Source organism: Choloepus didactylus, chromosome 4, assembly GCF_015220235.1.
Source record: "Choloepus didactylus isolate mChoDid1 chromosome 4, mChoDid1.pri, whole genome shotgun sequence".
NCBI classification, from domain to species: domain Eukaryota; kingdom Metazoa; phylum Chordata; class Mammalia; order Pilosa; family Megalonychidae; genus Choloepus; species Choloepus didactylus.
Genome location: NC_051310.1, coordinates 51,260,832 through 51,405,010, shown reverse-complemented (window position 1 = coordinate 51,405,010; position 144,179 = coordinate 51,260,832). Strand labels below are relative to the sequence as shown.

The 144,179-nt window shown below is 36.7% G+C and overlaps 1 protein-coding gene, 1 non-coding gene and 1 pseudogene across 2 annotated transcripts; 2 read left to right on the top strand and 1 right to left on the bottom strand.

Annotated features, from left to right (window-relative positions):
- Positions 1-35,214: 35,214 nt before the first annotated feature.
- On the bottom strand, positions 35,215-107,971 carry C4H14orf39 (chromosome 4 C14orf39 homolog). Its single transcript, XM_037835331.1, has 17 exons — positions 107,923-107,971; positions 107,772-107,828; positions 106,595-106,721; positions 100,068-100,157; positions 93,056-93,243; positions 92,918-92,960; positions 79,951-80,071; positions 78,194-78,285; positions 76,694-76,824; positions 75,930-76,006; positions 71,962-72,047; positions 71,808-71,866; positions 45,903-45,964; positions 44,618-44,796; positions 42,761-42,905; positions 38,970-39,027; positions 35,215-35,414 (listed from the first exon to the last, which is right to left on the bottom strand). The coding sequence occupies exons 1-17, from the start codon at positions 107,969-107,971 to the stop codon at positions 35,215-35,217; spliced, it is 1,764 nt and encodes a 587-aa protein (XP_037691259.1).
- A 16,533-nt stretch (positions 107,972-124,504) lies between these two features.
- On the top strand, positions 124,505-126,073 carry LOC119533275 (annotated as a pseudogene).
- A 12,539-nt stretch (positions 126,074-138,612) lies between these two features.
- Positions 138,613-138,726, top strand: LOC119533763. The gene has a single exon (XR_005216868.1). It is a non-coding gene; the product is annotated as a U5 spliceosomal RNA (small nuclear RNA).
- The last annotated feature ends 5,453 nt before the right edge of the window (positions 138,727-144,179 follow it).

Sequence of the window (144,179 nt, the reverse complement as noted above, 5' to 3'; positions counted from 1 at the left end):
GGAAATTAACACACCCAATTCAGCCATTCTTTCAGCAGGCTGGGAACCCCCCTACACGGCCCTGTGGCCCAGAACTTCCCTTGAGGGTTGGCATGCACTTGTGACATAGCACAGCCTTCCCTCAGCAGAGGCCCTAGAAGGGCATAGCTTGGAAGAGGGATCCACTCAGAAATCCCAGGGACCATATGCCAATACCAAGGACTTGTGGGTCAGTGGCAGAGACAATCTGTGGCGAGACCAAACTGAAGGTTTAGACTCTTGGAACAGCCTTAAATCTCCAGGAACACCTGGGTGGTTTGATTGTTAAAGCCACCCTTGCTCCCTAATCACTCAAACACACGTCCCACATTCAGGGGAGACAGCACCAACTAAACACACAAAACTGGTGCACCAATTGGACCCCACAAGAATCAGACCCCCACACACCACAAAGACAAATTTGGGGAGAACTGGCTTGAAGGGAATAGGTGGCTCGCAGATGCCACCTGCTGGTTAGTTAGAGAAAGTGTACACCACCAAGCTGTAGATCTGACAAATTAGAGAGAAGTCTTTGAATTAACATACATATCCTAAAAAAAACCTATCAAGTTAAGCAAACGCAAATAGGCCAAAAACAGAAAATTTTAAAGCATATGAAAAAAACAGACAATATGGCTAACCCAAATGCAAACACCCAAATCAAAAGATCAGAGGTGATGCAGTACTTGGAGCAATTAATCAAAGAACTAAATGAGACCATGGCACAGGATATAAGGGACATGAAGAAGAGCATCGCACAGGATATAAAAGACATGAAGAAGAGCCTAGAAGAGCATAAAGAAGAAATTGCAAGAGTAAATAAAAAAATAGATGATCTTATGGAAATAAAAGAAACCGTCGACCAAATTACAAAGATTCTGGATACTCATAGTACAAGACTAGAGAAAGCCGAACAACAAATCAGCAACCTGGAGTATGACAAAATGGAAAATGAAAGAACAAAAGAAAGAATGGGGGAAAAATTTTAAAAAAATCAAAACAGACCTCAGGGATATGATAGATAAAATAAAACATCCAAATATAAGACTCATAGGTGTCCCAGAAGGGAAAGAGAAGGGTAAATGTCTACAAGGAGTATTCAAAAAAATTGTTGGGGAAAATTTCCCAAACCTTCTACACAGTATAAATACACAAAGCATAAATGCCCAGTGAACTCCAAATAGAATAAATCCAAATAAACACACTCCAAGACATATTCTGATCAGACTGTCAAATACGGAAGAGAAGGAGCAAGTTCTGAGAGCAGCAAGAAAAAAGCAATTCACCATATACAAAGGAAATAGCATAAGATTAAGTAGTGACTACTCGGCAGCCACCATAGAGGCAAGAAGGCAGTGGCATGACATATTTAAAATTCTGAGAGAGAAAAATTTCCAACCAAGAATTCTTTATCCAGCAAAGCTCTCCCTCAAATTTGAAGGACAGCTTAAATTTTTCACAAACAAATGCTGAGAGATTTTGCTAATAAAAGACCTGCCCTACTTGAGATAGTAAAAGGAGCCCTACCAACAGAGAAACAAAGAAAGGAGAGAGATGGAGAAAGATTCCATAATATTAGATAAAGATGCATTTTTTAAGCCATATAGTGACCACTGAGTATAAGTTTGGCTTTATTGTCATCATAGTCATCATAAGACACAACCCTATATTAAATTATTTTTAATTCCATATTTCAGAGATGAATAAATATACATTGCAGAACAGTGACATTATGAAGGAGAAAACATACTTGGCATCACATCCTATTCCATGCCACCATTTCTTTCACTCTATTTTAAATGGATAATTCAGGTTTATGGTATGGCATTCTTTCTGAAACACTAAAAGTCAGAAGATGAAGATACTTGCCCCACTTTTCTGACTTGCTGATTGTAAATGTGGTCATCTCACTTAACTCATAAGATGACTCTTAGTTTCCTACTTGATAAACAGGAATTAGACTAAAAATAATTAAAAATATTAAATTTAAGTATGAAAATATAGACTTCTTTTGAAAATCCAAAGGAAATTTGTATTCTCATTATGTTTTATTGGTTGGTGTACATTAGATGCCTTTGTCTAGAGATAGACATGGGATATATAGAGCAAAGGCATATAGGGAGCAGTGTTGGTGAAAATGTCTATTTATATGTGGAGAGACATCTGTTATGGTAGTCATAGAACCACTAAATTTAAGTGGCAATTATTAACTTCTATTTCATACACTGAAACAAAAGAAAATTAATTGTGGACCCAAGATTTGTTATTTATTGCATAGTTAATGGAAAATACTGAACAATTTTAGCTTCTGAAATCAGATAGAGGATTTGGCAAAAGAAAAAATCTATTTACTCTCTGATCCCTAGGCTTGTATAGTTTATACTGAGAATTCCTATAAACAAAACAAAATTATCTCAATGCATTTAGTTCCTTGGTTCAGATAAAAATAATTTGAATAGCAAGGGTTATGTGTAGGCATATTTGTAAATATACAAAGGAGGAAGAAGGGGAAGTACTGATCTGTATTCAGATTTATTCTGCAACCTATGTATGGTGAGAATAGTGCAACAATATCCTCATCTGTAAAATTTATGTATGGCCACTATTTTGTGATTTCAAATAAGATGACTATAAACATCTGAAAATTAAATACTATTCTGAAACTTTAAAAAAAATAATAGAGGGGCATATAGGGAAAAGTATACCTATTGCAAACTAATTACAGTTAGTAGAATTTTAATATTCTTTCATCAACAGTAACAAATGTACTATACCAATACTATGAGTCAAAAATGGAGGGGGAGTAGTTAGGGGTATGGGAGGATTTGAGTTTCCTTTTTTTTTTTTTTTGTTTTTTGTATTTCTTTTCTGGAATAATGAAAATGTTCTAAAAATTGAAAAAAAAATTAATTGTGGTGATGGATGCACAGCTGTATGATGGTACCGGGGGCAATTGATTGTTTGATTGTACACTTTGGATCTTTGGATAATTGTATAGTATGTGAACAATCTCAATAAATAAATATTTTAAAATTAAAAAAATCTAATAGAACATGAAAAAAAGTAAAGTCAGTTAAATGGTGAGTTACCTTAATATCTATACTGAAGCAAACACTCAACCACAATCAAGTCAAGTGATTTTTGCAAGTGACCAATGGTTTCAGACCTGTTAAGAAAGTCAATGTAATGTAAGTAAACTTTCTTTCTTCAAAATCTTAAACTGCTATGTAAATTTCATTGCTGGTGATAAATGATACTTCTGCTTTTGTAGAGCTTCTTGCCTAACCTCACTTCCACATTTAAGTTTTGTTATATTGCTTTTAAAATCTGAATTTAACCAAATAGACTGCGTTTTTATATCTAATAAATCAACACTTACAATTAATGGGATTACTTCTTTCAGAAAGAAGGAAAATGTGCTCTATATAATTCCCAATTATTTAACAACCTAAGCCTAAAAAAGAAAAGGAGTTATCTTACAGAATGGGTAATTTGAGATTGCTTATATAAGAAAATAGTGGTTAGCGAGTGGGGCATCAGAGATATCAAATGGAGCATATTTAATTATCCCAGAGTTCATGGATTTTCCAATAATTTTAAAAGGCCATCTTAAAAAAATAATACAGATAAAGATTTCACAAGAGTATAAAACAAAGATGACAAACCAGCATGGGCTGTCTCTCCCCACCCCCAAATCTCAAACCTAACAATATTAGAGAAAAATTAAAATATATGTCAAACTTATATACTTTGAGAAACCATTACAGCTGAACACCATTTTTGGAAGTTAGCATGGGATGAGTTTTTAGGTATAACCCTTTATCTTATACTAGCAGCAGCAGCAACATGTTGATGTGGAATGACAAGTAAATGTCAGGGTCTGGAGAGCAGTTAATAAGTGCTGGTGAATGCCCCTGCATGTCTCCTCTACATCCCCTTCCTTGTACACCTGGTGTTTAAAAAAACACTCTTAGAAGTGTTTATATGTAGTCAAAATTTCATGTAAATGCATAGGCAAAGATTTTTGAGATAGATTAAGTGAAAAAAACAATGTACAATATAGTATATCTAGTATCCTATCTTAAATGCCAGACATGTGGGAAAATATGGATGTTCTTATTTTCTTTTATATGCATAAAAACCCTGAAGAATACAAAAGAAACTAACAACTGTATATATATGGAGGTAGAAAATAGGTAGAGGAGACAGGACTAAGGAGATTTATCCCTGTTTACTTTCAAGTGTGTGTGTGTGTGTGTGTGTGTACGTGTGTGTCCATATTATCTTGAGAAATAAATTTAATTTTTAAAAAATAAAAAAGGAAAATAAAGATGTCCCCAGATATAATAGGCCTCAGGTTTACCATTTAAAGGGCATCTTGAAAAACACTCTTGGAGGAAGTATTTGAGCATGAAAAGAAATGGATCCAGAAAGATACTATGAAATATAGAAAATAAGGGACATTATATAATAGCAAATCCAAAAGTTTACTTTTACTAAATAAGTAAAGAAACAAAGCAAAAACACATGATATGTGGCTAATTACCTCTCAATGTCTGTTCTCCCTTTCTTCCTTAATAATAAAACTGTCAATAATGTGCTCAGCTAAAAAAGTTAGGTAGAGCCATGTGATAACTTCATTCTGACCAATAAGACATCAGCCAAAATGTGGAGCCTTTAAAAGAAGTATAGGCAGAGACTGTCAGAATGGCTTTAAAAAGCAAGAGTCAACCATGTGCTATCCACAAAAGCTACACTTTAAATCTAAAGACATAAATAGGTTGAAAAGAAATGGCTGGAAAAGATGTATTAAGAAAATAGTAACAAGAAGGCTGGATGGGCTATATTAATAAGAGATGAAATACAAAACAGACATTAGGGGAAAATCAATCATAATGTACATTAACTTAATGGCAAAGCTTCCAAAAAGTTGACAAAATTAAATGGAGGAGGTCACCATTTTCTCAGGCTTCAGGCTGCCTGCACATGGCTAGACAATAAAATTCCTTTGATCAAGTTTTTGTCTCTTCTTGACTGAAAAACCTAAAATATTGTTGCCAAAATCCGGGATCAAGTAAAGAGATGAAATCTCTATCAGATGAGTCAGAACTCACTCACCTGACTCCAACACACACCACCAGCAAATCACCTCAGGGTGAGGAGAATGCACCTTCTCTCTCTCTGGCACTCTCTTTCTGTGTTGTCTGGGACAACATTCATGGGAATCCTAGCACTAGGTGAGAGCTGCTTCTGTTGGGTCCAGGACCCTAGGGATGAGTAGGATGGTGGGATGCCTCCATCACTGCACTGGAACTTGGGACCTCTCAAGAGGGGATGCCCTCTTGATTGTTCCTAAGCTTGAGAGCTGGGCTTTCCCCTTACCCTATAAACCTCAAAGCAGGATAGATCTAAAACCTAATGAGCTCATTTTCTATTGTAATTCCACCTGGCCACAATATCCACCTGGCCAAAAAATGGAACACTTGATCCCCAAATTCTTTTAACCTTGACAATTATTGTCAGTGTCTCGGCAAGTGGAGTGAAGTCCCATATGTCCAGGCCTTTTTCAATCCACACTGGTGCCCCTCCTTTCTCTCTCTCTCTCTCTCTCTGCTCCTCTCTGTGCCAAATTTGTTCCACTCATCAAATCCTTCTCCTCCTCCTCCTCCCAACTCTTTCTTCAATCCTGCCAAAAACCTTCTTCTCAATTTTTCTCCTCCTCCTCCGTACACAGCCCCTCCTGGCCAAGCTGAAACTGCTGGTAAACAATAGCCAGTAAACAACCCTTCCCCATCTCTAAATTCCACCTCAGTCTCAACTCTCCTCTCCTTCCCCATTAAGGACTCACTCCTCTCAAATTCAACCTATCCCCTCTTTGTGAGAAATGTCTGGACTGGAGGGACCCATCCCACATCCATATTCCCTTCCCTCATTTGACCTTTCCCAAATTAAACAGTGCCTAAACTCATACTCTAAAAACTCTGCCCTTTTTCTCTCCCATCTCAGAAAACTTATACTCTAAAAAATTCTGCTCTTTTTCTCTCCCATCTTAGAAACACCCTCCTGTGCTATGGTAATCTCTAGCCTGATAAGCCTGAGGCTACCCTACTCCTAAATAAGCACATGTCAATTACTAACAAAAGCCTTAAAGAAAAAACCCTTGGTTCCTGTCTAATCTTCTCCCAAGCCTCACACTGTGTGCAAACAGTGGAGCCACTGAAAGTCTAAATGCCCTCAGGCCCCTCCCACCCAGAGAACATCAAACTCCCAAAGCCAATCCAATCCATGGCTCCAGCTCCCCAATCTCCTAGGGCTCACCATGGACAACTGAAAATGACCAGGTACCAAAAAGTCTCCAGTCACCACCATCACGCTGAACCATGGGTAATGCACTCAGTTGCAGGTGAAAACATTTCATTCCTTTTAAACATGGAAGCCACTTACTCCATTATGCCTAGAGTCTCAAGGCAATTAACCTGCTTCTCAGTCTCTATTATGGGAACAGATGGTATACTCTCTAGGCCCTTGCAAACCCCTCCACTGCCTTATGCCCTCCATAGTATACCTTTTCTCACTCTTTAATATTCCCAAAATGTCCCACTCCAATTCTGGGAATTCTTGTTAAAAAAATTATGTATTTCTGTTTCAATAATGCATTAACAAAAGTGTTTTAAGTATTTAGCATTATGCTAACAAGTTTAATTTTAATGGTAATTGTACGTTATAAAATGCTTGCTTAAGAACAGTTTCCAAGATTGTTTTAATAACTTACATGCAAAAGGTATGAGAGATGTTTTTATTGAAAGGAAAAGGAAAGTTGTTTTATCCTGAATGACTCATTGTTTATTTAAAAATGTGAAACAAAACCCAAAATGGCTACAAAAAGTTACAAAAAGGGAAATTTCTTCTGTGGTCAAAATGGTAAAAACTAGCAATATCACTGCTTAATAATGCCTGGCCATTCTTAAAAGCTGTACATACCAAAAGAAATTCAGCACCTTTCATTCTCAAGGACGGAGGAGGGTGGGGCTGCTGCCACCACCCTAGCAGTAGCTCCTAATTAAAAGGTGGGAAGAACAGCCACAAAGTGGCACTCTTGGCTTTAACACCATATGCCAATTAGATTTTTTTTTATTTTTTGCAAAATAGAAGGGAAATAGTCTGAAACTCTGTACATCCAACTTTTATAATCCTCTATCAGTACAGGACCATGAGGGGAGCTTGTAAGGTACTGTTCAAGTTTGCTAATGCTGCCGGAATGCAAAACACCAGAAATGGAATGGCTTTTATAAAGGGGGTTTATTTGGTTACACAGTTACAGTCTTAAGGCTATAAAGTGCCCAAGGTAATGCATCAACAAACAGGTACCTTCACTGGAGGATGGCCAATGGTGTCTGGAAAACCTCTGTTGGCTGGAAAGGCATGTGGCTGGCATCTGCTCCAAGTTCTGGTTTCAAAATAGCTTTCTCCCAGGACATTCCTCTCTAGGCCACAGCTCCTCTTCAAAATGTCACTCTCAGTTGCTCTTGAGGCATTTGTCTTCTCTTAGCTTCTCCAGAGCACAAGTCTGCTTTCAATGGCCATCTTCAAACTGTCTCTCATCTGCAGCTACTCTCTCAGCTCCTGTGCATTCTTCAAAGTGTCCCTCTTGGCTGTAGCAAGCTTGCTCCTTCTGTCTGAGCTTATATAGTGCTCCAGTGAACTGATCAAGGCCCACACTGGGTGGGGCCATCCTCCATGGAAATTATCTAATCAGGGTTATCACCTGCAGTTGGGTGGGTTGCATCTCCCTGGAAACACTCAAAGAATTATAATCTAATCAACACTAATACATCTGCCCACATGAAAGATTTCATCAAAGATAATGGCATTTTGGGGGACACAATACATTCAAACTGCACAGGTATGTTATCTTAAAGGTAAAATAAGAAATAAATCCTTTTATCTCAGGAAAAAAAGGAAGAAAATGTTTAAAATGACCTATTATTAGTCAGGTCTCCACAACTTAAAGCATCAAAAAGGCTCAGGAATAAAAACCCCTAAACCTAGCCTCTGAGCCCACCAAACTTATAGCAAGTGGGAATATGAGAACTAAAAGGATCCATCTCCCTTTTTTCTATAACAGACTTAACACAATGTAAGTGACAATTAGGAAAATTTTCTGAAAACTAAGATTACTTAGAGAGACATTCAAGTTATTCTTTCCTCCGGCTACACTCCCGAGAAAAAGTGGAAGATCTGAGTAAAGACCCCAAAACATGCAAATAAACTGCAAGAGAAATAGCCCACAGGGTGTAGGGTTGGGACTGAAGCTGTTCCTAGCACAGACTCTGTCTAGAACTATCAGAGGGGACAATAAAACCTGAAAGCATAGAACCATATAATTACTTGCCTAATAGAAGGTAAAAACAAATCATGTTAAAAACCTACTTTATAGAACAGTCAGCCTTAGGACCTCAAACACCTATGAATGACCTTATAAATACTGCATTTTCTGTCTTTAATAACCAGGACCAGACTGCAGAGGAGAAGAGAGCAAGATGGGAATGGAATAAGGCAAGGCTCATAGCTTTAGCTGTAAATGGTAATCAGCCATCTCAGGATCACGCAGGGGCAGAAGCCACCAGGTACCTGTCATCAATACAGAGAGACAGGGCACTGGAAATGAGAGTGCCCCTAAGGATGAAAGGAGCCCTGAGAATGGAGAGAGCCTCCACCTCCAGGGCCCTGTCTACCGTGTGGGAAGCTAGAACACTGGGCCTGAAAGTGCATTGAGCCCCCAAGGGGGAGCAAGTCCTCTCTAAATGCCCTGTTGGCCACACCTGACCAAGACTGAAGGGGCCCAGGGCAAATGGCTCCGTGGATCTCACCAAAGAACATCAAGATCATTGAGCCCCCAGATGTCTCTTGACATGGTAAGAGACATATTTTTTATTAATATGGAGCCACCTATTTTGTCTTAACCTCTCATTCCAGTCCTCTCTCCTCTAAAACCTGTCCCATAGTGGGAGTAGATAAAAATCTCCCTTGCCAAATTGGGAAAAACCTGTACTTTGCTTAATAATTGAACTTTAAAAGAGAATATAGACATCATAAAATGAGCTAAAGAAAGTGCAGCTAACAACACATTCTAGCTTAGCTCTCTCTTATCCTACTTCTCATCTCTGTGTTCATTCTGGGACCTTGTTTCTTACAACTTCTAACCAGGTTTATTCACAGAACTGTTCCAACTGTGACAAACCAGGCTACTCCTCCAATGAAAACACTCTTACCAACCACTACCCCACAACAGACTGTAGGGACAACTCTACGCCCCCACCAGCCAGAAGCAGATACAGAAGCACCGATCTGCATCCTTCAGCATCCCTATAAAAAATAAAAGAAAAAGCCTGGAATGTTAGGTTTAGGCCCTGGGCCCTCACCCCACCCCCACCCTTAGGAATTTTGCAATAGAGCCACTGCCTCTCACCAACCTAGGAACCCAGCAGATCTACAATAAGTCACCACCCTTAGGAATCCTGAATGTTTACAATTTAAAACTTTCCCACTCCCAAGCCTCCACTCTCAAACCAGCCAACGGAAATCTGCAAATTACCCCATTTCCCAAAAGTAGACACTGAAAGACTGCAAACCTAAACCTGCCAGCCTCCCATCCCTGGAAAAAGGACTTCCCACCAACCATCCTTTATAAGCCCGACTCTTCCCTTGGCTTGGGGCTGTTACCATTTTCTTAGGCTTCACCCTGCCTGTGCACAGCCAGACAATAAAACTCCTTTTGAATGAAAAAAAAAAAAAATGGAGAAATAGAAAAAATACAATCAAAGTTTTCACATCCCTTTCTCAGCTATTGAGAATAAAGATAAAGATGATCTGAACAACACCATTAACCACCTTGACCCTGCTGGCATGTACAGATGACCACACCCAACAACTGCAGCATACACACATTCTTGCCAAGTGCACATAGTTTGTTCACAAATATAGATCATATGCTGGGCCATAGAAGTCTCAATAAATTTAAAAGAATAGAAATCATACTCTTAATGATCCCAAAGGAATTAAATTAGACATGTATAAAAGTATGATATTTAGGAAAACCCCAAATATTTGAAAATTAAATAATGTTCTTCTAAATAATTCATAGGTCAAAGAAAAGATTAAAAGATACATTTAGGAAATATTTTGAGTAACTGATAATGAAAATACACTATATCAGAATTTTGTGAGATGTAGCTAAAAGAAGTGTTTAGAGAGGAATTGAAAGCTTTAAGTGTTTATGTTAGTAAAGAAACAATAAAGTAATTGACCCATGGTTATGCCTTAAAAAGCTAGAAAAAAAAGAGCAAAGTAAACCTAAATTAAGCAGAAGGAATAAAATAAGAAAGATAATAGCAGAAATCAACAAAATTGAAGGCAAGCATTATAGAAAATTAACAAACCCAAAAGTTAGTTCTTTGAAAATATCAACAAAATTGATAAACCTCAAGTTAAAATGATAAAGAAAAAAAGAGAAAGAACACAAATTTCTCATATCAACAATGAAAGATGTATTTTCCCTACACAACCTCAGACATTGAAAAAATAATAAGGGAATATTAAGAACAACTTTATACTAACAAATTCAAGAATTGAGATGGAACTGATAAACTCCTTAAAATTATATGTGCTGCTTCTAGTTTCCATTCAAGGACGTAGAGAGCTGGAAAAAGCATCACTCCCAAATTTACAATGAAAAAATAGCTGGACCAATACTAGGTCTGAAACTTTTATTGAATTCATCAAAGTACTGAGGTCACAGGGCCACCAACTGGCCCCAAATCTAATGAGAGACAGGCATCTACAGGGACACCAGATTTGAATAGCTTAAATGAGCAAGCTGCATCTGGATACCTTTAAGAAAAGTTCAACCAAGGTAATTGTTAAACTGATGAAGGGCAGCCAGGTATGTAAAGGCAAGCAAGAGTGAAGCCTCTGGGGGTTGCAAATATATGGGAAGTCTGCCAACTTGCAGGCTTTTATTTCATGATGCTCACAGAAAATGCTGGAAGAGTCCTGGGAAAGTCTCCTTTATGGTGCAGAACTCCAGGGGGAGATGGGTGAGAACAGCAGCCACAGTAAGAGAGGAACAAAACACTGCTGCTAAACTGCACCTCTATTTCCCCTACAAAATAAAAGTCTTCATTTGTGCCCTTAAATTAGTGGCAAAATCTGCTGCAGCCAGGAGAAGAGAAAGGGAAAAATTTCTACAACTAGGGAAAGAGCAGGAATATGTGCTGGGCTCAGAACTATGCCGAAGAGGGACAGAAACTCTAAGAAGACCACACCCCTGAGACCCAGGGATTTAGGGCCTGACTAGGACTAAGGCTTAATAAGAACAGAATGCTCCATTCCCAACAATCAGGTTAATAAGCATCATGTAACAAGAGATACACTCTTTTGGAAGTTCTGCACAAAGAAAAGACCTTAAGCTAAGAGTGGGGCAGACATTAAGGAAAATTAATACTCTAGAAAATAGTTCACACCCTAAACACAAGGTTTCAAAATAGATGAAGCAAAAACTGATAGCAGAAAGGAAAAAGAGAAAAATCCACAATTATAGTTGAAGATGCTAATACTCCTTTCTCAGTAATTGATAGAATGAGTAGGCAGAAAACCAGTGAGGATACAGATGATGTGAGCAACGGTATCAATCAGTTTGACCTAATTAACATTATAGAATGCTCCATCCAAAAGCAGCACAAGTGCACATGGGAACATTCAGCAAGATATACCGTATTCTAGACCATAACATAAACCTTAACAAATTAAAAAAAAATAAATTATACAGAGCATGTTCTCAGGCCATAATGAAGTTAAATTAGAAACTAATTACAGAAATATATATTTTAGTTTGCTAGGGTTGCTGAAATGCAATTGTGATGGTTAAATTCATGTGCCAACTTGGCCAGTGATGGTGCCCAGTTGTCTGGTCAAGCAAACACTGGCCTAACCATTAATGAAAGGACATTCTGTAGCTGGTTAATAAACCAGAAGGCTGGTTTATTAAATAATCAGTCAATTGATTGAATCTGGGGCTGATTACATCCATGATCAACTAAGGGAGAAAATGCAATCAGTTGGATTTAATCCAATCAGTTGAAGAATTTTAAGGAAGAAGAGAACTTTCACTTAATCTTCATCCAGCCAAGCTCTCTTGGGGAGTTCACTGAAGACCTTCATTAGAGTTGCCAGCTCACAGCCTGCCCAACAGAATTTGGACACATGCATCCTACTTTACAGAATTTGGACTTGTGCATCTCCACAGTTGCTTGAAAGACTTTTATAAATCTCATATTTACAGATATCTCTTGTTGGCTCTGTTTCCCTAGAGAACATTGACTAATACAGAGCAATATACTAGAAATGGTCTGGCTTTTAATAACGGAGATTTATTTGTTAACAAGCTTACAGTTCTGAGGCTGTGGAAATGTCCAAGTCAAGATATTAACAGGAAGTGATCCTAGTTATTTTAAGATATTTGTCTTTCTTATCCCTTTGTTTTATTTGAAATGTTTTTTAAATTTTTTGATAACGTTAAAAAATAAAAAATAGAAAACAAACAAAAAACACAGGTGATCCAGCTATCTTCAACTCCTCTGTCACATGGCAACATTTGCTGGTACTTCTCTCTCAGTTTCATTGCTTTCAAATTCTGGCTGCTCCATCTATGACTTTCTTTCTCAGCTTCTATGTGGTTTCTTTTTTAGATTCTGTGTGTGTCCTTTTTTTTTTTTTTTTAACTCATTTTATTGAGGTATATTCACATACCATGCAGTCATACAAAACAAAGCGTACATTCGCTTGTTCACAGTACCATCACCTAGCTGTGCTTTCATCACCAAAATCAATCCCCGACACCTTCATTATCACACACACAAAAATAACAAGAATAATAATTAAAGTGAAAAAGAGCAATTAAAGTAAAAAAGAATGCTGGGCGCCTTTGTTTGTTTGTTTGTTTGTTTTCTTCCCCCATTTTTCTACTCACCCATCCATAAACTAGATAAAGGGGAGTGTGGTCCATATGGCTTTCCCAATTACATTGTCACCCTCCATGAGCTACATTTTTATACATTCATCTTCAAGATTCATGGGTTCTGGGTTGCAGTTTGATAGTTCCAAGTATTTACTGCTAGCTACTCCAATTCACTAGAAACTAAAAAGGGTTGTGTATATTGTGCATAAGAGTGCCCAACAGGTTGACCTCTTGGCTCCTTTTGGAATCTCTCTGCCACTGTAGCTTATTTTGTTTTCTTTCACATCCCCCTTTTAGTCAAGAACATGTTCTCCATCCCATGATGACGGGTCTACATTCCTCCCAGGCAGTCATATTCCATGTTGCAACGGAGATTCACTCCCCTGGGTGTCTGATCCCACGTAGGGGGGAGGGCAGTGATTTCACCTGCCAAGTTGGCTTAGCTAGAGGGAGAGGCCCACATCTGAGCAACAAAGAAGTATTCAGGAAGAGGCTCTTAGGCATAACCATAGGGAGGCCTAGCCTCTCCTTTGCAGCACCAATCTTCCCAAGGGCAAGTCCTGTGGTAGAGGACTTAACCCATCAAACCACCAGTCCCCCATGTCTGCGAGCACATCAGCAATCATCAAGATGGGAAAGCCCAATACTCCTGCATTCTCTACCAGCTCCTCAAGGGGGCTCTGCATACTTTTTTCATTCATTCTTTTTTTTTTTAATTAACTCTTTTTTTAAATCAACTATATAAAAATTTAAAAAAAAACTTTAAAAAAACATACAATAAAAAAACATTTCAAACCATAACAAGGGAGTAAGAAAAAGATAACTAACCTAAGATAACTACTTTACTTCCAACATGTTCCTACTCTACCCCAAGAAAGTAACCTAATATAGCAGCATTTCTGTGAACTTGTTCCTACCATACCCATCAGAGATTAACAGATCATAGTCATTCCTGGGCATTCCCAGAACATTAAATTTACCCACAGTAGCTTATCTGTTCTTATTGGATTATCGTTCCCCCTTCCTTAACTGCTCTCTATCAGTCGTTCCCCTACATTCTACATTATAAACCATTTGTTTTACATTTTCCAATGTTCACATTAGTGGTAGCATATAATGTTTCTCTTTTTGTGCCTGGCTTATTTCACTCAGCATTATGTCTTCAAGGTTCATCACATGTTTCACGACATTGTTCCTTCTTACTGCCGCGTAGTATTCCATCATGTGTATATACCACATTTTATTTATCCACTCATCTGTTGAAGGACATTTGGGTTGTTTCCATCTCTTGGCAATTGTGAATAATGCTGCTATGAACTTTGGCGTGCAGATATCTGTTCATGTCGCTGCTTTCATATTTTCTGGGTATATACCGAGAAGTGCAATCGCTGGATTGCAGGGTAACTCTATTCTAGTTTTCTAAGGAACTGCCAGACTGACTCCCAGAGTGGCTGAACCATTATACAGTTCCACGAACAATGAATACGAGTCCCAATTTCGCCACATCTTCTCCAGCGCTTGTAGTTTCCTGTTTGTTTAATGGTAGCCATTCTAATTGGTGTGAGATGGTATCTCATTGTGGTCTTAATATGCATCTCTCTAATAGCTAGTGAAGCTGAACATTTTTTCATGTGTTTTTTGACCATTTGTATTTCCTCTTCAGAGACATGTCTTTTCACATCTTTTGCCCATTTTATAATTGGGCTGTCTGTACTATTGTCATTGAGTTGTAGGATTTCTTTATATATGCAAGATATCAGTCTTTGTCACATACATGGTTTCCAGAAATTTTTTCCCATTGAGTTGGCTGCCTCTTCACCTTTTTGACAAATTCCTTTGAGGTACAGGAACTTCTAAGCTTGAGGAGTTCCCATTTATCTATTTTTTCTTTTGTTGCTTGTGCTTTGGGTGTGAAGTCTAGGAAGTGGCTGCCTAATACAAGGTCTTGAAGATGTTTCCCTACATTATCTTCTAGGAGTTTTATGTACTGTCTTTTATATTGGGATTTTTGATCCACTTTGAGTTAATTTTTGTGTACGGTGTGACGTAGGGGTCCTCTTTCATTCTTTTGGATACGGATATCCAACTCTCCCAGTCCCATTTTTTGAAAAGACTGTTATGTCCCAGTTCAGTGACTTTGGGGGTCTTATCAAAGATCAGTCGGCCATAGATCTGATGGTCTATCTCTGAATTCTCAATTTGATTCCATTGATCAACATGCCTATCTTTGTGCCAGTACCATGCTGTTTTGACAACTGTGGCTTTATAATAAGCTTCAAAGTCAGGGAGTATAAATCCTCTAGCTTCATTTTTCTTTTTTCAAGTCTCTTTAGCAATTTTAGGCATCTTCCCTTTCCAGATAAATTTGGTTACTAGCTTTCCAAGGCTGCAAAGTAGGTTGCTGGAATTTTGATTGGGGTTGCATTGATTCTATAGATGAGTTTGAGTAGAATTGACATCTTAATGACATTTAGCCTTCCTATCCATGAACATGGAATATTTTTCCATCTTTCAAGGTCCCCTTCTATTTCTTTTAGCAGAGTGATGCAGTTTTCTTTGTATAGGTCTTTTACATCTTTGGTTAAGTTGATTCCTAGGTACTTGATTTTTTTAGTTGCTATTGAAAATGGTATCTTTTTCTTGAGTGTCTCTTCAGTTTGTTCATTTCTAGCATATAGAAACATTACTGACTTATGTGCATCAATCTTGTATCCCGCTACTTTCCTAATTTTTTTATTAGCTCTAGTAGCTATATGGTCAATTTCTCAGGATTTTCCAGATATAAGATCATATATCTGCAAACAATGACAATTTTACTTCTTCCTTTCCAACTTGGATGCCTTTTATTTCTTTGTCTTGCTGGATTGCCTGGCTAGTACTTCCAGCACAATTTTGAATAACAGTGGTGATAACGGGCATCCTTGTCTTGTTCCTGATCTTAGAAGGAAGGTTTTTAGTCTCTCACCATTGAGTACTATGATGGCTGTGGGTTTTTCATATATGCTCTTTATCATATTGAGGAAGTTTCCTTCAATTCCTACCTTTTGAAGTGTTTGTATCAAAAAGAGATTTTGGATTATTTTGAATGCTTTTTCAGCATCTATTGAGATGATCATTTGATTTTTCTCTTTTGATTTGTTAATGTGTTCTAATACATTTATTGATTTTCTTACATTGAACCATCCTTGCATGGCTGGAATGAACCCCACTTGGTCATGGTGTATGATTTCTTTAATGTGTCTTTGGATTCAATTTGCAAGTATTTTGTTGAGAATTTTTGCATCGATATCCATTAGGGAGATAGGCCTGTAGTTTTCCTTTTTTGTAGCATCTTTGCCTGGTTTTGGTTTTAGATTGATGTTAGCTTCATAAAACGAGTTAAGTAGTGTTCTACTTTCTTTGATGTTTTAAAAGAGTTTAACTAAGATTGGTGTAAATTCTTTTTGGAAGGTTTGGTAGAATTCCCCTGTGAAGCCATCTGGCCCTGGGCATTTATTTGTGGGAAGCTTTTTGATGACTGATTGGATCTCTTTGCATGTGATTGGTTGGTTGAGGTCTTCTGATTCTTCTCTGGTCTGTCTAGGTTGTTCATATGCTTCTAGGAAATTATCCATTTCCTCTACCTTGTCCAGTTTGTTGGCATACAGTTGTTCATAGTATTCTCTTATAATTTTTTAAATTTCTTCAGGATCCGCAGTAATGTCAACTTTCTCATTCATTACTTTGTTTATATGGGTCTTCTCTCTTTTTGGTTTTGTCAGTCTAGCTAGGGGCTTGTCAATCTTGCTGATCTTCTCAAAGAACCAACTTTTGGTGTTATTTATCCTCTCTATTGTTTTTTTGTTCTTTATGTCATTTATTTCTGCTTTAATCCTTGTTATTTTTCTTCTACTTGGTTTAGGATTGGTTTGCTGTTCATCTTCTAGCTTCTTCAGTTGATCCATTAGTTTTTTGATTTTGGCTCTTTCTGCCTTTTTAATGTATGCATTTAGTGCTAAAAATTTCCCCCTCAGTACCGCTTTTGCTGCATCCCATAGGTTTTGGTATGTTGTATTCTCATTTTCATTTGTCTCTATATATTTAGCAATTTCTCTTGCTATTTCTTCTTTACCCTATTGATTTTTTAGGAGTATGTTCTTTAACCTTCAGGTATTTGTGAATTTTGTAAGTCTCTGATGGTTATTGACTTCTAATTGTATTCCATTGTGGTCAGAGAATGTGCTTTGAATAATTTCAATTTTTTTTTAATTTATTGAGACTTGTTTTATGTCCCAGCATATGATCTATTCTGGAGAAAGTTCCATGAGCACTAGAGAAGAATGTGTATCCTGGTGATTTGGGATGTAATGTTCTATATATGTCTGTTAAATCCAATTCTTTTATCAGATTGTTTAGGTTTTCAATTTCCTTATTGGTCTTCTGTCTGTTTGATCTATCTATAGGAGAGAGTGATGTGTTGAAGTCTCCCACAATTATTGTGGAAACATCAATTGCTTCCTTTAGTTTCGCCAGTGTTTTTCTCATGTATTTTGTGGCACCTTGATTGGGTGCATAAACATTTATGGTTGTTATTTCTTCTTATTTAGTGGCCTCTTTTATTAATATGTAGTGGCCTTCTTTGTCTCTCCTAACATCCTTGCATTTAAAGTCTATTTTATCTGAGATTAACATTGCTACTCCTCTTTCTTTTGGCTGTAGCTTGCATGAAATATTTTTTTCCATCCTTTCACTTTCAATTTCTTTGTGTCCCTGTGTCTAAGATGAGTCTCTTGTATGCAACATATTGATGGTTCATTTTTTTTGATCCATTCTGTGAATCTATATCTTTTAATTGGGAGTTTAATCCATTTACATTCAACATTATTACTGTGAAAGCATTTCTTGAATCAGCCATCTTATCCTTTGGTTTATGTTTGTCAGATATTTTTCCCTCTCTCTCCTAATGTCCTTTAATGTACCCATACTCAATCTCTTTGTACTGAACCTTTTTCCATTTCTCTCTTTCCTTTCTTTGTTTCTCTGTCGGCAGGTCTCTTGTTAGCAAATTCTCTCAGCTTTTGCTTGTCTGTGAAAAATTTAAGCTCTCCCTCAAATTTGAAGGAGAGCTTTGCTGGATAAAGAATTCTTGGTTGACAATTTTTCTCTCTCAGAATTTTAAATATGTCATGCCACTGCCTTCTCACCTCCATGGTGGCTGCTGAGCAGTCACTACTTAGTCTTATGTTGTTTCTTTGTTTGTGGTGAATTGCTTTTCTCTTGCTACTTACAGAACTTTCTCCTCTTCTGTATTTAACAGTGTGATCAGAATATGTCTCGGAGTGGGTTTATTTGGATTTATTCTATTTGGAGTTTGCTGGGCATTTATGCTTTTTGTATTTACAGTGTTTAGAAGATTTGGGAAGTTTTCCCCAACAATTTCTTTGAATACTCTTCCTAGACCTTTACCCTTCTCTCCCCTTTCTGGAACACCAATGAGTCTTATATTTGGATGTTTTATATCATCTATCATATCTCTGAGGTCCATTTCGATTTTTATGATTTTCTCCCATTCTTTGTTTTGTTCTTTCATTTTCCATTCTGGCATCTTCCAGGTCACTGATTCATTTTTCAACTTCCCCTAGTCTTGTACTATGAGTATCCAGAATCTTGTTAATTTGGTCAACAGTGTCTTCAAGTTCCATAAGATCATCTATTTTTTTATTTACTCTTGCAATTTCTTCTTTATGGTCTTCTAGGGTCTTCTTGATGTCTTTTATATCCTGTGCCATGCTCTTCTTCATGTCCTTTATATCCTGTGCCATGGTCTCATTGTTCATCTTTAGTTCTTTGATTAATTGCTCCAAGTACTGTGTTTCCTCTGATCTTTTGATTTGGGTGCTTGGGCTTGGGTTACCCATATTGTCTGGTTTTTTCATATGCTTTAAAATTTTCTGTTGTTTTTGGCCTCTTGCTTTTGCTTAACTTTATAGGGTTCTTTTAGGATTTGTAGACTGATTAAAACCTTTAACTCTAATTTGTCAGATCTACAGCTTCGTGGAGTATACTTTCTCTAACTAACCAGCAGATGGCATCCATGAGCCACCTATTCCCCTCAAGTCAGTTCTCCCCTGCTTTGTCTTTGTGGTGAGTGGGGTTGTGAGTCTTGTGGGGTCCAATTGGTATGCCGAGCTTGCATGTGTAGTTGGTTTTGCCCACCCTGTATATGGGGTGTGCATCTGGGCAGTCAGGGGCGGGGGCGGCTCTAACAATCAAATCTCCCTCGTGATCCTGGAGATTTAAAACTGCTGCAATAGTCTAATCCTTCAGTTCAGTCCTGCCACAGTTGGCCTCTGCCACTGACCCACAAGTCCTTGGTATTGGCGTATGGCCCCTGAGACTTGTGAGTGTGTCCCTCTTCCAGGCTGTGCACCCCCAGGTCCTCTGTTGAGGGATGACTGTGCTATGTCACAGGTGAGCACCATCCCCTAGTATGGTTCTGTGCTGCAGGGCTGTGTAGGGACATTCCCAATCTGCTGCAAGGATGGTTGAATGGGGCATGTTAGTTCACACTGCTCTGCCTTCCCAACTCTGTGACAACCAGCTGAGGGTGCAGGGAAGGCTGAGGTCCACACCCAATTTTGTGGTGTGTGCATGTGTTGTTGGAAACACTTCCCATCACATTGGGTTGTCTGGGCCAGGTCTGGGCTGTGTGGCCAGTGACTGGCAGGAGTGTTCCCTGCCCACTAGGAAGATGGCTGTGAGGGGATGCCCCCCTTTTCTTAGGAAGTTGTGGTGGCTAGTGAACTTTCTCAGTCACTCGACTTATTGCCTTGTATCTCAGAGCTCTCTTAGCTCTGCTCTTGTCTTGACTTGCCCAAATTGCAAGTCTTTGAAGCTTTGTGTATTGGGCTTCTTAGAGTAATTGTTTTAGAAAAAGAGAAAAAGATTAAAAAAAAAAAAAAAAAAGGAAGGGCCCTCCTCACAGTTCTAATGGGCTATTGAAATGCTAAAAGACAAGGAGATTAGGGCCATTAAGGAACACTCCAGGGAGCAGAGAAACCAGTTTTTCTGACAAAGAAGCTCACCTTCTGGATTTGCATATGAGCCTGACTCAGCCTGAGCTCTGCCCTTCCCCATTCTATGTTCACCAGAACTCCAAAAAGTCTCCGCTTTTATTTTTGGGTTTTCCTTGCTGTTTTTGCTATCCTTATCTCTTTTCCACTGGGCTGGCTGCTCTCAGATTCTCCGGTGTCTGGTCTCAGTCTATGCTTGGAGTTTGGATCAGTAGAATGTGTTTCTGATAAGAGCCGCAACTGCAGTTCTCCCTCCTCATTCCCAGTGCCAATGGCCCCTCCTCCCATGGGACTGAGTCTGGCAGGGAGGGGCATGGGTCCCATGGCCACAAAAACTTACAGATTTCGCTGATCTCAGCTATTCCATATGTTCATGAGTGTTGTATGAAGTATGCTCAAAGTCAAATTGCTCTGCAGTGTCTGGTCCATGCAGTTCCTGGTTTTCTGCCTACTGCCCTGGAGGAGTAACCAAAACGTACACCTCACCACTCCACCATCTTGCCCCACCCTGTGTGTGTCCTTCTATCTCAGCTTCTGTGTCATTTTCTCTCTCAGCTTATGGTCATTTCTCTCTGTCTTTCATCCTCTTATAAAAGACTCCATTAAAAGGATTAAGACCTGTGGCATACCTCAACTGAGCCTAATCAAAAGGTCCCACCCACAATAAGTCTACACCCACAGAAATGGATTAGCTTTAAGAAAATGACCTTTTAGGACCTTTTATGGAATTCATAAAACCTCCAAACCATCACATACATCTAAAAAGTCACCAAATGTATAGAAACATCAAAGCACATTTTTAAACAACCCATGGGCCAAAGAGCAAGTCTCCAAGGAAATTTTAAAATATTTCTATCCAAATGAAAATGAAAATACATTTCAAAATTTGGGAGATTTAGTAGCCAAAACAGAGCTTGGAAAAAAGTTTATAGTATGTAATTACTACTATGAGAAAAGAAGAATGGGCTCAAATAAAAAATTTAAGCTTCTACCTTAAGAAACTAAAGTATAAAGAGCAAATGAAAGCCAAAGCAAACAGAAGGAATGAAATAATAAAGATAAGAGTACAAATCAGTGAAACTGAAAACAGAAAATACATAAATGGGGGAAAGACCATAAAACTGATAAACCAGAGCCAGACAGGCCAAAAAAAAAAAGAAGAAGATAGAAATTACCAACATCATGAATGAAAGCAACCACTTAAAATGACATGGACAATGAAAGATTATTTACTCTTGCAATTTCTTCTTTATGCTCTTCTAGGGTCTTCTTCATGTCCTTTATATCCTGTGCCATGTTCTTCTTCATGACCTTTATATCCTGTGCCATGCTCTCATTGTTCATCTTTAGTTCTTTGATTAATTGCTCCAAGTACTGTGTCTCCTCTGATCTTTTGATTTGGGTGTTTGGGCTTGTGTTAGCCATATCATCTGTTTTTTTCATATGCTTTAAAATTTTCTGTTGTTTTTGGCCTCTTGACATTTGCTTAACTTAATAGGGTTCTTTTAGGATGTGTATGCTAATTCAAATACTTCTTTCTAATTTGTCAGATCTACAGTTTCGTGGTGTACACTTTCTCTAACTAACCAGCAGGTGGCATCTGCAAGCCACCATTACCCTCAAGCCAGTTCTCCCCAACTTTGTCTTTGTGGTGTGTGGGGGTCTGATTCTTTTGGGGTCCAACTGGTGCACCAGTTTTGCATGTGTAGTTGGTGCTGTCCTCCTTGAATGTGGGGTGTGTATCTGAGTGGTTAGGGAGTGAGGGCAGCTTTAACAATCAAACCACCGAGGTGTTCCTGGAGATTTAAGTCTGTTCCAAATGTCTAAATCTTCAGTTCGGTCTCACCACAGATTGTCTCTGCCACTGACCCACAAGTCCTTGGTATTGGCATATGGTCCCTGGGATTTCTGAGTGGGTCCCTCTTCCAATCTGTGCCCTTCTAGGGCCTCTGCTGAGGGAAGATTGTGCTACATCACAAGTGCACACTCTCCCTCAATGGAAGTTCTGGGCCACCACCAGGCTGTGTAGGTGCATTCCCAGTCTGCTGAAAGGATTGCGGAATGGGGCGTGTCAATCTCTCCCCCTTTTCACACCACTCTGCCTTCCCAGCTCCAGGACAATCAGTTGCAGGTGCATGAAAAGCCACTGTCCATGCCTGATTCTGTGGCATGTTTGTGTGATGCTGGAAACACTTCCCGTCACCCTGGGTTTTTGGCACAGCTCTGGGCTGTGGCCCGGGCACTGGGCAGGAGGGTTCCCAGCCTGCCAAGAAGATGGCTGCAAGGGGCATGGTTTTTTTCCCCCTTTTAGCTAACCTCTGCCTGCCTTGCTCCAAGACAATTAGCAGTGGGTGTGCAAAAGGCTATCATCCATGCCAGATACTGAGGCATACTCACAGGTAGTGGAGATGCTGTTCCTGCTGTACTTTCCTGTGCAGTTCTTGCTGCCATATCCACAGCTGCTTTGGGGTTTTTTAAAAAAGAACTAGTCCAACTCCAAACACATTTACTCACTCATTTCAGAATGCAGACTCCCAGTTTCACCAAGTGCATAGTCCCTGTGGATTAGCAGACCTTGTCCAGCTGGGGCATCGCAGGAACTGATGTTCTGGGTGACTTTCTGGCTTTTATCTAGTATTTTTCACTGAGATGTTTTTTTGCCTTATCTCTCCTAACTGCCATCTTCTGGAGGTCTGGATCCACAGTTTTTACTTACAGATGTTATGCTGTGGGCTTGTACATTCCTCCCAGTTGAGGTTGGTGTATGATGAGTGGATGGTCACATTTGTCTCCCTGCAGTTATTCCAGCTTATTTACTAGTTGTTTCTGGTTTTTTTTTTTTTTTTTTTTTTTTTTTGGTTGTTCCAGGAGGTTACTTGGCTTCCACTCCTCTCTATGCTGCCATCTTAGATCCCTCTGATGAAAGATTAATAAAGGAATACTATAAAAAAAACTATGCCCATAAATTTGACAGCCTTGAGACACAAAATATCAAATTCATTCATGAGTAGATATTCCAAATAGTCCTATAACTAATAAAGAAATTAAATTCATGGTTTAAAACACCCAACAAAGAAAACTCCAGGCCCAGATGGCATCACCAGTAAAATTTCTCAAATATAAAAAGGAAAAAAATACCAATTCTACACAATCTCTTCCAAAAAATAGAAGAGGATGAAAACTTCCTAACTCATCTTATGCAGCTACCATTACCCTCATACCAGAGCCAGACAAAGACAATATAAGAGAACTGCAAACCAAAATTTCTCATGAACATAAACAAAAAATCCTCAATGACATATCATCAAATTGAACCCAGTAACATATAAAAAGGATAATACATCATGGTTTATTCCAGGAATGCAAGGCTAGTTCAACATTTAAAAATCAGTCAATGTAATTCACCATATTATCAGACTTAAAAGGAAAAACAATATGATTATATCAGTGGATGGAGGAAAGGAATTTAATTAAATTTAAGAGCCATTCATATTAAAAATTCTCAGCAAAATAGGAATAAAAGGGAGCTTTCTTAATATGACAAAGGGCTTCTATGGGACAACTCACAGCTAACATTGTACTTAATGGTGAAAGACTAAATGCTTTCCCCTAAAATGATGTATGCATAAAAGATGTCCTTTCTCCCCCCTCTTATTCAACATCCTACTGGAAGTCCTAGTCAATGAAATAAGGCAAAAAAAAAAAGGAATGAAAGACATTTGAATTCAAAATGACTTATATGGAAATCCCAAAGAATCTACAAAAAAAGATACTAGAACTATTGGGTTTAGCCTGGTCACAAGACATGAGGTTAATATAGAAAAACCAATTGTATTTCTATATACTCTCAATGAACAGTTGGTATTGAAAATTTAAAAGAAAAGCACAATATCATTTACAATAGTACCAAAAGAAAATAAAGAGAAATAATTAGGTATAAATCTAACAAAATATGTTCAGGATTTATATTATGAAAATAACATCTTGATAAAAGAAAGCAAAGAACACATAAATAAGTGAATATAACATGTTCATGGATTAGAAGACTCCAAATTTATGATGTTGAATCTATAGATCCAAAATAATCCCATGAAAATCCCATAAACTTTTTTTTAAATAGATCTCAACAAACTGATTCTAAAATATATATGAAAAGGCAGAGGAACTAGAAGAGCTAAAACAAGTGTGTTTTTGTTTTGTTTTGTTTTGTTTTAGGTGAAATTCACCTAATATAAAATTAACAATTTTAAAGTGTACAGAACAATGACATTTAGTACGTTTACATTATTGTGCAACCATCACCACTAATTACACAAAATGCTCATCACTTCAAAAGAGAATCCTGTATCCATTAAGCAGTCACTACCCATTCCTACTTCTTCCCAGCTTCTGCCAACCACTAATCTGCATTCTTGTCTCCATAACTTCATCTTTTCTAGACATTTCATATAAAAGGAATCATACAATATGTGACCTTTTGTGTCTGGCTTCTTTTATTGGTATCCTTTTTTTTAAATTCAATTTTATTGGTATATATTCACAAACCATACAGTCATTCACAGTGTATAATCAATTGTTCATAGTACCCTTATATAGTTGTGCATTCATCACCACAATTCATTTTTGAACATTTTCATTACCATGGAAAAAAAGAATAAGAAAAAAAATTAAAGTAAAAAAAGAACACCCAAAGCATCTCATAGCCTCCATCCCTCCGTATTATTCATTTACTTTTTGTCCTCATTTTCCTACTCATCCGTCCATACACTGGATAAAGTGAGTGGGAGCCATAAGGGTTTCACAACTGCACAGTCACGCAATATAAGCTATATGGTTATACAATCATCTTGAAGAATCAAGGCTACTGGGTTACAGTTCAACAGTTTCAGGTATTTCCTTCTAGCTATTCCCATACATTAGAAACTAAAAAGGGATATCTATATAATGCATAAGAATAACCTCCAGAATGATCTCTCAACTCCATTTGAAATCTCTCAGACACTGAGACTTTATTTTGTTTCATTTCTCTTCCCCCCTTTTGGTCCAAGAAGGCTTTCTCAATCCCCTGATTCCATGACCAAGCTCATAGTGTACTCTTTTTGAAGTTCATCAACATTGTGGCATGCATCAGCACTACATTCCTCTTAATGGCTGAATGATATTCCACTATATGGTTATACAATTGTTTATCCATTAGCTGATGGATATTTGGTTTGTTTCCACCATTTGGCTATTGTAAATAGTACTGCTATGAAAATTCAAATACAAGTATTTGTTTGAATACCTGTTTTTAATTCTTTGGGGTATATACCTAGGAGTGGACCATATGGCTAAATCTATGTTTAACTTTTAGAGGAACTGCCAAATTGTTTTCCACAACAGCTGCACCATTTTACTTCTGCACCAACAATGTACAAGAACCTCAATTTCTTCACATCCTCTCCAACACTTATTTTCTATGTTTTCTTTCCCTTTATTAGAGAAGTTTTGGGTTTACAGAACAATCATACATAAAATAAAGGTTTCCCATACACAACCCCACCAACACCAAACTGCATTGGTGTAGAATATTTGTTACAATTGATGATAGCATGTGTTTATAATTACATTAATTAAAATCCATGGTTTAATTTAATATTTACCATTTGTGTAGTGTAAATCCATGGATTTTTAAAAATATTTTTCTTCTGTTACCATATATACAATCTAACATTTCTTTTATCATATTCAGATAAATATATACTTCAGTGCTGTCAATTGCATTCAGTGTTTTGCTACCTTCACCACCGGCCACTATCAAGACATTTCCATCCTTCCTAATAGGAACCCTGTATATTTTAAGCCTTAATTTCCCATTCCCTATCCCCACCCCATTCCCTGGTAACATTATTCTAGATTCTGACTCTGTGAGTTTGGTTATTCTAATTGTTACCAAAATCAGTGAGATACTACAATGTTAGTACTTTTGTGTATGACTTATTTCACCCCGGATGATGTCTCCAAGATTCATCCATGTGGTCACATGCATCAGGACTTCATTCCTTTTTATGACTGAATAATATTCCTATGTATGTGTATTCCACATTCTGGTCATCCATTCCTTGGTTGATGGACACTTTGGCTGCTTCCATCTTTTGGCAATAGTGAATAATGACACCATTAACATCAGTGTGCAAATATTTGTTCAAGTTCCTGGTTTCCATTCTTTTAGGTATGTACCTAGTAGTGGGATTGCCTGGTCATATAGTAGTTCTATACCTAGATTTCTGAGGAATTGCCAAGCTGTCTTCCACAGTGGCTGCACCATTTTACATTCCCACCAATAAGTGAGTGTTCCTATATTTCTCTAACACTTATTTTCTGTTTTTTTTTCTTTTAATAGCAGCCATTCTAATGCATGTAAAATTGCATCTCATTGTGCTGTTGATTTGCATTTCCATGATGGCTAATGATGTTGAACATCTTTTCATGTGCTTTCAGGCCATTTAAAAAATCTTTTTTGAGATGTCTGTTCAAGCCTTTTGCCTATTTTTTAATTGTCTTTTTGTTAAGTTGAAGGATTTGTTTATATATTCTGGATATTAATCCTTTATCAGATATGTGGTTTCCAAATATTATCTCCCATTTTGTAGGTTATCATTTTACTTTCATGATACAGTCCTTTGAGGAACAAAACATTTTGATTCTGATGAGGCCCCATATAATCATTACTTCTTTTGTTGCTTGTGCTTTGTTTCCTAACACAAGGCCCTAAAGATGCTTCCATGTGCTTTCTTTTGGAGTTTGATAGTTCAGGCTACTATATATAGGTCTTTATATAGGTCTTAGATCCATTTTGAATTGATTTTTTTATATGGTGTGAGGTAGGGGACTTCTCCTCCTTTTTTTTTTTTTTTGTTTTTTTTTTTTTTTTTTTTGGCAAATGGGAATTCCATTTTCCCAGCACCATTTGTTGAAGAGACTATTCTTTCTTAATTGAGTAGTCTTTAACACTTTTCAAAAATCAGTTGACCATAAATGTAAGGGTTGATTTCTGAGCTCTCAAGTCTATTCCATTGGTCTGTATGTTAGTCTTTGAGCTAGTACCATGTTTTTTTGATTAGTGTAGCTTTGTAATGATTTTTAAGATCAGGAAGTGTCAGTCTTCCAATTTCTTTCTTCTTTTCCAAGATGGCTCTAGCTATTCAAAGTCTCTATACTTCCATATAAATTTTATGATTAGCTTTTTCATTTCTGTAAAGAAGGTTGTAGAAAATTTGATGGGGTTGCATTGAATCCTTAAATAGCTTTGGATAAAATTGAAATCTTAATGATATTTAGTCTTCCAATACATGAACACAGAATATATTTCCACTTATTTAGGTCTTCTTTAATTTCTTTTAGCAATGTTTTGTAGTTTTCTGCATACAAGTGCTCTACATCATTGGTTAGATTTGTTCTTAGATATTTGATTCTTTTAGTTGCTATTGTATATGGAATTTTGCCCTTGATTTCTTGTGCCAATTGCTCATTGCTTGTGTATAGAAACACTACTAATTTCTTCATGTTGATGTTGTATCCTACCAGATTGCTGAACTTATTTATTAGCTCTAGTAGCTTTATTGTAGATTTTGGATTTTTATGTATATAGAATCATGTCATCTGCAAATAGTGAAAGCTTTGCTTCTTCCTTTCTAATTTGAATGCCTTTTATTTCTTTTTCTTGCCTAATTGCTCTAGCTAGAACTTCTAGCACAATGTTATAATTACATTATTAATTAAAATCCTCTTTAACCCATTGATTTTTTAAGAGAATGCTTTTAATTTCTACATATATGTTAACTTATGTGTTAAATATATGTTAATTTTCCCTTTCTCCTTCTGTTATTGATTTCTAGCTTCATTCCATTGTGGTCAGAGAAGATACATTGCATGATTTCAATATTTTTTAGTGTATTGAGACTTGTTTTGTTACCCAATGTATGGTCTATCTTGGAGAATGATTCATGCGCTCTCAAAGATAATATGTATTCTGTTGTTTTTTTTTCTTTTGGTTGTGTGTGTGCAGTGTTCTGTCTATGTCTGTTAGGTCAAGTTGGTTTAGTGTATCATTCAAGTCCTGCACTTTCTTATTGATCTTCTGACTAGATGTTCTTTCCATTATTGAGAGTGGTGTGTTAAAGTCCCCTGGTATTAATGTAGAACCATCAATTTCTCCCTTCAAATCTGTCAGTATTTGTTGCATATGTTTTGGGCTCTGCAGTTAGGTGCATAAATATTTACAATTGTTACATCTTCCTGTTGAATTATCCCCTTTATCACTATGTAATGACCATCTTTGTCTCTCATAACTGTTCCTTACTTAGTCTATTTTGTCTGATAATTAGTATAGCCACCCCAGCTCTCTTTTGGTTACTACTTGCATGCTATATATTTTTCCATCCTGTCACCACAAACTTACTTGTTTCTTTAACTTTAAGGTTAAAGGCAGTCTACACTTGGGTCATGCCTTTTTTATCCATTCTGCCAAGGTCTGCCTTCTGACTGGAGAGTTTAATCCATTTACATTTAAATGCACTACTGATAATACAGGTATTTCTTCTGCCATTTTGTTATTTAGCCTTTATAAACCTTATCTTTTTTTGTCTCTCACTTCCATAAAAGCATACTTTTACACCTATTTGCTTTCTTGTGTTGTACCATATTGAGTGCCTTCTCATTTCTATCTGGATATATTTTTCATATTTTCCTTGTGGTTACCAGAGGGTTAATATTCAACATCCTATATATTTAGTTTCATACATTTCAATACCTTGTACTTTTCCTATATTACTCTGCCTGCCCTTCACCATTTTTTGGTACTTTTACCATTTATGTCTCTATATGTTGTATGTCCAAAACCTAGATTTGTTACTTTTCATGCATTTGCATTTTGGCACTTCCCTCAGCTTTTGTTTATCTGAGAATGTCTTAATCCTGCCTTCAGTTTTTGAAAGAGAGTATTGCTAGATATAAATTTCTTGGCTGGAAGTTGTATTCCTTCAGCATGTTAAGTATTTCAACCCACTACCTTCTTGCCTCCATCATTTCTGATGAGAAATTGGCACTTGATCTTATTGGGATTCCCTTGTGTGTAACATGCTGCTTTTCTCTTACAATTTTCAGAACTCTCTTTTTGTGTTTTACATTTGATAGTGTAATCAATATATGATGGGTTGTATTTTTCTTCATGTTTATCCTTTTTTGCGTGTTCTATTTCTTGGATGTGCACATTCACATCTGTGGCTAAATTTGCAGAGTTCCCTCTCATTATGTCTTTGAACATTCCTTCTTCCCCTTTCTTTCTTCTCCTTCTGGAACCCCCATAATTCATAGATGAGTGTGCTTGATGGTGTCCCATAGCTGTCTTAGGCTACTTTCATTTTTAATATTTTTTTCTTTCTGCTCCTCAGCCTTACTCATTTCAAGTGTCACTGATTCTTTCCCCTGCCAGCTCCATTCTACTCTTCAAATCCTCCTTGGCAATTTTCATTTCAGTTATTGTGTAGTTCTATTTGGTTCCTTTTAAATTTCTCTTTACTTAAAATCCCATTGCTTATTCATTGTTTTCTTGATATCCTGTGATTCTTTCTCTATACTTTCCTTCATCTCCTTAAGCATTTTTGAGATTTTCTTTTTTTTTTTTTAGGCTTTGTTCACTATGTCCACACTCTGGTCTTCTTCATTGGTGTTTTCTGTATTTTTATCCTCTTCCCTGGATGGGCCATAATCTCCTGTGTTTTTGTATTGTACTCTTTAGTTACACACTGTACATTTTAATATTTTAAAATGTTAACTCTTGGGTTTACTTCCTGGAGTATCTGTTTCCTGGCTTTGTAACACGTGATTACAAGACAGAGATTTTCTTGAATTTCAGCCCTACTATCATGAAGGTCTGCCCAAGGTGAATGCACTGTGCAGAGTATTCCTGGACCTCTGTCTTGTCCTGAGATTTTACTTGCTAATTGCTTTGGAGTTTCACTCTTAACAGGAGTTTAGTTGTCTCCCTCTTTTTCCCAGGGGACAAACCACCGTCTCCTGGATGTCTGAAGCCAGCAGACCTTTGTCCCAGACTCTCTGCCTCTAGTTTTTTATGTTCCTTTCATTGACTCATGCTGCTTTTGCCTGGATGGAATTTCTGGCAGGAGGGTCACCCCAGGGAGGACTTACCCAATTCAGTCTTTCCCAGCCAAAACAAGGCCAGGGACCTACAAAGTGTTGCAGACTGGCTCCAAAGTGCCCTATGGAGGGAGGGGGTAAGGTAGGGGGCCAAAACCTTCCTTGACGGCTCCCCAAAGCTGAGCTTTCCTGCCCTGCTTAGCAAATGCAGCCTTTCAGCTAATATTCCTCAGCAACCCTGAGGAAGTCCTGTGTCTTTAAATCTCTACTACTTCTGCTCTTTCTGGGGAGCGTCAAAATAGTAGCTGACCTCAGAGCCAGAATGAAGTGAATTTGCTAATTCACCTGGTGATGTGAATTTGCTAATCAAAAGCTGTGATCAGTGATTGGCCATGTACACCCCTGTTCTTGGGGAAGAGAATTCCTATGCCCCTGTCAGCCACAGCTAGCCAGGGACTGGACCCTGGGGCAGCCTGCCATAAGAGTGGGGTATGGGTGCTGGTAGCCACAGCACATAGAGAGCTAGTTACAGTTCTTTACTGTAAGTTATCCTCTTTCTCCTGCTCTTCCCTGGATATCGTACAGTGTTCTTCTGGTCTCTGGAGTTTCAAAATAGTTTCTTTTTTTTTTTTTCCTTTTCACAGAATTCCTGCCCATTTAATAGTTGTTTTGGTGGAAGGACTGGGTCCTGGCACTCCCTACCTGCCATCTATCCCAGCAGTCTCCTATTTTATGTGCTTAATTTTTTTTTTTCATTAAGAAATGGTAGGTTTACAGAAAATCATGCATAAAATACAGAGTCCCCATATGCCACCCTATTATTAATACTTTGCATTAGCATGGTACATTTGTTACAACTGATAAGAGAACATTTTTATATTTGTTCTGTTAATCCATGTTTTAGATTAGGGCTTACTGTATTGTAGTCATATGTGTTCATATTTTAATTTTTTATTATAGAGACATATATACAATCTAAAATTTTCCCTTAACCACAAATATATAATTTAGTGCTGTTAATTATGTTCACAATGTTGTGCTATCAATTACCATTTTTTCAAAAATCCTAATGGAATCTCTGTACAAGTTAAGCATTAACTTCATTCTCTACCCCTACACTGGCCCCTGTTAAACTATATTCTAGTTTCTGACACTATGTGTTTGTTTAGTCTAATAGTTTCATATCAGAGAGATAATACAATATTTGTCCTTTTGTGTCTGGCTTATTTCACTCAACATGATGCCTTCATGGTTCATCCATTTTGTCACATGTATCAGAACTTCATTACTTTTTATGATGAATAATATTCCATTATAATATTCCATTTATTATATAACATATTTTGTTTATCAATACTTTGGTTGATGGACACTTGGGGTGCTTCTATGTTTTGGAGATTGTGTATAATACAATCGCCAAAAGATAAGAACATTAGTGTGCAAATATGTTTGAGTTCCTGCTTTCATTTCTTTGGGGTATATACCTAGAAGTAAGATTACTGGGTCATATGGTACTTTTGTACTTAACTTACTGAAGAACTACCGTCTTCCACAGTGGCTGCACCATTTACATTCCTGCGGGACACAGTTATCGAGTTCCGACTTGGCGGGCCTGGGCCAGGGGAACTGATCAGCCCCTAGGAAAGGTAGTGGGGCACAGGTGGTAGCGCCCTCCACGGCCCCCTGGGCCTGAGAAAGTGGAGCCGAATGCAGGCCCCATTTCCTCACCCCAAAGTACAACCGTTGGGGAGGGCTTGCCGGAGGAACCCCCCCCCCCCCGTGCCTTACCCGCACCCTCCACCCTCTTCGTTACCGGAGCATCTCCCGCCCCTTTTCAAACAACCTCCGCGCCCTCTCAGAACCAATCCAAGCCTTCAACCCCTACAGCTACCCCGCCCTCTAAACCGCCCGATATAAGCTTGTACTCTCCCCTAATAAACTCTCTTGGCTTAAACTCTCTTGGCTTCCTCACCCTAAAAGAAACGTGTCCAGCCTGTTTCTTCTCGCCGCCCTCCACACCTTGCACGCCACCGCCGGGGACCGGGCCCAGTACCCCGCCTCGCCCTCGCCTCCGGGAAAGAGCCCCCGCCGCCGGTATTTAGCAACCGGCCGCCACCCCCCCCCAGAAGAGTCAACAACGACCACACATTCCCACCAAACGAATGAATGCTCGTATTTCTCTACCTCTCCAACACTTGCAATTTTCCATATTTTTAAAAATAGCCATTCTAGTTTGTGTGAAATTGTTTCATTGTGCTTTTGATTTGCATTTCCCTAATGGCTAATGATGTTAAGCATCTTTTCATGTGCTTTTTGTCATTTGTAGATCTTCTTTAGAGCTGTCTATTCAAATATGTTGCCCATTCTTTGATTAGGATGCTTGTCTGTTTTGAGTTGTAGGATTTCTTTACATATTGTGGACATTAAACTCTTACCAGATATGTGATTAATAAATATTTTCTATCATTGTGTAGTTTTACTTTTACTTTCATGATAAATTCCTTTGAGACACAAAAGTTTTTGACTTTGATGCAGTCCCATTCATCTATCTTTTCTTTTATTGTTTGTGCCTTGGATGCAAAGTCTAAGAAATCATCGCCTAACATAACGTCCTGAAGATGCTTCCCTATGTTTTATTCTAAGAGTTTGATAATTCTGGCTGTTATATTTAGGCCTTTAATCCATTTTGAATTGATTTTTGTATGTGTGAGGTAGGGGGTCCACCTTCATTCTTTTGCATATGGAGACCCAGTTTCCCCAGCACCATTTGTTGAAGAGAGTATTCTTTCCCATTTAAGCAGTCTCTGCCCCCTAATCAAAAATCAGTTGGCCATAATTGTGAGTGTTGATTTCTGAACTCTCAATCAGGTTCCATTGGTCTATATGTCTATAGTACCAGTACCTATTTTTATTACTATGGCTTATAAAAATTATAGCCATCCTAAGTGAATGTGAAATAGCATCTCACTGTGGTTTTGATTTGTAGTTCTCTTATGACTAATGATGTTCAGCATGTTTTCATGTGCATGCTGGTCATTTGTGTATCTTCTTAGGAGAAGTATCTACTCAAGTCCTTTACCCATTTTTTGATTGGGATATCTTTTTCTTGTTGAGCTATAAAAGTTTACATTCTGGATACTAGACCTTTATCAGATATATGATTTCAAATTTTCTCTAATTCTGTAAACTGTCTTTCCACTTTCTTGTTCGTGTCCTTTGATGCACATTAAGTTCTATATTTTGATGAAGTCCAATTTGTTTTTCTTTTGTTGCTTATGCTTTTAGTGTCATATATAAGAATCCATTGATGATGAAGATTTTTACCATGTTTGCTTCTAAGAGTTTTATAGTTTCAGCTCTTACATTTAGGTCTTTGATCCACTTTGAGTTAAACTTTGTATATGTTGTGAGGTAGGAATCCAAATTTATTCTTTTGTATGTGGATATCCTGTTTTCCCAATACTATTTGTTAAAGAGACCAAAACAATTTTTAAAGAGAAAAACAATGTTGGAGTGTTCACACTACCGAATTCAGTCATAGGGTCAAATCAGAATAATTACTTGATATGAAAAAAAAATCAGCTTTTTAACTGAAATTGTCATCTTTCAACCAGTAGTGAATTTTTTTACACAGTATAAAGTTTTCTTAAATTTTTGTATCATTAGCTATATCATCTTTCTGACTTCTTTTTAAGTCTTTGAGAAGGTTTGATTTAATAAAGCTTAACTTAATTTGAATTGTGATCTTACAGCTCACTTCAAAGGCAAGATGGACCCTCACCCCAAATTTAGTTCTGATGTTGAGACTATGTGATACCATACAAACATCAGTAAGGTATAAAAATGTTCAGTACCCACATAATGGGATTTTCTATGGATAGTAGTGCAGGCCTCTTGAGCTGGTCCTAAAATGGCTTAAGAGAACAGAGAAAGGACACTGGCTTGGGTTTTTTATTTTGGATAAGGGGGTGGGGCTGGGTTGAGAGTTCCTATGCATAGTATGAAATTTCTGCTGGCATCAAAGGAGGAAGCACCTGGGTTTTCTTAACTTGCACATCTAATAAGAGGAAGGGGGGAGACTTAAAAGCTGGAAGCAAACATCAAAAAATAGAGTCTGACTCTTTATTACATGATAACCTAATACAACTAATTGAAAACACAAAATACAAAGATAATGAGCAATATGTTTATACTATTTCATCAAATTTTAAATATCTTCATTTAAGCTATATGTTGTCATAGCAAACTGCATAAAAAATATAAAAGTGAAATTTCTTGTTGAAAACAGGTAACAAAATTTTAAATGCTCTTCAAAAAAGGTTTAAGCAAGAAAATTATATTAATAGTATCACCATTAAAACAACAATCCATTTTTCAGAAAGTACTTTAGCCCTTCACATTGAATTTCCTTCCATTAAAGGATTTTAGAATAGCCACTCCTTTTGCCATTTGTTGTATTAGAAGAAAATAACACAGACTTTATTCAGGCATAAATTCTTTGAGATTATTACTAGAGTGCCAATCTATATACTGCAACAATGAAACATAAGTGAACCTGAGCAATTTTTAAATTTTTTAATAGCTAAAGTCAACTTCAGCAAAAATTCTGCAGTTATCACTGAATGGTCTCTTGATAACCTGAAGGAATTCTTTTCTTTTCAAAGCACTTAAAGTACTACAAGAATGAAACTTAGATTCTGGGGAGAATCTGACTTAATATTTACAACAAAGATTAATGGAAAAAGCATAAAATTCTATTAAAATTAATAAAACTTCTGCCTGAATATGGTTTACAAATCAAAATGAAAATAAATAATGATTAGTTAATGCCACAAATAAAAACAAAATTTAATTAGAGGTTTAATTTCTTTAAATATTTAAATAAATATAATCAAATAATATTATGGTAACAACAAAACAAAATGTTTTAATAATGGAGATTTATGCTCTAAATAATTATAGAGCAGTAAAACAATTCAAGAAATCAGCAGTTCAAAAAAAAGTAAATTGTGTTGTACTTTGTGAGGAAGATGAAAAACCTTTTAAAGAGGAAGTATGTGCTGAGTTTTTATCCTGTTCAAATGAAAATGGAAAACTAAAATCATCTTTTCCAGCTCCAAATGTATGAGTTGAAGAGTCTGATGGAAAAGAAAATGTAAAAGCATCTTCTTCAGGTTTCCCAAATAAGTTTCCTGAGGAAGAGAAATATTACAATATCATGTTATTCACATTATTTAAAGTTTGCCTAACCTACTAAATTATAGATCACATACAATGAAAAGAGTAACACTTAATCATTTATCATTATTAAGCAAATATTTAACCATATTCCTATGTGTAAGACACTATCCTTGGTACTATGGAAGGTTAAAATACACTCAAACTTAAGCTCTACTTTCAAATAATTTGAAGTTAAGTATATAAAATGTACATAGAGAAATAGTATATAAGGTAGAGAGTAGGGCAAAATACCTCAGATGGAGAGAATAGTCTAGAGGCACAGAAATAGGTGTACATGGAATAATAAGAGTAACAGAAATCAATTCAACTTTGCAGAAGCACTGAGAACTAATGAAGAAGTATAAAAGGAAATTACTGAAGATGAGTTTGGAAAGATTACTTAATGTTCAACAATAGAATCTGGACTTTATTTGGTAGGTAAAAAGGAAGTCATTAAGTTTTCAAGCAGACACATGACATGATTTGAATTGTGCTTTAAAAGGATTACTCATGAAGGAATGAGTAGAAAAGCTGGAACAAGAGAGTGTCTAGAAGTGAGGACAACAGAAAGGAAAAATGTCAATTGTCCAGGAAATAGGTGAGGAAGGTCTGAACTAACCTACTGTCATAACAATGAGAACGGAGAAAAATTCTAGATCTGAGAGACATTACATAAATCAAACTTAACCAACTATTATTTGTTAACAACAGTATACTGTTTATGGCACTGTTCACAAAAATTGAAGGAACAGTGAAGAGTCCTATGGTTTTAAAAAGAATTTTAAAAATAATCTTTACAAATAAAATTTTTGGGCTAGTGATTCCCAGAATTGCCATTAGGAAAAATACTGTCTTTCATTCATAATATTTAAAACTATAAATATAAAAACATTTTCAACATATTAATTATAATTTTAAATCAATTATTATTAAGCAATAAAAACATACAGTAATCCAAAGATTTATTTGAAACAAGTCTTTTAAGTTCTTACATTTTTTTCTATAGAGAACAAATTTAACTAGTATGTTAAGCATAAAAATTTACTTTGTGCCACTTTAAAATTTTCATATATTTATAATCATATTTTTTATATTTTTAAGCATTTTAATTCAATAGCTAAATAGAGCTGAGCCAACCAACAGTAGGATGGGTGGATGGATGGATGGACAGATGGATGGATGGATGGATGGACGGACTGATAACCACATGCATATGTGAGTTCTTCCTCTTTCCCCCTCACTTCATTTTTTCGACTGACTTCAGTACACATCCATAAAACTTAAACAAAGGAAAATAGCTACAGCTTAAGTAAATAGTAGTAAGAGTTTGAAATATAGTGGTATCAATGAAAAGAGAAAATAATAAATATTTTAGAGATAGAAATGATAAAATTTGTTGACTAGTTGAATGTAGTCACAGGCACAGAGAGGAGTTAAAATTATCACTAATGTTTTGAATCTTGGCAATAGAATAATGGAAATACCATTAGGGACATCAAAAGGAAAACAAGTTAGATTTGAGATATGCTGAGTTGTTAATGTCAACAGATGTCTTAGATATAAAGAGATTTTAATTCCACAACCAGAAATAAGGTCCTAGAGTTGAGGAGAAAAGCCACTGGGGGAAGATAGGAATTTTGTCATCACCTGTATTATAATACTGAAAAGCACAGAAGTAAGTAAGTGTCAAGTGAATGATAGTGTCAAAGAAGAGAACTGAAACAGATTTAAACTTTTAGATGGCTGATACTTAAAGCATGTCTACAATGAGTAGATTCCATCAGGTCTTATAGCATTAAATACCATTATGAGAATTCTAAAATTTATGTCTCCATTGCACCGAATTCCAGATTCATATATCCAACTACTTTCCAATTCTATCTTCAGACAACTTTATACTCCAAATCTGACCTCCACTGCCACCATCCAAGGTACATCAATTGTTACTTGGATTATATTATAGTTTCCTAATCATTCTCCCTGCTTTCATCCTTGTTTCCATACCATCTATTCTTCATATAGCAGCCAGAGTAATTCTTCTTGAACCCTGTCAGATCATTCCAGTCCTTTGCTTAAATGGACACTCCAATGATTTCCCATCTTACTAAGAAAAAAACAAAACAGAACAAAACAAAAAAAACACCCAAAGTCCTTAATGCTCTACAAGACCCTGCACAAAGATTTGCACCCCTGCCAGCTTCTCTGATTTAATCTCCTACTGTTTCCCCTTTATTCCATTCCAAAATACCAGTTTACTGCTGTTCAATAAATTTGCTCAGCATGCTCCCATCTCAAGGTCTTTACACTCTCTGCCTGGAACACTTTTCCCTGTAACTTGTATTCACACCTCCTTCAGGTCTCTGCAGAAATATGGCCTTTTAGAAAAGCCTTCCAACTTCCTTGTGACATAGCAATCACCTTTCCAATCCAAGTACTCCCTATTGCCCTTACTCTTCTTTACTTTTCTTCACAGCACTTATCACTACCTGCAAGTAAAGAATTAACATCAAGCTTGAGCTGACCCAAACTTAACCTAGGAAAATAACCAGGTAACTTCTCACAGCACCATTTTCTTAGAAAATATGAAGTTAAGATAAAATGGAATATTGTTACTGCCTTGCCTGCTGTGTGGGACTGCACCTGAATTAGAGACCCTGTGAGCTACCATACAGGCCTTGGGCCTCATAATTAGAAGAGTATAAAAGACTGATGGGGAAATGAGGCTGCAACTTTTCTGTGACAAGGTTACCTACATACACCATGCTGATTGTCCTACATGCCCCATGTGGGTGAGGTGCCAAAAGAAAGCTTATACTTGAGTAGCTGATGGGCCTCTTGATGAGTTAAAGATGGTGTTCCTACTATTATCTTCTAATCAAATCTAAGTAAATGGAGTATTAGATTAAAAGTAGATTGTAACTTGTGAGTCTAACTGCCAATTCAACCGAAACAACTGCTGCTTAGGGAATTACCTAACATATTACATATTCATTTGTCTATTTTATATATTTCCCACCAGGTCATAAATGCTATGAGAACTTTGCATTATTGTCCACTGTTCTATGCCCAGAGCCCAAAGCAATGCCTAATGTAAGATATATGCGCATATATATATATATATATATATATATATATAGAATGATTTAACTAATTAAGGGATGGAAGAAGAAAGATGATCTAGTGCAATGTATGCACCAGACAGAGAAGAGGAAACCCAAAATCTCCAGAAAGAAATGAGAATAGTTAACAGTATCAAATGTTGCAAAGAGGCTGAATATAAAATTAAATGCAAACAAAACATAACATTTGATAATTGGAAAGGCATTAGGTACTCAGAGAAAGCAAGTGTTGGTAGGGTAGTGAAAACAGAAGCTAAATTGCTAAAAGATGATCAGTGAGTGGTGCAGAAGTAACAGTAATTTTTTAAAGATTAAAGTGAGCATCTAAGAAAATCAGTTAGAGACAAACTAAATACCAATGTATAAAGCTGACAAGTTTTTATATGTAGCAAACTTCCAATCACTTACCAATTTCTTGTTGTGATGAGAGAGGATTTAAATTTCCTAGAGAATAATGTTCACTAAACTGAAAAATAATTTCCATTAAATATTATTTGTGAAATCAGTACAACAGTATACATAGCATTTATTTTGAATCTAAATAAGAACATAAACCAAATTTTGCTTTATTTAACTTTTATATAAAGCCTAGTTCTTCTAATAAGCAGAGTTAGAGTGCTTAAAATAACAACTTTCTATATAGCACACTACCGTACTTAAAAGTAAATATATCTTCAAAACCTGTCATTTACTTATGATTAAAATAGAGCCTAACATTTTTATTCTGGCAGTAGATAAAAATATTAATTGGCAACATGTACAGTACTAATGATAGTTCCTAGTTTAGAATACTAATATGACCTAAAATTTTTGTCAACTTTTGCTTTATTTTAAAGGCCTTTCACAAATTACACCCTTGGTATTATTTCTATGCATATAAAAGTAGTAAGAACTATGATAGCTCCATGTCAGTTCAGAATAGTTTTGCTGCCAAAAGAGTCTATTTTTTCTATAAGACAGGCTCTTTGAAAGAAAATGGAATCATGCTATATACAGGATAGTCTTTTGTCTTTTTTTCCCCTCTTAATACTGCCTCAAGCATTTTTCTGTGTTGCCATTCTTCAGAAACTTGATTTTTAATGGCAGTAGTATATCCTCCCACATGGACATACCATTCAGTTTTGAACCATTTTTAAAATTTTGGTTATCAATTGCCTTTTATAAATTTTTAACATATCAAAGCTTAAATTTTTATATGCAACCAAACCCAATTTTTTTTTCTTATTACTTTTTTCCACTGTTTTTATGTTTAGGTAATTGTTTTGCCTATATTTCTCCAAGGTATTATATGGTTAACATTTTTTATTGAATTTAATGCATCTGTAACTTCAATTGGTGAACACTGTAAGATGAGTGCCGAATTTATCCTTAACTGATTTGTGGTCCCATCTTTATCTCATTCTAAGTTCCTCTGTTTCAGAACTTTCTTTTTTCAGTCTAATCAATTCTTACACCATTATTATACTATTTTGATTACTCTAAATTTATAGGATGCCTTAATATGTAGACAGTGATAATCCCCTTCACTAAATGTTTTTTTAATAATATTCTATTATTAATGTCCGTATGATCTGTAGTGATATCCTTTCCTATATTCCTAAAATTGATAAATTGCATTCTCTTTCTTTTTAACAGTCTAGCTAGGGGTTTATCAATTTTGCTAACTTTTTTAAAGAACCAGCTTCAGCTTTCTTAATTTTCTCTATTGTTTTCTCTTCCATTAATTTGTTCTTATATTTCTTATTTGCTTCATTTTACTTACTTTGAATTTAGTTTGCTCCTCTTATTCTAGCTTCTCAAGGTGGAACCTAAGGCCATTGATTTTAGACCTTTTTTTCTATTAATTTGATTATTTAAATTAAATTATTAAATTATTTAAAGCTAGGGATTTATTTTGGCTTTGTCTACAGCCCATAGTTTTTGATATACTGAATTCTTATAATCATTCAATTCAAAATATTTTCCAGTTTTTCTTGTGATTTCGTCTTTGGGCAATGGTCTAAGTATTTAGGATTTTCCTAGTCTATTGCTATAGATTTCTAATTTAATTCCATCATGGTTCAAAAACATATTCTGTATGATTTCAATGCTTTTATATTTATTAAGATTTTCTTTATGGCCTACCACATGGCCCACCTTGGTGAAAGTACCATTGGCACTTGAAAAAAATTTACATGCTGCAGTTGTTGGATGTGGTATTCTATAGATGCCAACTAATCAAGGGGGTCAAAGGTGGTTTTCAGATCTTATAGATCTTCACTGTTTATTTTTGTCTAATTCTATCAATTGCTGAGAGAGTGTTAACAATCCCCAACTATGTTTGTGTTTTTGCCTATTTCTCCATTTAATTCTGTCAATTTTTGTTTCATGTATTTGGAAGCTGTTAACAGGTACATATGCATCTATGATAATCTTTAGGAAGAACTGGCCCTTTTAACTTTATGAACGGTCCCTCTTTATCTCTAGTAGTATTCTTGGTCTTGAAGATGACATAAAATAATATTCATAGAACCACTGTGGGCTTTTTATACATCTTACAGTCTTCATGGTATATCTTTTTCCACCCATTTACTTTCAACCTATCTTTACTTTTCAGGTGTATCTCTTGTGGATAGCTTATAGTAGGGTCTCACTTTTTTTTTTTTTTTAATTAAATTCAGTTTTATCGCCTCTTGCTTTTTTATCCAGTCACAACCTTTGCCATTTAATAGAGTGTTTAGTTCACTTTTGGTTGATATAATTATTGAAAAGCTCTTATTTTGGTTTACCATTTTACTACTTCCTGTCTGTTCCCTTTGTGTTTAATTACTCGATTCCTTTTATGTCTCCTTTTTAGTTAAGTATTTTTTTAGAATTCCATTTTATTACTAATTTTCTTTTTGAAAATTTTCTTGATTATTCTTGACCAGTTTTTCCCCCAGAAAAACTAATAATTATTTTGTCAATCGCCTCTCTCAACCCTACCACCACAAAAACAAAACAAAACAAGACAAAACATTAAAAACAGTCTTGCTGGGATTCCAATTAGATTTGAATTGGATTAAATCTATAAATTATTTTGAGGAAAAATACATCTATGTAATATTTGCTTTCTAGACAGCTATTTCATATATATTTCTATATATTCAAATCATTTTTTAAAATAAAGTTTTTGTGGTTTTCTTTATCCAAAATGTACCTGTTTCTTGTTAAGGTAACATACATATATTCTGCATTTATTTTACTATTGTAAATGAGAATTATATTGTAGAGAAACTGTTTTTTTCATGCACAGCACACCATTCTAGGAATTGCCTGTTTTACAAATAAGCATTTAAATAAAACTGAGACAAAAGATGACATGAAATACTATGAAATGTATAGTACTATGTCATCCATCTATAAATTTCAATCAATATGATGTGGGAGGTATAGGGATAAAATAGTCTAATCCACATAAAATTGGCTAAATTTGTCTAATTTAAATGAGCAATAAAAATATAACAGTTGATACACAGCATTAAGTGATGGGTACATTTGTAAGTCTTTATGTATATAAATTCATTTATATTCACAAATAATATACCAATAACTATTAGTATTTCCATTTTATAGATAAGGAATCTGAAGCACTGAGAATTACTTACCCAAAATCCCATATTCGGTACATAGCCAAGTTATCTAACCTTAACCACTAAACATATTGTCTTTACTGATAAAGCACATCTTAAGGTTTTAATGAGTAAATATATAAACAAGCACTTATCATGATTTCTATTAAGGAACAGCAGAAACCAATATTAGAAAGAAGTTATTTAGATCTTTTGTAATTAACTGATAATAATGCTGCTATGTATACATACATAGCTGAAAAGACCAACTTATAACCTGGAGCATTTTCCACACTGAGAATATGTGAAATTGGTTTAGCAGTTAGACATACTAACTATAAAGCCAAACTCATTTTTAAACTGCCTCTAATTGCAATTTAAATCATTCCTACCAGAGATTGTATTTTTATAAGCAGACATCAATTTGGGACACCTAAAGTTGAAAATGAAAAGACAATGGGGAACTTTGCTATATTATCTATACTCAGAATTTTTTTAAAATTGCCTGTTTTGTATTCTGTTTCATGACAGTTTGGCACTAAAGAACTAAAATTAGTTGAGGTTAACAGTGTGTAATTTTAGAAATAAAATTTCACCTTCTCTTATTACCTGATCTGATGGGATTTCTGAATCAAATATAGAAGGATCAAATAAATTCAATCCAGGTGACTGAGAAGAATAATTCATAAGAAAAGAAAATCCAGGGGATTCCTTTTGTGCTTGACCTTCAGGTACTGTATTTCTATTTCTGTTACAGAGAAATAAATAATCAAAATTATAAAAATCTATTATTAAACACTGGAGACCAGTGAGCACCATAAGCAATGGCATAGAGGTAAGAATTATGACAGTAGGGAAAGGCCGCAATTAGAGTTATTGGATGGAGAAACCCATGGAGAGAAGATGGTTTGGAGTGGAGAATAATGTTAAATAATGCAGAACCATCAATTTGGGATTAATAGTTTATAACTATTGAAAATGCACTGTCAGGCTTTATTTCATGTATTTTTGTAGGCATTAACTTACTTATTCCTCACAATAACCCTATGAAATAAGCACTATTATTATCACTTCCATTTTACACAAGAAGATTTTAAAGCACAGAAAGGTTAAATAATTTGCTCAAAGGCATTTAGCCAATAAGTGTCAGAGTTGGGATTTGAATGCAGCAATTCAGGTTCAAACTCCAAAGTTTTAACCCCAGTGTTACCCACTCTTCCAGATCTTGAAAGTCAGTCACAAGAGTTTACTTTTGATGAGAAGCTAGTCATTACAGATTGTCGTATAAGAGAATTAAACTATAAAAGGTAATGATTTGGGAAAAATAATTACACAGAGCAGCATACAGCAAAGTAGTTAAAAGCATGGATTCTGAAGCCAGACTGCCTGGGTTTGAATCTCAACTCTATCACTGACTAGCTGTATCACCTGTAATTACTTCCTCATCTATAAAATAAGAATAATAATAATATTCCTCTATCTCATAAGGTTGTTGTGATTATCAAATGAGGAGTATTTCTAAAATGGTTAGAACAATGACTCACCTAAATAATGCTTGCTATAAACCTACTTGTTAAATAAAATAGAAGTCTGGAGATACCGACATAACTAGCTGTCTGACCCTGAGTCACTTAACTTTTATAAACCCTAGTTTCTCATCCATAAGACACGGAGAGGTTAGCAAACAATTACCACATTCTTTTTCAGTTCTCATATTTGATAAATGAGTTCCACTTTGAACATGCTGTGATTCAGTAAACATGACATTCAAATATAAAAATCTTACCAATAATTTAAAATACAGAAGTAGAACACAAGTAAGAAATACGTTTGACCTATGTTTAGAGGAACCTCATGGTTCAGTGCTATGTAAGGAAAGAGTTGAACTAAATTAAAAGATTAAATGCAGAACTATTTTCTTGGCTGCAGACTGCAAATCTGTGGTTTCCAAAGTTAAACAGTTAATCTTGATAGAGATATTTATGTCTAAAGAGTTTATTTAACAGAATGACAATTCTTGCTTCAGATACTACAACATACAGAAAAATGACTACTGAAACATTAATTGTTCAATGATAGGTCCACAGTCTACCATATACGACAGGTGCTTTTAAGCTTAACATTTTAAATTTTCCACAAAATTTTCATCCTTTGGAAACCTTAAATCAATATACTGTTGCCCTGGATAAATACTCAGCATCTATTCCATCTTCAGTTAAATGTTATAGGAAAAACAGAGAGGAGGGCTTGTGAAACAAGAATGGTAGAACACTAATAATTGTAGAAGCAGGGTGATGAGTACATGGAGGTTCATTATACCAATCTCTCCTTTGTTAAGTTTGGAGTTTTCCATGATAAAAGTTTTTTAAAATTATAGGTACTATACTATTTTACTATTTATAGCAATAAGTTATATAACTCAATATATGTAGATACTTTAATGATAATTATTACTTAAAATCCTACATTTCAAATGAGGGGGTTTTTGGAAACTGTAATTTCTCCAAAGATTCAGGTGTTTTCACAACTTCAGGAGTTCTCAAAAATATAGGAATTTCAGGAGTTCCTTGAAAATTTTCAGTCCTTTCTTCAGTTTCATCATTATTATTTTCTTTTGGCTTCTCAAAATGTTCTGTAAATATAGCCTGCAATTTTGAAGTAACAGATAACTATAAAAATGAATGTTGTTACTACATTAAAAATCACATATATAAAAATGTGTGAAGTGGAAAATACTACTTTAATCCATGATGTTATCATTTCATAGATGAAATTAGTAAAATAAGAGTAACTACTGAAAGTAATACCAAAATGAACTACACATGTCCCAAAAATGGCAAAGTATTTTTATCTAATTTTTCTTTTCTTCCCAGCTCCCCCATTCCTACCTGAAAGAGTATATGATTATCAGAGCGTACTCAAAATTGAGGAAGAAAAATTATTAAGAATGAGTTTAAAAATTTCCACCTCATACTCTGGATGATGAATTGTATCATGTTAATTTCTTGAAAGGGAAAAGCAATTTACTTTGAAGCAATCTTGCTCTCATTATGCTCTTGGTACTTTTTTCGTTTAATAATCCATTATACTACCTTCTTTGCAAAGATTGAGAACCTGAATACTAATTTTTCTTTACCTCATTTTGTAGACTAGGAATGTGAATTCTCAAATATGTTTCTTATACCAAATTCCATTACAATTTGTGCCACACCCCAATTGCCAAAATGATTAAAATGTGCTTTTTCCCTGTATTTCTTTACATCAGAATACTACTGTGTTGTTTCCCTTGCTTTGACCCTAAGTAGGTAGGGTAATACAGTTTGCAATTTTATGTTCTGTTGATTCACTACTTAACATATATTGTGTCTGTGTCAATCACCATTAAAGCTTTCCAATATTATAAAATATTTTTTGTAGCAAACAGTGATCTTGAATTGCCACAGCAATTCATTCAATGTCACCAAACAAAATTGTTTTCTTCACTTGAGATTTAGTTGTGGTCTCAATATTTATTGTCACTTAGTAAATAATAACTCTTTGGCATATTTGCATGTGAACTTTTTGTGGATTCACTTTTGTTAATATAAAACTGCTCCAGGGGATAGAATCTGTAACACCACCAACCTATTTACTACCTAATGACTTCTAGACCTCACATAAATAATCTTAATTAGACTAAGTCTGAAATTAAAATGGAAACAACATATTTTAGTATTTTGCTTAGAAATTAAAAACCAAACATTTGACTTACCTGTGAAGTACATTTTGATTCTCTTAATTGTCTTACTGTGCCTTTATCTCCACATTCAGCATCTGTTTGTCATATGAGAACAAACTATTTTTTTCTTTTTGCAATTTTATTGTAACAGAAAACCTATTAGTTGAGCGACATGAAATTGCCAATATTTCACTTTTTTGACCTTCAAAAATGGAAATTTCATATGGTTCAACGCAAAACATACAGAGAGAATAAAGCATACACAGTGTAACAAACAATTAATAAAGAGAACAGCCATTTAGCCACCACAAAGGTAAAGAAACAGAGCATTATTAGCACCTGAAAAGCCTTCATATTCCTCTATCCTTTTTCTCAGGGATAACTACTACCCTGACTTTTGTGATAATCATTTCCTTAATTGTCTTTATAGTTTTATCACCTATGTAAACATCCCTAAACAATATAGTTTATTATCCCTGTTTTAAAATGTTATAGGGGGAGGCGGGGCAAGATGGCAGACTGGTGAGCTGTATGTTTTAGTTACTCCTCCAGGAAAGTAGGTAAAAAGCCAGGAACTGCGTGGACTGGACACCACAGAGCAATCTGTCTTTGGGCATACTTCATACAACACTCATGAAAACGTGGAACTGCTGAGATCAGCGAAATCTGTAAGTTTTTGCGGCCAGGGGACCCGCGCCCCTCCCTGCCAGGCTCAGTCCCGGGGGAGGAGGGGCTGTCAGCTCCAGGAAGGAGAAGGGAGAATTGCAGTGGCTGCTCTTATCGGAAACTCATTCTACTGATTCAAACTCCAACCATAGATAGACTGAGACCAGACACCAGAGACTCTGAGAGCAGCCAGCCCAGCAGAGAGGAGACAGGCATAGAAAAAAAACAACACGAAAAACTCCAAAATAAAAGCAGAGGATTTTTGGAGTTCTGGTGAACACAGAAAGGGGAAGGGCGGAGATCAGGCCTTGAGGCGCATATGCAAATCCCGAAGCAAGGCTGATCTCTCTGCCCTGTGCACCTTTCCTTAATGGCCCTGGTTGCTTTGTCTATTAGCATTTCAATAACCCATTAGATCTCTGAGGAGGGCCGTTTTTTTTTTTTTTTTTTTTTTTTTTTTAAATCCTTTTTGCTTTTTCTAAAACAATTACTCTAAGAAGCTCAATACAGAAAGCTTCAAAGAATTGAAATTTGGGCACGTCAAGTCAAGAGCAGAACTAAGAGAGCTCTGAGACAAAAGGCAATAATCCAGTGGCTGAGAAAATTCACTAAACAACACAACTTACCAAGAAAAGGGGGGTGTCCGCTCACAGCCACCATCCTGGTGGACAGGAAACACTCCTGCCCATCGCCAGCCCCATAGCCCAGAGCTGCCCCAGACAACCCAGTGTGACGGAAGTGCTTCAAATAACAGGCACACACCACAAAACTGGGCGTGGACATTAGCCTCCCCTGCAACCTCAGCTGAATGTCCCAGAGCTGGGAAGGGGGAGCAGTGTGAATTAACAGAGCCCCATTCAGCCATCATTTGAGCAGACTGGGAGCCTCCCAACACAGCCCAGCAGCCCAGAACTGCCCTGGGGGGACGGCACTCACCTGTGACATAGCACAGTCATCCCTCAACAGAGGACCCGGGGTGCACAGCCTGGAAGAGGGGCCCACTTGCAAGTCTCAGGAGCCATACGCCAATACCAAAGACTTGTGGGTCAGTAGCAGAGACAAACTGTGGCAGGACTGAACTGAAGGATTAGACTATTGCAGTAGCTTTAAAACTCTAGGATCATCAGGGAGATTTGATTGTTAGGGCCACCCCCCCCTCCCCGACTGCCCAGAAACACGCCCCACATACAGGGCAGGCAACACCAACTACACACGCAAGCTTGGTACACCAATTGGGCCCCACAAGACTCACTCCCCCACTCACCAAAAAGGCTAAGCAGGGGGAGATCTGGCTTGTGGAGAACAGGTGGCTCGTGGACGCCACCTGCTGGTTAGTTAGAGAAAGTGTACTCCACGAAGCTGTAGATCTGATAAATTAGAGATAAGGACTTCAACTGGTCTACAAACCCTAAAAGAACCCTATCAAGTTCAGCAAATGCCACGAGGCCAAAAACAACAGAAAATTATAAAACATATGAAAAAACCAGACGATATGGATAACCCAAGCCCAAGCACCCAAATCAAAAGACCAGAAGAGACACACCTAGAGCAGCTACTCAAAGAACTAAAGATGAACAATGAGACCATAGTACGGGATATGAAGGAAATCAAGAAGACCCTAGAAGAGCATAAAGAAGACATTGCAAGACTAAATAAAAAAATGGATGATCTTATGGAAATTAAAGAAACTGTTGACCAAATTAAAAAGATTCTGGACACTCATAGTACAAGACTAGAGGAAGTTGAACAACGAATCAGTGACCTGGAAGATGACAGAATGGAAAATGAAAGCATAAAACAAAGAATGGGGAAAAAAATTGAAAAACTCGAAATGGACCTCAGGGATATGATAGATAATATGAAACGTCCGAATATAAGACTCATTGGTGTCCCAGAAGGGGAAGAAAAGGGTAAAGGTCTAGGAAGAGTATTCAAAGAAATTGTTGGGGAAAACTTCCCAAATCTTCTAAACAACATAAATACACAAATCATAAATGCTCAGCGAACTCCAAATAGAATAAATCCAAAAAAACCCACTCCGAGACATATACTGATCACACTGTCAAATATAGAAGAGAAGGAGCAAGTTCTGAAAGCAGCAAGAGAAAAGCAATTCACCACATACAAAGGAAACAGCATAAGACTAAGTAGTGACTACTCAGCAGCCACCATGGAGGCGAGAAGGCAGTGGCACGATATATTTAAAATTCTGAGTGAGAGGAATTTCCAGCCAAGAATACTGTATCCAGCAAAGCTCTCCTTCAAATTTGAGGGAGAGCTTAAATTTTTCACAGACAAAGAAATGCTGAGAGAATTTGCTAACAAGAGACCTGCCCTACTGGAGATACTCAAGGGAGCCCTACAGACAGAGAAACAAAGACAGGACAGAGAGACTTGGAGAAAGGTTCAGTACTAAAGAGATTCGGTATGGGTACAATAAAGGATATTAATAGAGAGAGGGAAAAATATGGCAAACATAATCCAAAGGATAAGATGGCCGATTCAAGAAATGCCTTCACGGTTTTAACGTTGAATGTAAATGGATTAAACTCCCCAATTAAAAGATATAGATTCGCAGAATGGATCAAAAAAAATGAACCATCAATATGCTGCATACAAGAGACTCATCTTAGACACAGGGACACAAAGAAACTGAAAGTGAAAGGATGGAAAAAAATATTTCATGCAAGCTACAGCCAAAAGAAAGCAGGTGTAGCAATATTAATCTCAGATAAAATAGACTTCAAATGCAGGGATGTTTTGAGAGACAAAGAAGGCCACTACATACTAATAAAAGGGGCAATTCAGCAAGAAGAAATAACAATCGTAAATGTCTATGCACCCAATCAAGGTGCCACAAAATACATGAGAGAAACATTGGCAAAACTAAAGGAAGCAATTGATGTTTCCACAACAATTGTGGGAGACTTCAACACATCACTCTCTCCTATAGATAGATCAACCAGACAGAAGACCAATAAGGAAATTGAAAACCTAAACAATCTGATAAATGAATTAGATTTAACAGACATCTACAGGACATTACATCCCAAATCACCAGGATACACATACTTTTCTAGTGCTCACGGAACTTTCTCCAGAATAGATCATATGCTGGGACATAAAACAAGCCTCAATAAATTTAAAAAGATTGAAATTATTCAAAGCACATTCTCTGACCACAATGGAATACAATTAGAAGTCAATAACCATCAGAGACTTAGAAAATTCACAAATACCTGGAGGTTAAACAACACACTCCTAAACAATCAGTGGGTTAAAGAAGAAATAGCAAGAGAAATTGCTAACTATATACAGACCAATGAAAATGAGAAAACAACATACCAAAACCTATGGGATGCAGCAAAAGCAGTGCTAAGGGGGAAATTTATAGCACTAAACGCATATATTAAAAAGGAAGAAAGAGCCAAAATCAAAGAACTAATGGATCAACTGAAGAAGCTAGAAAATGAACAGCAAACCAATCCTAAACCAAGTACAAGAAAAGAAATAACAAGGATTAAAGCAGAAATAAATGACATAGAGAACAAAAAAACAATAGAAAGGATAAATATCACCAAAAGTTGGTTCTTTGAGAAGATCAACAAGATTGACAAGCCCCTAGCTAGACTGACAAAATCAAAAAGAGAGAAGACCCATATAAACAAAATAATGAATGAAAAAGGTGACATAACTGCAGATCCTGAAGAAATTAAAAAAATTATAAGAGGATACTATGAACAACTGTATGGCAACAAACTGGATAATGTAGAAGAAATGGACAATTTCCTGGAAACATATGAACAACCTAGACTGACCAGAGAAGAAATAGAAGACCTCAACCAACCCATCACAAACAAAGAGATCCAATCAGTCATCAAAAATCTTCCACAAATAAATGCCCAGGGCCAGATGGCTTCACAGGGGAATTCTACCAAACTTTCCAGAAAGAACTGACACCAATCTTACTCAAACTCTTTCAAAACATTGAAAAAAATGGAACACTACCTAACTCATTTTATGAAGCTAACATCAATCTAATACCAAAACCAGGCAAAGATGCTACAAAAAAGGAAAACTACCGGCCAATCTCCCTAATGAATATAGATGCAAAAATCCTCAACAAAATACTTGCAAATCGAATCCAAAGACACATTAAAAAAATCATACACCATGACCAAGTGGGGTTCATTCCAGGCATGCAAGGATGGTTCAACATAAGAAAAACAATCAATGTATTACAACACATTAAAAACTCGAAAGGGAAAAATCAATTGATCATCTCAATAGATGCTGAAAAAGCATTTGACAAAATCCAACATCCCTTTTTGATAAAAACACTTCAAAAGGTAGGAATTGAAGGAAACTTCCTCAACATGATAAAGAGCATATATGAAAAACCCACAGCCAACATAGTACTCAATGGTGAGAGACTGAAAGCCTTCCCTCTAAGATCAGGAACAAGACAAGGATGCCCGCTGTCACCACTGTTATTCAACATTGTGCTGGAAGTGCTAGCCAGGGCAATCCGGCAAGACAAAGAAATAAAAGGCATCCAAATTGGAAAAAGAAGAAGTAAAACTGTCATTGTTTGCAGATGATATGATCTTATATCTAGAAAACCCTGAGAAATCAACGATACACCTACTAGAGCTAATAAACAAATTTAGCAAAGTAGCGGGATACAAGATTAATGCACATAAGTCAGTAATGTTTCTATATGCTAGAAATGAACAAATTGAAGAGACACTCAAGAAAAAGATACCATTTTCAATAGCAACTAAAAAAATCAAGTACCTAGGAATAAACTTAACCAAAGATGTAAAAGACCTATACAAAGAAAACTACATAACTCTACTAAAAGAAATAGAAGGGGACCTTAAAAGATGGAAAAATATTCCATGTTCATGGATAGGAAGGCTAAATGTCATTAAGATGTCAATTCTACCCAAACTCATCTACAGATTCAATGCAATCCCAATCAAAATTCCAACAACCTACTTTGCAGACTTGGAAAAGCTAGTTATCAAATTTATTTGGAAAGGGAAGATACCTCGAATTGCTAAAGACACTCTAAAAAAGAAAAACGAAGTGGGAGGACTTACACTCCCTGACTTTGAAGCTTATTATAAAGCCACAGTTGCCAAAACAGCATGGTACTGGCACAAAGATAGACATATAGATCAATGGAATCGAATTGAGAATTCAGAGATAGACCCTCAGATCTATGGCCGACTGATCTTTGATAAGGCCCCCAAAGTCACCGAACTGAGCCATAATGGTCTTTTCAACAAATGGGGCTGGGAGAGTTGGATATCCATATCCAAAAGAATGAAAGAGGACCCCTACCTCACCCCCTACACAAAAATTAACTCAAAATGGACCAAAGATCTCAATATAAAAGAAAGTACCATAAAACTCCTAGAAGATAATGTAGGAAAACATCTTCAAGACCTTGTATTAGGAGGCCACTTCCTAGACTTTACACCCAAAGCACAAGCAACAAAAGAGAAAATAGATAAATGGGAACTCCTCAAGCTTAGAAGTTTCTGCACCTCAAAGGAATTTCTCAAAAAGGTAAAGAGGCAGCCAACTCAATGGGAAAAAATTTTTGGAAACCATGTATCTGACAAAAGACTGATATCTTGCATATACAAAGAAATCCTACAACTCAATGACAATAGTACAGACAGCCCAATTATAAAATGGGCAAAAGATATGAAAAGACAGTTCTCTGAAGAGGAAATACAAATGGCCAAGAAACACATGAAAAAATGTTCAGCTTCACTAGCTATTAGAGAGATGCAAATTAAGACCACAATGAGATACCATCTAACACCGGTTAGAATGGCTGCCATTAAACAAACAGGAAACTACAAATGCTGGAGGGGATGTGGAGAAATTGGAACTCTTATTCATTGTTGGTGGGACTGTATAATGGTTCAGCCACTCTGGAAGTCAGTCTGGCAGTTCCTTAGAAAACTAGATATAGAGCTACCATTCGATCCAGCGATTGCACTTCTCGGTATATACCCGGAAGATCGGAAAGCAGTGACACGAACAGATATCTGCACGCCAATGTTCATAGCAGCATTATTCACAATTGCCAAGAGATGGAAACAACCCAAATGTCCTTCAACAGATGAGTGGATAAATAAAATGTGGTATATACACACGATGGAATACTACGCGGCAGTAAGAAGGAACGATCTGGTGAAACATATGACAACATGGATGAACCCTGAAGACATAATGCTGAGCGAAATAAGCCAGGCACAAAAAGAGAAATATTATATGCTACCACTAATGTGAACTTTGAAAAATGTGAAACAAATGGTTTATAATGTAGAATGTAGGGGAACTAGCAGTAGAGAGCAATTAAGGAAGGGGGAGCAATAATCCAAGAAGAACAGATAAGCTATTTAACGTTCTGGGGATGCCCAGAAATGACTATGGTCTGTTAATTTCTGATGGATATAGTAGGAACAAGTTCACAGAAATATTGCTATATTATGTAACTTTCTTGGGGTAAAGTAGGAACATGTTGGAAGTTAAGCAGTTATCTTAGGTTAGTTGTCTTTTTCTTACTCCCTTGCTATGGTCTCTTTGAAATGTTCTTTTATTGTATGTTTGTTTTCTTTTTAACTTTTTTTTTCATACAGTTGATTTGAAAAAAGAAGGGAAAGTTAAAAAAAAAAAAAAAAAAAGACAAACAAGGAAAAAAAAAAAAAAGATGTAGTGCCCCCTTGAGGAGCCTGTGGAGAATGCAGGGGTATTCGCCTACCCCACCTCCATGGTTGCTAACATGACCACAGACATAGGGGACTGGTGGTTTGATGGGTTGAGCCCTCTACCATAAGTTTTACCCTTGGGAAGACGGTTGCTGCAAAGGAGAGGCTAGGCCTCCCTGTATTTGTGCCTAAGAGTCTCCTCCTGAATGCCTCTTTGTTGCTCAGATGTGGCCCTGTCTCTCTGGCTAAGCCAACTTGAAAGGTGAAATCACTGCCCTCCCCCCTACGTGGGATCAGACACCCAGGGAAGTGAATCTCCCTGGCAACGTGGAATATGACTCCCGGGGAGGAATGTAGACCCGGCATCGTGGGATGGAGAACATCTTCTTGACCAAAAGGGGGATGTGAAAGGAAATGAAATAAGCTTCAGTGGCAGAGAGATTCCAAAACGAGCCGAGAGATCACTCTGGTGGGCACTCTTACGCACACTTTAGACAACCTTTTTTAGGTTCTAAAGAATTGGGGTAGCTGGTGGTGGATACCTGAAACTATTAAACTACAACCCAGAACCCATGAATCTCGAAGACAGTTGTATAAAAATGTAGCTTATGAGGGGTGACAGTGGGATTGGGAATGCCATAAGGACCAAACTCCACTTTGTCTAGTTTATGGATGGATGTGTAGAAAAGTAGGGGAAGCAAACAAACAGACAAAGGTACCTAGTGTTCTTTTTTACTTCAATTGCTCTTTTTCACTCTAATTATTATTCTTGTTATTTTTGTGTGTGTGCTAATGAAGGTGTCAGGGATTGATTTAGGTGATGAATGTACAACTATGTAATGGTACTGTAAACAATCGAAAGTACAATTTGTTTTGTATGAAAAAAAAAAATAAATAAAGACACTAGCAGTGTGGAAAAAAAAAAAAAGTTATAGGATGAATTAATAATGTATACATGGTCTTCTGCTTTGCTTTTGTCTGTTAAGCATATGCCTGCGAGATTTATCCATATTCTTGCATATACCAGATGCCAAACTATTTTCCAAAGTGGTTGTACCAATTTTTGTTGCAGCAACTAGCCATCCTGAACTACCCCAGCATATTATTCAATCCCACCAGAAAATAATTAGCTGTGCTTTTAATTTAGGTATGGTCTCAATATACAGTAAAAATAATTCCTATCAATCATTTATGAGTTCTTTTTGCTCTATATTCTCATCAACACTAAACATTGCCAGACTTTTTGAATCTTACTAATCTGGTGAATGTTTAATATCTCACTGTGGTTTTATTTTACAGTTTCCTGATTTTCTGAACAATCTTTTCATGTTTATCTGCCACAAAGGTTTCCCTTTTGTGAAGTACCTTTTCCATATTTTGTACTTATTTCTAATTGAGTTATCTTTTTCTTCTAGGTTTGTAGCAGTACTTTCTACATTCTGGAAACATCCCTTGTCAGTTATATCAGTTGCAACTATATTTTTCTAACTTTGTGAATTGCCTTTCAGTCTTTTTATGGTGTCTTTTGATGGACAGAAGTTTTTAATTTTAATATTGTCAAATTTACCAATCTTTCTTTTACAATTGGGCTTTTAAATTCTTGTTTAAGAAATCCTTTCCTACCTTGAAGTCATGAATGAGTTCTATTTTCTCTTCTCAAAGACGTAAAGTTTTTCTTTTTGCATTTAAGTTATAACAATTATTTTCAGCACTCATTAACTTCTTTAAAAGATGAATTTGGAGATACTCAAAAAGAATATTTTTTCTTCTAAGATAATTATATCCTTCCTGAGTAAGAAGCCTCACCATATATGTTCAATGGCAGCTATACTATGCCAGATAAATGCATTTCCCACATCTCTGTAACAGAGGTGTACTTCCTAGAGAACAGTTATTCCTCCCTCTGTCATCTGGCATATAAAAAGGTGCAATACATCACCTGTGGGGGAAAGATATAACTTTTTTCTCCCAGAAGAAAACATGGAGAATATCTATGTACATGGAATAAGAATATTGTGCAGAGTAAATCCTATACTAGGAGTGGGAGAAATAGATTCTTAGTATATTATATGACCATTCTGAATATGCATATATTTACAGAGGTTTTATACTTCCAGAATGAGGAATTTTTTAAACTTCAAAATAAACATCACTAATAAATATGCTGCAAATGAGACATGGTAAAGACATTTTCCAATGAATGGAATAATTTTTATTCATTATGGGTTACCAAAATATGTATATGCGTGCGTGCATATATACACACACATATACATTTACACAGCTAGTATTCTCAAGAGTCTGCCAAAGTTCAATAGCTAAACAATTCTATGATTAATTGGTACATGTATATCCTATGACACTACTGAGATTTTTTTAAATTAAATTTTATTGTGGTAGCATACATATATAACGCAAAGTTTTCCATTTTAACCATTTTTAAGTGTACAATTCAAGGGTATTAATTACATTCATGATCTTGAGCTACCATCATATAATGATCTGTATATATATATATTTTCTTTATCCATTCATCTGTTGATGAACACTTGGGTTGTTTCCAACTTTTAGCTATTGTGACTAATACTGCTATGAAGATTCGTGTATAAATTATCTGTTCCAGTCCATGATATCAATTCTTTGGCACATATACCTAGAATGGAATTGCTGAGTCACGTGGCAATTTTTTAACTTTTTAAGGAAATGCGAAACTGTTTTTTACAGCAAGTGCACCATTTTACATTCCCACCAAAAATGTACAAGGATTCCTACTTCTCAGCATCCTTGACACACTTGTTATACTCTTTCTTTTTAATAGCAATCCTAGTGGGTGTAAAGTAGTATCTACTGTGGTTTTCATGTGCTTACTGGCCATTGGTATATCTCTTTAGAGAAATGTCTATTCAAGTCCTTTGCCCATTTTGTAATTGGGTTGTCTTTTTGTTGTTGTGTTGTAGGAATTCTGTATTTATTCTGGAAATCGAACCCTTATCAGATATATGACTTGCAACTATTTTTTTCCCATTCTTTTGACTGTCTATTCATTTTCTTGATAATATCCTTTGATGACCAAGAGTTTTTAATATTTATGAAATACAGATAGTGTTTTCTTTCATTGCTCTTGCTTTCAGTGTCATATCTAAGAAATCACTGCCAAATCCAAAGTCATGAAGTTTGACTCTGTTTTCTTCTCAGAGTTGAATGGTTTTAACTCTTACATTTAGGTCTTCTTCTGTTTCTTTTGTTTTTTGTTTTTGTTTTTGTTTTTGCATGTGGACATCCAGTTTTCCTAGCACCATTTGTTCAAGAGACCACTCTTATCCATTTAATGTATTTTGCACCCTTGTCAAAAATAAGTTGGCCATAGTGTGGATTTATTTCTGAATGCTCAAATCTATTCCATTGGTACATATGTCTATCCTTATGCAAGTACCACACTTCCTTAATTACTGTAGCTTTGTAGTAACTTTTGAAATAAGGCAGTGTGAACCCTCCAACTTTGTTCTTTTTCAATATAGTTTGCCAATTCACGACCCCTTACAATTCCATATTAATTTGAGGACTGGCTTCTCCATTTCTCCAAAAATGGCTGCTGGCATTTTGATAGGGATTGCATTGAATCTGTAGATGGCTTTAGGTAGAAATGTCATCTTAACAATACTAAGCCTTCCAATCCATGAAGATAGGATGTCTTACCAATAATTATGTAGGTCCTCTTTAATTTTTCTCAGTACAGTCATACCTTGGTACTCAACTGCTTTGAAACTCATCAATGCATTTTGATGTGAAAATTTTGTCCCAACTCCTTGCTTGTTTGGTACTCAACACACAAGCTAGAACTTGTCCATTTCGGTTGCCTCATGACTCACTACCCTTTCCAGCTGAAATAAGGGATCATGCATAAGTCACGCGGTGGCTCTTGCCCTGAGCACATCCCCTTGTGGTCTTAGGTTCTGTAGACATTTTTTGTATTTTGGCTTTTTTTTTTCATCATGGGTCCTAAGAAAATGAGCAGTGATAGCACTAAGCAGAAAAAAAAATTCCTTTGCACCACCATTGAGCAAAAAAAAAAAAAAGAAAAAAGAAAAAAGAAATAATAGGCAAATATGAGAGCAGTATTCACATTACTAATCTTGCTAGGGAACACAGTGTGCCTAGAACAATGGTTTCCACCATCATCAAGAATAAAGAAGCAATAAAAAAGGCTGATGTTGCAAAAGGAGTTAAATCAGTAACAAAGCAGCATTCCCAAACAACCAAGGAAGTTGAAAAGCAGTTATTAATTTGGGTAAGCGGGAAGCAGTCAGCGGGTGACAGTGTATCAGAAGCCATGGTACGCGAAAAAGTGAAAGTGTTGCATGCTGATCTTTTGAAAAACAAACTGGGACCAAGTGATGAGAGTGCTAAAGTTTTTAAGGGCAGCCAAGGCTGGCATAATTTTAAAAAGAGGACTGGCATCCATAGTGTCGTGAGGCACAGCAAGGCAGCAAGTGCTAATAAAAAGGCTGATGATGAACTCATCAGTGAATTTCAAGACTACGTAGAGGTTGAGGGTTTTATTCCCCACCAAGTTTTTAACTGTGATGAGAACAGACATTTTTGGAAAAAAATGCCAAGAACTTACATCATAAAAGATGCCACAAACCAATGAAAGACAGGCTCACACTATTGTGTGCAAATGCTAGTGGGGACTTAAAACTCAAGGCTCTAATAGTCCATCATAGTGAAAAACCTGTGCATTTTCAAGAAGCATAATGTCACTAAAAGCAAACTCCATGTGATGTGGAGGGCAAACAGCAAAGCTTGGGTCAAGAAGCAATTTTTCACTGAGCGGATAAATGAAGTGTTTGGTACCTCAGTGAAAAAAAAATATTTGCTGAAGATAGATTTGCCTCTGAAACCTCTCCTACTTTTGGAAAATGTGCCTGCCCAACCTCCAGGATTGGAGGATGACTTACTGGAGTTCAGCCTCATCACTGTAAGGTTCCTGTCCCCCAACACTACTCTCATCCAGCCTATGGACCATCATTTCAATCTTCAAAAAGTTGCACACCAAGGCACTTTTCCAGAGGTGCTTTGAGATCTCCTCTGACACCCAGTTGACCCCCAAAGAATTCTGGAAGGGGCATTTCAATATTCTGCACTGCCTTAACCTTATTAATGAGGCCTAGAAGGAAGTCTCTTATAGGACAATGAATTTGGCATGGAAGAATCTGTGGCCAGAAGCTGTGACTCAGAGAGATCTCGAAGGGTTTGAGGCTGACCCTAAGCCTGCAGATACAGAGGGTACAGTTGTGCAGGATATTGTATCTTTGGGCCAATCCATGGGTCTGCAGGTTGATGCTGCTGATGTTGAGGAGTTAGTGGAGGAAGATCATGAAGAGCTCAGCACTGAGGAGCTACAGGAACTACAGAAGAAGCAGCAACAAAAGGTGGCTTAAGAGATTTCTTCAGGTGAGGAGATAAGGGAGGATGTCCCCAGTTACTTGATAAAAAAAAATGTGTGCAAAATGGGGAGAAACTCAAAACTTTGTGGAGAAGTACCATCCAGACAAAGCTCTGACAAGCAGAAATATGAATTTATTGAACGACCAATTTCACATTTTCAAGGAATTCTGAAAATAAGTCAGAAGCAGTCCTCATTTGGATAAGTTTTTAGTGAAGGTGACAAAGAGTATGTCAGCACCTGTAGTGCAAGTTGAAAAAAGGCAGAAAAGAAAAACACCTGAAGTGCAAGAGCCCGATGTTCAATTGGAAGGGGACTCTCCTTCAAAGCAACACTCCATGTAACCTCTCCACCTCACCACTCTCCTACCATGGACTCTTCTCAGTACAGGTAAAGTGAAGTTTTTATCTTATTTAATCTAATTTTTAGGTTTATTTCTCATGTAATGATATACAACCATATCTTCTTACATGTTGCCTTAAAAATGTGCTTTGTCTTTGGTTTGGGAACACACTAAATTTATTTACATTATTCCTTATAGGAAAAATTTGTTTGCTACTCATCATTTTTGGTACCCATCGTGCCTCCTGGAACCAATGAGCAATGAGTACCAAGGTACCACTGTATTGTTCACTAGTTTTCAGTGTACAAGTCCTTCACCTCCTTGGTTAAACTTACTCCTAGATATGCTTTTAGAAGCTACTGTAAATGGAACTTTCTTAATTTCCATTTCAGATTGTTCATTGAGTGTTTTAGTTTCCTTTGGCTGCTCAAGCAAATATCATGCAATGGGTTGGCTTAAACAATGGGAATTTATTAGCTCATGGTTTTGAGGCTAAAAGAAAGTCTAAACCAAGGCATGATGAAGGTGATGCTTTCTTCCTGAACACTGGCATTCTGGGGCTGGATACTAGTGATCCTTAGACCCTAGCTCATCACATGGCAAGGCATATGGGAGAATCTCCTGGTCTCTCCGTTCTCTTTTGGGTTCCAGAGATGTTGCTTCTGGCTGCTCCCTCTGTGGTTTTCTCTTGACTGGATTTTTCATTCTGCCTACAAAGGACCCCAGTAATAGGATTAAGATCCATCCTGATTGAGATGGGCTACACCTTAACTGAAGTAACCTCATCAAAAGATCCTACTAACAATGGTTCACACCCACAGGAATGGATTAAATTTAAGAACATGTTTTTCTGGAGTACATACCAGCCTCCTTGACTCAGTACACTAAGGTACAGAAACACACCAGATTTTTATGTGTTAATCTTGTAGCTTACAACTTTGGTGAATTCATTTATTAGCTCCTACAGTTTTCTTGTGGATTCTTTGGGATTTTCTATATATAGCATCATGTCAACTGTGAACAGAGAAAGTTTTACTTCTTCTTTTCCAAATTGGATACCTTTTATTTCTTTTTAATGCCTAATTACTCTGGCTAGAACTTCCTATGCAATGTTGAATACCAGTAATGAAACAGGAAATCCTTGTCATGTCCCTGATCTTAGGGGAAACTTTTCAGTCTTTCACCAGAGTGTATTGTTAGCTGTGGATTTTTCATAAGAGCTCTTTAGTATATTTAGGAAGTTCCCTTCTATTCCTCTTTTTATGAATGTTATCATTAAAGGGTTTTGGATTTTTGTCAAATGCCTTTTCTGTGACAACTGAGATGACCATGTGTTTTTTTTCCTTTATTCATGCAGAATTACACACTGATTGATTTTCTGATTTTGAACCACCCTTGCATTCCTGGAATAAATCCAACTTGATCATGGTGTATAATCCTCTTAATATGCTATTGAATTGTATTTACAAGCACCCTTTTATAACTTCATTCAAAGAAAATAATCCAATATTGTAAAAGGTTCATGAAAAAGAATATAGCAGCATTATTTATAGTAGCAAAAAAAGAAAAGAAAACCCCCTGGAAACAACAAAATATTCAATGTGACCAAATGGCTAAATAAATTTTAACATAATCACATAATGGAACATTATACAATCATTACAAATAAAATCTTTGAAGACTACTTAATGATATGGGGAACTACAATCAATAGTACATCAAGTGGGAAAATAATGACACAAAACCATATATATATAGAATGACTCCAATTTTGGAAAGAGAAAATAATAAAAGAACAAAATATACATATGCATGGAAAACATACTAAAAGAATATACAACAATAATTAATAGGAGTTATGTCTAGGTCATAGCATTTTTTTTTCTGTTTTCCAAAATTTCTACAATGAAATGTAATGTTTCATATTAGGAGAAAAATGTATTTAAAAAGCAGGTATGGTCAAAACTGTGTCCAGTTGACCAACAAGGTGGCATAACATGCTCCAGTATTCCATTCCCTACAAACTCTTTGAATGTTGGGGATTGAGTCATATCCTCCACAAAAGGCATGTTTGGATCTCAATTCCTGGTCCTGTGGGTGTGAACCTACTTATAAAGAGGACCTCTGGAGATATCAAAGTGTGCCTAAAATGAATGAGGGTGAGCCTTAATCCAATATAGCTGAAGTCCTTATAAGCAAAGGAAATTGGACATAGACTCTGGAAGGGAAAGGAACAATGCCAAGTGCATTGCCAAATGACAGAAAAGCCAAGGAACCTCAATGAATGCAAGCCAGCCAGAAGATATTGACCCTGGGTAGCAGCAAGCCTTCTAGCTTTTGAAAATGTCAGCCAAAAATTTCCTGCTGTTAAGCCAACCCACTATACGGTATTTCTTTTAGTGGCCAGGAAACTAAACATTGAAGAACTAGAAAAACTGACAGAGCCACTGTCCTTGAAACTCTGGAAAACAGTGAGGGTTGCAGTAACTTGGCAAGTACCAAATCAAGAAAATGCAATTTAAAAAACAGGTAGGAGAAGTTTGTGGTACCTTTGCTGGCCCCTCTGCTACCCTCTCTCGAGCCTAGTTTAGAGCCAGCCTGCACTACCATTGTGGGTACCTGGCCCTGTTCTGGAGGGAACAAAGTAACCACTATGCACATACTGGGGTGCCTGTATGTCAGTGCCAATCTATCAAGTGGCATCCTGAAAGACTGAACCAAGATACTCTTCTTTGGTTCATCCTCCCAGAACTTGCTCTGTAGGTAGAAGCAGCATACTAAGCTGCTAAGGTAGTATAAAAAACAATTAAAGCAGCCTGGGGCAAAGTATTACTGGCTTTAAGATATACAATAGAGCATCTGGGAGGAGGGAAAGTCTATTTCATAGGGATTAGAAGGGGCATTTGAGTATCTGTAAACAGAGGAATTCCTAAGGCCAAGAGTGCAAACCCAAGACTACAGGCTTGGAAAAGATGGAGAGGCCCTTGCACTTTTGACTCAAGCTGATCTTCTTGTTCAGAAGATCAAACTCTGAAGGAGAGCACCAGTCAGTGCAGAGCCAATCTGCAAAGTTTAGAAAGGTGTTTTTTTTTGTTTGTTTGCACTGGTTTGTTTGTTTTGGTTAGTTCCTGGCACTCAAGGAAATTTCTGTCATATCACTAGCTGGACAAAAACTTAAGGAACAGACAGTTCAGGTGCTAAATCCCAGAGATAAAATGCTAAAATATTAAAACATACAGTGTGCAACAAAAGACTTCAAGACAAACAAACATCTAAAGTAACAAGACAACAAGCAGAAAACATCAACAAGAAAAGACTGTGTACATACCAGACACAGACTTCTAAAACATGATCTACAATAAGTTCAAGGCAATAAAGGTAAACATGGAGAAAGAACTAAAGGACATCGGGAAAAGGATGAATGCAAAATAAGAGAATCTCAATAAAGAGATGGAAATTTTATAAAGAAACAAAGTAAAAATACTGAAGTTGAAGACCACAATAAATGAAATGAAAAATTCCCTAGAGGTAATCAACAGCAGATTAGAGTTCACAGAAGAGGGATCAAAATACGACAACTGAAATGATTCAGGCTGAGAAGCAGAAAGAGAAAAATGAAAAAAAAGTTAACAGAGTCTAAGAGACCTATGGGACACCATCGAATACAGCAAAATACACATTATGGGGGTGCCAGAAGGAGAAGAGAGAGAATATTCAAAGAAATAATGGCAGAAAACTTCCCAGATTTTATGAAATACAAAAATATGCGCATTCACCCAACAAACCCCCAACAGGATAAATTTGAAGGGAACCTCGCCCAGACACACAGTAGTCAAGGTGTCAAATGCCAGGGACAAGAAGAGAGCTCTGAAAGCTGCAGGGGAAAAAGCAATGTGTTTTGTATGAGGGAGTCCTAATAAGATTGAATGCCAATTTCTTATCAGAAACCATGGAGAGAAGGCAATGGGATGGAATAAAGAGATGCAAGAAAACAACTGCCAACCAAAAATTTACATCTGGTGAGACTGTCTTCTAAAAATGAAGGAGAGATTAAGACATTTCTACATAAACAAAAGCAGAGAGTTCATCACCTCTAGCTCTACGCTATAGCGATGTGAAAGGATATCCTTCAAACTAAAAGAAAGTACCCTAGACAGTGGAATGAAACAGCATATAGAAAATAAGACCTCTAGTAAAAGTATATGAGTAAATATAAATGGCATTTATTTTTGTTTTGTAACTCCACTTTATACTTCTTACATGTTCTAAAATGTAAATGCATAAAAACTAACGCTAAATCTATGGTTTTGGACATACAATGTTTGAAGATACAATGTGTAACAAGTACAACAGACAGGTGTGGGATGGAGGAGCATAGGGGCAGTGTTGTGTATGCTACTGAAATTAAGCTGGTATCAAATCAAACTTGATTATTATAGATTTAGGATATTAAATTTAAGCCCCACGGTAGCCACAAAGAAAATATCTGAAAAATTTATACAGAAAGAAATGAGAAGGGACTCAAAATGATACACTACAAAAAAATCAAGTAAATATGAAAGGTATTAACAGAAGAATTGAGGGACTTAAAAAAGCAAAGTGACAAAAGAAAGGACTGCATTATCAGCAGTTATTTTAAATGCAAATAGATTAAGCTTTCTAATCAAAAGGCAGAGATTGGCAGAATGGATAAAAATCCATGACCTGACTATATGCTGTTTACAAGAGACTCATCTTAAGTTCAAACTACAAGTAGGTGGAAAGTAAAAGGAGGGAAAAAATATCACATGCAAATCATAACCAAAAGGAGTAGAGGCATCTATACTAATATCAGATAAAATGGATTACAAGTCAAAAACTGTTACAAGGGACAAAAAATATATACTGATAAAGGGGTCAATTCAATATATTATAAATATATATGTACCTACTAGCAGGGCCCCAAAATATGTGAAGCAAATATTGATAGATTTGAAGGGACATACAGACGGTTCTACATTACTAGTAGGAGACTTCAATGCACCACACTGCTTTCAATAATGGAGAGAGGATCCAACATGGCAGATTAGGAGAGACAGAGCAAAAGTCTCCTCCATGAAAAACACGAGATAAAAGACAGTGCTTCAGAATAGTGGTTACAAGCTGGGCAGGGACTTCTACACCCATAGTGACTGTGTACCTGGAGAAACCGAGAGACTGTGTTCGGAGACATGTGAGTGTTCAGTCTGGAAAGCTTCCGGGGAAATAGCCAGAGTCACAGTCTAGTGCTGTGGGAGAAACCCAGAGACTGTGTTTGGAGGTTGGTTGGTGTAAGACCCAGAAACCCGCTGGGGAAACGGCAGCTGGAGTTGCACTCTAGCAAAGAGGAGAGAAAGCAAGAGCCTGTGTTCAGAGGTAGGTTAGAGGAAGACCCAAAAAGCTGCTAGGAAACTGGCAGCTGAAGCTGCAGTCAAACATGGTGGGGAGTACCTTCCACAGCTAAGAACCCCCGAGCCAGGGATGGGCCGCTGCAGCAGGAAGACAATCACAGAAGTGGGAAATTTCCATGCCCAGAACAGCCATCTTTGAAGCTGGCTGGGAGACACCCCGTCACAACGCTGTGGCTGAGAGCTCCCTAAAAGGAATTCAGGATTCAGGCAGCCTGTCACAGTCACAATCCTCTTCTGTGGAAGTCCACAGTATGCACAGTGTAGAGGCAGGGGTGCCGCACGTAAGTGCCAGAAGCCCTATACCAATCCAAGGGATTTGTGGGCCTATGGCAGAGAGGAACTGTGGGGAATCTGAGTTGAAGGGTTAGATGTGTTCTGCAGCCCCAGGGTATTCCAGCCACAGCCCGGGAACAGCTGGGAGTACTGGGTCTTAAAAAGCATCCCTGCCAAACTGCACAGGGTACACCACCCTCCCACAGGGCAGGCGGTCCCCAATGGACACAGAAAATTGATGCACTGATTGGACCCCCACATGGTATGGGCCCCCACTCATTACACAGACAAAGTTGAGGAGAACTGGCTTGAGGGTAAGAGGGGGCTTGGGAGCACCATCTGCTGGTAGGTCAGGGAAAGTACACTCCACCAAGCTGTAGCTCTATCAAACTATAGATAATTGTTTAAATAAGCCTGCATATCCTAAAAGAACCTTATTGCGATAATTAAAAGCCAAGAGGCCAAAAACAACAGAAAATTATAAAGCATATGAAGAAACCAGAAGATACGGATAACCCAAATGCCCAAATTAAAAAACTAGAGGAGACAGAGAACTTGGAGAAATTAATCAAAGAAGTAATCACAAACACTAATACCATGGCTCAGGATATAAAGGACATCAAGACGACCCTAGAAGAGCATAAACAAGAATTCGCAAGAGTAAATTAAAAAATAGTGGATCTTATGGAAATAAAAGAAACTGTTGATCAAATTTAAAAGATTCTTGAAACACATAACACCAGATTTGAAGAAGCAGAGGAAAGAATAAGCAAACTTGAAGAAAGTGTGTTGGAAAGTGAAAGCACAAAAGAATGAATGGTGAAAAAAATCGAAAAACATGAAATGGATCTCAAGGAAATGATGGACCACATGAAACACACAAATATAAGAATCACTGGTGTTCCAGAAGGGAAAGACAAGGGTAAAGGACTAGGAAGAGTATTCAAAGACATAGTTGGGGCAAACTTCCCAACCCTTCTAAACGACATGAATACACAAATCATAGATGCCCAACAAACTCCAAACAGAATAAATCCAAATAAACCCACTCCAGACATATTCTGAATAGACTGTCAAATGCTGAAGAGAAGGAGTAAGTTCTGAACACAGGAAGAGAAGCGATTCATCACATACAAGGAAAATAACATAAGATTAAGTAGAGACTACTCTGCGGTCATCATGAAGGCAAGAAGGCAGTTGTATGACATACTTAAAATTCTAAAAGAGAAAAACTGCCAACAAAGGATTCTTTATACAGCAAAGCTCTCCTTCAAATTCGAGGGAGAGCTTAAAATCTTCACAAACAAATGCTAAGAGAATTTGCTAACAAGAGACTTGCCCTACTGGCTGAGAAAGAAGACAGGAGAGAGAGGTCTGGAGAAGGGCACAGAACTAAAGAGTTTTAGTAAGGGTACGCTAAAGGAAATAAAGAGAGAATGGGAAAAAAATACATCTGACAAATAAAAAACAAAGGATACGATGGATGATTCAAGAACTGCCTTCACGGTAATAACACTGAATGTGAATGGATTAAACTCCCCAATTAAAAGATATAGATTGGCAGAATGGATTTAAAAACATGAACCATCAATATATTGCTTACAAGAGACTCATCTTAAACCCAGAGACACAAGGAAATTGAAAGTGAAAGGATGGACAAAAATATTCAATGCAAGCTACAGCCAAAAGAAAGCAGGAGTAGCAATACTAATCTCAGATAAAATAGACTTTAAATGCAAGGATGTTATAAGAGACAAAGAAGGTCACTATATACTAATGAAAGGGACAATTCAACAAGGAGAAATAACAGCCCCAAAGTACATGAGACAAACTCTGGCAAATCTGAAGGAAGCAATAGATATTTTCATAACTGTGGGAGACTTCACTACATCACTCTCTCCTATAGATAGATCAACCAGACAGAGAACCAATAAGTAAACTGAAAACCTAAAGAAATGTGATAAATGAATTTGACTTAACAGACATGCACATAGTACATTATATACCAAATCACGAGGATACACATTCTTCCCTAGTGCTCATGGAACTTTCTCCAGGGTAGATCATATGCTGCAGCATAAAACAAGTCACAATAAATTTAAAAAGATTTAAATTATTCAAAGCACATTCTCTGATCACAATGGAATACAACTAGAAGTCAATAACTAGAACGTTCACAAATATCTGGAGGTTAAACAATACATTCCTAACCAATCAGTGGGTTAAAGAAGAAACAGCACACGAAATTGCTAAATATCTAGAGACGAATGAAAACGAGAGCACAACATATCAAAACTTATAGAATGCAGCAAAGGTGGTATTGAGGGGGAAATTTAAAGCTCTAAATGCATTCATTAAAAAGGAAAAAAGAGCTAAAATAAAAGAAAAAATGGAACAACTGAAAAAGCTAGAAAATGAACAACAAACTAATCCTAAACCAAGTAGAAGAAAAAAAAAATAACAAGGATTAAAGCAGAAATAAATATCGAGACCAAAAAAATGAGACAATAAATAAAACCAAAAGTTGGTTCTCTGAGAAGATCAACAAGACTGAAAAGCCCTTAGCTAGACAGACAAAATAAAAAAGAGAGAAGACCCAAATAAACAAAATAATAAATGAGAGAGGGGACATTACTGTGGATCCAAGAGAAATTTAAAAAATCATAAGAGGATACTATGAACAACTATACACCAACAAACTAGATAATGTAAAGGAAATGGATGATTTCCTGGAAACATATGAACAACCTAGACTGACCAGAGAAGAGAAGACCTCAACAAACCAATCACAAGGAAAGAGATCCAATCAGTCATCAAAAAGCTTCCCACAAATAAAAGCCCAGGGCCAGATGGCTTCACAGGGAAATTCTACCAAACTTTCAGAAAAGAACTGACACCAATCTTAAACTCTTTCAAAAAACTGAAGAAAATGGAACAGTACTTAACTCATTTTATGAAGCTAACATCACTCTAATACTAAAAGCAGGTAAAGATGCTACAAGAAAGGAAAGCTACAGGCCAATCTCCCTCACGAATATAGGCACAAAAATTCTCAACAAAATACTTTAAATTGAATCCAAAGTCACATTAAAAAAATCATACACCATGACCAAGTGAGGTTCATTCCAGGCATGCAAGGATGGTTCAACACAAGAAAATCAATCAAGGTAATAAAACACATTAACCAATCAAAAGGGAAAAATTAAATGATCATCTCAATAGATGCTGAAAAAGCGTTCAACAAAATCCAGCATTCTTTTTTGATAAAAACACTTCAAAAGGTAGGAATTGAAGGAAACTTCCTCAATATGATAAAGGGCATATATGAAAAACCCACAGCCAGCATGATACTCAATGGCGAGAGACTGAAAGCCCTCCCTCTAAGATCAGGAACAAGACAAGAATGCCCGCTGTCACCACTGTTATTCAACACTGTGCTAGAAGTGCTAGCCAGAGCAATGTGGCAAGACAAAGAAATAAAAGGCATCCAAATTGGAAAGGAAGAAGTAGAACTGTCATTGTTTGCAGACGATATGATCTTATATTTGGAAAACCTTGAGAAACAGATGACACAGCTACTTGAGCTAATACACAAATTTAGCAAAATAGCAGGAACAAGATTAATGCACATAAGTCAGTAATGTTCCTATACACTTAAATGACTTAACTGAAGAGACACTCAAAAAGGATTCCATTCTCAATAGCAACTAAAAAAGTCAAGGACCTAGGAATAAACTTAACCAAGGATGTAAAAGACCTTGTATTATGTCCCCCAAAATGCCATTATCTTTGATATAATTCTCGTGTGGGCAGACATATCAGTGTTGATTAGATTGTAAATCTTTGAGTGTTTCCGTGGGGATGTGCCCCACCCATGGGTGATGACTCTGACTGGATAATTTCCATGGAGGTGTTACCCCTCCCATTCAGGGTGGGTCTAAATTAAATCACTGGAGTCATATAAATGAGCTGACAAACAGAAGGAACTCAGTGCAGCTGTGAGTGACATTTCAAAAAGGAGCTACAGCCAAGAGGGACACTTTGAAGAATGCACAGGAGTTGAGAAAGAAGCCACAGACAAGAGACAGTTTGAAGATGGCTGATGAAAGCAGACTCTTGCTCCAGAGAAGCTAAGAGAGGACAAATGCCCCAAGAGCAACTGAGAGTGACATTCTGAAGAGGAGCTGCAACCTAGAGAGGAACATCCAGGGAGAAAGCCATTTTGAAACCAGAACTTGGAGCAGACACCAGCCATGTGCCTTCCCAGCTAAAAGAGGTTTTCCAGATGCCACTGGCCATCCTCCAGTGAAGGTACCCAACTGCTGATGCATTACCCTGGACACTTTATGGCCTTAAGACTGTAATTGTGTAATCAAATAAACCCCTTTATAAAAGCCAATTCATTTCTGGTGTTTTGCATTCTGGCAGCATTAACAAACTAGAACAGACCTTTACATAGAAACTTACTTAACTACTAAAAGAAATAGTAGGGGACCTAAAAAGATGGAAAAGTATTCCATGTTCATGGATAGGAAGGCTAAATGTTGTTAAGATGTCAATTCTACCCAAACTCATTCATAGATTCAATGCAATTCCAATCAAAATTCCAAAAACATACTTTGCAGACTTGGAAAACCTAGTAATTAAATTTATTGAGAAGGGAAAGATGCCCCGAATTGCTAAAAACATTCTAAAAAAGATAAACGAAGTGGGAGGACTTACACTTCCTGACTTCAAAGCTTACTATAAAGCCAAAGTAGTCAAAACAGCATGGTATTGGCACAAAGAGAGACATATTGATCAATGGAATCAAACTGAGAATTTGTAAATAGACCCCCAGATCTATGGTTGACTGATCTTTGATAAGGTGCCCAAAGCCAATGAACTGGGACATAACAGTCTCTTCAATAAATGGGGCTGGGAGAACTGGATATCCATATCCAAAAGAATGAAAGAGGACCCTTACCTCATACCCCACACAAAAATTAACTCAAAGTGGATCAAAGACCTCAATATAAGAAACAATGCCATAAAACTCCTAGAAGACAATGTAGGGAAACATCTTCAAGACCTTGATTAGGAGGTCACTTCTTAGACCTTACACCCAAAGCACAAGCAACAAAAGAAAAAATAGATAAATGGGAATTGCTCAAAATTAAAAGCTTCTGTACCTCAAATGACTTTGACAAAAAGTGAAGAGGCAACCAACTCAAAGGGAAAAAATATTTGGAAACGTATCTGATAAAAGACTGATATCTTGCATATATAAAGATATCACACAACTCAATGACAACAGTACAAACAGCCCAATTATAAAATGGGCAAAAGATATGAAAAGACATGTCTCTGAAGAGGAAATGAAAATGCCAAAAAAACACATGAAAAAATGTTCATCTTCACTAGCTATTAGGGAGATGCAAATTAAGACCACAATGAGATATCATCTTGCACCAATTAGAATGGCTGCCATTGAACAAACAGGAAACTACAAATGCTGCAGAGGATGTGGAGAAATTGGAACTCTGTTGTTGGTGGGACTGTATAATGGTACAGCCACTCTGGAAGACAGTCTGGCAGCTCCTTAGAAAACTAGATACCGAGTTACCCTTCAACCCAGCAATTTCACTTCTCGGTATATACCTGAAAGATCTGAAAGCAGTGACACGAACAGATATTTGCACACCAATGTTCATAGCGGCATTATTCACAATTGTCGAGACGGAAACAATCCAAATATCCTTCCAAAATGTGGTACATAGACATGATGGCATACTACGTGGCAGTAAAAAGGAATGAGGTCGTGAAACATGACAACATGAATGAATCTTGAAGACATAATGCTGAGTGAAATAAGCCAGGCACAAAAAGAGCTATTGTATGTTACCACTAACGTGAACTCTGTGAAAAACGTAAAATAAATGTTTTATATCGTAGAATGTAGGGGACCTAACAACAGACACCAACTAGTGAAGTGGAACAATAATCTAATAAGAACAGATAAGTTATGGAGGATAATCTTAATGTTATGGGAATGCTCAGGAATGACTACGGTTTGTTAATTTCAGGGGGTTATGGAAGGAACATGTTGGAAGCAATGTAGTTATTTTAGGTTGTTTTTCTTATTCCCTTTTTTTGTTTTGGTTGAAATGTTGTTTGTTTGTTTTTAATTTTTCGATAAAGTTTAAAAAAATAATAATGGATAGAACATCTAGGCAGAAAATCAACCAAGAAATAGAAGACTTGAATGATACCATAAATCAACAGACATACATAGAACACTTCACCCAAGAAAAGTGGAATACATATTCTTCTCTAATGCACATGGAATACAGCTAGAAATCAGTAACAGAGGGAGAATTGGAAATTCACAAACATGAGAAAACTAAGCAATATATTCTTAAACAACCAATAAATCAAAGAAGACATCAAGGGAAATTAGGATATATCTTCAGACAAATGAAAATGAAATTCAACACACCAAAACTTATGAGATGCAGCAAAGGCAATGCTATGACAGAAATTCATAGTTCTAAAAGCCTACATTAACAAAAAAGAGAAAGATTTAAATCAGAGACCTACCTCACAACTGGAGAAACTAGAAAAAGAAAAGCAAGCTAAACCCAAAATGAGCAGAAGAAAGGAAATAACAAAGATTAGAGAGGAGATAAATGAAACAGAGAATAAGAAGCAATAGAGAGAATCAATGAAACCAGTGGTGTTCATTACCAAAATTCATTTTTTAAAAGTTGCTTGAACAATTTCTTGTGTGTGTGTTATTTTGCCTTTGAGCACCATGGATCATTTTTATTTCATTGTGACTTAATGTTATTTGATAAATAATATATTTATTTTTGACAAAGGTCAAAACTAATAAATCAGAATGACTAAAATAAAAACTACTGACATCACCAAAACACACACACAAACACACAAACTGGCATGCATCGTCAGTTTTGAATTATTTGAATCCAAATAATTCATTTAAATAGTATAAAACCCTTTTATAATTTGTTACCCCCACTTCTCAGGAAAAACACAAACAGCAAGTACCTCCATCTCCTTTTCCAAACCACTGACTGCAATTTGATTGTTTCTGTGGAGTTAACAATCTAAAATGCAATAAGTATAATTTTATATTATTTGTTGAGTTGATGTTCATAAATTATTTCAGAAATTAAAGCATTTTATTAGTTTTTAAAGTTACCTGAATTGCATAAAATTTTGTGAATTTTTAATAGCTGGAACATGTGAACATTTTAAATGGCTACTCACAGCAGGGTCATTAAATACCTGAACAAAGAAACCAAGCATTAGAATTGGCTACATAAAAACAACAAAATTTTTTTGCTTGCCATGGCTACTCAGGTTTCTCTCATTTTATTAGCATTGCCACCCTCATCATAATCATTATCAACAACTAAAAACATTAATTGAAATCTATACAAAACATTAAGTCAAATGCTGGGAAACATAAAAGGTTTAAGACTCTCAAGAAGCTTGATATTTTTGACAAGCATAAATATTCATGGGAGCATGTCTATATTTAAGGCAAACCTTGTTTAACTTTGTCCCATATTGACTAATCAAGCAACTTCTAACATTTTCTCAATTTATTACATGATTTCTCAAGTTCAATTCAGAAAAGCTAAACAATGGGTTAAGAGATTAAATAGCCTGAAACTTTCTTTCATATCTACTTATGAAAGAACTAATACTTCATTTTCATCTTTAACTAAAATTTGGTTAATAGTAATAACTGGACTACTGCTTTACTAATTACTAATACAATTATTGCATTGTCTAATATGCATTTCACTCTTCCTGAGTCACTCATTTTGAAGAGTCTCTGATTTTTGTTATTTGACCCAAAAGGAAAATCTTTTTATCTTAATAGGAAATTGTATCCATATATTTTTGTTATAGCAGTCGTTCTTAATTCTGTCAACTTATTGTGCTTTTATATCATATGAAAAAACGGTCAATTTCCCTTAAAGAACAAGTGCTGTAAATGTTGTGATGTATTTTAAACAATATACACGTTTGTAATATGTCTCCTGGTACACATATTCAAGTATTCTAGAGTAGATAACAAGATGAGAAATTGCTGGGTATGCCCACCAACATGGTGATACCAAATTACACTAACACTACCCTTTACCTCAGGAGATACTATCAAATGTCTGTAAATCTGATAGGTAAAATCAGGTATCTTGGTTTAACTTGCATTTCTCTGTACTCCTGTGGTCAAGTATTTTGTTACGCCTAGTGACCCTTTGCCTTTCCTTTTCAATAATTCACCTTCTTATACTTTGGCCATTTTTTATTGTTTGTGTTATTGTTAATTTATAAGAATTATTACTTCTTTTTATAATCTCTGAATGCTAATCCTTTGCTCATTCTGTATTGTCTTTTAACTTTATTAGTGTCTCTTGCCATACAAAAGTTTTTAACTTTGATGAATTTGTTTCTTTAAGGGAACATTATAAATTGTTTAAGGAGCTTCTAGGAAAAATCCTTAAAAATGGGGCTGACTCAGCTAGCTCTTGCTCTGCTTCCTCCTTCCTGCCTGGAAAGCAAATATAATGGCAAACTGCAATGGTTATCTTTTGAACATGGAGGTGACCTTGAGGTGAAAGCTAAGCACTAAGGATAGCAGAAAAGAAAATATAGATTAATCATGTGACATATTGATATTGTGTTATCAGATCTGAACCCAAACCACCTACTTTAGAACTTAATGGCAGGTAAGAGAAAAATGAATCTTTATCTTGTTTAAGATGCTATTATTTTATTGGTTTGGTTTTGTATTGTTTCTCATGTAGCCAAACTCAACCCCTAAACTTACAGTCAATACCTTTTTAAAACGAGCTATATTCAAGTGTCCTGTTGTAACTGTGGATTCAATAGTTTCTCTGGAATTCTATCAATTTTTGCTTTATATGTAGTTGTAACCGACAGTTAATAACTAACAATTATGATTACTGAATCATTATATAGATGCTTTCTTACTTTATCATATATTGTAAAATGACCAAAGGGAAATGCCTGAGATTCCTAAACTGTGGTCCAGCTGCCTTGATCTTTGATAATGGTGTGTAACTATACAGTCTTTATCTTGTGATTATAAAAACCTTGTGACTGGCCCCCACTTATATCTCAGTATCCTGTTTTTCAACTTTATAGTCTAATGATCACAAAAAACAGCCCCTATTGTTTATTAATGAAGGAACTTGAGTCACCCAGAACTAACCCATTCCAATTCCTAAACTATCTTGCTAGATGAAGCTGGATCCAACCAAAAGTAGCCCACCTGACATGCACAATAGCTTAAACTTTAAACTATAAGTGACTTATACCTCATTATAATACTAAAAATCATGCGCATCATCACATGAAGGCCGCCATTTTCTTATATATGTCCTGTGACTAAGCACATAATCAATCTGCGCGTGCTCAATAATTAGATCACCTCTAATTACACCATCTAGAACCACTGTGCTCACTGTCCTAAAACCTGCCCATCTTTTGATAGTATAAAACTATCAAGAGTTACTGCAGTTCGGGGAGACAGATTTTTAGGCCAATAGGCCTTCTATTCTCTTGCTTCGTGCTTAACAATAAACTCTGTCTCTCTTTGAAACCCAGCGTCTCAGGAATTGGTCATTGGAGTGCATGAGGCAGAGAAATCACTGCTTTTGTTCGGTATCATTTTGAAGCTGTATAATTTGGTACATCATGGTTCTCATGACTTCTTGGTGAATTTTTCTTTTTTGAAAAAGGAAATATTTATTTATCCCTTTTAATGCTTTTCATCTTGAATTCTGTTTTGTATGATATTAATATTGTTACATTGACTTTGTTTTTGTTTGCATTTGCCTGGTAAATATTTTCAATGCTTTTTTTTCCAGCCTTCATTTGTCAAGTTGCTTCCACTGTTCTCTTTTAATACTATATAGCTGAACTTTGTTTACATATCTCATAGAAGTGCCTTTGTATTTAAACGAGGTATTAACCCAGTCACATTATTATGATTCTTGATTTATCTGGACTTATTTCTGGCATCTTATTTGTTTTCTATTTACTATGCTTCTTAGCTGTTTACTTTTATCTTACCATTCCTACCTTTTGCTGCATTGATTAAGTGTGCTTTGCTTTATCTTTTTTTCCCCTACTCTTTTAAAACTTACATATTCCATTTCTCTTCTACTGGTTACCCTTAAATGTTTTACATACATACATAAATTAATATTTTCCTAACATATATAGAGTACTCATATCTTCTAACACCATCTCCAACCAAAAAAAGAACTTTAAAGTTTTGTTTTCCTCATTTTTCTTCCCACCATCATCCCATATTGTTATTATCTGGAATTTTAACACCAGATTTAAAAAATTTTATAATTAGTACATATTTAGACTTAACAGTAAGTTCTACCAATTACTTTAGTCACACTGCCCTATATCTGTATTGACTATGAATGAATAAAAGAAAAAAGTAAAATTTTCATTGAGGATTGTTCTCTGAACTATTTCCAAGAAGAATGGGGGAAGACAGAGATGTGCCATACTAGCAGCTGGCTTTCTGGGTAGCATGCTCCTTGTTCTTCATAGGCATCAAGACTATTCAGGGCACTACCTGTCACTCTAAGCCAAGCACTCATACTCACCACTTCCACCTAGAGATAGTTACCCCATTTTGCTGATGCCAGGCCAAAGGCAGAGTGGATAGGGAATGAACAGGTGTTAACTAAACTAATTCCCAGGGGAGTAACCCAAAGAATTACCCTATTCATTGTGCCTGGACTGGTACCTTCTGCAGTAGTATTCTCCTAATGTATAACTGGGCTACAATATCCCTCTTCAATCCAATCCTGTTTTCCTCTTTCAGAGATTTCTCACAGTTTTTGTTCTACCGGGTGTAAATCTGATATTTTAGAATAGCTTTTTTATTATTTTGGGGGGTAAGGTTTAGGGGTATGGCTAACCAGTATATGCTCAGACTGCCATACTGAAACCCCTTTCTTTTTTAGACTCTGAAGTTATACAAATGGCTGATTTATTTCACAACTCCTAAACAAAAATAAAAACAAATCCTGTGTCCTAAGTACAGTACATTCATTATCTCATTCTTTATGAATATTTATTTTATACTATTAAAAGAGACATACATACATGTGTATCATTTTCTTTTTGTCTGAAGTCAATATTGGCAAGCTTTGACTGGTTCACAGAACTTTCTTCTTTTTTACCTAGTTTATTAAACAATATTACTTCAATTCCAGAGACAGAATCATACATCGTGCCCAATATGTATGCTAACCTTGTAATTTGAAAAAACAAGTGTACATGAATATTTAACTTAAATTTAAATACTGAGTTGTAAAATTATTAAATAACTCTTAACTTGTCACTATATAAAAGTTATTACAATAACAATGAATGTAAAATGAAAACCAGCTGAGAAAACCATACCTTTATAAAGGGGAACCAAAAAAAAACAGAGTGGTAATATTAACGACAAAAAAAAAAATTCAGGCTGATAAAATGTAGCTAATCTAATCTGCAGATCTACCGAATTAAAGGGATATCATTAACAAAAGTCAACTACCCACTACAATCACAAATACTGACAATATAACTTCAAATGAAAAATATTAATCTTTAACATATAATCATTCACCCTCCTCTGAATGCTATGCAACCAGACCAGAAAACTTTTTATTTATTGTGTAATTTCTTTCTGAAAGAGAAAAAAGTTAGGTATAAGAAGACGTATCTTGTTTGCTCTCAGAATCAAAGTGGTACTTTCCTGAGTCTCTAGGCCTCCAGTGTTGTTTGTTCTTATTTACACAAAATAACTAAAACTCCTTTTCTATCTCTTCTTCTATCTGTTAGCAAAGAAAATTAAGTTTTCCAATAATAAACAGATATTGTACCTGTAACTCTTGGTTCTGAAGGATGCATTTTTATTGATCTGACTAGATTCTGAGATTCATAAGGAAGAAGTAGTTGAGTGTTTTGAGGGTTTTTACTCAAAACAGGTGCATGTTCATCATTTTCAAAAATTCTAAAGAGAAGAATGAATTAAATATTTAGCGAAATAAAAAATTGATATTTTAAGGGGTATTTAGACAATATATAATTAAAACTTCTCATTTTGAAGATAATGAAACTGAGTTTCAGAGACCCTAACAGATGTTATTAAATTACCTTGTAGTAGGGTCAGAGCTAAAACACATTTTTTCCTGATTAAGTCCAATGCTATTCCCAGTATATCACATTCTGCTTTTTAAAACATAATAATCATCAGTCTTCTTTAAAACATCAAAAACATTTTAATCAAAACTGTTGTCCACAAATAGCACATTTTAGGTTCCAGAGTACTTCAAATTTAAATATATATATATTTAGAAGCAAATCGAACTAGCATGATTACAGATCATTGAAAAAAATCCAGTGTAACAATCATAAATGGGTCAAGTTTTTCACTGGAAGAATAATTTCACTGAATTTTTCCTAAATTAAAGAAAGAGAATAAACACTATCAAAATGAGTAAAAATGACAAAATAGTTATTTAAGTTCCCCTCAATATACAGACCTTTTATAATATTAAAAAATTGATAGAGTGAAATTCTATGTATTGACTTATTTTTTTCATTCAATTTCATTATAAAATTACTGTGGATGTGAGACATGGGACTGGGTGAATCAAGAAAATAACAGATCCAGGGAAGTGGAATCAGGGAAATTAACTTGGGAGAGACGTGTGTTGAAAAATCAGGATAAGGATAGTGAAGACTGAGGAGAGGAATTTGTGAAGAATGAAAAAGGGTATCAGTAGAAAGAGAAAAAGTAGAAAGTTTATCAGAAACTGCAATAATAATGCACTTTTTTCTCTGTCACCCACTAACAGGCAAAATCAATCTTTTTTTTTTTAATGCCTCCACCATCTCTTCTGCCACCACTGATGAATGAAAGAAAAGGAAACACATGAAGTCACAATTCAGCAGCACCTTTTGGCTCATCTTTCATTCTCTGTGGCAAAGGAAGAACTGGTGAAAGGGTAATAAAAAGGTAAATACATTTCTGTTCCCACCATTGCTTCTCCTGTTTTACTCCTATGGCTGACCCATCATGGAAAACTGGATGAAATGTACAACTGACCAGTTAAAGAAAAATTGATGTGCATTGCTACCCAGTTTCTCTCTACACATTATCCTTGGCCTTACTAAATAAAAAGCAAATTTAAGTATTAGTCCATAATACTTAAGCGTATAAATTTAAAATCTTCACCAGAAATGAGTGGAAAATAGTCTGCACAAAAAATTATTTAGTTATTATATAAATATTAGTAGCTTAGGAAAAAGTAAAGAATCAAACTTTTAGACCCAGAATATCTGTTCACATAAAATCCAATTTTAAAATTTACCTATGCCTTTCTTTCAATTCCTTTCCTTTTTCTTTATTTTTATTCTTTTCTTCCATAGTCTCCGAAAGATTCTTAGTTTCATAAAGTCTTGTAATCTTCTAAAAAAAAAAAAAAAAAAAGAAACAACAAAACAATTACCTCACAAATATGTTTTTGGTAGTATTAGTCATCTTTAGTTGAAAGCTGTTAAAACAGAATCAAAATTAACAATATATCATTCCCCTTTTGCTTTTCCTTACAACTCTATTAGCAAATCTAGATTTCAATGAATCTATCTTCTCTTAAAAAAAGAAAAGTTAGCAAAGTAGACATTGATTCCATACATAGGGATATAGCTATCATTTATTTTAAAGGAAATGGCATCCACTTTCTCTTCATTACAAAACATGACATTACTGTTACTTTAGTACCTCGTGCCTATGAGTAATAAATATACAATCTTTAATGCAATTTTAAAAAAAAAATTAGAAAATTAGGTGTTATATTCAATTCTTTCTCACCTTTTGGAAGTGACATTGATGGATTCTCATACCTGAGTGAATGGAAGCCACTACAATTCAATGGACGACACTAAAAATGTATTCGAGAAAATACTCTGTACCATTTTTCTTGAAGGCTATACTAGTACTAGCCTAGCTCAGAAAAGATTATAATGGTTAGTATTAAATTTGTCAAGACTTAGTTCTTTAAACCACTTAGTCTTTGTTCCCTTTTTTTCCCAACACTGTTGTAGCTCTTTTCATGCCTTTAAATTTCTGTTCTTAAGCTAGATCTTTTTTCTTCATCTTCTTTCCTTAGCCACTCTCCCCCCTGCAAAAAAGTTTAAAATATTCCTCAAAACTCACAGAGTTGAATATACTCAGTATCTAAAACATATTTTGGCTCCAAAGATAATCTGAGGCAAAGAAATTATCATAACTATTTTCCCAATGAAATATTCTCAGCATAATTTTAGACCTTTCCAGGACTAACCAATTTCACAAAAAATTTGTAAGTAAATTTTTTACTCAAGAGAATACTGGGTCCATATGTTAATATGAGTCCTTTGAACTGAACCACCTACAAAGTGTGAGAAGAGTCCTGCTGACAATTTTTTAGTGATAACATAAAAACATTTCATTTTATTTCAAATATAGAGACAAAAATTGAATTTAAAACACACTCATAGAAAAAAACCATTAAGTTCTGTGACGGTCAATTTCATGTATCAACTTGACTAGCTTATGGTATCCAGTTGTTTGATCAAGCAAGCACCGGTCAATTGTTACTGTGAGGGTATTAAATATGCATCTATAATCTGTTGATTGCATCTATGGCTGATCATGTACAATCAACAAAGGAGACTGCCCTCAGCAATGTGGGGAGTCTCCTCATCCAATCAGATGGGGGTCTTAAAAGCCAGAACTGAGGATTTCAGAAGTCAGAAAGAATTTCTGCCTCTACTTCAGTCAGCCAGCTTCCCTTGGGGAATTCAACTTCATGTTTACTGAAATTTCCAACTTGTGGCCTGCCCTGTGGAATTTGAGTTTACCAGCTCCCAAAGCATATAATCCAATTCCTATAATAAAAAATCTCAGTATATAGAGATAGATATGAACACATAAATATTTTAACAAATTTTAACTTCACAAATTTAAGCCTTATTTTAAGCCTTTCTCCAAGTTTAAACTCTCTTGAAAATAGTTATTTTAAGGCTATCAACTAACAAACCATTACATGTATACATTAATACAAACACTAGAAACATATAACAAAATATATACCTGGTTTAAATAATTAATTTCAATTTCCACTTCATCTACTTCTTTCTTCCATTCAGATGAACTTTTGGTGAAATTGCTGGCATGTTTAAGAATATCTTGTGTTTTACGTTTCAAATCAACCCTTTTATGTTAAGGAACTATCATGCAAGTAGATTTTACTTTTATAATGTAAGTACTATATCAGAAACAATTAAAATTATGTAACATTATTTCTATGCATGTTCTATTAAGCAGTAATTTATGTTATATATTGAGCTTAAAAATAACATTTTATCCAAAACATTTGTTAGGATTTTTTTCTTTCAGTTAAATATTTTCTCAGGGTGGTTTTCTGATTTTGCCTTTTTAACCCACATTTATAATGCTATAATCAATTCAGGTCTAATTTTAACTTCTTATGGTCCCATTATTTATTTGTACCAAAGCCAACATTAAAAATCCACCCAATTCCCGTTTTCCTGCTCTGTAAAGTTCATCAGTGCACCCTGCAGAACTCAGAAGAGAGCTAGATCTTCCATTTGAGTTTTCTGCTTGAACTGGATTTATGCCCAATTTCAAGTAAAGAATCTGTTAGCTTTTAACAGACATCCTGCATGGTTATTAGCTAATACAATTTCCTAAGTTACTCTACAATTTAAAAATGAATAGAGTTGTGGCAATGAACATGAACTCCAGAGAAAATCTGTCACATCTTTCCTATCCTGCCTTTAAAAATATGATTGACATGCCAGGACACAAAATTTCAGGTAAACATTATTTATAACACTATATTACTGTCAAAATGATTTATTTAAATTTTTAAACAGATATTTAAAACCTAATCTTCAATTTTTCCTACCTCCATTCACCTTTTGTTTGTCACAACATTAGATTTCACCTTGTTGGTCGCAACATTAGATTTCATCCCATCCCCCTCTCTAAATCCCTGCTGTACTTTCTGCATCTACCAACCTCTGTCCCTGCCCACTGAGAAGTTAAAATAAAGCACAGATGGCCACAAATGGACAACTAAGAATAGAATAGGTGAAAATCAAAACATGGAGTGAACAAACAGCAGAGGAGATAAAAGGGTGACTTAGGATGAAGCAAGCAGGAAGTAAAGATACAAAGCAGGGATAAAGAAGACAGTTCAAACAGTAGAGTTATAATCTGACAAGAAAGCATATGAAGGATTACAGAATATTAAAGTTCCAAGTTCATCATCAGGGAAGATCTCTGACAAACTCTTAGATCAATTAAGAGTTAATTAGGGAGGAACCTAAGATGACGGCTAGGTGAAACAGGGCAAAAAAACACCTCCATGAAAAATACTAGATAAAAACCAGAAAGCAACCCAGAACCCCAGTTCCAGCAATGCACCAGCAGAACAAGGTATGCTAAATCCACAGGGACCATGCATTTGGTGAAACCAGGAGTCTGCATTCTGAAACAAGTGAGTGACCCGGCTGAAAGTCCAGAGGCTGCGCTGCGGAGTGGGGAAACTGTGGGCTGGCGTTTGCAGACAGACTAGCTCTTTTAAAAAAAAAAAAAACACACTCAGGAGCGGCTGTGGATACAATGGGGAGAACTGTGCAGTGAAGCACTGCAGGAGCGGGCTGTACCAATGCCTCGGTGTCTGGGGTGGAGGATAGCCCTTCCCACACCCGCTGCTGATTGTCTCAGGGCCAGGGGGTCAGAGGGGAGCTAAAAGGAGAAAGAAACCGCGCCCCTTGCAGCCATCTCCCGGGCGGGCTGGGGACGCTCCTGCCCGGGGCCGGACCCACAGCTCAGAGCCGTGCCAAGAAACCCAGTGTGACACGGAGTGTTTATCACAGTCCCGCACACATGCCACAATAATGGCCATGGACAGTGGCATTTAGTGCACCCACAGCTAACTGTCCCAGAGCTGGGAAGGCGGAGCTGTGCAAAAAGGGGGAAATTAACATGCCCCATCCAATCATCTTTGCATCAAGCTGGGAATGACCTTGCATGGCCCGGTGGCCCAGGGCTTCCCTGGAGGGCCAGCGTGCACTTGTGACATGGCACAACCTTCCCTCAGCAGAGGTCCTAGAAGAGCATGGCTGAGAAGCGGGACTCGCTTGGAAATCCTAGGGACCCTAAGCCAATACCAAGGACTTGTGGGTCAGCGGCAGAGACAACCTGTGGCAAGACTGAAATGAAGGCTTAGACTCTTGCAACAGCCTTAAATTGCCGGGAACACCTGGGAGGTTTGATTATTAAAGCTCCTTGCCTCCCTAACCACCCAGACACACGTCCCACATTCAGGGTGGACAGCACCAACACCACACCCAAACTTAGTGCACCAACTGAACCCCACAAGAATCAGATCCCCACACACCACAAAGACAAAGTTGGGGAAAACTGACTTGAGGGGAACAGGTGACTCACGGACGCCATCTGCTGGCTAGTTAGAGAAAGTGTATGCCACCAAGCTGTAGATCTGACAAATTAGAGACTGGTATTTTTTATAACCTGAAAGAACCCTATCAAGTAAAGGAAATGTCAAGAGGCCAAAAACAACAGAAAATCTTAAAGCATATGATAAAACCAGACGATATGGAGAACCCAAACCCAAACACCCAAATCAAAAGATCAGAAGAGACACAGTACTTGGCGCAATTAATCAAAGAACTACAGACAAACAATGAGAGCATGGCACAGGATAAAAAGGACATAAAGAAGACCCCAGAAGAGCATAAAGAAGAAACTGCTACAGTAAAAAAAAAAAAAAAAAACAGAAGATCTTATGGAAATAAAAGAAACTGCTGGCCAAATTAAAAAGACTCTGCATACTCATAATACAAGATTAGAGGAAGCTGAACAACAACTCAGCCTCCTCGAGGACCACAGAATGGAAAATGAAAGAACAAAAGAAAGAATGGGGAAAAAAATCAAAATGGATCTCAGGGATATGATAGATAAAATAAAACATCCAACTTTAAGACTCATTGGTGTCCCAGAAGGGAAAGAGAAGGGTAAAGGTCTAGAAAGAGTATTCAAAGAAATTGTTGGGGAAAACTTCCCAAACCTTATAGACAATATAAATACACAAAGCATAAATGCCCAGCAAACTCCAAAGGGAATAAATCCAAATAAACCCACTCCAAGACTTATTCTGATCAGACTGTCAAATACTGAAGAGAAGGAGCAAGTTCTGAAAGCAGCAAGAGAAAAGCAATTCACCACATACAAAGAAAACAACATAAGACTAAGTAGTGACTACTCAGTGGCCACCATGGAGGCAAGAAGGCAGTGGCATGACATATTTAAAATTCTGAGAGAGAAAAATTTCCAACCAAAAATACTTCATCCAGCAAAACTCTCCTTCAAATTTGAGGGAGGAGGCGGGGCAAGATGGCAGACTGGTGAGCTGTATGTTTTAGTTACTCCTCCAGGAAAGTAGGTAGAAAGCCAGGAACTGTGTGGACTGGACACCACACAGCAATCTGACTTTGGGCATACTTCATACAACACTCATGAAAACGAGGAACTGCTGAGATCAGCAAAATCTGTAAGTTTTTGTGGCCAGAGGACCCACACCCCTCCCTGCCAGGCTCAGTCCCGTGGGAGGAGGGGCTGTCAGCTCCAGGAAGGAGAAGGGAGAACTGCAGTGGCAGCCCTTATCGGAAACTAATTCTACTGATTGAAACTCCAACCATAGATAGACTGAGACCAGACACCAGAGAATCTGAGAGCAACCAGCCCAGCAGAGAGGAGACAGGCATAGAAAAACACAGCACGAAAAACTCCAAAATAAAAGTGGAGGATTTTTGGAGTTCTGGTGAACATAGAAAGGGGAAGGGCAGAGCTCAGGCCCTGAGGCTCACATGCAAATCCTGAAGAAAAGCTGATCTCTCTGCCCTGTGGACCTGTCCTTAATGGCCCTAACTGCTTTGTCTCTTAGCATTTCAATAACCCATCAGAACTGTGAGGAGGGCCCCTTTTTTTTTTTTAATCCTTTTTTCTTTTTCGAAAACAATTACTCTAAGAAGCCCAATACAGAAAGCTTCAAAGACTTGCAATTTGGACAGGTCAAGACAAGAGCAGAACTAAGAGAACTCTGAGACAAAAGGCAATAATCCAGTGGCTGAGAAAATTCACTGAAAACCACAACTTCCCAAGAAAAGGGGGGTGTCCACTCACAGTCATCATCCTGGTGGACAGGAAACACTCCTGCCCATCGCCAGCCCCACAGCCCAGAGCTGCCCCAGACAACCCAGTGTGATGGAAGTGCTTCAAATAACAGGCACACACCACAAAACTGGGCGTGGACATTAGCCTTCCCTGCAACCTCAGCTGATTGTCCCAGAGTTGGGAAAGTGGAGCAGTGTGAACTAACAAAGCCCCATTCAGCCATCATTTCAGCAGACTGGGAGCCTCCCTACACAGCCCAGGAGCCCAGAACCGCCCTGGGGGGACAGCACTCACCTGTGACATAGCACAGTCATCCCTCAACAGAGGACCAGGGGGTGCAAGGCCTGGAAGAGGGACCCACTCGCAAGTCTCAGGAGCCATACGCCAATACCAAGGACTTGTGGGTCAGTGGCAGAGACAAACTGGGGCAGGACTGAACTGAAGGATTAGACTATTGCAGCAGCTTTAAAACTCCAGGATCACCAGGGAGATCTGATTGTTAGAGCCACCCCCCCTCCCTGACTGCCCAGAAACACGCCCCACATACAAGGTGGGCAACACCAACTACACACACAAGCTTGGTACATCAATTGGACCCCACAAGACTCACTCCCCCACTCACCACAAAGGCAAAACAGGGGAGAACTGGCTTGTGGAGAATAGGTGGCTCGTGGATGCCACCTGCTGGTTAGTTGGAGCAAGTGTACTCCCCGAAACTGTAGATCTGATAAATTAGAGATAAGGACTTCAATTGGCCTACAAATCCTAAAAGAACCCTAACAAGTTAAGCACATGCCAAGAGGCCAAAAACAACAGAAAATTATAAAGCATATGAAAAAAACAGACGATATGGATAACCCAAGCCCAAGCACCCAAATCAAAAGACCAGAAGATACACAGCACCTAGAGCAGCCACTCAAAGAACTAAAGATGAACAATGAGACCACACTACGGGATACAAAGGATATCAAGAAGACCTTAGAAGAGCATAAAGAAGACACTGCAAGACTAAATAAAAAAATAGATGATCTTATGGAAATTAAAGAAAATGTTGACAAAATTAAAAAGATTCTGGACACTCATAGTACAAGACTAGAGGAAGCTGAACAATGAATCAGTGACCTGAAAGAGGACAGAACAGGAAATGAAAGCATAAAAGAAAGAATGGGGAAAAAATTTGAAAAAATCGAAATGGACCTCAGGGATATGGTAGATAATATGAAACGTCCGAATATAAGACTCATTGGTGTCCCAGAAGGGGAAGAAAAGGGTAAAGGTCTAGGAAAAGTATTCAAAGAAATTGTTGAGGAAAACTTCCCAAATCTTCTTAACAACATAAATACACAAATCATAAATGCTCAGTGAACTCCAAATAGAATAAATCCAAATAAACCCACTCCAAGACATATACTGATCACACTGTCAAACACAGAAGAGAAGGAGCAAGTTCTGAAAGCAGCAAGAGAAAAGCAATTCACCACATACAAAGGAAACAGCATAAGACTAAGTAGTGACTACTCAGCAGCCACCATGGAGGCAAGAAAGCAGTGGCACGATATATTTAAAATTCTGAGTGAGAAAAATTTCCAGCCAAGAATACTTTATCCAGCAAAGCTCTCCTTCAAATTTGAGGGAGAGCTTAAATTTTTCGCAGACAAACAAATGCTGAGAGAATTTGCTAACAAGAGACCTGCCCTACTGGAGATACTAAAGGGAGCCCTACAGACAGAGAAACAAAGAAAGGACAGAGAGACTTGGAGAAAGGTTCAGTACTAAAGAGATTCGGTATGGGTACAATAAAGGATATTAATAGAGAGGGAAAAATATGGCAAACATAAACCAAAGGATAAGATGGCTGATTCAAGAAATGCCTTCACGGTTATAACGTTGAATGTAAATGGATTAAACTCCCCAATTAAAAGATATAGATTCGCAGAATGGATCAAAAAAGATGAACCATCAATATGTTGCATACAAGAGACTCATCTTAGACACAGGGACACAAAGAAACTGAAAGTGAAAGGATGGAAAAAAATATTTCATGCAAGCTACAGCCAAAAGAAAGCAGGTGTAGCAATATTAATCTCAGATAAAATAGACTTCAAATGCAGGGATGTTTTGAGAGACAAAGAAGGCCACTACGTACTAATAAAAGGGGCAATTCAGCAAGAAGAAATAACAATCGTAAATGTCTATGCACCCAATCAAGGTGCCACAAAATACATGAGAGAAACACTGGCAAAACTAAAGGAAGCAATTGATGTTTCCACAATAATTGTGGGAGACTTCAACACATCACTCTCTCCTATAGATAGATCAAACAGACAGAAGACCAATAAGGAAACTGAAAACCTAAACAATCTGATAAATGAATTAGATTTAACAGACATATACAGGACATTACATCCCAAATCACCAGGATACACATACTTTTCTAGTGCTCACGGAACTTTCTCCAGAATAGATCATATGCTGGGACATAAAACAAGCCTCAATAAATTTAAAAAGATTGAAATTATTCAAAGCACATTCTCTGACCACAATGGAATACAATTAGAAGTCAATAACCATCAGAGACTTAGAAAATTCACAAATACCTGGAGGTTAAACAACACACTCCTAAACAATCAGTGGGTTAAAGAAGAAATAACAAGAGAAATTGCTAACTATATACAGACCAATGAAAATGAGAAAACAACATACCAAAACCTATGGGATGCAGCAAAAGCAGTACTGAGGGGGAAATTTATAGCACTAAACGCATATATTAGAAAGGAAGAAAGAACCAAAATCAAACAACTAATGGATCAACTGAAGAAGCTAGAAAATGGACAGCAAACCAATCCTAAACCAAGTAGAAGAAAAGAAATAACAAGGATTAAAGCAGAAATAAATGACATAGAGAACAAAAAAACAATAGAGAGGATAAATATCACCAAAAGTTGGTTCTTTGAGATCAACAAGATTGACAAGCCCCTAGCTAGACTGAGAAAATCAGAAAGAGAGAAGACCCATACAAACAAAATAATGAATGAAAAAGGTGACATAACTGCAGATTCTGAAGAAATTAAAAAAATTATAAGAGGATACTATGAACAACTGTATGGCAACAAACTGGATAATGTAGAGGAAATGGACAATTTCCTGGAAACATATGAACAACCTAGACTGACCAGAGAAGAAATAGAAGACGTCAATCAACCCATCACAAGCAAAGAGATCCAATCAGTCATCAAAAATCTTCCCACAAATAAATGCCCAGGGCCAGATGGCTTCACAGGGGAATTCTACCAAACTTTCCAGAAAGAACTGACACCAATCTTACTCAAACTCTTTCAAAACACTGAAGAAAATGGAACACTACCTAACTCATTTTATGAAGCTAACATCAATCTAATACCAAAACCAGGCAAAGATGCTACAAAGAAGGAAAACTACCGGCCAATCTCCCTAATGAATATAGATGCAAAAATCCTCAACAAAATACTTGCAAATCGAATCCAAAGACACATTAAAAAAATCATACACCATGACCAAGTGGGGTTCATTCCAGGCATGCAAGGATGGTTCAACATAAGAAAATCAATGTAGTACAACACATTAAAAATTCGAAAGGGAAAAATCAAATGATCATCTCAATAGATGTTGAAAAAGTATTTGACAAAATCCAACATTCGTTTTTGATAAAAACACTTCAAAAGGTAGGAATTGAAGAAAACTTCCTCAATATTATAAAGAGCATATATGAAAAACCCACAGCCAGCATAGTACTCAATGGCGAGAGACTAAAAGCCTTCCCTCTAAGATCAGGAACAAGACAAGGATGCCCGCTGTCACCACTGTTATTCAACATTGTGCTGGAAGTGCTAGCCAGGGCAATCCGGCAAGACAAAGAAATAAAAGGCATCCAAATTGGAAAAGAAGAAGTAAAGCTGTCATTGTTTGCAGATGATATGATCTTCTATCTGGAAAACCCTGAGAAATCGATGATACAGCTACTAGAGCTAATAAACAAATTTAGCAAAGTAGCGGGATACAAGATTAATGCACATAAGTCAGTAATGTTTCTATATGCTAGAAATGAACAAACTGAAGAGACACTCAAGAAAAAGATACCATTGTCAATAGCAATTTAAAAAAATCAAGTACCTAGGAATAAACTTAACCAAAGATGTAAAAGACCTATACAAAGAAAACTACATAACTCTACTAAAAGAAATAGAAGGGGACCTTAAAAGATGGAAAAATATTCCATGTTCATGGATAGGAAGGCTAAATGTCATTAAGATGTCAATTCTACCCAAACTCATCTACAGATTCAATGCAATCCCAATCAAAATTCCAACAACCTACTTTGCAGACTTGGAAAAGCTAGTTATCAAATTTATCTGGAAAGGGAAGATGACTCGAATTGCTGAAGACACTCTAAAAAAGAAAAACGAAGTGGGAGGACTTACACTCCCTGATTTTGAAGCTTATTATAAATCCACAGTTGTCAAAACAGCATGGTACTGGCACAAAGATAGACATATAGATCAATGGAATCGAACTGAGAATTCCGAGATAAACGCTCAGATCTATGGCCGACTGATCTTTGATAAGGCCCCCAAAGTCACCGAACTGAGTCATAATGGTCTTTTCAACAAATGGGGCTGGGAGAGTTGGATATCCATATCCAAAAGAATGAAAGAGGACCCCTACCTCACACCCTACACAAAAATTAACTCAAAATGGATCAAAGATCTCAGTGTAAAAGAAAGTACCATAAAACTCCTAGAAGATAATGTAGGAAAACATCTTCAAGACCTTGTATTAGGTGGCCACTTCCTAGACTTTACACCCAAAGCACAAGCAATGAAAGAAAAAATAGATAAATGGGAACTCCTTAAGCTTAGAAGTTTCTGCACCTCAAAGGAATTTCTCAAAAAGGTAAAGAGGCAGCCAACTCAATGGAAAAAAATTTTTGGAAACCATGTATCTAACAAAAGACTGATATCTTGCATATATAAAGAAATCCTACAACTCAATGACAATAGTACAGACAGCCCAATTATAAAATGGGCAAAAGATATGAAAAGACAGTTCTCTGAAGAGGAAATACAAATGGCCAAGAAACACATGAAAAAATGTTCAGCTTCACTAGCTATTAGAGAGATGCAAATTAAGACCACAATGAGATACCATCTAACACCGATTAGAATGGCTGCCATTAAACAAACAGGAAACTACAATTGCTGGAGAGGATGTGGAGAAATTGGAATTCTTATTCATTGTTGGTGGGACTGTATAATGGTTCAGCCACTCTGGAAGTCAGTCTGGCAGTTCCTTAGAAAACTAGATATAGAGTTACCATTCGATCCAGCGATTGCACTTCTCGGTATATACCCGGAAGATCGGAAAGCAGTGACACAAACAGATATCTGCACGCGAATGTTCATAGCAGCATTATTCACAATTGCCAAGATGTGGAAAAAACCCAAATGTCCTTCAACAGATGAGTGGATAAATAAAATGTGGTATATACACACGATGGAATACTACACGGCAGTAAGAAGGAACGATCTCGTGAAACATATGACAACATGGATGAACCTTGAAGACACAATGCTGAGCAAAATAAGCCAGGCACAAAAAGAGAAATATTATATGCTACCACTAATGTGAACTTTGAAAAATGTAAAACAAATGGTTTATAAGGTAGAATGTAGGGGAACTAGCAATAGAGAGCAATTAAGGAAGGGGGAACAATAATCCAAGAACAGATAAGCTATTTAACATTCTGGGGATGCCCAGGAATGACTATGGTCTGTTAATTTCTGATGGATATAGAAGGAACAACTTCACAGAAATGTTGCTATATTAGGTAACTTTCTTGGGGTAAAGTAGGAACATGTTGGAAGTAAAGCAGTTATCTTAGGTTAGTTGTCTTTTTCTTACTCCCTTGTTATGGTCTCTTTGAAACATTTGCCCTTGCAAAGACTGTTGCTCCAAAGGAGAGGCTAGGCCTCCCCATAATTGTGCCTAAGAACGTCCTCCCGAATGCCTCTTTGTTGCTCAGATGTGGCCCTCTCTCTCTACCTAAGCCAACTTGAAAGGTGAAATCACTGCCCTCCCCTCTACGTGGGATCAGACACCCAGGGGAGTGAGTCTCCCTGGCAACGTGCAATATGACTCCCGGGGAGGAATGCAGACCTGGCATCGTGGGACGGAGAACATCTTCTTGACCAAAAGGGGGATGTGAAAGGAAATGAAATAAGCTTCAGTGGCAGAGAGATTCCAAAAGGAGCTGAGAGGTCACTCTGGTGGGCACTCTTACGCACAATTTAGACAACCCTTTTTAGGTTCTAAAGAATTGGGGTAGCTGGTGGTGGATACCTGAAACTATCAAACTACAACCCAGAACCCATGAATCTCGAAGACAATTGTATAAAAATGTAGCTTATGAGGGGTGACAATGGGATTGGGAAAGCCATAAGGACCACACTCCACTTTGTCTAGTTTATGGATGGATGAGTAGAAAAATAGGGGAAGGAAACAAACAAACAAACAGACAAAGGTACCCAGTGTTCTTTTTTACTTCAATTGCTCTTTTTCACTTTAATTATTATTCTTGTTATTTTTGTGTGTGTGCTAATGAAGGTGTCAGGGATTGATTTACGTGATTAATGTACAACTATGTAATGGTACTGTGAACAATCGAATGTACGATTTGTTTTGTATGACTGCATGGTATGTGAATATATCTCAATAAAATGAAGATTAAAAAAAAATTTGAGGGAGAGCTTAAATTTTTCACAGACAAACAAATGCTGAGAGATTTTGCTAATAAAGACCTGCCCTACTTCAGATACTAAAGGGAGCCCTACCAACAGAGAAACAAAGAAAGGAGAGAGAGAGAGAGAGAAATTTAACAGACACATATAGAACATTACATCCCAGGTCACCGGGACACACATTCTTCTCTAGTGATCATGGATCTTTCTCCAGAATGGACCATATGCTGGGACATAAAACAAGCCTCAATAAATTTAAAAAAAAAATGAATTTGTTCAAAGCACATTCTCTGACCACAATGGAATACAAATAGAAGTCAATAACCATCAGAGACTTGGAGAATTCACAAACACCTGGAGGGTTAAAATGAGAGGGAGATGAAAACATTCCTGGATAATCAAATTTGAGGGGCTTCATCACCAGTAGATCAGTCCTATAAGAAATGCTAAAGGGAGGTGAGCAGGCTGAAAGAAAGGGACACTAAACAATTGACTGAAACCACATGAAGAAATAAAGATTTCCAGTAAAGATCACATGGTAAATATAAATACCAATATTACTGTATTTTTGATTTGTAACTCCACTATTTACTTCCTACAGAATCTAAAATACATAAACTGTAATGATAAATCAGTGGTTTGGACTCAATGTAAAATATGTAATTTTTGACAAGCACTACATAAAGATAGGGTAAGGGAGGAGTATAGGAATATAGTTTATGTGTCCTATTGAAGTTAAGTTGGTATCAAAGAAAAACAAGATTGTTACAGATTTAAGAGATTAAATTTAAGCCCCATGGTAAACACAAAGAAAGTATCAGAGAATACGACCATAGAGATGAAAAGTAGTGTATGGGTTACGAGAAGTGAGGGAAGGGGCAATGGGAAGTTAAGAAATGAGTGCAGGGTTTCTGTTTGGGGTGAAGGAAAATTTCTAGTAATGGAGAGTGGGAAGGTGATGGCATTGCAACATTCTAAATGTGATTAATCCCACTAAAGGAATGCTAGGGAGGGGTTGGAATGGGAAGATTTAGGCTGTATATATACAGCTAAAAAAAAAAAAAAAAAAAAAAGACAGTCTAAATAGATGACAATTAAATGCCAAGGATGATCCTGGATGGGATCTAAGGATGGAGGAGAAGAGGCTCAAAGGGACACAGATGGGACATAAGGAGAAAAAAAAAAAAAAAAGGAAACACAGAATGTTAGCTTTGTATCAATGTTGAATTTCTTGAACTTCTTAGCTGCACTTAATGGGATTGCATAAAAGAATGTTCCTGTTCATGGAAAATGTATATGTGAATTATATTGCTTGTTCAAGGATATGTGCAGCTTGCTCTCAGATGTTCAGAAGACAGCAATAGATGATGGATGTCAGATAGGGAGATAGGGAGGGAGGGAGGGAGGGAGGAAGGGAGGGAAAGAAAGAAATGGTGGTGTGACAGGATGTTAAAATTGGTGAATTGGGGGATCGGGGTATTGGGGGAGAGGAGTGGGGGTATGCTAGAGTTCTGTGTCCATACTGTTCCTGCAAGTTTGAATTTATTTCAAAATAAAATTTAAAAAAAGAGTTAACATTAGGCACCTTTTACAGTGTCACTATAATTATTTGTTTATATATCTGTCTCTTATGCTAAACTGTGAGCTCTTTGGAAGAAAGTTCTATGTCTTCAGGATTGCATGGTATGAGGTAGGTATCCAGTGAATTTCTATAGATGAATGAATAATTATGACTCCTACCACCATCTATTCTAACAGGTAACAATCTATTTAACTCTTTCTTTGGTAAGACAGAGCAAGATCACTTTTTCATTGGTTTGGTAGCTAAAATATATCACTAAAAGCCAGATAAATATGCCATTTTATTCTCACTAAAATTGTTTGCCTCTTGTCAATCACCTGGACATATATGAAAACTAGTCCAAGATAACTTCTAAAGTAAACTCTAAAATTAAAAAACAAATCCATGTGATTCTCACCAGAGAAAAACAATAACAATTAAAACGCAAAAATAATACTTATCTAATGAAAATACTAAGTAGAAGTAGTATTGTGGATACATGTGTAATGTCCATTTAGTAAGTGATGGAAAGGGAGCAGGCACTGAAAAACAAAGTCATATTTTAAAATGACTTATTATATTCTTTTCATGACTCAGATTCCATTATTAAAACAATATTTAGCAAAAATATTAATACCTAGAAATTCCATAAAAATAGTTTCATTCATTTTTAGTTGTTCAGTACATGCCAACACTCTGTTTTGAATTTCTTCATGTTCTGTTTTCTTCTCAAAATATTCACGTGAAAAAGGTTTTTCTGAATACTTTAGTTGATACTGCTTCAAAACCTCTTTATACTGGCATATATGATCATGATACATTTTTCTGTTAAAATTAAAAGAAATTATGTCTAGATAACAAAAACGTTTCTAAAAGCTTTGTAAATATCACTTCTCAAACTCTATTAAATTAAGCAAAAAAGACAAGTATCTAGTGCTTCCGTCAATTCTGTTTGCCCTTCAAATTTTCCCTAACTCCATCACACTTCTCAACTGTACTCTTTTCCTCCACTGAGTTATTCACTCTTTACTCCTCTCTTTAATTTAACTTCCATCCCCACCATTCTAATGAACCTGTTCTTCCCAAGGTTACTAGTGATCTAATTTGTCCAATTCAATGATCTCTTTTTTAGTGCTCATTCTAGTTGACACCATAGAATCTGGTTCTTTGGATCACTTACTCCTTGAACTTCTGTTCTCCCCGGGTTCTGAGTCTTAACTTCCCCCAGTACAACGACCTCTGTAACTTTTAAATCCCCTTCAATTTTCTAAGTTAAAACTATCACATGAAGTCATGCTCTATGTTAGAGCTCTGAGTTCACAATCACTCACGTACATCCAAGAACTATTTCATGAAGAAAATTTCAACACCATGTGCAGGAACTCCTCTAGTCTATCTCAGATTGAGGTGGAGTGATCAAAAGTCTTGGATAGGACTATTAATTCTTATAAGAGGATATTAACCCTTCCTTCTTATTTGGTCTATGCTTGATCTACAACAGGAGTCAGCAAACTATGTCCTATGCGCCAAACTCACACTGCCACCTGTCTTTGTATGGCCCATGAGCTAAGTAAGAAAGGTTTATATATTTTTAAATGATTAGGGGAAAAAAGCAAAGGAAGAGTAATATTTCATGACACTTAAAATTATATGAAATTTGAATTTTGATGTCCATAAGTAAAGTTTTATGGGAACATAGCTCATTCCTTTACATATTGTCTAAAGCTGCTTTTACTCCACAAGAGCAGAGTTGAGCAATTATTGACAAAGCCTAAAATATTTGCTATCTGGCCCTATACAAAAAAAAAGTTTGCTGACCTCTTAAATCTACAACATTGAAAATGTTCAATCCAAGTTCTTTATAGAACATATATGCTTGAATTCTCTTTTTAACCATTTTTTATCAAATACTTAGTTTCAAGAAATAATATTTATAGAAAATTTTCTGAAAGATTTATATTCCTTATTGTACTGGTTTGGATCTGTTATGTACCCCAGAAAAGACTATGCTCTTGAAATCCAATCTTGTGGGGGCAGACCTATTGTGAGTGGGACCTTCTGATTAGGTTGTTTCCATAGAGATGTAACCCTGCCCACTCAAGGTGGGTCTTAATCTGCTTGCTGGAGTCCTCTATGAGAGGATAAAAGGCAGAGACATTTTGGAGAGTGCTTAGAGAAGCTAAGATATGTAATCCAGAGTTGGCGCCCAGGAGAAGCTAAAAGAAACTGAAGCCCAGAGATATTTTGGAGAAAGTCACTGAAACCAGAAGCTAAACCCGGGAGAGAAGATCAGCAAGCTAGCCATGTGCCTTCCCATGACAGAGAAATCCCAGATGCCACTGACCTTTCTTCAGAGAAGGTATTGTCCTGTTGATGCCTTAACTGGAACATTTTCATGGCCTTAGAACTGTAAATTTGTGAACTCATAAACCCCCATTGTAAAAGCCAATCCATTTCTGGTATATTGAATTCCAGTAGCTTTAGCAAATCGAAACACTTATGTTCCTCAAGGTTTTTTAAATTGTATCTCTTGTATCAAGCCATACTATATGAGGAATTTCTTAAAAGACACTGTAATGATTATCTCACCTTAGCAGATAAGAAAAGCAAGTGTTCATAAACTGTATAATGAGAAGAAAAGTAAGGATAACAGCCTTGCACTGGTCAACAGGTCTGAATCATAAGAATATTTAATGTTTTACTATTACTAAACTCTGTCCCCTTTAACAAGGTAAAGCAGCTGAACCCAAAACAATCAAGGTTATTATTCCTCAAAAGGCATATTTGCTAATTAAGCACCCCACCTTCCCCTCCCACCATTGTAACAACTTAGGGAAGTGGTCCAGGGAGGAGAGAAATATCCATAACAAGACTGAGCCTGGGTCACCAGTTTCAAGTGAGATTATCATACTACACCCATCCTATTCATTCTGTACATTCACAAACACTCTTTGTGCCAGTTTGGATGAATTATGTCCCCCAAAACACCATGCTCTTTAATGCAACCTTGTGGGGGTACATGTATTTAGTCTTGATTAGGTTGGAACCTTTGAATGAGTTTGTTTCCATGGAGATGTGACCCACCCAAAGGTGGGCAAGATCTCCAACTGGATAATTTCTTTGGAGGTGTTACCCGACCCATGCAGGGTGGGTCTTAATTGAATTACTGGAGCCATATAAAAGTGTTCACAGACAGAAGGAGCTGCTTCAGCCAAGACTGACACTTTGAAGAATGCACAGTAGTTGAGAGAGGAGCTGGAATACAACCTGGGAGCAAGCAGATGCCAGTCACATGCCTTCCAGCTAACAGAGGTTTGGATGTCTACTGTTGATGCCTTACCTTGGACACTTTATGGCCTTAAGACTGTAATTTTGTAACCAAATAAACCCCCTTTATGAAAGTCAATTCATTTCTGGTGTTTTGCAAAATGGAAACATTAGCAAACCGGAAAATATTTTGGTACCAGAGAAGTGGGGGTGCTGCCGAGTTGCAAATACCAAACATGTTGGAATGGCTTTTTAAATGGGTAAGGGGAAGATTCTGGAAGAACTGTGAGGAGCTTGATAGAAAAGGCCTAAATTGCTTTGAAGACACTGTTTGTAGAAATATGGACTCTAAAGATACTTCTGATGAGGTCTTGAGCAGAAATGATGAATGTCTTTGTTCTAGTTTGCTAATGCTGCTGGAATGCAAAACAACAGAGATGGATTGGCTTTTATAAATGGGAATAGCTCATCACAGTCATCACCCACAGCTGGGTGGGGCACAGTCCAAGCAAATCTAATCAGCACCAAAACGTCTGCCCCACAAGACTACATCAAAGATAATGGCATTTGGGGGACACAATACATTCAAACCGGCACAGTCTTGTGGCAAACTGGAAGAAAGGTGATCCTTGTTTTAACATGGCAGACAATTTGGCAAAATTGTGTCTGGTGTTGGATGGAAGGCAGAATTTGAAAGAGACAAGCTGGGATACTTAGCTGAGGAGATCTCCAGACTGTGTGGAGGATGTAGCCTGACTTCTCCTTGCAGCTTATGGTAAAATTCGACAGGACAGAGACAAGCTGAGAATTGAACTCTTGGGTAAAAAGAAACTAGAAACCGATAGTTTGGAAAATTCTGGGCTTCCAAAAGGTGAGACCCCAGAGGCTACAGCCCCACGTGAGGATTTAACCAAACATGGAACCTGACCACCCTTTCAGTACAAGTCAAGATTGGAGATGGAGTTATCCAGAAAGGATTTGTGGAAAGTCCTATTGTCTGATGGTTTTGACCCTTGTATGCTTCATGCCAAGTCAACAAATTTTTACAAGATCTGTATAAATGCAACCACTGCCAGTCTGGACTGGAGGGGACAGAGAAGGAACATACTGAAGGAAAAATTTCTTCAAGAACAGAATCATGAAATGTGAGATCCGGAGTCAAGAAATCTCAGGCAAGGAGAGCACGGAAACGCATGCACGTGGAAAGGGTGAGTTTGCCCCAGAGACAAAGGGTGGGCCTTCTGCCTCAATGCTCAAGAAGAGTGCTGCCACCTCAGGCCTCAGAGAGAGTGGAGCACATTCCTTGGGGATTGGCGAGATCCTAGCCACCACCCCATTGTTTGGAGAGGGGAGAGCCTTTCCTCCAGAGAGCCAGAGTCCGGGTGGCACCCTGCTGCTTGAGGAGGGTGGGGCCAAGAAGAAGGTGGTCTCCCCAATGTGTGGCTATGTTGGAGCACTCACCCCAGCGTTTGGAGAGGAAAGGGATGCCTCAAAGGCCCTTAGGAAGAGTTGGACTCCTGCTCTCTAAAGCCCCAAGGATAAAACGTCATTTTATAAATGACTTTCAGACTTTGAAATCTAATGAAGTTTGCCCTGCAGATCTTAGGAACTCTTTTTGGTTCCTTAAACCCTGCTTTCCTTTCAGTTTCTCCCTATGGCAATGGGAACATTTTTCCTATGACTATCCCTCCTTTGTATACTGGAAGCAGATAACTTGGTCTAAGTTTCACAAGTCCACAGCTAGAGGGGAATTTTGCCTTAGGACAGACCATGCCTGTAACTGATTTTGATAAGATCTTGTACTTACCTATTGCTACTGAAATGATTTAAGATTTTGTGACATTGTGATGGGATGAATGTATTTTTTTATATGGAAAGATCGTGTCATTTTGGGGTCCAGGGGGTGGAATGTGCCAGTTTAGACATATTATGTCCCCCAAAACACCATGTTCTTTAATGCAATCTTGTAGGGGTAGATGTATTTAGTCTTGATTAGGTTGGAATCTTTGGATTAGGTTGTTTCCATGGAGATGTGACACACCTTTGATTAGACCGTTTCCATGGAGGTGTAGCCCTGCCCATTGAGGGTGGGTTTTGATTAGTTAACTGGAGCTCTATGAAAGCTCACAAACAGAAGGACCTCAGAGCAACTGTGAGTAACATTTTGGAGAGCAACTGAGAGAGACATTTTGGAGACGGCCATTGAAAGCAGACTTATACTAGCTCAGAGTTTGCTCCAGAGTAGCTAAGAGAGGACAAAACACCCCAAGAGCAACATTTTTAAGAATAAACAGGAGCTGAGAGAGTAGCTAGAATACAACCTGGGAGCAAGCAGACGCCAGCCACGTGCCTTCCAGCTAACAGAGGTTTTTGGATGCCAATGGCCTTTCTCCAGTGAAGGTACACTATTGTTGATGCCTTACCTTGGACGCATTATGGCCTTAAGACTGTAATTTTGTAACCAAATAAACCCCCTTTATAAAAGCCAATCCATTTCTGATGTTTTGCAAAATGGCAGCATTAGCAAACCAGAACACTCGAACACATTCCATATAGCATAGCTGACTCATAGTTCAAGAAAAGCCATTATCATCCTATCTGTTGCCAGTAATACCATTTTTGGTGAATGCCTAGAACAGGAATGCCTAGAAAAGGAATGTGAGATTAGGAGAAGCAAATAATTGGTGCCTCTACTTCCTTCATTACTCATGACACCAACAAATGAACTCTTTTCCTTTTACAAATTCCTGGTATTAACTCATCAATTTAAACAACCTACGCAACTGGTTCAGGGAAGAATGAAATAGATGTCTTCACATTAATACCTCTAACTGACTTAGAAAAGTCATCCACAACAAACACTGTCAGAGAAGTGCATATTTGGAGTAGTTTGTGTTAGCCCTTCAAAGAACCATTTTTATGAAATAATTTTGTACAGCCATGGCTTGCATTGAGAGATATTATAATACACAGTTATTTGGGGGAGTCCACTGCAGATACTAACTCCCACATTGCACAATTTCCCCTTTATGAGGACACATGAGAGAAATTTCTCTCAAACCTTAGTACCAGGAAAAATCTCCGCTTATCCTAAACAATTGAACAGTTTTTAAAAAAATGAGTACTCTGAATTCCAAACATTTTCTCAATGTTTTGACTATTAGGAATTTCAAAGCCTAATTTGTGCCTATATCTAACATAGATATCCATATCTAACATTTTTTTAGATATAGATATATAATATCTAACTTACTATTATCATTACTACTTTGCTTCTAGATGCTTTCTTCTTTAATGAGCCATGGGTGATTTGTTATCAAGCTGCTTTGTGTAGCCATACAGTGCATATTTTGAATGGCATAAACTGCACTTCATACAGATAATGTCTTGTTCCTGCACCCTATGTAGTAAGAATTTCTAAGTTTACCAAAAGCTTCATCTTCCTATATTATCCTTACTACCTTGTCACCTTGACTTGTATAGCTAGTTATTTTTTGTACTACTTTATTATATATTTATACTAAACATCTCAAAGTATTTTTGAATGAAGCAGGGTCTACAAATGACAACATGTTACAGTCTCTTTCACTGATTCCACCCTCTGCCTAATCTTTGAATGATATTGTACCCTAGCTTTCTCCTCTTTTTGCTCCATACATTGTATTAGGCAATCTCACCCATTTCTATGATTTTGAATGCCAATGAAATCCAAATCAACTCCTTCTATCCCTATCTTCTCTTAAGGCCTACCTTTGAATAGGATTTTGCATTCTAGATTGTGTATTTTTTTAACTAAAATATAAAAAATATGTTGCTATCATCCAATTATGTTAAAAATAAAAATGTCAGTTTTTTTTAATTAGGTGAAATTTTTGTGTTATTTAACGTATTCAAAGTCCCTCACCTTACCTGTTTCATTAAATTCACTTATCATATTTAGTCCCCAAGACAATGCAATCATACACATAATAAAATAAATCCATACAATTATCAGTGTTTCTCCATTAAAATATAACCACCCCACAAAATCTGCAAAATCTGAAAAACTGAAGTTTTATATAAAATGTCCTTCGAAAGTCAATACCCAAAATTTTTTATAAACTCATTCTAAGGAGAACTATTCCATCCAACCATTCCCCCAGATGTTGGCCTATGATAGTTCAATCATAAAGACAATTAATTAAAGCACTACGCTATAATAAATGCTTACTTAGACATCAAATGGCAACCAAAGAGTCCAAATGTTGCATTTACCAAAAATATACAAAACTTCCTCAGTATACAAAATTTCTACCTTTTTCAATGAACATTCTTATGAAGCATAATGCTCTATTAATACTAAGTTACAAACTGATATGCTTAAATTAATGCATGTACTGTACTTGTCTTTTTCAGTAGTTTCTTGACAAATAGTAAATTGTTCTTGCATATAATCTTCGTGTTTATGAAAAACATCACATGCTGGCTTCCAGCTATGGAAAAAAAATATATTTTTATTAACAGCTCAGAATGATGAACAAACTGACAAATACATGACAGAATAAATTTAACCATTTAAAGATAAACAAATATTTCTCTTCTTAGAGCTTACATCAAGACAAATATTCCTATCTTCCATCAGTACCATGACCACCATGCATATACTTATACATATGTTCAAATATCCATTAATTTTTACATACAATCTGCTTTAGAATGATGACTAGGGAAGGAGCAAATGAGGCATGGTGGCTGCTATGGCATTTCTTTCATACATTGCAACATTCCAACATCAGCCTTTCTTCTTCATCATATTTCTAAGATTGGCCAAGAAATTCTTTTGAAGTAAGCATTCAAAGAGCTAGGACAGGGACTAAAGAGTCTTTTTTTGACTTTGAAATTTAGAAAGGCATGTAATTACAGGCTCCTGAGCTAACAAAGAAAGAATTGAGGCCCATATAAGATAATAAAAATAAAAATGAGTATTTATACATTTTTTGTTTTATTACAGGACTTTTGAAAAGTTCACCAATTTGAAAATTTTTAAATTAACATACTCTATGGCACTTTCATTCTCTGTATTGTTCAAATATTTCCTGTAGCTCTTTCGTCTAATCTTTCTGCCAATTCAAAAAGTATACACGCTATACAGATTAGAAAGAAAGAAATAATACTGTTTTGCACATAATGTGATTGTTTATGTAAAAAATCCTAAAGAACTGGTTAAAAAAAAAAAAAAAAAAAAAAACTCCTGGAACTAATAAGTGATTATAGCCTGGTTGCAAGAGACTAGGTTAATACACTAACATCATTTGCTTTCCTTTATACTAGCAATGAAAAATTGGGATTCGAAATAAAAACACACTACTTATATTAGCACCAAAAGATGAAATACTAGGTATAAACCTAACAAAAATACACAAGATTTATATGAGGAAACTACACTCATATAATTCTGATGAAAGAAATCAAAGAAGATCTAAATAAATGGAGCGATATTCCATGTTCTTGAATTAGGAATATTCAATATTATTAAGATGTCAATTATTCTCAGCTTGATTTATACATGCAATGCAATCCCAATCAAAATATCAGTAAGTCATTCTGTGGATATCATGACTTTGTATATCAACTGATTCTAAAGTTTACATGGAAAGGCAAAAGAACCAGAATACCAACATAATACTGAAGAACAACAAAGCCAGACACTGACCCTACCTGACTTCAAGACCTACGATAAAGCTACAGTGACCCAAAGTGTTACTGGCAAAAGAAAAGACAAACAGATCAATGGAACAGAAAAAGAGAGCCCAGGAATCAATTCACACAAATAGAGTCAATTGATCTTTGATAAAGGAGAAAGTTAATTCAATGGATAAAGGATAGTCTTTGACAAATGGTAGTGGAACAAAAGGACATCTACGTGCAAAAAAAAAAAATTAATCTAGACACAAATGTTTTACCTTTCAAAAAAATTAACTCAAAATGAATCACAGCCCAATGCAAAACACAAACCATAAAACTTCTAGAAGATAACATAGGAGAAAATCTAAGTGGCCTTGGGTTTGACCATTTCTTAGATACAACACAATCAATGAAATAAACAATTGTTAAATTGTACTTGATTAAAATTAAAAACTTCTGCTCTGTGAAAGACACTTAAGAAAATGAAAGGACAAGCCACTGACCAGGAGAAAATATTTGCAAAACGCATTTCTGACAAAGGACTTGTATCCAAAACATACAGAGAACTCTTAAAGTTCAACCCAATTTTAAAATGGGCAAAAGATCTGAACAGACACCTCACTGAAAAAAAAGGTATACAGATGATAAATAAACGTTTGAAAAGATGCCTAACATTATATGCCACTAGGGAATTGCAAATTAAAACAATAATAAGACACCACTACACACCTATTACAATGGCTAAAATCCAAAACACTGACAAAACCAAATGCTGACAAGGATGTGGAGCAACAGGAACCCTCAGGCATTGCTGATGGGAATGCAAAATTGTACTGCCACTTTGGAAGAGTCTGGCAGTTTCTTACAAAGCTAAACATAGGCTTCCCATACAATCCAGCAATCCTGCTCCTAGGTAGTTACTCAAATGAATCAGAAACATATGTCCACACAAACACCTACACATGATGTTTATACAGCTTTGTCATTGCCCAAAAACTGAAGCTAACAATATGTCCTTTAAAAGTGAATGGATAAACAAAATGTGGTACATACATTCAATGGAATATTATTCAGCAATACAAGAAATAAGCTATCAAACCATGAAAAGTCATGGAAGAACCTTAAGTGTACGTTGCTTAAGTGAACAAAGTCAGTATGAAAAAGCTATGTACCATATGATTTCAACTATATGACACTCTGTTAAAGGCAAAACTACAGAGACAGTAAAAAGATCAGGAATTACCAGCGGTTCAAAGGGATGGGGAAAGGGATGAACAGGCAGCACACAGCACATTTTTCAGGCAGGGAAATTACTCCATACGGTACTGAAATAGTGGATTATGCATGTGTCAAAACCCATAGGGCTGTACAACACAAAGAATGAACCCTAATATAAAGTATGGACTTTAGTTAATAATAATGTATCTGCATTGGTTCATTAACTATAACAAATGTACCACACAAAAGCAAGATGTTAATAATAGGGAGAAATTATATAAGGAGGTAGGAGGCAATTTGGAACTCTGTACTTTCTGTGCAGTTTTTCTGTAAACCTACAACTTCTCTAAAAATAAAGGTTATTAAAAAATTTTTAAGTATACATTCCCACTTTGGAAACACAAATATATAGAAGGAAATAACTGTTATCCATATCAATGCCAAAACCAACTACCATTATTATTTTAATAAATTGCTTCCAAATTTTACTATAAATATGTTTTAACATAGCTGAGATCATACTCACATATAACACTATACTCTCTTTTATCATTTACTTTTAAATTACACACATTTTCCTTGTCACTAAGAAGTCATTGTAAAGATTTTAATGGATACATAATATTCCACAAATTATTTAACTACTCCCATATTGTTGGCCATTTGTGCTTAATCTAAGTTTCTCTATTATAGCAGGACTTGTACCTAAATATTTGTCTGAATTTCTGATTATTTCCTTAGAAAATATTCCCCAAAATGTAATAACAAAGTCAAAGGTGATATATACATATATTCTTACTATTTAAAAAATTCTATAAACATGTTCACTGAGAAAATACACACTGTAAGCATTTTGATATATGTTCTTCTAGACTTTTTCTAGTTATACAGAAATACACAATTAGTAAGTTGGGTTCATACTATGAATATTGTTTTATAACCTCTGATTGTTCTATAACATACTGTTAACATCTTTCCAAGTCAATAAACATACACCTATATCATAATTTTATTGGCTACCTAGTGTTTGTTCATATGGATATACCAAAATTCATTTAACCAAAATTCATTCATTTAATTCATTAAGGTTATATACTAGAATTGCTTTCAATGTTCTGCTATCTAAAAACGGTTGAGACAAATACTTTATTGTACTTTACATCTTTGAGAGAATGCCTAATTATTCCTTATAAAAAATTCTCATACATGGAATAGCATAACCAAAACTCATGCTTACTTTTAAAGCGTTTTAAAAAATAAACTGAAATGTCATCCAAGAGGTTTATTCCATTGTACACTCCTACCATTGATGAGAGAGTTAATTTTCTTATTCCCTGGCCAACAACAAAGTGTCATCTTTCTCTAAATCTTTAAAACCTTGAAGGAAAAAAAAAAATGACAGTCCATTGTTGCTTTAATTTGGTTTTCTTATTTGTCCACATATTTTTAGATTAAGTTATTTCTTCACTTTGTTATTTATCTGTTTTGCATTCTTTGTCCATTTTTAATGGAGCCTTTGTCTTTTTCTTACTTATTCCCACAAGTACTTTATATATTTTTAGAAATAACCTTTTGTGCCAGTTTGAATGTATTATGTCCCCCAAATGCCATTATCTTTGACGTAATCTTGTGTGGGCAGACATTATCAGTGTTGATTAGATTTCTTTGAGTGTTTCTTTGGAGATGTGCCCCATCCAGCTGTGGGTGATGACTCTGATTAGATATTTCCATGGTGGCATGGCCCCACCCATTCAGGGTGGGCCTTGATCAGTGGAGTTATATAAACGAGCTGACGGGCAGAGGGAATGCAGTGCAGCTGTGAGTGATGTTTTGAAGAGGAGCTACAGCCAAGAGGGACACTTTGAAGACAGCAAAGGAGCTGCAGATGAGAGACAGTTTGAAGATGGCCATTGAAAGCAGACTCTTGCTCTGGAGAAGCTGAGAGAGGACAAATACCCCAACTGCAACTAAGAGTGACATTCTTGAGGAACTGCAGCCTAGAGAGGAACATCCTGGGAGAAAGCCATTTTGAAACCAGAACTTTGGAGCAGACGCCAGCCACGTGCCTTCCCAGCTAACAGAGGTTTTCCGGACACCATTGGCCATCCTCTAGTGAAGGTACCCGCCTGCTGATGTGTTACCTTGGACACTTTATGGCCTTAAGACTGTAACTGTGTAACCAAATAAACCTCCTTTTACAAAAGCCAATCCATTTCTGGTGTTTTGCATTCTGGCAGGATTAGCAAACTAGAACACCTTTATCTGAGATTTTTTCCTAACTTATCACTTGTCTTTAATAGTCATTATGGGGTGTTTTTCTTTCCATTTGTATGTAGTTACATTTATCCATCTTTTCCTCTGTTTTTTTTGTGCCTTTGGTGATATATTTACAAAAACTTCTCCCAAAGATTATATGAATAGCTACCCATGTGTTCTAGAACTTTCTAGGACTATGGATTCATATTTTGTATGTAAATCTCTTACTCAGCATGCCAAAATCATGAACTAGTAGTATTTATGAATTTAAATACATTAAAATCAACAGATCCTACTAACTCTCTTCAGAACCCAGAAGAGATTAAGCTTGTGTAACGTACATCTAGGACACAGGGTAGGTTCTAAGGGGAAACTATCATAATTTTTCTAGCACCACTGCAAACAGTTTAAGGGAAACCACTGGCAAAACCTATTATAATAAAACCTAATATTAAAATAAGAAAAATTCAAACATATAATTTTTTGATAATTCTAGTGTTGGAAATGGTATGAGGAAATAGAAACTCTCAAACATTGTTTCTGGGTGTATAAATTGGTATAAACTTTTTGAAGAGCAGTTTGATATATTATCTATCAAATGTTTAAATGTGCATACTCTGATCTAGCAATTTTATGTCTAGGATTCTGCTCTACAGCAATAGGTGCATAAATGTGGAAGGATATATGTACATGTTAATTATAGTAGGGAAAAACTAGAAACAACCTAAATGTCCATCAATAGGGGAATGTTTAAATAATTTAAGATACATCAGTTAAATAAAATACTGAGGAGCTCTTAAAAAGAATGAAGATCTATACATAATTACATGCATAGTACAATTTCTATTATGTATTGTTAAATTTAAAAAGCAAGTCGTAGAATAAGTAGAGCATGATCCCATTTTTAAAAAGAAAAAGATACATATGTAGATAGGTGTGTATATATGCATATGAAATAATTATGTTGAATATTTATTGGAAAAGGTCCAGAAGGGTACTCACCAAACTGTGAAGAATGATTACTTATGAGGATAGGGCAGGGGGTGGGGGCAGCAGGAAGGGAAAAACTTTTTGCTCCAAACATTTGTGTATTGTTTGAATTTTTATACTAGGTATGTGTTATTTTCATAATTTTATTAATAACTTTTAAAAAAAGTAAAAAAAAAAATAATGGGGGAAACCAATGTCTTATATCTTTTATAAAAAAATATTTTTAGACAAATACAAATCTGAAGTACAGTACTTAACAGTCCTCATAAAATTAAGTACAGAAGACCAACAAATAAGTATTTGTAATAAATAATAAATTATATTCAAAGCATCTTTGCTACAAAATGCTTAAGTCTTATAATAGATTCTTTTTTCAACAAGGCTGAAAGAATCCTTAACATACTGAATGCTTTTATTTTTAAAAGCTACTAATTATAGACTGGATTCCCTGACACAAAAATAAGGAAATTCAAAGATAGAAATTATTTCAAATTTATCTAATAAGAATTTTATATAGTGAGCCTATTCAAAATTCTGTATTTAGACTAACTGGTTATGAATTAGTGAGATCTTATAGCCCTTAATTTTATTTTTCTTTTTAACCTTCCACAGTTCCTTTCCACAGTGGCATGTGACCAGGCAATTTTAAGACCTGATTCGTTTTGCTAATATAGAATAAACAGTACTTCAAAGCAACAGTGTCTTCAATTATAAACTCAGAAACCTTGAGTAAAAGAATCTAGTGACAATTTTTGAAAGTTCATTTATTTTAAATACTCACTTACTACAGCTGTCTTTGATCTCCTTACTATGTTTACAGTAATGACCAATTTCCTCATCCGTTGTATTTATATTTTCGTGTATCTTACAAATAGTTGCTTTGTTTTCTTTAATATCTTCAAAGCATTCTGGAAAGAGGAAATGTTTATTTCCTTAAGACAGACATCATAAATTCAGAACAAATACAGTATAGAAAAGGGTATAGCAGGTTACCTAAAAAGAACAGAGCCAGAGAATGGAGAAGGACCCTATACTAAAAAGCAAAGAACCAGGATAGGCTTGAGCCTAGGCTCAGAATCTAAGAAGGATTTGTGTTTGGGATTGAGGAGAAATAAATGTTCCGTGTCCTAATCTTCAACATAAAAGGGCTAGGTTAAGTGATACCTAAGATCAGTTGTATCCTATGATGCTATGAGTTCAGGTAAACAACATTTAGTCTTTATGATACTAATATTAGACTTTTGTTAGTGACAAATGTTAGATTTCTATTAATCAATTCCATATCAATTAATTATTTAAAGCATATTCAACTCATTTCTATGTTACTGGCGAGGAAATATATGACAGAAATAAAGTGAAATAAATTCTTGAAAAAATAAAATAAATTCTTAATACTCAGTATTCATTTTTTATTGCAGGAAAATAATCAAATTCTACCTTTTTAGAACTATTAAGAAATTAATAGTTTTATTTTCTTCTGATAGTTTTTATATAGAATCCTAAATGTAGCATATTTGTGTAATTTGCCTTGCTATTTCATTCATAACATTATTTTTCAGAACTATTCCTAGAAACGTAGCATCCATTAACCTTGGTCCCTGATTTTGGTGGTTTTTATAGAGATAAAAAAAATTTCATTCAGATATTTTAAATAACCAGTGATGTTTGAGGAAAAAATAACACCTTGTCAACTGCACTTACAGGGTCATTTCTGCTTAATGCAAAACTCTTCAACACAAATAATTAAATGCTGAATATGAAAATTTACCATCCAGAAACTGTAGTTAAATCACAACTATCTTCCCTCACATAAATAAAATAGATCACTATTAATCACTAGATAGAACTGACACAAAAGTTATAATGCCAACAAGTTTCTATGAGTAGGACAACTGGATATTATCTTACATGCCATAAAAAAATTAAGAGAAGTATTTTTATCATGAAAAACCACTTACTGTTAATTCGTTGAATCATATCTTCTTTAGTACTTCTGTCTTGCTCATACTGGAAAACTAAATAAATAATTCCTTTGTGACTTCACTGCATTAAGATGTCAAATTATAATGCAAATAGTTATTTATTTATTTCTTTTCATTTTATACCTACCGAACTCTAGCAAAAGTCTGTCCAAACTGACAAACAGGCTGTCATTCATCTTGGATACTATGTCTTTAAAAAAAAAAAAAAAAGACATTTATGAGGAAGGAGTTTCTGAAGTCCTATGCCAAGTAGTATATATTCACAACCTTTTTAAAATACAGCGCTCTTCACAGAAAACTGGGTGGATCAAGAGCTGCGGAGAGAGGCCCTTGCACATGATATCATAACAAGTCTTTCATCTTCTGGGTCCACAGACACCCAAGTTTCTCAAAAGGATACCCCCTTAAAATAAATAATACATAAATTATTTTCCTAAGTAGTTACAACCTCCCCGAGGTGTATACTACCGCGTGTAGCAAGATTCCTATACAGAGAAAAATGAAACTTAAAGCGAAGTGAAACCTGGAGAAACAGTGCAATTTACACTTACGAATTTACCACCAAGAATCCAAAAAGTGGAGGTTTTCACACAATTGCCAGCTCGCATTACAAACTACGCATGACGCGGGATTCCTACCATTCGTCACCGCAGATTCGAGGAGCTAGTCTTGCCGGGCTTTTTAAAGCGGGAAATTCACTCAAGGACTCATCCTTTCTCACAACCTAGTCGCTTTCCCTCACCCGAGTCCGCCCCTCACACGCGCCGCTCTCCTCAGTTCGCAGCCCTCGGACCACGCTTCAGGAGACACCGCGTGTCGCGGGTCAGCGACCGCGGGACAAGGCGACGCGCCCGACCGCCCCCAAACGTGACCCCCTGTCGCTCCCGGGGCGCAGGGCCCACCAGTCTCCCCTCAAGACCGCCTACCCAAGGAACAACTGCCACACACATCTCTCCTCCCTGGTCACCTCAACGGCACCTCCGGAACCCGAAGGTCTAAGCCTACAGTCCCAGGTCCCAAACTCCACTTGGGATCCCGCGCTCCACGTCCGCGACGGCAGAGTCTGACGCTGAGCACCGCCCCGCCCCCTGGCGCCAGCCCCGCGCAACCCCACGCGGAGACCCGGAGCGCGGCAACTGCTCCTTCTTAGGAGGGAGAAACCTGAACCAGGCATCTTAAAAGCAAAGTGAGCACTGGAGTCAGAGTGAGTCCTAAACGAAGAGTAGGGGACGTGATACGAACTTCCCCGTGGCCTTAAAGACAAGTGTTTTTTAAGACTTAATTCCTCTTGTAACATTACATGACAGTTTTGAAAATATTTTGGACAGCAGCAATAAAAATTGATATTAGCTTCAACATTACAGGAAAAAACAATCTTGGATCAAGTATCAAAATTCAATTTTGGATTCAGCATTTTCCAAAACTTTTTGAAACTCAAGCATAAGAATTCAAATACATTTGTATTTTTAAACAAATATTTTGAGACTGAGGCTGATTTGTTCAGTTCCAAATAAAGTGCACATTATTATTTTCTGCCCCAAATGCTGTCTTTAGATAATTTATACTCTTAGACTTTACATATGCAATCTGAAACTAAAAGTGGAGGAAAAATAATTTAAACAAATTAGTCTCCCAAATTGCCTTTATTAGTAGTATATTTCTGGTGAAAATGCATTTAATCAAATGATCTAAATAATTGCCTCAATTCACCATAACCTAAATTGTTTCACAGATTATTTTTCTAAGAAAAACTTACAGAAGTTTTTCTTGCTTAGATCAGATATGCATAACCACTTTTAATGTGAAGTAATGTTGCTTACTAGTTAGAATCAATGACAGTGAGCCCTCAAAGCTAATGTAAGTTTTGGTGATGTCAGAGATTTAGCAGGTTTATTCTTGTTGTACTTGTTTTTATATATTTGTTAACTACCCCTCTTAGGAAGGCATAAGAGAATGAATAGAAAAGGCAAAGTTGTTTAGTCTTGCTGGCACTACATTGCTATAACTGTCAAGAAAACTTGATAGGTCAAAGAATTGATTAACTTCAACTCAACACTAAATCTTCGTATGACAAGTAGTGGAAATTTAAATACACTATCTTACAGGGACCAGAAAATCAATTTATTTGCATTTATATTTAGATTTATGCATAGCCTAATTACATCACAAAAAATATTCCTGCATTCTATCACCACCACCACCTATTCCATTCCAAAAATCCATTCTGGGAAAGCAATGGAGATGCTCCATCTACTGGATAATTTTAAATAAAAAAAATTTACCCCACTCCAAATGAAATATAGTGCTGTGTTTGAAAAATTATAGAACCGTGACTCACGTAAACATTAGCTTAACAAATGATTTTCTGGGAAAGTTCTTCTATAAAACAAAAATCTCTCCTTACCTATTATTAGTACCTGTCTTTTTTGCTCCACACATGCAAATCAGAATATAAAGAAATCCTTTATTTAAACCTGCTGGTCATTCTAATTGCATTGTATTCCTTTTCTTCCTTTTACTGCTAAATTTACCTAACAGAAAACATGTCTCCTACCTATTTCTCTCTACTCCTTTCCTCATTGACCTTTCAGTTCAACCGCTATCCCCATCACATTTAATTTAAGGCAAAACTTTGGTATGTTTCTAACCTAAGCTTCCATTTCTTTAAATGCAAGTGAGAATCATTATAATTCCAGCATCAAAGAACTACTGGAATATTAATTTAAATAATTTCTATAAAGCCCCCACTATAGTACCCAAGACATAGTACCTAGGAAAATTCCACCTACCAAACGTATTAACCTACCTACATCTTCACCATTCTATCCCCTTCCCTCCTGTTACAAGAGTGGAGCTGTCTCCTCTTATCTAAAGCCAATTTCTCCACCTGTATTTTGAGTGCCATTTCCTTTTGCCTCCTCAGGGATGTTAAAATATCAAGTATCCCTTTCTCTTCATGTGTTTTCTCTCTCTTCCATTCAGTTGGATCCTTCCTATCAGCTTTAAATACCATCAAGTCACTTCCAGTTTAGAGGACCAGGATGAGGAGGAGGAGGAAGAAGGGGAGGATAAAGAAGAAAGAAAGAAAGAAAAGGGGGAAAAAATCTCCTGTAAACTGTTCCTAACAGTCAAAATGATACTTCTCTCTTAAGCTTCACAAACTGTTTTCTAAAAGAGTTGTCTGCACTCACACTGTCCCTATCTCCTCTCCTCCCCTTCATTTCTCACCTTACTCCAATCTGCCTTCCAGCCCAGTACTGCATAAAAATTGCTCTTGTTGAAGATGACAATGACCTCATGTCACTAACTCCAAGGAATATGTTTCAGTCCTTACCTTACCTGACCTCTCAGTAATACTCAATAGCCTTTATCATTCCTCCTTAAAACACTCTTCTCCCTTCCCTATTTTTTATGCAATTTTATTGAGATATATTCACATACCATACAATCATCCAAAGTGTACAACCAGTTGTTCATAGTATCATCACATAGTTGTGCATTCATCACCACAATCAATTTTTTGGACATTTTCATTACTCGAAAAAATAAGAACAAGAATAAAAATTAAAATAGAAGTAAAAAGAACATCCAAAACATCTCATACTCCTTTCTCCCCCTTACTATTCATTTACTTTTTGTTCCCCTTTTTTCTATTCATTTCTCCATACACTGGATAAAGGGAGTGTGAGTCACAAGGTTTTCACAATCACACAGTCACAGCATATAAGCTTATAGTTATATGATCATCTTCAAGAATCAAGGATACTGGATTGCAGTTCAACAGTTTCAGGTATTTCCTTCTAGCTATCCTAATACACTAAAAACTAAAAGGGGATATCTATATGATGCATAAGAATCCAGAATGACCTCTTGAATCTATTTGAGATCTCTCAGCCACTGAAACTTTATTTTGTTTCATTTCTCTTCCCCCTTTTGTCAGGAAGTGGGAGTCATGTCTCACCTTGCCAGGGAGATTTACACCCCCGGGAGTCATGTGCCCCATAGTGAGGAGGGCAGTGAGTTTACCAGCCAAGTGGGCTTAGAGAGAGACAGGCCACATCTGAACAACACAAGAGGTTCTCTGAGGGAGATTCTTAGGCACTATCGTAAGTAGACTTAGTCTCTCCTTTGCAGTAACAAGCTTCATAAGGGCAAGCCCCATGATCAAGGACTTGGCCCACTACCAGTGCTTGCGAGAATATCAGGAATTCCCCAGGTGGGGAAGTTTAATGTTTCCACATTTTCCCCCACGTACTTAAGGAGGCTTTGCAAATATTTTTTATTCTCTGCCCAAATTACTCTGGGATGTATCAGGGTTTTACACGAACCTGTACAAACCAACTGATCTTACCCCCTATTCAAGGTTCCATGTATTTATGGTCTTTGTATAAACTGTCCATACAAGTTAAATTATAGAGCCTGCTACAAAAAGTATAGATTTTGCACCAAATAAACATCTCTTCATTTGGTCTCACACAAAAGTGGAGGTTTTAAAACAGTCAATATCATCCTTTTCCCTTTAGTCTGGTTTACCTTAATCAAGTCCATTTCATTCATGTCTCTAATTGAAATCTGATGTCTTTTTCAACTTTTTTAACATTTGCTGTATGGGGTAATGCTGACATTCATAGCTGCCGAACTCTGGCTCTGAGTCTCAAGTGTTACACAGATACCTGAAGTTACAGGGACCGACCAACTCAGCATCTCAGAATTTAGAGATGACCATTACAAGTCATGAATAGATGTGATTGCTGTAAGAGCTTACAATCTAAGAACCTTTACCATAAGCCTTCCCCTGATAAACTATGCTCTCAGATTCAATTCTCAGAGTTTGCACGTTATAGTTAGTTGTGCCAGTGTGAATGTATTGTGTCCCCCAAATGCCCTTACCTTTGATGTAGTCTTGTGGGGCAGACATTTTGGTGCTGATTAGATTTGCTTGGAATGTGCTCCACCCAGCTGTGGGTGATGACTCTGATAAGATACTCCCATGGAGACATGGCCCCACCCATTCAGGTTGGGCCTTGATCAGTGGAGCCATATAAATGAGCTGACTCAAAGAGAAGGAACTCAGTGCAGCTGTGAGTGAAGTTTTGAAGAGGAGCAAGCTTGCTAGAGAGGAACATCCTGGGAGAAAGCCATTTTGAAACCAGAACTTTAGAGCAGATGCCAGCCACATGCCTCCCCAGCTAACAAGGTTTTCCGGACGCCATTGGCCATCCTCCAGTGAAGATACCCGATTACTGATGTGTTACCTTGGACACTTTATAGCCTTAAGACTGTAACTGTGTAGTCAAATAAACCCCCTTTTTATAAAAGCCAATCCATCTCTGGTGTTTTGCATTCTGCAGCATTAGCAAACTAGAACATTAGTCCATATTAGTGAGGTATTATAATGTTTGTCTTTTTGATTCTGGCTTATTTCACTCAACATACTTGTTCTCAAGGTACACTCACCTAGTGTCTACCTCACAACTTCATTTCTTCTTGCTGCCTGTTGGTATTCCACTGTATGTAGACACCACAGTTCACCATTCCATTTATCAGTTGATGTACCCTCAGGCCACCTCCATTCTTTGTGATTTGTGAATACACCTGCCATAAACACCAGTGTGCAATGTTCACTCATGTCCGTGTTCTCAGTTCTTCTAAGTATATTCCCAGTAATGGGGTTGCAGGACCATATGGCAACCCCATAGTTAGCTTCCTGTGGAATGATTACACTGCCCTCCAGCTGGGCTGTGCCATTCTACTTCCCTATCAACAGGGAATAGGTACATTCCTCTCTCCACATTTTCTCCAGCCCTTGTATTCCTCTGTTTATTTTTTACCAGTTTTATTCACACACTATACAATCCACCCTAAGTAAACAATCAATGATTCCCAGTATAATCACATAATTATGTATTCACCACAATATATATGAGGACATTTCCATCTCTTCCTCAAAGAAAGAAGAAAGGATACATTTAGCTTTGGTATATTGCCTCTGTTACAATTAATGGAAGCATCTTACAATGTCACCATTAACTACAGACTAGTTTGCATTGATTGTATTTCCCGCCATACCATCCAATTTTGAAAACCTTGCAATGTGATATTCATCTGTTCTCCCTCATTTAAAAACATTCTTATATTTGTACATTTAATCACCATTATTGACCACTCCAGGTTTTGCTAAGTTATACAATTCCAGTCTTTATCTTCTGTCTTTCCATCTGCTGTCACATCTGCCCTTAGCCCTCCTCTTTTGACCATGATCACACTCATCTTTGCTCAGAGAACTTACAATATTGTGCTACCATCACATACTATTATGCTATCCATTCCATTTCTGGATATATACAGTCAATCTTGTTGAACCTTCTGTACTCCTTCAGCAGCAAATGCTCAATTTCTAACCTCTTTCTATCTCCTGATAACCTGTGTTCTCAACTCTCAAATTTCACTCATCAATGTTAGTCCATATTAATGAGACCATACAGTATCTGTCCTTTTGTTTCTGGCTAATTTCATTCAACATGATGTCTACTGTTTATAATTTTGTCTTTTGGATTTTGTATGTCATATCTTATTTTATTTTTCTGTTTTCCTTTCCCTCTCTTTTTACCCTTTTAATTGATAGTCTTCATTTCTACACTCTTCTCCAAACCTCTCTCTCCTGTCTTTTCCTATCTGCCTATAGTACTCTCTTTAGGATTTCTTGTAGAGCAGGTATCTTGTTCACAAACTCCGTCAGTGTCTGTTTGACTGAAAATATTTTAAACTCTCCCTCTTTTTGAAGGACAGTTTTGCCATATATAGAATTCTTGGTTGGCAGTTTTTCTCTTTTAGTATCTTAAATATAACATGCCACTGCCTTCTTGCCTGCATGGTTTCTACTGAGAAATCTGCACATAGTCTTATTGAGTTTCCTTTGTATGTGATGGATCACTCTTCTCTTGCTGCTTTCAGAATTCTCTCTTTGTCTTTGGCATTTGGTAATCTTATTATTAAGTATCTTGGAGTTGGTCTACTCAGATCTATTCTGTTTGGGGTATGCTAAGCTTCTCAGATCTGTAATTTTATGTCTTTCATAACAGATGGGAAATTTACAGTGATTATTTCCTCCATTATTCTTTCTGCCCCTTTTCCTTTCTCTTCTCCTTCTGGGTCACCCATGACATGTATTTTCATGTGCTCCATGTCGTCATTCAGTTCCTTGAGACCCTGCTCATATTTTTCCATTCTTTTCCCTATCTGTTCTTTTTAGTGTAGGATTTCAGATGTACTCTCCTCTAGTTCCTGAATCCTTTCTTCTGCCTCTTCAAATCCATGGTTGTATGTCTCCATTGTGTTTTTCATCTCTTCTATTGTGCCTTTTATTCCCATAAATATTGCCAACTCTTTTTTCCTCATGTTTGCCGAATGTCTTTGTGCCAGTTTGTATATATTACATCCCCCAGAATAAAACATATTCTTTGATGCAATCTTGTGTGGGCAGATGTATTAGTGTTGATTAGATTGTAATTCTTTGAGTGTTTCCATGGAGATGCGACCCACCCAACTGTAGTTAATAACTCTAATTAGATAATTTCCATGGAGGTGTGACCCTGCCCATTCAGCAGGGGCCTTGATTAGTTTACTAGAGCACTATATAAGCTCAGACAGAAGGAGTGAGCTTGCTACAGCCAAGAGGGACACTTTGAAGAATGAACAGAAGCTGAGAGAGGAGCTGCAGATGAGACACATTTTGAAGATGGCTGTTGAAAGCAGACTCTTGCGCTGGACAAGCTAAGAGAGGACAAATGCCCCACAAGCAACTGAGAGTGACATTTTTAAGAGGAGATTCTGCCTAGAAAGGAACATACTGGGAGAAAGCCATTTTGAAACCAGAACTCTGGAACAGATGCCAGCTGTGTGCCTTCCCAGCTAACAGAGGTTTTCTGGATGTCATGGGCCATCCTCCAGAGAAGGTACCCAATTCTTGATGCATTACCTTGGACACTTATGGACTTAAGACTGTAACTATGTAACCATATAAATCCCCTTTATAAAAGCCAATCCACTTCTGGTGTTTTGCATTCTGGCAACATTAGCAAACCAGAACAGTCTTCTTTATATCCTTCATGTCTTTCACCATATCTTCCCTCAACTTGTTGATTTGATTTTTGAATTGATTTAGGAGATTTGTTTGATTAATAGTTATTTCAATTCCTGTATCTCAGTTGAAGTTTAAGTTTCTTCCTTTGACTGGACGATAATTCATTTTTCCTAGTGTGTTTTGTAATTTTTTGTTGTCTATGCATCTGATTTCCTTGATTACCCCAAGCAGATTTTCCCAGACCAGAGGGGCCCAGGTCTCAGGAAGAGGGTGTAATCAGTTCAGGTTTCCCTGAAGGTGAGATCCAGAAGACTGTCAGATTTTACTGAGAGGTCTCTAGACTGTGCTTTTCCTATCCTGCCCAGCAGGTGGTGCTTGTCAGCCCACAGCTCCACACTGGCAGTGTATTTAATTCTCAGTGGACCCTGTCCTGGCCAGGGACCCAGGGTGTCAGAAGCCAAGCTTAGGCTGTTTCTGTTCCCCACCCAACCCAGGCCCTGGGGTCTCAGTTCTCTGAGGGATGGGCTGCCACTTGAGCTGTTCCCCACCCTCCCCCTTTTCTTAGGGAAGATAAACCCTTTAGGGAATTGTCTTTTACACTTGAATTTTTCCTTTGACTCTCCGACTATCTTAACTCCACCCTTGCCTGGGTCATTGCTGACAACTGAAACTGCCTGCGGCTTTCTCTAATGAGCTAGTTAGAATAAGAGGGGAAAAAAGGAAAAAGCAAGAAGTCCCCTTTTCAGAGCCAGTCCCCAGCCCTCCAGTTCACCAGGCAAAAACCAGCTTTGGTACCCAGTCCTATGTGCTGCTTTTCTAGGGACACAGCCCTTTTCCAGTATTCTGAGCTCAGTGGACTCCAAAAACCTCTGTTTTTATTTATGTATTTTTTTTCCTGCCTCCTCTCTGCTGGAATAAACCTCCAGCCTCCTTTCTTGTTTGCTTCAGGTTTATCTGTGCTCATAGCATGTATTTAGTAGTCTAAATTTGTTAATTAAAACCACAATTGGAGCTTGGTTGAGCTACATTTCCTTGCTCCTGGCAGGGACTGCTTCTTTTTCCTCCCAGCAAAGTTTTGCAACTCAGCCTTCCTTGCTGGTGAGGGAGGGATGCCAGCTCCACAGTTTAGGGAGCTTTACTTACAGTTCTATGCTGCAGTCTCAGAAGTTCTACCCATTCCTGACTGGTGTACAATGTTATCTGGTCATGGATATTCCCCCATCAGTTGTTCCAGTCTATTTTCTAGTTGTTCCTGGCTATCTAATAGTTGTTCTAGGGGATTAACTAAATTCCACACCTCCTTATGCCACCATCTCCCTCCCATGGCTTTTAAGAGATAGTATTTACTGTTTGTTTTTTCTTCTATATCCTTGTTTAGGCTCATCCTTTTCTACTCACTCATTAAATGTTCTAAGTTCCTCAGGCTCAATCCTAGGCCTTCTTCTCATCCTGTACTCTACTTTTAAGTAATCTCATCCATGCCCTGGCTTTCAAAACCACCACTGCGCAGATGATGGCAAATATGTATCTCCAGCCCAGCCCTCTGATATAAATCAAAATCCTTAGTTACAAACAACAGAAGTTGATTCTGGCTGACTTAAGCAAATATAGAATTTGTAAAAAGATACTGGGGAATGTCACCAAGATGACAGAGTGCAATGCTCAAGGGTTCCTTCCCCTCATGGATGGTTTAAACAATAAGCAAAAACTGGCAGAACCATCTATCTCAGAGCTGTGGAAAACAGTAAGAGGGTTGCAATAACAGGGTAAGCACTGAATCAAGAAAAAGGCAACTTAAAGATGGTAGGAAAACCTCCTGATATCCTTGCTGTCCCTTCAACCACACCCTCATTGGCATGGGGAATAGCTAGCCCATGCTCACAATATGGGTCCCTGGTCCCAGTTCTGGATGAAACAGAGAAAACCTTGTGTACATATGTATGTATGTTTCACTAATCTTTCAAGTGGCAGCCTGAAGGATTGAACCATGATACTCATTGCTGTTCACTATCGCAAAAATTGACCTACATGTAAGAGGCAGCTCAAAGGTTGCAAGAAATGTCAACTGTAAGAAAACAGTCAAATTGCAGATGACTGGGGAAAGATTACCAGCTTTAAGATATATAATACAGCACTAGGGATCAGAAGGAAAGACTATTTGCTAGAGGAAAAGAGGTATTTGGAGCCACATAAACAGGGGAATTCCTAAAGCCACACTTTCATATCCAAGGCATGATGCATACTCAAAATAGACCAGGGAGGACCCTGACTTTTTGCTTTGGACTATTATTTACCTTATTGTTAGGCTGGCTAAACACTTAAAGGGAACATTCACACAGGACTCTCTGCAAAGATTGGGAAAATCATTTTCTTTTTTTCTCATTTTCTTTTGTTATCTCCTGACATTCAAAGAAATATCTGTCACAACACTAGCTGGATACACTCTAAAAGAACAGACATGATCAGTGATGAAAACACAGAGATAAAACATTAAAATGTCCAGAACGCAAAAAAAAAAAAAAATCACAAGACATACAAAGAAATATGAAGTGGAGGCCCATGCAAAAAAGCAAGATGAACTATTATAAACCATCAACAAGGAGGCCCAGACATTGGGCATATCAAACAAAGATTTTTAAACATTGTCTTAAATATGATTAAAGAGCTAAATGAAAACATGAACAAAGAAGTAAAGGAAATCATCAAAATAACAGATGAACATAAAGAGAATTTCAACAAAGAGATAGAAATCATAAAAAAGAATACAAATAGAAATACTGGATCCAAAGACAAAATAATTGAAATAAATATTACCTAGAGGGATTCAACAGCAGATTGGAACTGTCAGAAGAATCAGTGAATGTGAAAAAAAAGGCAACTGAAATTATCCAGATGGAGGAGTAGGAAAAAAATGAATAAGAAAAGTGTACAAAGTCTAAGAGATTCATGGGATACCATCAAGTGAACCAATATACATATTATGGAAGTCCCTGGAGGAACACAAAAAGAGAAAGGAACAGAAAAATATCCAAAGATATAATGGCTGCAAACTTCTCAAACTGAATGAAAGACATGAATTTACACAACCAAGATGCTCAATGAACTCCAGACAGGATAAACTCAAAGAGACCCAACACTGAGACACACTATAATCAAATTGTTGTATGCCAAGACAAAGAGAATTCTGAACGCTGAAAGAAAGAAGCAGCACATCATGTACAAGAGACCTTCAAGAAGCTTTTGTGCTAATACTCATCAGAAACCATGGAGAAAAGAAGGCAGTGGGATTTCATATAAAGAGCTGAAAGAAAAATATTGCCAACCAACAGCTCTATATCTGACAAACCTGCCTTTCAAAATTGAGGGAGAGATTAAGACATTCCCAGATAAACAAAACCTGAGACACTTCATCACTAGACCAGCCTACAGGAAATGCTAAATGGAGTTCTTCAGATTGAAAGGAAAGACACTGCACAATAAATTGAAGGCACATGAAAAAATAAAGATCTCTGGTAAAGGTAAAAACATGGATAAATATAAATGCCAATACTATTGTATTTTTGGTTTATAACTCCACTTTCTACTTCTTACAGGATCTGAAATGCAAATGCATAAAAAGAAATAAAAATTTATGGTTTTGGACACACAATGTATAAATATATAGTGTGTAACAAGAACAACATAAAGTTGAGGGGACAGAGTAGTATAGGAACAAAGTTTGTGTATGCTATCAAAGTTAAATTGATACAAATAAAACAAAATTGTTTCAAATTTAGGACGCTGAGTTTAAGTCCCATGATAATCACAAAGAAAATATCTGAAAAATATGCACAAAAGGAAAAGGGAAAGAAGTCAAAATGGTTAACAAGAAATAATCAACTAAATAAAAAAGTTAGCAGTAGTGGAAGAATTGAGGGTCAAAAAAAGGTATGACTTACAAAAACAAAATAAAAAAAGGCAGAAGTTTTGCATTATCAGTATTTACTTTAAATGTAAAAGGATTACACCCTCCAGTCAATAGGCAGAGATCGGCAAAAAGATTTATAGAAAACAAAGCATGACCCAGCTATGTGCTATTTACAAGCAACTTGCCTTAAATTGAGAGACACAAGTAAGTTGGAAGTGAAAGGATGGAGAAATAGTTCATGCAAATAGTAATGAAAAGAGACCTAGGTAGCTATGCTTAGATAAAATGGACACTAAGTCAAATACTGTTACAAGGACAAAAGGGTCAATTCATCAATAATATATAACCATTATAAACATATATGCACCTAACAAGAGAGTCCCAAAATATACAACAGATATCAACAAATTTGAAGGGAGAAAAAAGAAGGTTTTACATTGGTGGTAGGAGAGGTCAAAACACCACTTTCAGCAATGGACAGAACATGTAGGCAAAAGATCATTAAGGCAGGAGCCAAGATGGCAGCATAGAGAGGTGTGGAATTTAGTTAGTCCCCTGGAACAACTAATAAACAACCAGGAACAACTAGTAAATAATCTGGAACTGCTGGGGGACATCTGTGACTGTCCACACATAGCACACCAACCTGGATTGGGTGGGAAGGCTGAGACCAAGCATAAAATTGTAAGTCAAAACTGCAGACCTGCACTGGGAACCCCTTCCCCCCCATGGCAGGCTGAACAGCAGGACCTCCCTGTGGGAGAAAGCAGCATTCTCAGAGCGAGAGACTATAGCTCAGCCCAGCTGTGACAGGTTTTAATTAACAAAAGTGGACTGCTCAATACAAGCTACAAACATAGACAAGCAGCAAAGTACCCTCAGGATGCTCCCACTGGAGAGGTGGTGGGGCTGATGGAGAGGAAAAATATTAATTAAAAAAGAAAAAAGATACAGAGACTTTTAGAGACTGACCTTAAAGAGCCAGAAAACACCTGTGCCCTAGGAGGGGGAAGCCCAGAAGACCAGGTGCTCTATCTGACAATGGGCGAAATTGGGGAGCTGTGGACTGGCTCTGAAGGTGGCTTTCTTTCCCTCTTTCTATCCACCTAAGTGGCTCAGTGGAACCTCAGCCATTTTCAGTTCACAGTACTCTGACCCAGACAGGGGTGGAGTTGACAGAGCCAAAGAGAGAAAGAAACTATTGAAATGCAGAAGATAGCTCCCTAGGGGATGTATGTTCCCTAAGAGGAAGGAGGTGGAGCCCAGCTCAAGGGCCTGCCCTCCCCTCAGAATTCAGACCCCAGGGCCTGGGGGAAAACAGCCAAAACCGAAACAATCTAAGTTAAGAATTAAAGGGGCCACACCTCTTTACACCAGTCGGGAGGGACAGGCTGCAGGCGCCACCTGCTGGGCAGGTTAGGAAAAGTACAGCAACTAGAGACCTCACAGGAAAGTCTGTGATTCTTCTAAGACACACCCTCAGGGAAACCTGAAACTGAATATAACCCCATTCTGAGATCTGAACCCACTCTGCTCTGGGAAATTCTGATTGGGATAATTGGGGAAGCCAGATCCCTAAACAACAGAGGATTACAAACTACACCGGGAAGGACAGAGATATGGCCCAGTCAAAGAACAAACTTATACCTCAATCAAGATACAGTGGAGATATTGTTTCATGTTAATGAAACAGTCAATTAAAGATTTTCAAAGAAATATGCCAAATCAAATCAGAAACCAAATCAATGAGTTCAGGGAAGATATGGCAAAGGAAATGAAGGATATAAAGAAAACATTGAACAAACATAAGGTAGAAATCAAAAGTGTGAAAAAACTGGCAGAATCTATGGAAATGAAAGGCACAACATAAGAGATGAAAGACACAATGGAGACATACAACAGCGGAGTTCAAGAGGCAGAAGAAAACACTCAGGAACTGGAGAACAAGACACCTGAAATTCCACACACAAAAGAACAGATAGGGAAAAGAATGGAAAAATACGAGCAACATCTCAGGGAATTGAATGACAACATGAAATGCATCAATGTATGTGTCATGGGTGTCCCAGAGGGGGAAGAGAAGGGAAAAGGGGCAGAAGCAATAATAAAGGAAATAATCAATGAAAATTTCCCATCTCTTATGAAAGACATAAAATTACAGATCCGAGAAGTGCAGTATACCCCAAGCAGAACAGATCTGAATAGACCTACACCAAGACACTTAATAATCAGATTATCAAACATCAAAGACAAAGAGAGAATCCTGAAAGCGGCAAGAGAAAAGCAATCCATCACATACAAAGAAAGCTCAATAGAGTATGTGCAGATTTCTCAGCAGAAACCATGGAGGCAAGAAGGAAGTGGTGAGATATATTTAAGATACTGAAAGAGAAAAAACCTCCAACCAAGAATCCTATATCCGGCAAAACTGTCCTTCAAATATGAGGTAGAGTTTAAAATATTCTCTGACAAACACACAGTGAGAGAGTTTGTGAACAAGATACCACTCTACAGGAAATACTAGAGGGAGCACTGCAGACAGGAAAAGACAGGAGGGAGAGGTTTGGAACACAATCTTGGGTGATGGTAGCACAATAATGTAAGTACACTAAACAAAGATGCCTGTGAGCATGGTTGAAAGAGGAAGGTTAGGAGCATGTGGGACACCAGAATGAAAGAGGAAATACAAAGACTGGGAAGGTATAACTCAGTGAAACCTAGAGTGTTCAACAATTGTGATAAAATGTACAAATATGTTTTTACATGAGGGAGAACAAATGAGTGTCAACATTGCAAGGTGTTAAAAATGGGGTGGTATTGCAAAAAAAAATACAATCAATGCAAAATAGAAAAAAACAAAAAAGATCATTAAGGAGGTCTGTGCCCTGGGCACGGCGGCACCAGCAGCTGAGGAGGCCGCTGCTGAAAACAAAGAGGCCACGGAGAAAGAATCCTGGTAGTAGCCATTGGCGGCAGGAGCAGGAGTCAACCCGCTTCCGACTGTACCCTGCCCACCTTCCGGGACTCCTTTTCTTTGGCCCAGGTACCCTAATCTCATCCCAGGGTAGTTCCCTCTTCTGGGCATCCAATTGCTGCCCATCTCTACTCTTTCATTCTCCCTGCACCTCCTTAACCTCCCTTTGCCCTCTCTGTGTCCTGCCTGTTGCTCCTCGCCTCACTCTATCCCTCCTGCCTCCTTCCCTGGCTCATTCTGCCCAAGAAAGTTTAGAACCCTCCCAAGATCCCCCATCAAGTCAACCTGACTAGGAGTATGGGGAAATGCAGGAAGGCCTGAGAGTTCAAGGGGGAGCAGATTTCACTGAAAATTTCACCCCATCTTTTTAATTTGGGGTGGTTGGAAATTTTTTAAATTGTATTTTTGAGGAGGTGGTAGGTGTTCAGAAAAGGATGTGGGAATGGAAGGGGTAGATGAGTCAACCCTCTTACAAGATTCCAGGGGTGGTGTGTTACCTGATCCTTTTTGTGTGTGGAATTCAGGGGGTCGGGAGGAAGGTTTGGCTTTATTCCCACATTCAAAATTGGAACACCACCTCCCCCCAATTAAGAATGGAGTTTTACATTGGGACCGGCGGTTTGATGTGCTGAGCCCTTGAGCATGGGACTTGCCCTTATGAAGCTCATTACCGCAAAGGAGAGTCTAAACTTGCATGTAGTTGTGCCTAAGAGTCTCCCCCTGAGTACCTCTTTGTTGCTCAGATGTGGCCCTCTCTCTCTCTAACTGAGCCATCTCGACAGGTGAACTCGCTGCCCTCCCCCCTACGTGGGACCCAACTCCCAGGAGTGTAAATCTCCCTGGCAACGCAGAGTATGACTCCCGGGGATGAATGTGGACCCGGCATCGTGGGACTGAGAGTATCTTCTTGACCAAAAGGGGGAGGCAAAATGAGACGAAATAGTTTCAGTGGCTGAGAGATTCCAAATGGAGTCGAGAGGTCACTCTGGTGGACATTCTTATGCACTATATAGATAACACCTCTTAGGCTTTAATGTATTGGAATAGCTAGAAGTAAATACCTGAAACTACCAAACTCCAACCCAGCAGTCTGGACTCCTGAAGACAATTATATAATAATGTAGATTACAAGGGGTGACAGTGTGATTGTGAAGACCTTGTGGATCACACCCCCTTTATCTAGTGTATGGATGAGTGGAGGAATGGGGATAAAAACTAAAGGACAAATGGGGTGGGATGGGGGGATGATCTGGGTGTTCTTTTTTCATGTTTATTTTTTATTCTTGTTCTGGTTCTTTCTGATGTAAGGAAAATGTTCAGAGATAGATTGTAATGAACGCATAACTATGTTATCGTACTGTGGACAGTGGATTGTATACCATGGATGATTGTATTGTGTGTGAATGTATTTCAATAAAACTGAATTTAATTTAAAAAAATCACCATTAAAAAAAAAAAAAAAAGAATGGAGTTTTAGTACCCACCTGTGGCAGGAATCCTGGGGGGAAGGGGTCCTTTCTTCCTTTTTCTTTTCTTTTCTTTTTTTTTTTTCTTGGCAACTCACACCCTTCCACACACACCCAAAAGTTAAACACAGATCCTCTAATTTGTTTGGATTGACTGATGAAGACAAAGCCAGTTGCACTCTATATTTTTTGAGGTGGCATGAGTGGTTTTCTTCATTTTTTAAATGGCCAAATGACAGCATGATCCAGTTTGCTTTCCAATCAAAGAGCATTTTTTTAATGTTTTTTTGTGTTGCAAGAGCCAACACGAAAATGATGATGGCTTATAATGAGCATACATCTGCAGCAGCAGCAGGTCACCACCACCATCATCACCACCTTCCACACCTCCCTCCTCTTCACCTTCACCACCACCACCACCACCCTTAACACCATCTCCATCCGGGGGCAGCTACTGTTGTACACCCTGTACAGCAGCATCCTCTTCGGCAGCCATGGCAGCCCCAGCAGTGGCCACAGCTTTAGCCATGTTAAACCTTGGGCAACAACAGCCATATTTCCCACCACCAGCACTAGGTCAAGCTCCTGGACCAGCTGCAACAGCCCCAGCTCAGGCACAGGCTGCCACAGCTGCTACAGTTAAAGCACACCATCATCAACATTCACATCACCCACAAGAGCAGCTGGATATTGAGCCAGGTGGACCTCTTGGATAAGGAGCCTTTGGTGTTGTCTAGTCAGTAACAGATCCAAGAGACAGGAAGACCGTAGCACTCAAAAATATGCCCAACATCTTCCAAGAATCTGGTCTCCTGCAAAAGGGTCTTTCGGGAATTGAAGATGTTGTGCTTTTTAAACATGATAATGTACTCTCTGCCCTTGACATACTCTAACCTCCACATGTTGACTATTTTGAAGAAGTATATGTTGTCACAGAATTGATGCAGAGTGAACTACACAAAATTATTGTCTTTCCTCCACCACTCAGCTCAGATCATGTCAATGTTTTTCTTTATCAGATTTTACGAGGTTTGAAATATCTCCATCCAGCTGGCATTTTACATCGAGACATTAAGCCAGGGAATCTCCTTGTGAACAGCAACTGTGTTCTAAAGAGTTGTGGTTTTGGATTGTCCAGAGTGAAAGAACTAGAAGAATCCCATCACATGACTCAAGAAGTTGTTACTCAGTATTATCAGGCTCCAGAAATCCTGATGGGCAGCTGTCATTACAGCAATGCTATTGACATCTGGGCTGTCAGCTATATCTTCTCAGAGCTACTAGGATGAAGAATATTGTTTCAGGCACAGAGTCCCATTCAGCAGTTGGATTTGATAACAGATCTGTTGGGCACACCATCACTGGAAACAATGAGGATGGCTTGTGAAGGTGCTAAGGCACACATACTCAGATGTCCTCATAAACAAGCCATCTCTTCCTGTACTTTTTATCCCGCTAGCCAGGCTACACATGAAGCCTTTGCAGGATGTTGGTCTTTGATCCATCCAAAAGAATATCCTCTAAGGATGCCTTAACCCACTCCTACCTAGATGAAGGGCAACTATGATATCACACATGTATGAATAAATGTTGCTTTTCCACTTCTACTAGAACAGTTTATACCAGTGACTTTGAGCCAGTCACCAATCCCAAATTTGATGACACTTTTGAGAACCTCAGTTCTGTTCGACAGGTTAAAGAAATTATTTGCCAGTTCATTATGGAACAGCAGAAAGGAAACAGAGTGCCACTCTGCATCAACCTTCAGTCTGCTGCTTTAAAGAGCTTTATTAGTTTCATGTTGCTCAGCAGTCTGAGATGGAACCATCTCCTCTGGTGTGGGAGTGACGGTGGAAGATAATGTACTACTGAAGATGTAATGTAGCTTTCCACTGGAGTCTGGGATTTGCAATTCTGTAGGTTAATCATGCTTGTACTGTAATTTTACTAATGAAGTTTTAAATTAACAACCACTACTTGTATGATATGAGTAATATTTAGAAATGTTACTAGACTTTTAATCTGGTAAAGTGGTTGTGCTTATAGAAGAAAAATATTTTACCCAAAGTTGCTCATGTTTTTGCGCATGTTTTGTGAATTTAGTGCAGCTGTTATGGCTCACCTCAGAACAAAAGAGAATTGAACCAAATTTGGGAATTCGGGGTTTTTTGTTTTTTTTTTTCTTTTTTGTAAATGAAGTGAGATTGCTCACACACACACACACACACACACACACACACAAAGACAGTCACACATTTTTATATTTGAGCCATTCCTGAAGATTTAGGGTTTTCTAAAACTACAGAATCTAGAGACCTTGCCTGAGACCAATCATGGAGCCACATGAGCTGCTCGTGGCTGCACCTGGGTGGGTGGGTGGGTGGGGGAGCATGCCACTTAATGATCAAGCCCTATAATTAGCTTCTCATTAGAGCCCTGAGATGCGCTGTCTAAGATCACATGTTGTGGGTAGAGAGAATGAGTTTGTGACTAGGAGAGCCTAAAATTTTTGTTTTCCTTACCCAATATAAATAAATAATAAATATATTTAATCTAAAAAAAAAGATTTAAGAAACAAAGGACGCCGTCAACATATATAAAACACCCCATCCAACAAAGGCAGAATATACATTCTTCTCAAGTGTACACTAGGATAGTCAAATTGTTGGGTCAAAAAATGAGGCTCAATACAATAAAAGGATTGGAATCATATAAAGTATCTTCTCCAACAAATATAGAATGAAGCTAGAAATCAATAACAGAGGGAGAATTGGAAATATACAAAATGTGGATATGAAATAATACCCTCTCAAACAACCAATGGGTCAAAGAAGAAATCCAAAGGGAAATTATGATCTATCTTCAGATGAATTAAAGTGAAAACACAACATACTAAAACAAATGGGATGCAGCAAAGGCAGTGCTGAGAAGGAAATTTCTAACTAGAAATGCTAACACCAAAGAGGAAGAAAGATCTCAAATTTGTACCCAATCTCACGCCTGGAAGAACAAAAACAAAAAGACCAAAATAAACCCGAAATGAGCAGAAGGAAAGAAACATTAGAGAGGAGATAAATGAAATACAGAATAGAAAAACAATAGAGAGTATCAATGAAAGAAAAAGTTGGTACTTTGAAAAGATCAACAAAATTGATAAACCTTATCCAGATTGACAAAGAAAAAAAAGAGAGAATAAATAAGAAATATAAAAAATGAAATGGGGGGGGGTATTGCTTCTTACCTCACGGAAATAAAAAGGATTATAAGAAGACACTATGATGGCTACCATTTTTAAAAAAAGAAAATAACAAGTGTTAAAGAAGATGTGGAGAATTAGGAAAACTAATTCATCGCTGGTGGAAAATAAAATGGTGCAGCCACTGGGGAAGACAGTTTGGCAGTTCCTCAGAAAATTAAGTGTAGAATTACTATATGGTCTGGCAATTCCACTTCTAGGTATATACCCAAAAGAACTGAAAGCAGGGACTTGAACAGATATTTACACACGGATATTCATAGTAGCATTATTCACAATTGCCAAAAGATGGAAGCAACCCAAGTGTCCATTGACCAATTAATGGATAAACAAAATGTGGTATACACACATAATGGAATATTAATTCAGCTGAAAAAAGGAATGGAATTCTGAAAAATGCAACAACATGGATGAACCTTGAAACATTATGTTGAGTGAAATAACCCAGACACAAAGAGTCAAGTATTTTATGATCACACTGATATCATAAAGCCAGAATCTAGAATACAGGTTACCAGGGGATGGGGTAGGGATGGGGAATAAGGAGTTAAGACTTAAAATGTATAGAGTTCCGATTTGGAACAATGGAAATGTTTTGGTAATGGGTGATAGTGGTGGTAGCACAGCATTGTGGATAGAATTAACAGCATTGAAATATATATCTGAATGTGTTTAGAAGGAAAAATGTTAGGTTGTATATATGGTAATAGAACAAAAATTTTCTAAAATTCCATGGAACTGCACAACACAAACAGTGAACCCTAAGTTAAACCATGGACTACAGTTAATAGTACAATTATAAAAGTTTGCTTTAATCAATTGAAATAAATGTACCACATAATACAAGGTGTTAACAATAGGGTGGTATATGGGAATCCTCTATTTGAGGCATGATTGTTCTGTAAACCCAAAACTTCTCTAGTAAAAAAATGAAAAAGACACTATGATCAAATGTATGTGAACAAATTAGATAAACTTGATGAAATGAATAATTTCCTAGAAACATTCAAATTACCTAATCTACCTCAAGAAGAAATAGAAGATATTAACAGACTAATAAGAGGTTGAATTATTCAACAAAAAAAGCCAACATCTGGTCCAGGACCAGATGGCTCCAATGTTGAATACTACCAAACATTTAAAGAATTAACACCAATCTTTCTCAAACTCTTCCAAAAAACTGGAAAGGAGTGAATTTTCTAGCTCTTTCTTTGAGGCTACCATTACCCTTGTATCAAAGCAAGATAAGATATCACAAGAAAAAAAACTACAGACCAATTACCCTTATGAATATAGATATAAACATCCTCAATAAAACACTAGCAAACAGAATCCAATAGTACTTTAAAAGAATTATACATCATGACCAAGTGAATTTATCACAGGAATTCATGGGTGGTTCAACATAAGAAAATCAATGAAGGGGATAAAAACACATGATCACCTCAATTGATGCAGAAAAGCCACTTGAAAAGATAGGAAGTGTGAGTCCTATACATCATACTTAATGGTGAAAGACTGAAAGTTTTCCCTCTAAGATCAGGAACAAGACAAGGATGCCCACTCTCTCCTCTGTTACTTAACATTGTACTGGAAGTTCTAGCCAGAGCAATTAGGCAAGAAAAACAAATAAAAGACATAACAAATTGGAAAGGAAGAAGCAATACTTTCCCTATTTTCAGATGACATGATCCTATATATAGAAAATCCTGAGAAATCCACAACAAAGCTCTGGAACTAATAAATGAATTCAGCAAAGTAATGGGAGACAAGATCATTCCCCCCAAGTCAGCAATGTTTCCATATACAAACAATGAACAATTAGAACAAGAAATCAAGAAAAAAATTCTATTTACAATAGCAACTAAAAGAAGCAAATACCTAGGAATAAATATAACCAAGGATGTAAAGGACTTGTGCACAGAAAACTAGAAAACATTACCAAAAAAATCAAAGAAGATTTAAGTAAATGGAAAGATATTCTATGTTCATGGATTGGAAGAATAAATATTGCTAAGATGTCAATTCCACCTAAAACAATTTACAGATTCAACACACTCCCAATCAAAATTCCAACAATCTTCTCTACAGAAATGGAAAAGCCAAACATCAAATTTATATGAAAGGGTAAGGGACCCCGAATAGTCAAAGCCATATTGAGAAAGAAAAATGAAATTGGAGGACTCACAATTCCTGATCTTAAAATTTATTACACAGCCACAGTAATCGAAACAGCATGATACTGGCACAAGGACAGACATATAGACCAATGGAATAGAATTGAGGGCTCAGCGATCAGCCCTCACATTTATGGCCAACTGATTTTTGGCAAGGGGGCAAAGACCACTCAACTGGGAAAGAACAGTCTCTTTAACAAATAGTGCTGGGGAAAACTGAGTCTCCATTTGCAAAAGAATGAAAGTAGAACCTTACCTCACAACACATACAAAAATTAACTCAAAAGGGATCAAAGATCTAAATATGAAAGCAAGAACTATAATACTACTAGAAGAAAACATAGGGAAGCATCATCAGAACTTTGTATTAGGCAATGATTCCTAGGCAATGATTCCTGAGATTTTACAACCAAAGAACATGCAACAAAAGAAAACATAGGTAAATGAGACCTCATCAAAATTTAAAACTTATGTGCATCAAAGGACTTTATCATGAAAGTAAAAAGACAACCTACACAAAGGGAGAAAATATTTGGAAACCAAATATCCAATGAGGGTTTATATATAACATATAAAAAAATTCTACAACTCAACAACAAAAAGACAATTTAAAAATGGGCAAACAACTTGAATTGGCATCTCTCCAAAGAAGATATACAAAGGGCCAAGAGCACATGAAAAGATGCTCAATGTCATTAGCCATTAGGAAAATACAAATCAAAACCATAATGAGATACCATTTCAAACCCAGCAAAATGGCTACTATTACAAAATAAAAAATTATAAGTATTGGAGAGGATACAGAGAAATAGGAACACTACTAAAACATTGCTGGTGGGAACGTGAAATGGTACAGCCACCAGGGAAGACAGTTTAGCAGTTCCTCAGAAAATTAAGTATAGAATTACCAATGACCTGGAAATCCCAGTTCTAGGTATATACCCAAAAGAATTGAAAGCAGAGACTCAAACAGATAACTTGCACACTGATGTTCATAGCAGCATTATTCACAATTGTCAAGAAATGGAAGCAACCCAAGTGTCCATCAACTGACGAATGGATAAACAAAATGTGGTATATTTATATAACAGAATATTATTCAGCAATAAAAAGGAATGTAGTTCTGATACATGAGACACCATAGACAAACCTTGAAGACATCATATTGAGTGAAATAAACCAGACACAAAAAGACAAATATTGTATGATCTCACTAATATGAAATAATTAGAATAAGAAAACTCGCACAGTCAGAACCTAGAATATAGGTTACTGGGTGATGGGTTAGGAATAGGGAATGGTGAGTTCAGGCTTAAAATGTATAAAGTTTCTCTTTGGGATGATGGAAATGTTTTGGCAATGGATGGCGGTAATGGTGGCACAGCATTGCGAACATAATTAACAGAACTGACATATATTTAAATGTGGTTAAAAGGGGGAATTTTAAGTTGTATATATGTTACTAAACTAAAAGTTTTCTTTTTAAATCCACAGAACTGCACAACACAAACAATGAAAGTTAATTTAAACCATGGACTATAGTTAATAGTGCAATTATAAAAATGTTCTTTCATTAACTAACAATGTATCACACCAAAGCAAGATATTAATAATAGCGTAGTATATGGGAACCCTGTATTTTATGATTCTTTTGTAAACCCACAACTTCCCTAATTTAAAAAAAAAAACTTCCTTCTTTGTTTCTTTGTTTGATACCTCTGTGGTGATCAGTGCTGCTGTTTTTCCTTGTCAAATTAAGCTTATACCTTCATCACCTCCTTGAATTACCATATCAATAAAGTGTGGGTAATTTGACACCTCAAGAGGCCTGTTAATAACCCTAATGCTAGTGGGTTTCTTTCTGAGTTCATGTAAACCATATTAGGCAAATGTAAAAAAAAAAATAGACATTTTTATTCCATTATATCTTATATACATAATTTAATGTTACTCTAACCCATCTATTGTTTTACTTTTCGTGTAGTTGTGATTGTGTTTCAGTGCAAGTCTATTTCTCCTCAACTATGTCTGCTTACTTTTAAAATCCTATTAATGTGATTTTAAATTTTAACTCATTCCCCATTATTTTACCCTTTTTACTACATAATTCTTCAATTTTATTCCTCTTTTGCTCACCATTGTATCCCAGAACCTACCACAGTTCCTTGTACATGATAGAAACTCTACAGATATTTGTTTAATTACTGAATAAATGAATGAATGAGAAGTAAATACTCAGATCTGGATTACTGTAACAGACCAAGGACAGATTCTTTTCCTTTGAACTATCCTATATTCTTCCTATTCCATCTTCTAACAATAATTATTTTTCTTATATTAATTTCAAGTTACATAATCAAAAGAAACTAATTATTGTATTTCCCTCGGCTTCTACTCAGAATGCCTCTGTACTCTTTTAAAAACGTCTATAATTTGGCTTAACTTTATTTCCCAACAAGATCTCTCTACTTTAATCAGTCCAGTACCCTCACTAATCCATGAACTCACTATGCTTATTTAAGCCTCCATGGTTTCATGTCCAAGTCATTCCTCTCAACTGGAAAGTTTCTTCTTGACCCTGTCAAGATCTATTCATTCTTCAGTGTCCGAGTCCCACCTTCCTCAGAAAGCCTAGCCTGACTGTTACAGATATCCCTTTTCTCTGTAGTCCCTGGCACTTTCTAGACCACTGGGTGTAGCATTTAATTACAGTGTGCTAGACACTAGGATTACAAAGATAAAGAAGTCTTTACTGTCAAATATCTCACCACTTAACAGTGAAAACAGATACTTACGAGGAAGAATTCCATAATAGAGATATACATATTTGATTGTGATAATAAATTGGGGATATTAAATCAATGACCTCAGTGACCCTTAGTTCAAGTTCAGCCAGCAGCTCCGATTCAGTCAGTGTCCTAGCAGGAAACAAAATTCACCCCAAATAATTCAAATGATAAGACTTTAATAGAGACTATTTGTAGAAGTATGGACAGATGGTAACATGTATGGTGTCTCCTGGAGGAAAATGTCTACAATTCCATTTCTAGCAGTGGGTGCCAGAACAACACTCCAGAAGGCCACATGAGGCTAGTCACAGACCAATCCATGTCATAAGACCATTCACTCTATGGCAGAGACCAGAAAGGATCCAGAGGATGTATCCAAGGCCTCATCCACCCCAACCATGAAGAAACATTTGCCCCATTCCCCAAATATAAAGATGCCATTTTAGAGAGGCAGAGGAAGTCAGAGGAAATCTAAAAGATTTGGCATTTATCTGAAGAAGTCTGAATTACCTAAAAGATACTTTTAAACTGGCAGGAACAGAAATATCTCTGACTGAGAGGTTTAAGGTTGCCCCCTCACCCCCACTACACTGCCCCTGCCAGCCAGCAGGGTAGGAGCTCACAAGGAAGATTAGATAGGTTATAGAGAAATAAAGACACATGCTATTCAAGAAGCTGTTCTTTGATAACAGAACTTCTCTTTCTTATTAGGAATCAGTACCCAACTCCTGCCGGGCTCCGATCACAAGAACAGACATGTGAGTTGGCCTGGTCTTTCAGAATGCCTCATCCCTGGGGCCAGTCTTTCCTTAAATGATATGTGTGAATGGTAGAAGAAAAAAGTCTCTCTTCATCTGAGCTGGTGAGTTCCAAACACCTTGTAAGCCTGGAACTGCTGATAACTATCTTTCTTACTATAAGGAAAAAGCCTGCTCTATAACGAAGGCAACACAAATGAAAGTGGATGCAAGATACAAAAGTCAGCTATACCTGGACTCCTAGTTCTGCAAACAGTCTCTTTTTGTTCAAGCTGGTCTGTTAGATTTATATCACCTACACCTACAGAGTCCTATTAAATGCAGAAAAGGAGAGAAGATGCAATTTCACATCACTACACTAACGCTGCTTGAAATTTTACTTGCATCAAATTTCCAAGCATCAGTCAATTAAATTTTCTTTATTCAGTCACCATAAAATGATTATAAACATGCTTTAGTTTGTTTCATATTTGATCCATGATTTCTTGTACAGATTTTGTTTTTCCTGGAGTTTCCAATTGCACTTCTTTATTTCTATAAACAGAAGAATCATGTTTTCTTCACCATATCATTAAATCCTCTGAGTCCTTACTCACACAAATTGTTGAATGCACTAACATAATTTCTAGGCTCTGAGTAAGCACGAACACTCCACTTTGAGAGATCTACAACTTCCCAGGCTAATCACCCAATTTCATTAAAGATTGTGTCTCAGGGTTCAGCCTGGGTGCATTTACCGGCGTAGGGAGGGGTAGGAGAGGTCAATTATCACAGCCCTTCCCCAGACAATTCTTTAAGTTCTAACCTCATTTTCTGCCCCCAACCCCCACTCCCCACCCCTAATATCTGTCCTACCAACTCAGGCGGACTCAACAGAAGAACTTTCTCATTAATTTTAAACAACACTGAATGTTAATTATTGTACAATGTTGTAATACAATGCCTTTAAAATCTTTGGCTGTTGGGTAAGACATAAGGTCTTTTCATGAATAACCCCAAACCATGATACTTTTCTGATTCTTATGTCTGTTTTTCCTATATTAGGAAATTATAAAATTTTATTGGTCATAAAAGAACATTTAAATAATGAGTGCCATTCCATGAACCTGAATGGCAATATTGAACATTGTGAAGATGTCATTTATCCCGAATTAATCATATACATAATGCAGTTCCATGAAAACTCTCCTGGACTCTTTGGAGTGGTAGAAAGAAACTTGGCAAACTGACCTTAAAGTTCATCTAGAAGAAAATATTTACAGAACAGGCAAAGACTTTTATTTAATACTGAAGAATCACTTGCTCTACCAGACATTAAAATGTATTTCAACTACAGTAATGAAATCAGTAGTGAAATGGAATAGAAGGTCCAGAACAATGCCTGTGTATATACAGAAATTTAGTATGTGATAAAGGTGACATTTCAAAGCAGTAGGAAAAGAATGGATAAATCAATAAATAATGGCAGTAAAATTGCAAATGTTTTGAAGAAAAAAAAATCTGTTAGATTCCAAATTTACGCCAGATAGATTAAAAAGTTTTTTAAAAATTAAGCCTAGAAAGGGTAAGAGAAGAAAATATAGATTATTTCTATACTGGTGAGGGGAGCTATACTAAGCATAATGCCCAAAGCAGAACCAGATTTGATGGATTTGATTGCAAAAATTATAAATTTGTAAGGCAAACAACACCATAAAGTAAAAAGGCAAGTGAAAAGCTGGGAAGAAATATTTGCAACATATAATAGGAAAACATTTATGCTTAAATTTGAAGAGCTCTTACAAATCATTAAAAAGACAAGCATCACAACAAAAAATAAACAATAAATGTAAATTGGAAATTCTCAAAAAAAGAAATATAAATTACTGATAAATATGTGAAAATGTATACTCCATAATCAAAAAATGCCTATTTTTTAAAATGAGAAACCAGTTTTTACCCATGAAGCTAGAAACAATTTACAAGAATAATAATAGCCAAGGTTTGGAGAAAATGGCATTCTTATACAGTGTGGGTAGATGTAAAACTTGGTTAAAAATCTTTTTGGATGGCAATTTGAAAATGTGCCAGATTTTTAAATGTGGAACCCCTATGACCCATCCATTTCACTTTCAAGAATTTTAAGGGAAAGCTGGGACAAGTGTGCAACAATGCATGAAGGCATTTGTTACTTCATTGCTTATAATGGTAAATAAAACTGGAACCAACTTAAACAAACATCAATAAGAGACTGGTTAAATAAGTTATGGTATTTATGCTGTAGAATACAATGCAGCCATTCAAAATAATAATGTATTTTTTAAATAATTCATTTATTTTTAATTGTGAAAAATATACATAACAATCATTTTAATTTTTTGACATTACTGTCAAATTTCCACCACTATGTCCAGACTATTTTTATCATTCCAAACCCAAACTCATTTACCAGTAATTCCCCATTCCTCCCTCTGCCCCTAGTACCACTACCCTAATTTCTATGAATTTGTTTATTCTAAATATTTAATATAAGAGAAATCATAAAACATGTGTCCTTTTGTGTCTGGCTTATTTCACTCAATGTGAGTTTTCAAGATTCATCTATGTTGTAGCATGTACCAGCACTTCACTTTATTTTATGGTGGAATAATATTCCATTGTATGTATACCACTTTTGTTTACCCATTCATCGGTTGATAGACACTTGGGTCACCTCCACCTTTTATAGTGAATAATGAATAATGCTGCAATGACCTGTCGAAGTCCCTGCTTTCAATTATTTTGGGTATATACCTAGGAGTGGAATTGCTGAGTCACATGGTAATTCTATATTTAACTTTCTGAGAAATCACCAAACCGTTTTCCACAGCAGCTGTACCATTTTACATTCACTCCAACAATGTGTGAGGGTTCCTATTTCTCCACATCCTCAACAACACTTCTTATTTTCACCATCCTAGTGGGTATGCAGTGGTATCTCATAATTTTTTTTGATAGAGAAGTTGTGTGTTTACAAGAACAATCATGTGTAAAATACTGGAATCTCATATACCACATCACACCAACACCTGCACTGGTACAGTGTAGTCCATGGATTTTTAAAAATTTTTTATTCTTTTTACCATATGTTCTAGTTTAATAATGCTGCCATTATGCAAAATACCAGAAACGGATTGGCTTTTATAAAGGGGATTTATTAGGTTACAGTTGCTGTTCTAAGGCCATAGAAGTGTCCATACCTAAGGCATCAACAAGAGGATATTTTCACTGAAAGAAGGCCAATGGCATCCAGAACATCTCTGTCAATTGGGAAGGCACATGGCCAGTATCTGCTGGCCTTTGCTCCTGGGTTATGTTTCAAAATGGCTTTCTCCAAAATGGATCTGAGCTTCTGTCTTAGCTCCTCTCTCTCAGCTCCTGTGTGTACTTGCTTCTTTCTCCCAGGGCATTTCTCTCCAAGCATCTGGGGGTCCTCTCTTAGCTTCTCCAGGGCCAACTCTGGGCTTCATCTCTTAGCTTAGCATCTGCAAATGTTCTTCTGTCCACATCTGCAAGCATCTCTAGGCATCAGCAAGCATCTGGGTCTGTCAGTTCTTAGCTTCTCTCTTAAATACTTCAGTGAACTAATCAAGACCCACCCTGAACAGACAGGGCCACACCTCAACGGAAATAATCTAATCAAAAGTATCACCCACAGTTGGGTTGAGAGTCACATCTCCATGGAAACACTCAATCAAAAGTTTCCACCCTAATCAAAAGTTTAACAAATCTGCCCCCACAAGATTGCAATAAAGAATATGGATTTTCTGGGGGATATAATATATCCAAACTGGCACACCATATGTATAATCTAACATTCCCCCTTTTATCATATTCAGATATATATTTCAGTGCTGTTAATTGCATTCACAGTGTTGTGCTACCATCACCACCATTCATTACCAAAATATTTCCACCCTTCCAAATAGGAAACCTGTACATTTTAAGCCTTGACTTCCATTCCCTATCCCCACCCTGTTCCTCCGTAACCTATATTTTAGATTCTGACTCTATTTGTCCTTTTGTGTCTGGCTTATTTCATTCAACATAATGTCTTCAAGATTCATCCATGTTGTTGCATGTATCAAGACTTCATTCCTTTTTATAACTGAATCATATTCCATTTATGAATATACCACAATTTATTTATCCATTCATTGGTTGATGGACACTTGGGTTGCTTCCATCTTTTAGCAACTGTGAATAATGCCACTATGAACATCGGTGTGCAAACATTTGTTTGTGTCCCTCCTTTCACTTCTTTGGGATATATACCTAGTAGTAGGATTGCCAGATCATATCAAAATTCTATAGTTAGTTTCCTGAGGAACCGCCAAATTATCTTCCCCAGCAGATGCACCATTTTACATTGCCATGAGCAATGAATGAGTGTTCCTATTTCTCTGCATCCTCTCCAGCACCTGTTATTTTAATATTTTTAAATAATAGCCATCCTAGTTGGTTTTTTATATAACAGCCATTCTAATTGGTGTGAAATGGTATCTCATTGTGGTTTTGATTTGCATTTTCCTGATAGCTAATGTTGTTGAGCATTTTCTCATGTGCTTTCTGGCCGTTTGTGTATCTTCTTTGGAGAGATGTCTGTTCAAGTCTTTTGCCCATTTTTTAATTGGGTTGTTTGTCTTTTGTTGTTAAGTTGAAGTATTTCTTTATATATTCTTGACATTAAACCTTTATCAGATATGTGGTTTCCAAATATTGTGTAAGTTGTCATTTTACCTTCATGTTAAAATCCTTTGAGCAACAAAAGTTTTTAATTTGAAGAGGTTCCATTTATCTTTTTTTTTCCTTACTTACGCTTTGAGTGTAAAGTATAAGAACTCATTGCCTAACCTAATGTCCTGAAGATGATTTCCCACATTTTCTTTTAGAAGATTGATACTTCTAACTCATGTTAAGTTCCTTGATACATTTGGAGTTGATTTTTGTATATGATGTGAGGTAGGGTTCTCCTTTTTTTTGCAAATGTAGATCCAGTTTTCCCAGCACCATTTGTTGAAGAGACTATTCTTTCCCAGTTGAGTGGCTTTTGCCATCTAGTCAAAAATAAAAATCAGTTGGCCAAAGCCTCCACTTCACCCTCTAATGGTGGCCCAGACGCACCACGTGAATACTACCACATCTCTAGAATCAAAAGGGTGGTGAATCCAACTTATTTGCATACCCATAGTTAACTGCATATGGTACAAGTTTAAAATGTTAAAATTTTGTATTTTCCTCTGTTCATAATTTCTGAGCATTAGATGGTTATTTATATAATTCACAGGAAGTTTTTTCTCATGCACTTGATCTGTCATTAGCTAGCCACCATCAGTGCACTAGGGACCTGCAGTTACTTGAAGTGTGAGTTATAGGCCAACACACAAAAAAACTTTGTTTTTCTTAAGAGCATATAAATCTTTTGTTTTTCTTAAAGATTTCTGTGGAGAAAAACAACTTTGAGTTTTAAACAAAATTTTTGAGGCCTTGTTTCAGCAAGGCTACTAACTCTGTTAAAGAAAAAATCTTCAACTTTTTAGCTAGATATTAATTCCTGCCAGTTCATTTACCAGTTATTGATGCCTAACTAGTAAACTGTAACGTGTACACACAAGTCTAGTGGTGGTCCAGTATTTTAAGTCATTTAAATGAGTCTTTCAAATTAGGAGTTAAGAGCTTGTTAACTTTTTCTGTTTTTGCTTTGTTTTGTTTCCAGACCTTTATGTCCTTAACCATGCAGTTTAGTTTTTTGGAAATAATTTTGGTAGGTACTGTTCTGAGTCTTGCTTTTGCTCAGTTCTGTGCTATCTGTGATGAAAGCTGGTTCATTTTCATTGCAGCATTGTAGGGTAGGAATAGGAAAGACTAAGATATAATCTTAAATTTTCTAAAAGTCACATTAAGTAACAAGGGAAACAGAAAAAGTTAATTTTAATATTTTATTTAATACATCTAAAATACTATCTCAACATGTAATGAGATGTTTTATATTATTTTTCCACACTAAGTCTACACCCAATATGTTTTATTCCCTGTATTATTGGCGAGTTCCCTTTTTCTGAATTGCTGTCTTCTCAGAAGTTGCCAATTTTATTAGTTTTTCAAAGAACCAAAATTGGAGTTTGCTGGTCTTCCCTAATGTATCTTTTCTTTTCATTATTTTCTTCACATTAAATATAGTATATCTGTCTAATTTTTAAAAAATCAGTTGGCCAAAAATGTGAGGATTAATTTCTGAGTTCTCAATTCTGTTCCATTGGTCTATATGCTGTCCTTGTACCAGTACCACGCTATTTTGATTACTGTGGCTTCAGCTAGCCTGGACCCCTTACCTTTCCACATAAATTTGATGATTTACTTCTCCATTTCTGCAAAGAAGGTTTTTGCATCTGTGTATCACTTTGGGTAGAACTGACATCTTAAAAATATTTACTCTTCTAATCCATGAATGTGAAATGTCCTTCCATTTATTTAAGTCTTCTTTAATTTCTTTTAGCAATGCTTTATAGTTTTCTGTGTACAAGTCCTGTATATACTTGGATAGACTTATTCCTAGATATTTGATTCCTTTAGTTGTTATTGTGATCATAGTAATGTTAACTTTCATTTCCTTAATGGTTAATGATTTTGAGTATATTTTCATAAACTCATTGGCCATTTGAGTAACTTCCTTGGAGAAATGTCTATTCAAATCCTTGGCCCATATTTTTAAAGCAGTTTTACTGAGATATATTCACACATGATACAGTCCATCCAAAATGTATACTCAATGGCTAGCAGTATAATCACAAAGTTGTTCATTCATCACCACAATCAATCTTACATTATTTTCATTATAACAAAAAGAAAAATCCCATACCCCTTATATCCCCCATTATTGACCCTTAAGTATTGATGTGGTGGTACCTTTGTACAATTGATGAAAGAATATTAAAATATTACTGTTAACTACAGTCCATAGTTTGCATTAGGTGTATTTTTCCCCATATACCACTTTATTATTAACATCTTGTAATAGTGACATACATTTATTCTAGTTCATGAAAGAACATTCTTATATTTGTACTATTAACCACAGTCATTATCCACAAGGTTCACCATGTTACACAGTCCCATGCTTTATCCTCTAGCTTTCCTTCTAGTGACATACACAACCCTAAATTTCCCCTTTCAACCACAATTACACTCATAATTCAGCACTGTGAATTACACTCAAATAATGTGCTACCATCTCCTCTATCCATTTCCAAACATTTACAATCAAACTAATTTAAAATTCTGCACAAACAAAGCATTGGTTCCGCATTCTCTACCCTCATTCTATTCCCTGGTAATCTATATTCTAGATTTTAACTCTTATGAGTTTGCTTATTGTAACTAGTTCATATTAGTGAGGTCATGCAATATTTGTCCTTTTATGTCTGGTTTATTTCACTCAACATTATGTCCTCAAGGTTCATCCACGCTGCTACATGCATCAGGTCTTCATTTCTTCTTGCAAATGAATAATATTCCATTGTATGTATATACCACATTTCATTTATCCATTCATCAGTTGATGAACACTTGGGTTGCTTCCATCTTTTGGCAATTGTGAATAGTGCTGCTATGAACATTGGTGTGCAAATGTCTGTTTGCATCCCTGCTTTCAGTTCTTCTGGGTATATACCACTTCATATGGAATTCTGTGCTAAGCTTCCTGAGGGACCACCAAACTGTCTTCCACAGCAGAGGCACTATTTTACATTACCACCAGCAATGAATGTTTCTTTCTCCACATCCTCTCCAACACTTGTTATTTCTGTTTTTGTTTGTTTGTTTGTTTGTTTTTAATAGCAGCCATTCTAAAGGATATGAAATGGTATCTCTTTGTGGTTTTGATTGTCATTTCCCTGATGGCTAATGATGTTAAGCAGCTTTTCGTGTGCTTTCTGGCCATTTTTATTTCTTCTTCAGAGAGATGACTGTTCAAGTCTTTTGCCCATTTTTAAATTCAGTTGTTTTCTTTTGTTGTTAAATTGAAGGATTTCTTTATTTTTCTTGATATTATACCTTTATTGGATATGTGGTTGCCAAATATTTTCTCCCACTGTGTAGGTTGTTATTTCAGTTTCATGATAAAATCCTTTGAGCCATAAAAGATTTAAAATTTTGATGAGGTTCCATTTATCTACTTTTTCTTTCATTGCTTGTGCTTTGGGTGTAAATTCTAAGAAACCATTCCCTACCACAAGATCTTGAAGATGATTCCCTACATTTTCCTATAGGAGTTTTATGTTCTTGACTCCTATATTTAGGTCTTTGATCACTTCATTTTGAGATAATTTTTGTATAAGGGTGAGATAGGCAGCCTCTTTCATCTTCTGGTTATGGATATCCAGTTTTCCCAGCACCATTTATTGAAGAGGCTGCTCTGTCCCAGTTGAGTGGACTTGGCAGGCTTATTAAAAATCAATTTACCATAGATGTGAGGGTCTATTTCTAAACTCTCAATTCAATTGGTCAATATATCTGTCTTTATGACAGTACCATTCTGTTTTGACCACAGTAGCTTTGTAACATACTTTAAAGTCAGAAAGTGTGGGTTCTCCAACCTCATTCTTCTTTTTCAAGATGTTTTTGGCTATTCAGGGGCCCTTACCCTACTAAATAAATTTGATAAATTGCTTTTCCATTTCTGCAAAGTAGGTTGTTGGAATTTTGATTGGGATTGCATTGAATCTGTAATCAACTGGGTAGAATTGACATCTTAACAATACTTAGTCTTCCACCCTTGCATACCTGGATAAAACCCACTTGTTCATGGTTTATAATTCTTTTAATGTGCTATCAGATTCAATTTGAAGGCATTGGAAGATTTTGCATCTACAATCATTAGAGAGATTGCCTGTAATTTTCTTTTCTTGTAGTTTCTTTATCTGGCTTTGGTATTAGGGTAATGTTGGCTTTATAAAATGAGTTACATAGAGTTCCCTCCTCTTCAATTTTTGGAAGAGTTTGAACAGGATTGGTATTAATTTTTCTTCAAGCCATTTGGTCTTGGGCTTTTCTTTGTTGGGAGGTTTTTGATGACTGATTCAATCTTTTCACTTGTAATAGGTCTGTTGAAGTCCTCTATTTCTTCTAAAGTGTAGTTTGTTCATGTATTTCTAGGAATTCGTCTATTTCATCTAAGTTGTCTGTCTAACTTGTTGGCATATATTTGTAAATTTTCTGTTTCTTCACCATTTATTGATTTCTAGCTTCATTCCATTTTGGTCAGAGAAAGTGCTTTGTATAATTTCAATCTTTTTAATTTTATTGAAACTTGTTTTGTGTCTGTGCTCTATCCTGGCCTGTGATCTATAAACTCTTGAGAATAATGCATATCCTGCTCTTTCGGTGTGCAATGTTCTGTATATATCTATTAGGTCTGCTTCATTTATATTATTCAAGTTCTCTGTTTCCTTATTGATCCTCTGTCTAAATGTTCTATCTATTGATAAGAGTGGTGTGTTGAAGTCTCCAAGTATTATTGTAGAGACTTCTACTCCCTCTTCAATTTTGCTAATATTTGCCTCATGTATTTTGGGACACCCTGGGTAGGTGCATAAATACTTATGATTGTTATTTCTTCTTGACAGATTTCCCCTTTTATTAATTTATAGGGATTCTTGTCTCATAACAGTTTTGCATTTAAAGTCTATCTTTTCCAATATTATTATAGATACCCACTTCTTTTGTGGTTACTGCTTGCATGGAATATCTTCTTCCAACCTTTCACTTTCAACCTTTTTCTGTCCTTGGATTATTGTGAGTCTCTTGTAGACAGCATATAGATGGATCATACTTTTTTTTATCCACCTGCCAATCTGCATCTTTTGTTTGGGGAGTTTAATCCATTAACATTCAATGATATTATATTACTGTATAAGCAGTATTTACTTCAACTATTTTATCCTTTGGTTTTTATATATCACATCTTATTTTTGTCTCTCTTTTTACCCTTTCAGTTACCCTTACTGATAATCTTCATTTCTGCACTCTCCTCCAAACCTCTTTCTCCTGTCTTTTCCTTTCAGCCTGCAGAACTGACTAACCTTTGATTAGGTTACTTCAGTTGAAATGTGTCCCACCTCATTCAAGGTGGGTCTTAATACTCTTACTGGAATCCTTTATTAGAGGATAAAAGACACACAGTAAACAGAAAGGAACCCCAGAAGAAGAAAGCCAGAAAAGCTGAGAGAGGAGGACACTGAAGGCAGAAGCTGAAACAATGAAGCCCAGGAGAGAAGGACCAACAGACACTAGCCATGTGCATTGCCATGTGACAGAGGAGTCCAGATACTGCTTGACGGTGCCTTGATTTGGACATTTTTCACAACCTAAGAACTGTAAGAGCCAACCCATTTCTGGTATATTGCATTTCATCTGCTTTAGCAAACCAAAACAGTCATTATTTCTTCAAATACTTTTCTGCCCATTTCTCTCTCTCTCTCTTATCCTGGGACTGCAATGGTGTGTGTGCTGGTAAACTTGATGGTATCCCACAGGTTCCTCATGCTCAGTAAATTTTTGTTCATTATATTTTCTTTCAGCTTCTCACATTGGACAGTTTCAAGGGTCTTCTCTTCAAGTTCACTGACCCTTTCTTCTGCCTGTTCAAATCTGCTGTTTAATCTAATGAGTTTTTCATTTCAAATACTGTATTTTGCAGCCCCCAAATTTCTCTTTGGTTCCTTTTTCTAATTTCCATCTCTTTATTTTTCTCAGACAATATTTCCCTAATTTCCTTTAGTTCTTTGTATATGGATTCTTTTAGCTCATTGAATATATTTAAAACAGTTTGTTTAAATTCTTTGATTAATAGTTCCAATAGATGAGCTTCTTTAGTGTTGTTTTCTGGCAAATTCTCTCTTTTTCCTGTAAAAGGGCCATACTTTCTATTTGTGTATTTTATAATTTGTTGGGACCTGC

Excerpts from the sequence above, each read along its gene's own strand:
- C4H14orf39 (XM_037835331.1), bottom strand. The coding sequence starts at position 107,971 with ATGAATGACAGCCTGTTTGTCAGTTTGGACAGACTTTTGCTAGAGTTC. Across the intron at positions 76,007-76,693 it reads TTCAGAACCAAGAGTTACAG|GTAAAAAAGAAGAAAGTTCT; the intron begins GTACAATATCTG and ends TTAATAAACTAG. Across the intron at positions 35,415-38,969 it reads CTCATCACAACAAGAAATTG|GAAACTTATTTGGGAAACCT; the intron begins GTAAGTGATTGG and ends TCTCTTCCTCAG.